General features: G+C 45.4%; 2 protein-coding genes across 2 annotated transcripts; both read right to left on the bottom strand.

The window, feature by feature from the left end:
- Positions 1–65,783: 65,783 nt before the first annotated feature.
- On the bottom strand, positions 65,784–81,792 carry LOC127315429 (senescence/dehydration-associated protein At4g35985, chloroplastic-like). The gene is made up of 3 exons (XM_051345918.2): positions 81,649–81,792; positions 80,566–81,067; positions 65,784–65,992 (listed from the first exon to the last, which is right to left on the bottom strand). The coding sequence occupies exons 1-3, from the start codon at positions 81,790–81,792 to the stop codon at positions 65,784–65,786; spliced, it is 855 nt and encodes a 284-aa protein (XP_051201878.2).
- A 51,953-nt stretch (positions 81,793–133,745) lies between these two features.
- LOC127313745 (mitogen-activated protein kinase kinase kinase 18-like) lies at positions 133,746–135,449 on the bottom strand. The gene has a single exon (XM_051344215.2). It carries the CDS (start codon positions 135,081–135,083, stop codon positions 133,785–133,787), a length of 1,299 nt encoding a protein of 432 aa, XP_051200175.1. The 5' UTR covers positions 135,084–135,449; the 3' UTR covers positions 133,746–133,784.
- Between the last annotated feature and the right edge of the window lie 8,730 nt (positions 135,450–144,179).

Below are 144,179 nucleotides of genomic sequence, written 5' to 3'. Positions count from 1 at the left end.
TTTGTCCGGCGGCCACCTTGGGGGGCGACGAGGAGAGGGAGGAGGGGAGGAGGGGCGGCGGCGGCTGCGAGTTGGGTTCACCCCCCGAGTCGCCCGGAGGAGGCGACGCGAGGGACGCGAGGGACCTCCAGCGATGTACCATGTATGCATGAGACCAATTCGCTTAGCTTAGCTAGTTTTGGCGAGCATTTTTTAGAACATGAGTTACACTAGGTTGATTTCTTCGTGCCCAACTAGATCGACCACTCGGTCGCGCCACCCGCTTTGCTTCCGCTCCGCCGCCCCACACCATCGACGATAGGAACATCATCACCGACAGTGCCAATCACATCGTTGACGATATTTACGACGTTGTTGATTGTCGACGTCACCGAATATAGGGAAGATGCTACCAACGACATGAACAACCCGCCAACCATGCCACAAATTTATCGGCGATGTTTAGTTGTTGTAAATATGTGATTTTTGTTGTAATTGCTTGTGTATTTTTGTTGATATAGTGGGTAACTTTTGTTGTCAATCAATATGTAGCAAAATAAAATGTTTTTAACATCTTTTTTATTGCTAGAAACGCATGACCTTTTGTTGTAATAGGTTGCGGTTTTTGTGAAAATAGCTGGTGATTTTTGTTGTAAATCAATTTGCAACAAAAATATATTGTCATTTAACCTCTTTTTGTAACATTACTTTTTTGAATGTTTGTGACGCTTTTGTTGTAAAAGTGTATATTTTTTGTACACGCGGCGAGATATTTTTGTTGCAAAACTCTTTATTCTAGTTACAAATCACCATGGTGGCATTTGTATGTAAATATCGGAATAATCAGGGGCAATGATATACACCTCTTTGGTTTAAAGGAAGAATCTAGGACTGCGGGTTGATTTCACGGAACCTGAGGTGCTAAAGTGCAAACCGTTCGTTGTTGCTATTGCTGACCGGCAGATTGCGATCCGACGGTCGGGACAACAACCGATTTTCTATCCTATGTCGGGCGACCGACGCTGAGCGATGCTTCGAGTTCCTCCTCCGCATCGATGAAGACCCACTCGGCCCCCGGACAAGTTCACCGAGTTCGTCAATGGCGTCGAGCTAGCCTAGTTACAGCTACGGGAGGTGAGCTGCCGGTGGCCTGTCGAGGTCTTGTTCGACGGGCAGGGCAAGATGTACCTGCACACGGGGTGGGACAGGTTCGCCCGCGACCTCGCGCTCGAGCCCGGCTGCCAGCTCACCTTCCTCTACGAGGGGGATGGCGAGATGATTGTCAAGGTGTTCGACAACACAGCCTGCCGCAGCCACTACCACACTGGCGAGTCCGGCTCGGACACCAAGAGTTAAAACTATTAGAGTGTTCTTTCTTTGCAGCGAATATTGCTACGAGCCAATTGAAACCAGTAGTGGCGGTTTCTAGATGTTCTTCTTTGAAAGGACCAACAGAGCTATCATCACTATCTGAATTTTCCAGTTTGGGTGACTAGGAGTGCCAACACTACGGGCTTTCCTCATTTTCCAATATTTTAATTTGTGTCAACCAGGATTCAAATTATGTATTCGTTTGTGTAAACCATGTTTCAAATTATGTATTAGTTTGTGTAAAACCATGTTCCCAATATGTAATGTTTGGAACTATGTTCCCAAATGGAGAAGAGAAAAACAAAACAAATAGAAAAAATACGTCGTCCCGCTGGAGGCACCCCAAGACACAAACGAACACGCGGACAAAAACGGTCATTTTCGTGTCCGCGGGGCGACATAAACGGACGCTCGCGGACAATTACATCTGTCGCCCGGTTGAAGATGCCCTGAGATTGGAATCTGAAATACAATTTCATGTACCGGCGATGTCCCCGTTTGCAAGTTTTTGTATGAATTTGCCCTTTTTGACAAGTTCTTGGATGCCGGGTGGTAATACCTTTTTCTTCTCTATAGGTGGTTAATCTATACTACCAATATGTTCAGAGCTAATCATTTGGTTGGACAAGGTGCAAAATTTAGGACGTTTTTTTCTCGCCCATCATTAGCGAAAGCTAACAAACTCCACTCCCGCATCCTGAGAGAGTACTGGCGCTACAAAACTGCATGCGATGGTGAGAAAAATCAACAAATGCTTGTGTGTTTAAACAGAGGGCGACGTGGTCGCCTGGTGTCCGATCGCTAGCAAGCTTGTGAAAACAGTGCGTGGGGATGACGACGGCAATCGACATTAATTTCCTTCTTTGTTCTAGCAAGATGAACGTCATCTTTACTTGAGATCTAGATTATGACGGAGCACCGTGTCGAATATGACAAAAGTAACCCTTTAACAAAACTATTTCACAAAATAAATTTTGGTTGAAATTATTTCACAAAACCAAGCCCCTTAAGTGGTGTCATGACGCTACCCTCTATAGCATAGCACCCCTAAGAGCATCTCCACCCGGCCCCCAAAAGCGTCCCCAAAGAGACTTGAGACGTACCGAACAAGACAACGTTCCCAGCCGCGTGTCCTAAAGCCTTCTTTTATCCGGCGCGGCCGAATACGGTACCCGGCGTCCCGAGCCCGTCCCCGCTACACAGGGGACGCTTCGGGCACGCTGGACACAACGAAAAGCGAGGCGAGGAGAAACGGGACCGACGCGTCAGCGGCACATTGAAGTTTAACCTAACCGTCGCCTACCTCGCGACGGAAATTATTGGCGCGCAGCGACGGTGCAGTTCCCACAGAGACGCAGCGAAGCGTCTCGTCACGTCTAGCTCTGCGTGCCGGCGTTAATGAGAGCCACCGCTCCCACTCCTCCCTCCAGCCTATAAAAAGGGGCGCTCTCTCATCGTCCCTCACACACAAACCCTAGCGCCTCTCTCCCCAACCCTAGCTGCCACCATCACAAGAGTCGACGCCATGGCTGGTAGAGGCAGAGGCAGAGGTCACGGCTGTGGTCATGATCGTGGTCGTGGCCGCGGCAGAGCTGCAAGCTCGCCGTCGCCTACGACACCGTCGTCTTCATCGTCGGACCTGTAGGAGGACGAGCAGGAAGTGTTGTTTGAGTTCGTCGTCGTCCTCAAGGGCGACCCACTCGGCATCCAGAAGCTACCGGACAAGTTCGCCGACTTCGTCGCCGGCAATGAGCCGGCCGTGATGCATCTGCGGGGGGTTCGCTGCGACTGCTGCCGGTGGTCGTTGGACATGCTCTTCGACGGGCGCGGCAAGATATACCTCCAAACCGGCTGGGAGAAGTTCGCGCGTTACCACGACCTCGAAGCCGGCTGCGTGCTCATATTCTCCTACCTTGGCGAGGCCGATATGAGCGTCAAGGTGTTCAACGAGACGCACTGCCACCGGCACTACCACGGCGACACCGATGAGGAGGACGACTGACTGTTATTTCTTCGCAGCGAAAATAGGCATGGAGGTTTCTGGAAGTAATTCCTCGAAAGGACCAACATGGCTATCATCACCAGCTAGATTTTCCAGTTTAGGTGACTGAGATTGACTGAGAGTGTTCTTTCTTGGCAGCGAACACACGAAATCTGCGATGCCAACACTAGTTAGGTTTCGTTATTTTGCAATATTTTAATTTGTGTCAACCATGGTTCAAACTATGTATTAGTTTGTGTAAATCATGTTCCAAACTATGTCTTAGTTTGTGTCAACTATGTTATTATGTATTAGTTTGTGAAATGTTTCTTCACTCTATTGAAATAGAAATGCAGAAAAAAGAGTATTTTAATGTTTGGCGGAGGTGTTTCGGGGACGCGGCTGGGGAGTGAATTCCCCCAAATGCGGCACGAACAAAACACGTCCCCCAAACGCTCGATCCAGCGCCGTTTAGAGAACACTTTGGGAAACACGGCTGGAGATGCTCTAAGAGTGACGCTAGCTTACTGCGCGCTAGCGGGCGCACCTGGATCCAGCGATTGATAAGGTAGGGCTAAGGACTAGCTAGGGCGCTACCGCGCATGTAGCCTAAGAGTAGTCACAATGAGAAGTATCATACACTAATATCATGCACATGATATTAGTTTATAATACCACCCCCATAATGCATAATATTTTGTAGAATCTCAATGCAAATAATGTTTGTACATGATGTATTTCCCATTTTTTTTAGTTGTGCGTGCTATAATACGGTATCATATTATGATACCACTCTCATCTCTCACCTCATTAATAGGTATGCCACCTCAGATTTTTACCAACATGGCATGCATGATACTACTTTTGATACTCCCATTGTGACTAGTCTAACGCGAAGATCTCCGACCCTATACTTTTTAGTGTCTTCGTTTCATGCTTGTTATGATCGAGCGAAAAAATATTTGAAGTTTCAGTCCATCCAGGCCGGGTTTGATTTAGATCTGGATTGAATAGTTTAGGTTAGGGCATCTTTAACGGGCCGATCCATTTGATTCTGGGATTGGTGTGTTTGATGAAGGGGTGGACAGGCCGCACACGCTCTAGCGGGGTCACGCGAATGGATCGATATATTCGCCCTGACGGATCCATTCCCAAAATCTAGGGAATCGATGCATCGGTGCGGACAACGAGCATGTCCTCCCATATCCACCCGCGTGCATCTTGGGCCCGCACTGAAGCGACCCAACGGTCTTCTACCTCTGACCATCAATGGAAGTACTCCAGCCGCACCGCCTGACACCTGCGCTCCTACTCTGGCCGCGCCGCATGCCGTCCATCAATGTCGACGTTTCGTTCTACGTGCCGGCATCCAATGCTCCGACCCTTTATAAGCAGGCAAGCGCCAGCCATTTTCTTCCACAAGCTCTCATCTTTCATTCCCCACCACCACCACCAGCATATCATCATTACAGCAATGGCTGACTGCATAAGCTCGAGGGGAGGGTGCCTAGGATGGCCTCCGGGCCGTGGCTGTGGGCATGGGAGAGGCCGCAGCCGGGGCCGACGAGGAAGCACTATCGGGAGAGGCCAGAGTCAGGCACTAGCGTCGCCATCGTCGCTCGAACCGTCACCATCAACCTTTTCGGTTTCGAGTTTGGCGTGACCATCCATCAGGGCATGAGCTGCGCCTGCCCCAGAGGTTCGCCTCGATCGTCGATGGGAAGATCCCCAACATGTCCTCATGCGCGTGTTTGGCAGCGCGACCGTCCTGTAGCCCACGGAGGTGATGTTCGATGGCGAGGGGAAGATGTTCATCCATAACGGCTGGAGGCGCTTCTCGCCCGCTCGCACACCATCGACGCCGGGCACTCCGTCGTCTTCAAGTATGACGGTCACAGCGACTTCAGCGTCAAAGTCTTCGACGAGACCATTTGTCGCCGCCAATACCACTCCGACGAAAACGACTAGACAACACGAAGACGAAGACAATATATATAGTTCTACTATGTTTTTATTATGTTCTTACTTAAGTTTTGTTTGCTTCAAGCAAATCTGCCAATATGTATTGTACATTTGAGATGAGTTAGCCAGCTCCGGACCGAATGGGGTAGCCGGATCGCGCGACGGATCGAGTCTGCGGATCGACCCAAACAAATAGAAACGAACCATTTGAATCGCTGATTTGGGTCGGTCCGCTGGAGTTGTCTGACTATCGATGTGGATTTTGCTTTCGGGTTTCATTTGGCCTAACCCGTACGAAATAGACCTTTTTATGGGAATGGGAGGTACGTGGACCATGCATCTTACTTCGCTCTCCCCCACATTTCAATTTGCTCGCTCCTTCGCTGGATCAATCGGTCCCTTTCGCACGTACGCACGAGTGGTGCATTTCCCTCCGCTCGATCGATCGGTGGCCTGTCGCTGCATGCATCAATGTGCGCTGGCCGTGGCCCGGCCGCGCGTTCGATCGTGCATGCGTGCGTGCATGTCCACAGCTCCAGTCTCCAGAGAGCGACCCCTGATTTGATTTGCAAATGTTTGGTGCGTCCGCCCGTTTGGTTGAGCGACGCGCGTGTGTAACGCAATCATCTTTTAGGCAAAGAGAAAAGGATACATCTTTACAAAATCCATGCACGTACGTAAGGGTTGGCACAAACGACTGCCGTGAGCTGTGATGCTATTGAGCAACAAGGACCATCCGCTAGCTCCCATGTTTCACAGCTGGGAAGGGGATGGCCCTTGCGGCCTTGCCTTGCTTGCTGTTCCTTTGGGCACGCGCCATTAGTATATTCGACCTGTACATATGACTACATGAGCCACTCTTTTGCCTACTTGGCCACACGCACACCAACGGTACCAGCTATACTTTCACGTCATTAATTAGCCTGTAACCCCAGAAAAGCATCTCAGCTAGGCTGGGTAGATAACCTCAAATCAGGCATCTCTACTCGTCCCATCTGTTCTCCACTGGTGGAAAAAGGGGCTTTGGTCGCGGTTGGCAACTGCCATTAGTCGCGGTGGCGCAACCGCGACCAAAGTATCGCGACTGAAGGCCCCTCCCTTTAGTCGCGGTTCCTTACGAACCGCGACTAAAGGCCCGTCCACGTGGCCGCGAGCGGCGCCAGCGGAGGACCTTTAGTCGCGGTTCTTCTGGCCAACCGCGACTAAAGGCCTCCGCAGGGTTTAGGGTTTTAGCCCCCCTCCCCCTAAATCTGGTTTCTTTTTAATTTGTATTGTTTTATTTCTTTTGGGTTTTAATTTTGAAGGAGTTTCACATATTCTACGGTACTGTATACATACATGCATATGAATGTACAATTTCAAACAAATTTAAAATTAGAACCAAAAAGAATTCAAGAGGAATATACAATATATATTCAATATCGGATGACCATATACAATATATATTCAATATCGGATGACCATATACAATTTTGAACAAGTTAGTTACAAATTCTGGTGCATATAAAGTTCTACGTCATCGTAATAGTGTTCTCCTCTAGGATCGATGACTTCCCTCGCCAACCATCCAGCTAGTTCCTCTTGAAGTGGTCGGAAGCGAGCTTCTGGACTAAGCGTCTTCCGGAGGTTATTCTTCGGGATGTTGTTCTCACACGTCTGGTCCCGCTCATTGCAGTATCTCCGGATCCTCTCACAAACATAGTATCCACATAGATTGGTCCCCGGTGGCTGACTATCCCCCGTCGTCCGCACAGCCAATTTAAATTGTAGCTCTTTTTTGAATTCACCGACCTTGGTATCTACGAACCGTCTCCAAACCCTACGAGGCAAAGAAAATTAAATAAACAAGAGAGTTATTAATTAGTTACTTGATATTAGGAAATGATGAACGAAATAGGCCGATCGATATAGAGCGCAAATGAATGAAAATAATTACTTTTGCATCATTTTTCTCATGTCGCCCCAAAGCGCCGGATCCATATTCAGAGAGTCGTGGACGAGAACTGAGGAGGTCTGAACTTTAATTACCATAAGAATCCAGTGGAACCTGCGGACACGATACATGCACGATCATGCATAACTCATCGATTAGACACATACCATGAATGGAGTAAACTAAAGATAATGTGATCAAGACAGAAACACACACCCAACATGGAAACGAAATAGAATATAACTTTTGTTCTTTGTTTTCTAATAAACCGCCACGGTCATCCTCCACGTCGGCGGGGTGGTGTTCTAACACATGTGAATTAACGATGTGTGGGTCAATGAACCCAACATCATGGATGTTCCTTATTCGCATTTCCCGCTTCTTCATTATGCATAATAGCGTACACAACAAGATAGTTAGGACAATATATATATATATATATATATATAGTGCAGGCAATGAACGAGATGGGGTAGAAATTAATAAATCACTTACAGAACGTAGCAACTGATGATAGATTTGTCGAGGTCGCGCAGATTGAACAGCTGGAACAATTCACTCAGATGAATTTGTACCCAGTAATGTTTGAAGTGATGCTCATATCTAACTTCCGCATAGATATACTCTTTGGCGTTTTTATGTTTTATGTAACCCTTGTACCAATTTAGCAGACCTTTCATTTGTCGAGGTAGATCCTCTTCCTGCGCAGGCTCGACGAGAGGGCCATTCTTCACATATGTAAATACTACGTCCTTCATTGGCGCCTCATCAAGGCCTAGCAGTGCACGAAGAGTGATACCTAACTCGGCCGCTTGTTCTCTGGCACTCGTTACAGTCAATCCATGTGCTGCCGCAGCTGCTATGATATCGGGGGCATCCGGATCGGCGGCTTGCACTATGAGCGGGGCGATCGATTGTTTACTTTGTTCCCCGAGCTGGGCAACTTCTTTCCCCCTTTCTAATTTTGACTCGGCCTCGTCCTCCAAGGCTTTCTTCTCCGCCAACTCTTGGTTCCTCTTGAACGCGAGTGCTTGCCTACGAAGTTCACGTAAATAGTCGTCAGGCAGATTCTTCGCGGCTTGGGACGGTGTGTTCAAAAATGACTTAGCCCACTGCTTTTGCTTGTCAGAATATACTGGCTTGGGCTCGCCCTCTCTTTTCTTCTTGCACTCCTCCTTCCATTTCTCATGCTGAGCAGCCACGGCCGCTGCATTTTCCTCGACACTAAGTTCCCAAGGCCTCGGGATGAGAGGCTGAGTGATGGCTCTGGTCTCTTTGTTGTCATAGGTACAAAAGGGTCCGGGTTAATAACCCAGGACTGCGTAGGCTTCTGCGCCGCTGGTGGATGGGGGGGCGGGGTCTGCGGATCACCCGCCGGACGAGGACTGGGGCGGCGTACGCTACCCGCCGGACGAGGACTGGGGGGCGGCGTCGGCTGACGTGAAGGAGGTGTATTAGGTGAAGCACCACCACCACCGCCGCCACCGCCACCGTCACCGCCACCGCCACCACCACCACCGTAGGGGGGTGGACTTGTTGGCGCCTCGCCTGGAAACTTGATAAACTTCTTCTGCCATAGAATGAACTGGCGCTTGACATCTCCAAGTCTTTTCACCCCTTCAGGTGTAGCAATGTCAATGTCCAGGTCCTCAAACCCTTGGACTATCTCCTCCACCGTCACACGAGCATAGCCATCTTGAATGGGGTTGTTGTGGTGGAGTGCTCCAGTGGCAAAGCACCGCCGATGGCAACCTTCATGGACCTGTTCCCGATAGGATAATACAGATGACATGCTGTCATGTCCTGTATCTCGTCCACGGGGTAGCGAGGAGGCTCCGGTGCAGTAATTTCGACCACCAGAGGCTCCGGTGCAGTAATTTCGATCGTCGGTGCACCAGCCGGTGAGGCCTCCGTGGAAGCCACGCTGCTTCTTCTCCGCTGCTGGCTTCCGAGATCCATTGGATGATCTTCATGCTGCGCCCGAGCTGCATCTCTTTCGGCGACTAGTACACTCACGGTTTTCTTCATCACATCCATTTCCGTTACCAACTTCGCCACAACATCTGCATCCCGATCCATCTTTCTCTTACGGCTTCTGTAACCGTACGGGTCATCGTTCTGGGGGAACCCTACTTTCCACGGAATGGGCCCCATGCCTCGTACACGTCCTCCGTGTTCAGGATTCCCGAGGGCTTTTGTCAGGGCGTCGTTCTCTCTGTTGAACTTGATCCTCCCCTCTTGAGCCTCCCTCATTGCCTCAATAAGCTTTTGGGTGGGTGTAATTATTTTGCCCTGATAAACACACTCCCCTGTCTCCGGGTTCAGCGATCCCCCATGCCCGTACCACCAGCTTTTGGCCCTTGGGTCCCATCCCTCCGTGCACAGACGGATTCCTCGCGCCCTCGGCTCGTTCTCCATCTTCTCCCACTTAGGCTGCCAAAAGCGATACCCTCCTGGCCCCATGATATGATTGTACTCCTTCTTGGCCGCATTCTCCTTATTTTTTCGATATTTCAAGGAACTGCTCCGATTTCTTTTGCTTCACAAATTCTGGCCAATCATGTTCCAGTTTCTCATATTGTCCTTTGAAATCCGGAGTCTTGCCCGGCTTGACAAAGTCATGGGCTAGATTTTGCTTGTATTTCCGGAATGCGTTGGCCATCCTAGAAAGAGCGAACTGTTTGACTAGCTTGTACCTCTCCTTGTTTTCCTGAATCTTGTTACCCGCCTCATCGTATCTGCGGTATTCCGGAGGTAGAACGAAATGTTCCATAAGCTTCTTGACGCAATCTTTTTTTGTTCTCTTATCGACAAAAGTGAAACCAAGACGTGCCTTCTTTGGCTCATTCCACTCCTGGACGGTGATCGAGACGTTGTCTCTAACAACGGCTCCGCATTGGCTGACAAACTTGGTGGCGTTCTTGCTGGGCTCCAGCGGCCTGCCGGTTTTTTCATCGACAACATCGATGGTGCATGTTTCATTTGGTTTCATCGTCTTGGTTGCGCCACGCTTTGACGACGTACTCGATTTTTTCGACGATCCGGCCGAGGGCTAAAATAAGAAAGAGAGTCGCGCGTTAGTACACACACATTTATTCAAATCAGTTAGTTTGTATCACCAGAAGCTCAATATGTATATATATATACCTCGGCGCCGGAGGTGGTTGCTACTTCCAATTGAAGATCGTCGTTTATCGACGTTTCTTCGGCATCATCTGCTTGCTGACGGCGCCCTTCATCTTCACCCTCAAGGTTCAGATAAGAAGAGATATCATCTTCTTCTTCTCCGGTCGGCACATATGGAATATCGCCTTTTATGATGCCGAACATATGGTCTTCAGCGTCCGGATCATAGTTGTCCAGAATCGGGTCAGCTCTATCGTCCGCCATATGTCAGTCCTGAAAACATGTAGTCAAAACAAATTAATTGTGTATATGCCAGCATTATCACATCTCTTCTACATATAAAGAGAGAGGGCGACGAGGGAGGCGAGAGGGGGGACGCGTGTATTAGATGTGTATATGCGGACGATCGACCTCGCCTCGCATGCAGTGACCGCGTGACCGAGAGAACGGTGGTGGTGGCGAAAGGGGGACGCGATGACCGCGTGACCGAGAGACCGGTGGCGGTGGCGAAAGGGGGACGCAGTGACCGCGTGACCGAGAGACCGGTGTGGCGGTGACCGAGAGGGCGGTGGCGGTGCCGAGGACACATAACCCTCGCCGCCCCCTCTCGATCCCAAATAAAATGTTAAGTTAAAATTTTGATCATTAAGTCTAATTTTTCTTAAGTTAAAATTTTGATCATTAAGTCTAATTTTTCTTAAGTTAAATTTTGTTACATATTACATATTTGTTACATATTACACGCGAGGCCGGCGCGTGCGCGGTGAGAGAGAGAGGGCCGGCCGGCGGCGCGCGGGAAGGGGAGAGGAGGAGGGCGGCAAGGAGCACGGACGGTGAGAGAGAGACCGGCACGGTGGCGGTGGCGAAAGGGGGGCGGCGGTGGCGGTGGCGCCGCCCCGTCGCTGCGAACAAAAAAAAAGCCCGCACATATACGGAGGGGGCGGCGAGGGGGGCGGCGCATCGCCGCCCCCCTCGCTGCCCCCTCTCCGTATACGCGCGGGGTGCATGTCAAGTTTATATTTTTTAACTTTTAACTTTTTTGTCAAGTTTTACTTTTTTGTCAAAGTTTTACTTTTTTTCTTAATTATCAAGTTTTATATACGTTTTTGTTAATTATCAAATTTTACTGTTTTTTTTGTTAATTATCAAATTTTACCGTTTTCTAAAACTAATTAACTAGTTAAAATTCTTAAAAATACAAATAATATATCAAAAAAATCAGAAAAATAAAATTAATTCAATTCAAATTCTTAAAAATACGAATAATATATCAAAAAAATCAGAAAAATAAAACTAATTCAATTCAAAATTTTAAAAATACAAATTATATATCAAAAAAATCAGAAAAATAAAACTAATTCATTTCAATATGTTAAAAATACAAATAATATATCAAAAAATTAAGAAAAATAAAACTAATTCAATTCAATATGTTAAAAATACATATAATATATCAAAAAATTCATAAAAATAAAAACAATTCAATTCAAAAGTTCGTTGGCCCCCTCTTCCCGCCTCTTTCCGCCGACCCCCTCTTCCCTCCTCGTCTTCCCGCCATTTCTTCCCTGTCTTCCCGCCTCTTTCTTCCCGCCACCAATTGTTTCCCGCCAATTTCTTCCGGCCTCTTTCTTCCCGCCAATTTTTTCCCGCCAATTTCTTCCCGCCACTTTCTCCCTGCCTCTTTCTTCCCGCCTCCTGTCTTCCCGCTCCCATTTTTCCCGCCATTTGTCACTACATATAGGTAGCCTGGCTTGGCCAGCATCACATCTCTACAATCTCTCATCACTCTCTCATGGCTTCCACCGCACCCACTCTAACCTACCAGCAGGTGGAGGAGCTTTGCGCCTCGAACTACCCTTGCCCTCCGGGCTACCGCGTCCCTGCCGGCTGGAGCCTAAGCGCCGGCGGCGTGCCGGTCCCTCCCGTCCCTCGAGGTACCGCGCGCGGGCGGCCATCACGAACCACTACTACCTCGACCTCACGCCGGAGCAGCGGATGAATCGGCCGGCATCCCGATAACCAGCATACTTGGGACGCCTTCTTCATCAATCGGCGTGAGAGGGCGCTCGCCGGTATGAGGAGGACGGTCTGCCTCACGGAAACTTCCACGAGGCCGGCCGTCGGCTATGGTGGTACGGCCGGACTCTGCAGAGCGTCATGGACTACATCACGGCCGGCGATATCCCCGCTGCGCTACCCTCGATTCGAGCCACGAGCGCCGCCCGACGACAGCCCGACGACAAGACGGCGACGACGCCGGCAACTTAGAAGGCGACGACTACCGGTACAACGGCGGCGGCTATGAAGACTACGAGTATGCATATTATACGCCTAGGCAGGAGTATGACTAAATCACTCCAAATTTCATGTATGCAGGAGTATGACTTAGTCACTCCAAATTTCCTATATGCAGGAGTATCACTTAGTCACTCCAAATTTCATGTATGCAGGAGTATGACTTAGTCACTCCAAATTTCATGTATCATCAGTGCTATCTCGAGTCAATTGAATCATTCGAAAATGGACACCAAACACATCACGGGTAATATAATTCACATGATTCATTCAACAAAGTTTGGTACAATAAATTATTACACATCATTTCTTCCCTTGTGTCCCCGCTTGCTTACGATTGTGCCGTATCCATGGAGCATCCTCATCATTTAACTTAATGCTTGGGTCGGTGTTCACTTTGAAGGGCGGAATTTCAGCAAACATATTATAATCTTCGACATGTCTGTCTTGTCCTCCACTCCCACGATGTTTCTTTTCCACTGAAAGAACAATGTGGCGCTTTGAATCATCGCATGATGTGCCGATCGTTTTCTTATCTTTCCGTTTCCTCGGTTTGCTACTCATGTCCTTCACATAGAAAACCTGAGCGACATCTTTCGCTAGGACGAATGGTTCGTCAAGGTAACCAAGATTGTTGAAATCCACCATTGTCATTCCGTATTGCTGGTCCACCTTTACCCCACCTCTGTTAGCTTGAACCATTTGCACCGGAACAAAGGGACCCTAAAGGAGGGTCCATAGTCAAGTTCCCATATCTCCTCTATGTAACCATAATATGTGACCTTTTGCCCATTCTCGGTTGCTTTGCATCAAAGCGGACACCACTGTTTTGGTTGGTGCTCTTTTTATCTTGGGCGATCGTGTAAAATGTATTCCCATTTATCTCGTACCCTTGGAAAGTCGTTATAGTCGAAGATGGTGTCTTGGCCAACATGTACGGCTGATCTACAACCTTATTGTCACTCATTAAATGTTTTCTCAACCAACTGCCGAAAGTCTCCATGTGGGCCTTCCTAATCCAGGATTCGGGCTTCCCAGGGTTGTCCGAGCGTAAAATATTCTTGTGTTTCTCAAAGTACGGAGCCACCAAGCTGGAATTGGTCAGAACTGTGTGGTGTGCTTGATCGAGAGAATGGCCGTCCATACATATCATTGATTTCCTTCCGATCGTGCCTTTTCCACTTAGTCTCCCCTAGTGCCGCGATTGAGGAAGACCAATCGGCTTAAGGTCAGGAACAAAGTCAACACAAAACTCAATTACCTCCTCATTTCCATAGCCCTTGGCGATGCTTCCTTACGGCCTAGCACGGTTATGAACATATTTCTTTAATACTCCCATGAACCTCTCGAAGGGGAACATATTGTGTAGAAATACAGGACCGAGAATGGAAATCTCATCGACTAGGTGAACCAGGAGGTGCGTCATAATATTGAAGAAGGATGGCGGGAACACCAACTCGAAACTGACAAGACATTGGATCACATCGTTACGTAACCGTGGTAGAACTTACGGATTGATTACCTTACGAGAGATTGCATTGAGGAATGCACATAGCTTCACAATGGCTACTCGAACATTTTCCGGCAGAGCCCCTCAAAGCAATCGGAAGCAATTGCGTCATAATCACGTGGCGATCGTGAGACTTCAGGTTTTGGAACTTTTTCTCCGCCATGTTGATTATTCCCTTTATATTGGACGAGAATCTGACGGGACCTTCATACTGCTCGAGGCATTCAAAAAAGATGACCTTCTCTTCTTTGGTCGAGCGTAGCCGGCACGACCTTGAAACCGTTCCGGATGCCGGTCATCGGGGTCTTTCAAACTTTGCTGGTCTGCCGTGCTTCCTTTGTATCATTTGACTTCCCATACGCGCCCAAGAAGCTTAGGATGTTCACGCAAATATTCTTCGTAACGTGCATCACGTCGATTGCAGAGCGGACTTCTAGGACTTTCCAATATTCTAGCTCCCAGAATATAGATTTCTTCTTCCACATGGCTACGTGCCCGTCAGCTCCCTTCGGAACTGATTGTCCGCCAGGACCCTTTCCAAAGATGACTTTCAAACCCTTGACCATATCAAATACCTCAGCACCAGTGTGTTCCGCATGCTTCGGCCGGTGATCTGCCTTGCAGTAGTAATGCTTGCCTTTCTTTCTTTGGGGGGGACCTTTCGGAGGTCATCGACGTTGCCCAGGGTCCACGTTCTTCTTCCAAGTTGGCAACTGTACACTTTCAGTCTCATGTAAGCGGTGCGTGCATGCATTGTATCCCTTATTTGACAGTCCCGAAAGGTTACTAAGAGCAGGCCAATCGTTGATGGTTACGAAAAGCAACGCTCGTAGGTCAAATTCCTCTTCTTTGTGCTCATCCCACACACGGACACCAGGTCTGCCCCACAGCTGTAAAAGTTCATCAACTAATGGCCTTAGGTACACATCGATATCGTTGCCGGGTTGCTTCGGACCTTGGATGAGCACTGGCATCATAATGAACTTCCGCTTCATGCACAACCAAGGAGGAAGGTTGTAGATGCATAGAGTCACGGGCCAGGTACTATGGCTGGAGCTCTGCTCGCCAAAAGGATTCATGCCATCCGTACTTAGACCAAATCTTATGTTCCTTGCGTCAGCTGCAAAATCTTTGAACTCTCTGTCGATCTTTCTCCATTGCGTTCCATCTGCGGGGTGTCTCAACTCCCCGTCCGACTTACGGTCCTCTTTGTGCCATCGCAACAACTTGGCATGCTCTTTGTTCTGAGCAGACGTTTCAACCGTGGTATTATAGGAGCATACCACATCACCTTGGCGGGAACCCTCTTCCTGGGTTTCGGCCCTCAACATCGTCACCAGGGTCATCGCCTCTGATCTTATAACGCAATGCGGTGCATACCGGGCATTCATTCAAATTCTCGTATTCACCGCGGTAGAGGATGCGATCGTTGATGCATGCATGTATCTTCGAACCTCTAAACCTAGAGGGCAGACAACCTTCTTTGCTTCGTACGTAGTGGCGGGCAACTCGTTATTCTTTGGAAACATATTCTTCAACATTTTCAGCAAGTTTTCAAATGCCGAGTCAGCTACACCTGGCTGTGCCTTCCATCTCAGCAAATCCAGTGTGCAGCCCAGCTTTTTCAGACCATCATCGCATCCGGGGTACAGCGCCTTCTGTGATCCTCTAACATGCGATCCAAATTCTCCCTCTCTTTTTCAGTTTCGCAGCGTCTCCGTGCATCAGCAATGGTCCGACCAAGATCATCAACGGGATCATCATCACGTGCCTCTTCTTCACCTTCCCCTTCACCTTCCCCTTCACCTTCAGCATCCTCCATGAAAGTATCACCGAAATGAGCAAGATAGCTTTCATCGATGAAATCATCCCCTTCTTCATCTTCTTCCATTATAACCCCTCTTTCTCCATGCTTGGTCCAACAATTATAGCTTGGCATGAAACCGTGCCGAAGCAGGTGCATGTGAACATCTCTTGAGGAAGAGTAACCATTCTGATTCTTACATTTAACACATGGACAGATAACAAAACCCCCCTGCTTGTTCGCATTAGCCACTACGAGGAAATCTTTCAAACCCGCACTGAACTCGCCGGAGAGTCGGTTACCGTACATCCATTGTCGATTCATCTGCATTATTATAATATAAAATATATAATTAACCATCATGCATTTGTTAAACTAACTAGCTACAAACAATATAAATTAAACAATGAACTACACACACATGCACATTTTATCAACGACACATCAAAGGTTCAAGTTGCTAACCGCGATCGAGGAGGAAAAAATAAATGAGAAAGCTCAAGTGTGGCTCCAACACTTCATATCATGTTTGTTTCATGCTCTTGGGGCATTTCATCAAACACCTTATGTGCATAAGAGGAACCAAAAGCAAACCTAACACCCACTTGTGAAGCTTGTGAAGAGAATGGCACCAAATGGCTAAGTGTTGGCTGCTGGATGGGTATATATAGGGGAGGGGCTTTAGTCCCGGTTGGCCTGGCCAACCGCGACTAAAGGCCTTCGGGCACCTTTAGTCGCGGTTGGCCTGGCCCACCGCGACTAAAGACCCCCCACGTGCACCGGCTGGCCACCGAGCGCCCTGGGCCCAGGCCTTTGGTCGCGGTTCTCCTCCCGAACCGCGACTAAAGGTACCATTAGTCGCGGTTCCTGCAGCATCGCGACTTATGGGGCTCACCCGAAGCCTGTTTTTCCACCAGTGCTCGCCACGAAAAATTCACCGCCCATGACCCGAAAGCCTGCTAGGGTCAGCTTCGAAAATTGCCTCTAGCGGGCACGTACGCTCTGCTCGCCCCGTTCGCCCAATTCGAGCAACCTCGGTGATTCGCTGCCTTCATCCCTGACCTCGATCTGCACTGCTAGATGCATCGTCTCCTCCACCGAGAGAACCCTCCCCCTCCCTGACCTGCACGCAGCGCGCTTCCCTGGCGGCACCAGCATGACCGCAGGTCCCACTACACCACGTACCTGGACTGCAGGCATTAAAAAGTGCCGGCAAAAAAATTTCAAGGCATAAAAAAAGTGCTGCATTTACTAATATCGTAGAAAACTTTTGCCGGCACTTTTTCAAAAATGCCGCTAAAAATATTCCTGGCATCTGTAAAAGTGCCAGCATTTCTATTACTGGCATCTAAAAATGTGCCGCCAAATCTTATTCTGGCATCTACAGAAGTGCCGACATTCCTATTACTGGCATCTAAAAAGTGCCGCTAAATCTTTTTCTGGCATTTTCTGATGTGCCGCCTGTAACATCCCAAAAATTTAAAATAAAACAAATGAACTTCCCTAGTTCCAAATTTTGGAACCAACAAATTTTTTTATTAAAATAAGATTGATACATATAGATCTTGTTTAAATCTTGTGTTTTGCCATGATGAGTGTTATTATGCTTATGTGCTAAACCCTAAAACCCTAAAGTGATCAAGTGAAGGTCACCAACCCAATAAAATAAAAGAGAAAGAAATCAAATAAGAAAAACCTTAAACCCTAATCTTCTCCAGAAATCATTTTGGATCTATTTTGAGAAACCCAAAATAAAATAAAAGACACATGGGGGCAAATAGCCCTAATAGGTAAATCTTGAACCCTACCTTTATTATTTATGCTAAATGGTGGTGAACCATTGTGAACCCCACTAAACCCTAAACCTCACCCCTCTTTTCACCACCCTAGTTAAATTAAAATAAAAGGAAATTAAATAAGAAAGAGGCATATGTGCCTAGGGCTATATTTATAAAACTTTACCCTAAGCCTTTCTACTTTGCTTAGAGGTTTAGAAAACCTTCATACACCTTACCTAGTACTTATCAAACCAAATCCAAGTGGTTTCCAAAGAAAATAAAAAGAAACTAAAAATGCCATAGAGGCATATGAGAGTAAAATAGCAAATATGTGAATTTAAGAATCTTGACCCTAATACATGTGGTGAATGGTTGGATCACTTCCATATACCATTTCAACACTCAACAACACCATTTTGGGTCAAGCAAAGTCAAAGTAAAACCAAATGCAACATATGCATAGAGGCATATGTGACACATAGCCATAATATCCAATTTTTGCCCTATGACTTTAAAACTTGACCAAATGTTGGGAAACCATCTCTCAACCTCATATAATACTAAATCGACCCTAACCCATGTCCAAGCGAAGCAAGATGAACAATTTACAAGTTTAATGAAATATGACACATCACCTCTTATGTGTTAAGGCCAATTTTGCAAATCTTTGATCAAGATCTTTTGAAATGGATTCAATGGTTTGAAAATGTTTCTAAACTAATAAGAATCACATTTGAGTCAACAAAAGTCAACTCAAATGGGGAGAAATCCAATAGGGAGAAAATCCCCAAAATTCACTCACATACACTTAGCCAAATTTGCAAATCTTCAACCAAGGCCACCATTGCTTGATCTATTGTTTGTAAAATTCTTATATATGATAAACAAACACAATTGCATCAAAGAAACCAAAATCAAATCAAAGCAAATCTCAAAATCAACATCACATATGATAATGGTCATATGTCCCCTTTTTATTTTCTTCACCACTTTGCACCCATCTATCTTTTGGTTCTGCAACCAAACTTGGTAAACTATGACCATGTCATCCAAGACCATATGAAGGTGAACAACTTTCATGTTGACCACCATACCCAATGTTGACCAGGTTGACCAGTATAGTGTTGACAAGAGGGGACTTTGAAACAAAGAGAAGATGATCCACTTTTTGAAACTTTGCAAAACAACACCAAATTGACCACCACCACCACCATTCCATCCCTATGATTATATGAATGAGATCCACCAAAGGAAATTCCAAAATTTGAAAACATTTCTCTTTCGGCCATATCATCAAACACCTTGTGGGCAGCATCCAATTCTGTGCCCATGCTGGATTTTGGCTTGGACCAAGTCCACCTCTGCACTCCTTCTGCATCCCTGTACCCCTCTGCATCAGTGCCAAGCCTTGCCAGCCCTTGCCTTGGACCACCTTGACCAAAACAAAACCATGTCGGCCACCATGTCACTCACCATGCCATCACCTTGTCACTTCCCCCTCTGGTCGTCTCAGCACTGCACCTCCATGTCCTGGACGTCCCTCTACCTCTCCTGGACCAGCCCTTGCCCTCCCTTGGTCAAACCGACGCATGCACACGCCAGCAGCCGCATGCCCAGACGCGCCCAGGGACACCCAGTGGCTCGCCAGGACGCGCACGATGGCATCCCTGGACGCGACAGAACGCCGCCATGCCCCATCGCCTCACGCCTCCCCTCGCTCTCCCCATGCGCACGTCGACTCACCACGGTCCCCTCTACCTCCTGGACATCGTCATTGGCTCGCCAGAGCCCTGTCACCGTCGCCATGGACGACGACCATCCGCCACGGGCACCGGAACGCGAGGACGGTGACGATCGCCACAGACCCCCATTCCCTGCGCCATCAAGCCCCCTGCACTCGCGCTGACGTCGCCCACACTCAGAGCCCACTCCTTGCCCCTTCGTCACCCTGGAACGCCGACGTCGTCGACGACCTTGCCCGCTCCCCGCAGTACCCCTGGCCCCTATAAAAGGAGGACGCTCCCGCCTCAAAACTCCACACCATCTTGCTCCCCTACCTCTCCTGAATCTCCTCGACCTCCTCCCCTCTCCAATTACACCCCACCTCGCCGGAATTTCACCGGAGTCCGCCGCTGTAGCAGCTCAACGAAGCCGACGATTCCGAGCACCCCTGGAGCCGCCGCAACCCTCCGTCGACTCGCCTTCGTCGACCAGTTCGTTTGCCCGCCTCGCCGACCTCGCTGGACGTCGGTAAGCCGCCCATCGCCACCCCCTCGCCGCCGGTAGGGTTAGCTCCTCGCTGCTCATGTTCGCCGACGAGGATGACCCAGAGCCGCCCGATTCTCTTTTAATCCTACGGCCATCCTCGCTCCTTACCGTTTCGCCGTTTAAAACAGGCTGACAGCTGGGACCCACCTCATCAGACGGCCCGCTGCGTGTGAAGCGTTAGCTGGGCCGGCCCAAACCTTTTCCCCTGTGCAGCCCGTTTAGTTTCCCGCCTAAGCCCATCGTTTGAAATTGAATTTTCGAATTTGGTTAATTATTCTCAGATGCTGTTTTCAAAATTAAATAGGGGAAAATCTACCAAACCAAATTTGACAAATTTTATATAATTGGAAACCTTGTCAAATTATCTACAAAACTACACTGGCCCCAACTCTAGATTTGTTGTAGAATAAACGTGATAAAAATAACAAGGCAAGGCCTTTTTCCACTTCAAATAATTATTAAAAATTGTAGGAAAGTGCTTTTAAGATAATTCCAACTCTCAAAAATCACATGTCACATTATCTACCAGAATATATAAAAATATGACATAGTTGCTTTACATGATCATGGCCTAGTTTAAAGATTGGCCCTATGGCTAGTTCTAGATCATTTAAATTGGGCAAGATAATTTAATTAAAATGTATGAGAGCTTCCCTCTCATTTAAATCTGGTCTCAACTAATTCAACATGAGGTAGATACCATGGTTAGTTAAATCCCATATTGAATTAGTTGATGATATTAAATCATTACCATGTGTTATTAAAATGCATGAGGTGCACCACCTCATTTAAATTATGTTCAAAATTAGGGTTTCAAATCTATGAGGTGTAGCACCTCATTTAAATCAACTTCCCAAGTGGCCTAAATTAATGTGATGACCCTTATGGTTTGGTCTCATATATGCTCACTTGAGGGTATTAAATCAAATAGGATTTAAATAGCATGAGGTATGGAACCTCATTTAAATCATTTTCTCAAATGATAAGTATGAAGAGGTTGACTTTGGTCAACCTAGGTCATATACTGTTCATGAGAGAAATTAAATCTTAATAAGATAATGAGAGGAAATTATTTCTCTAAGTAATTAAAAGTAACACCTTAATTAGTATGAGAGGAAATTATTCTTCTTAAATAAGAAAACAACACCTCTATCCAATTAATAGTAATGGGTGATGCTAGTTTAATTTGTGTAAATTATATGAGGTGTTTCACTTCATTTAAATCTTGTCCCAAGTACCTTCATATGAAGTTTGGACCCCTGGTCAAAAACTCTCACAGGAAATACTTGGAGATTTTAAATCATAATAGGCATTATTAAATTGTATGAGGTATTCTACCTCATTTAAATCTTTTTCTCAAAAGATAATGATGAATGTTTGACTTAGGTCAACATGACATCATGTAGGATGGTTTGAGAAATTAAATCTTACGAAGATTCAATGAGAGGAAATTATTCCTCAAGAATTAAAAGGAAACCATCATTTACATATATAAGGAGAGGAAATTATTTTCTTAAGAATAAAACCATATCAACCCACATGATGACAATGTGATAATGCTAGATTTAGTTGTGTGCTTCATGAGTGTGCCTAGTTTAGTAAATAAGTTTGGTATGATGATTGTGTACCCCGTATTCATTTATAGACGCTAGTGCCGAAGGCTACGAAGGGGACGACGAGAACATCTACGGAGAAGAAGGAGGAACATCTTGATCAATACACCAACCAAGGCAAGCTAATATTCTTGCAAGATAATACTCTTGCAAAGTGCAAAGCTCACCATGAGCAAGGCCTTATCCCATCTACTTTATGCTTATGATCCTATTTCCCAGTTTCACTTTACAAGCTTTATTTACTTTTGTTTTTGTTGGATGACGTTGCATAGAAAACAAAAATTTTCCTACGGCGAACACGCAATCCAAGCCAAGATGCAATCTAGAAGACGGTAGCAACGAGGGGGTATCAAGTCTCACCCTTGAAGAGATTCCAAAGCCTACAAGATGAGGCTCTTGTTGCTGCGGTAGACGATCACTTGCCGCTTGCAAAAGCGCGTAGAAGATCTTGATCACGATCGGTTCCGGCGCCACGAACGGGCAGCACCTCCGTACTCGGTCACACGTTCGGTTGTTGATGAAGACGACGTCCACCTCCCGTTCCAGCGGGCAGCGGAAGTAGTAGCTCCTCTTGAATCCGACAGCACGACGGCGTGGTGTCGGTGGCGGTGAAGAAGTCCGGCGGAGCTTCGCTAAGCTACGCGGGAGATATGGAGGAGAGGGGGGCGGCTAGGGTTTGGGAGGGGTGGCCGGCCACTCAAGGGGGCGGCCAAGCTATGGTCTTGGGGGTGGCCGGCCCCCTCCCTTGGCCCCTCATTATATAGGTGGATCCCCAAGTGTTGGTGTCCAAGTCTTCGAATAAGACCCGAACCAAAAACCTTCCATAAGAGGGGGAAACCTAGCCCATCTAGGACTCCCACCAAAGGTGGGGTTTCCACCTCCCATGTGGGGGGGTGGCCGGCCCCCTAAGGGGGAGTCCACTTGGGACTCCTCCCCCACTAGGGCTGGCCGGCCATGGAGGTGGAGTCCCATGTGGACTCCACCTTCCTTGGTGGTTTCTTCCGGACTTTTCTAGAACCTTCCATAGAACCTTCCGTGACATTTTAATTCACATAAAATGACATCCTATATATGAATCTTATTCTCCGGACCATTCCGGAACTCCTCGTGATGTCCGGGATCTCATCCGAGACTCCGAACAAATATTCGAACTCCATTCCATATTCAAGTACTACCATTTCAACATCCAACTTTAAGTGTGTCACCCTACGGTTCGTGAACTATGCGGACATGGTTGAGTACTCACTCCGACCAATAACCAATAGTGGGATCTGGAGATCCATAATGGCTCCCACATATTCAACGATGACTTTAGTGATCGAATGAACCATTCACATACAATACCAATTCCCTTTGTCTCGCGATATTTTACTTGTCCGAGGTTTGATCTTCGGTATCACTCTATACCTTGTTCAACCTCGTCTCCTGACAAGTACTCTTTACTCGTACCGTGGTATGTGGTCTCTTATGAACTCATTCATATGCTTGCAAGACATTAGACGACATTCCACCGAGAGGGCCCAGAGTATATCTATCCGTCATCGGGATGGACAAATCCCACTGTTGATCCACATGCCTCAACTCATACTTTCCGGATACTTAATCCCACCTTTATAGCCACCCATTTACGCAGTGGTGTTTGGTGTAATCAAAGTACCTTTCCGGTATAAGTGATTTACATGATCTCATGGTCATAAGGACTAGGTAACTATGTATCGAAAGCTTATAGCAAATAACTTAATGACGAGATCTTATGCTACGCTTAATTGGGTGTGTCCATTACATCATTCATATAATGATATAACCTTGTTATTAATAACATCCAATGTTCATGATTATGAAACTAATCATCCATTAATCAACAAGCTAGTTTAAGAGGCATACTAGGGACTTCTTGTTGTCTACATATCACACATGTACTAATGTTTCGGTTAATACAATTATAGCATGATATATAAACATTTATCATAAACATAAAGATATAAATAATAACCACTTTATTATTGCCTCTAGGGCATATCTCCTTCAGTCTCCCACTTGCACTAGAGTCAATAATCTAGTTTACATTTGTAAAGATATAACACCTTAGCCTTCCGGTGTTTTATCATGTATTGCTCACGGGAGAGGTTTTTAGTCAACGGATCTGACACGCTCAGAAACGTATGTATTTTGTAATTCATTTGCGTCTCAACGCATCACTCATTTCCAAATGAGTCGGCATTAAATATGTTTGGTCTTCTGGTGGAACCTTAATTCCGCGGTCTGAAATATGTCACTAATATTGTCATACACAATATAGCTTCAAAGTTCTGATTCCGTCGGAACTACACCATGTTCTCAAAGAACCTCTTGACTTAACATCCTTTGTCATTGTCAAAACAATGACATACTCTGCCTTCTTTTGTAGAATCCGTCACAATATTTAGAACTCTTCTAAATCTAGCATAGACAACTTCTAGCTCATTGTGCTACCTTTTAAACAACACTTAGTCTAATTTGAGATTGAAATTATATTTTATATGTGACAAAACCAATATCGGTGTAACACTTTACAGCGATTTGTTTGTCATTTCTTCATACAAATATATATATATATATCCTTAGTTCTTCTAAAGTACTCAAGGATATTCTTACTGTCGTCCCATGATCATCCTATGAATCATTCCGGTATATGCTCATAACATTTTAGAGCACAAGATATCTGATTTTGTACATTTTATTCGTGATCTAAAATCACTCATGTGTTTTTACTCATCGAGTGTCAGATACACTCAAATCTTGTTAAACCTTCACATGACAAGAACATTTTCTTAATATTTCTATATTGAACTATTTCAATATCCATTCTATGTACTTTGACTTAAACTTATCATGTGTTTTAATCTATCTTCATAGATCTTGACACTAAATATGTTTTAGTCCATATCCTTTCATTGAAGTTAATTTTCAATGAAACATTTTAATCAAGTATATAATTACATTATTTATAACCAACTATATGTCATCTACATAAAGTATTATAAATATGTCTCAGCGCTCCCACTTAATTTCTTGCAAATGCAAGCCTCTTCATCATTTCTGATGAAATCAAAAACTCTTTGACTATTTCATCTGGTGAACATTCCAACTCCGTAATACTCACTTCATCCAATTGAAGTTCGTATTCCTATCTAGTATTCTACGGACTAGCAAAACAATTGGTTGTATCTTGTATACATACTTCTGTTAAGTAGTGTATTTTGCCATCCTACTAGCATATCTCATAAAAGAAATATGTAGTGATTACTAGAATAATCCACATAGACTATAAGCATTGCTACGGAAGATCTAATCTTATCGTAGTCAACTCTTTGAACTTTGTCGTAAACAATTTTTCGACAAGTCGAGCTTCTTTAAGGATATTTCATCCAAGTCTATAGATCCATTTACTTTCAAAAAGTGTTCATCTATTATGGATTTCATGGCGTAAGGCCATTTTAACGGAGTCAGGGCCCATCATAACTTCTTTGTTTGTAGTTGGTTTATTATTGTTCAAAATCAATCCTTTGTCCACAAATCATTTATTTGATCACAAAGTAAACCATACCTACAAGGTTCAATATGTACTTCGATCTCCATGGCTAAAACACTTTGTAGTCATGGGAGCCATGATCGTCGCGGTCGCTTCCGGAACCAGTTTCCGATGCTGCGCTACTCTGATCATTATGCTCAGGTTCATGAACCTTATCAAGTTCTATTGTCCTCCCACTCAAATACTTCACTAGAAACAATTTCTTGGAAATAAGAAACATTGACAAACACTTTTGTCTTTGTCTCGTGGGAAGAATTCCCAATCAAATCTCTGGGATAACCAACAAAGACATTCATCCGATTTTGGTTGTAAACTTATTTACTTGTGCTATGCATACCAAAATTTAAGAAAAGACTACTAGGGTTTATACCCATGTCATAACTCGTATGATGTCATTTCAACGGATCATGATGATGCTCTATTCAGTGTAAAAGCGGTAGTCACTAAAGCATAATCCACAAAAATATAATGGCATCAATATTTTATCTCATCATTGATCCAACAAAGTTTGGATATATCTCTTGGATACTTCATCATCACTATGATACTCCAAGAAACGTAAGTTGTAGAACAATTTCATAACTCTCTTAGATGTTCGCTAAAACTCGTAATTCAAATATTTTCACCATGATTCAATCATAGATATTTGACATTTCTATTACGATGATTTCCACTTCATGCTGAAATTTATTTGAATCCATTCAAATGTTTCAAACTTCTTCCTTATTGAATATATCCACATATATATACTCAATTCATTGTTGAAAGTTTTCATGAAGTAGAAGAATCTCCCGCACACAACTATGCTCAGTGAACCACATACATCATTATGTATTTTTCAACTAAGTTTGTTGCCCGTTCAACTCTTGGCCTATGAACGGTATTTGAATCATTCCTCTTAGAAAAGATTTACAAGCGCCAAATAATTCAAAAATCAAATGACTCCAAAAATCCATTTGCATGGAGTTCCTTCATGCGTTCCTTTCTAACATGACCTAAATAGCGGTTCCACAAATAAGTGGAATTCAAATCATTTGCCTTATGGCATTTTAGCGTCAGTGTTATGTATGTGTGTTTCACCATTAAGATTTATAATAACTTATCCATCATACATGGAGTAATGTCATAATTTGAACAACTCATTGTTTTCATTTGACCAGAGCAAAATAACAATTATTAAGTTCTTTATTATAAATTCTAAGGGCTAGATAGAATGCCAACGACGAACATAATAACATTTTATTTTGTTCCAGACGTGTATTCCTATCATATTCCTTGTCAGTCACTTAGGCCATTGTATTCTTGTATTGTGTTGTTTTGTATGACACTTCATACCAACCAATATAGTACTAATACCCAAGAATTTCATAGTGTGACTTAACTAAGAATACAACCATAACATGTATATCATTTATATACACCTGAGCTAGACTTTCTAGTCTTTTCTTTTCTTTTTGCCAAATATCTTTTGCGGTTTTTTTTTTTTTTAGCTTTCCTCATTATTCAGAATAACACATTAACTTCAATAACTTCTCGGTTTGTTGGTCAAATACCAATAACCTTGAGGTTCTTACTTTGAAGTTGATCATCATATGTCAAGTGTTCCGGATTTCACTTATTAGTATCCTTGTAATATGATGAACAATTTCACTCATAATTTTATCCATTGTATCATGATGACTTTCTGAGACCATGTCTGTACATGCTAGGCTCGTAAAGTTTTAACCTTAGTATTCGCATATGCAAATCTGGCTTGCATCCGTTGTATGCACACGTAGAATCTATAACACCCGATCATCACGTGATGCTTCGATACGACGAGTCTTAGCAACGGTGCATACTAAGGATGATAACTTCATGGATATGCGAATATTATTAGTGCCCCAATAGTTGGAGGATTGGGACGCCTTGCGTCTTCAACCTTCGTACACTCCCATAAAACTTATGAGTTTATGTAGTCTCACCAATTTATATTCTATCATCTTGCAATAAGGTCTTAGATATCACATATATCTCATACCTTGATTATTTCTGAAACTAAATTTTCAGCTCCTTACTTTTCAAACAAATTTGAACTTCAAGTTTCACGGAGACAAGATAACTTTAGGTACTAATTGAAACCATAGCTCTTTGAATAAACAATGTGAGGTTTACTAAAAGTTTGCAATAGGACTTAATAAATTCTTGATTCTTTAACAATACGGTACCAATCCGTAAAGTTTCTTGTCAGATTTTAACAGTATTTCTATCTCAATAACAAGACTAGCGCATGGTAGAAAACGGATGCCAATACTACAAAATTAATTCAAAATACTACTCGGACTATGTTTATGATAATTAGTTCATGTTTTAATCTAATTACTAATGAACTCCCACTTAATACAACATCCCTCATAGTTGTTAAGTGGTACATGATCCACATCCACTACACCAAAACCGATCATCACATGAGATGATGTAGCTTCAATGGTGAACATCAACATGTTGATCATATCATCCATATGACTCGTGTTCAACCTTTCGGTTTCCGTTGTCCCGAGGCCATGTCTGTACATGCTAGGCTCGTCAAGCAAACCCAAGTATTCCGCGTGTGCAACATGGCTTACACCCGTTGTATGTGAACGTTGAATCTATCACATCCGATCATCACGAGATGCTTCGAAACGACGAACTGTTACAACGGTGCATACGAGGGGAGAACACTTTATTATCTTGATATTAAAGTGAGGGATCATCTTATAATGCTACCGTCGCGATCTAAGCAAAATAAGATGCATAAAAGGATTAACATCACATGCAGTTCATATGTGATATGATATGGCCCTTTAGTCTTTGTGCCTTCGATCTTCATCTTCAAAGCACGGACATGATCTCCATCATCAACGGGCATGATCTCCATCATCGTCGGCGTAGCGTCAAGGTTCATGGCGCCGTCTTCATGGTTGTTCACCTCATGTAGCAACTATTACAACTACTTTGAAAAACTACTCAACATGAAATTTAAAGACAACCATAAGGCTCCTGCCGGTTGCCACAATACAATAATGATCATCTCATACATATTCATCATCACATTATGGCCATATCACATCACCAAACCCTGCAATAACAAGTTAGACGTCTCTAATTTGGTTTGCATATTTTACGTGGTTTAGGGTTTTCGAGAGAGATCTAATCTACCTACGAACATGAACCACAACGGTGATACTAATGTTGTCAATAGAAGAGTAGGTTGAATCTTCACTATAGTAGGAGAGACAGACACCCGCAAAGCCTCTTATGCAATACAAGTTGCATGTCGAACGAGGAACAAGTCTCATGAACGCGGTCATGTAAAGTTAGTCCGGGCCGCTTCATCCCACTATGCCACAAAGATGCAAAGTACTCAAACTAAAGATAACAAGAGCATCAACGCCCACAAAACCATTGTGTTCTACTCGTGCAACCATCTATGCATAGATACGGCTCTGATACCACTGTTGGATGACGTTGCATAGAAAACAAAAATTTTCCTACGGCGAACACGCAATCCAAGCCAAGATGCAATCTAGAAGACGGTAGCAACGAGGGGGTATCAAGTCTCACCCTTGAAGAGATTCCAAAGCCTACAAGATGAGGCTCTTGTTGCTGCGGTAGACGATCACTTGCCGCTTGCAAAAGCGCGTAGAAGATCTTGATCACGATCGGTTCCGGCGCCACGAACGGGCAGCACCTCCGTACTCGGTCACACGTTCGGTTGTTGATGAAGACGACGTCCACCTCCCGTTCCAGCGGGCAGCGGAAGTAGTAGCTCCTCTTGAATCCGACAGCACGACGGCGTGGTGTCGGTGGCGGTGAAGAAGTCCGGCGGAGCTTCGCTAAGCTACGCGGGAGATATGGAGGAGAGGGGGGCGGCTAGGGTTTGGGAGGGGGTGGCCGGCCACTCAAGGGGGGCGGCCAAGCTATGGTCTTGGGGGTGGCCGGCCCCCTCCCTTGGCCCCTCATTATATAGGTGGATCCCCAAGTGTTGGTGTCCAAGTCTTCGAATAAGACCCGAACCAAAAACCTTCCATAAGAGGGGGAAACCTAGCCCATCTAGGACTCCCACCAAAGGTGGGGTTTCCACCTCCCATGTGGGGGGGTGGCCGGCCCCCTAAGGGGGAGTCCACTTGGGACTCCTCCCCCACTAGGGCTGGCCGGCCATGGAGGTGGAGTCCCATGTGGACTCCACCTTCCTTGGTGGTTTCTTCCGGACTTTTCTAGAACCTTCTAGAACCTTCCATAGAACCTTCCGCGACATTTTAATTCACATAAAATGACATCCTATATATGAATCTTATTCTCCGGACCATTCCGGAACTCCTCGTGATGTCCGGGATCTCATCCGAGACTCCGAACAAATATTCGAACTCCATTCCATATTCAAGTACTACCATTTCAACATCCAACTTTAAGTGTGTCACCCTACGGTTCGTGAACTATGCGGACATGGTTGAGTACTCACTCCGACCAATAACCAATAGTGGGATCTGGAGATCCATAATGGCTCCCACATATTCAACGATGACTTTAGTGATCGAATGAACCATTCACATACAATACCAATTCCCTTTGTCTCGCGATATTTTACTTGTCCGAGGTTTGATCTTCGGTATCACTCTATACCTTGTTCAACCTCGTCTCCTGACAAGTACTCTTTACTCGTACCGTGGTATGTGGTCTCTTATGAACTCATTCATATGCTTGCAAGACATTAGACGACATTCCACCGAGAGGGCCCAGAGTATATCTATCCGTCATCGGGATGGACAAATCCTTTGTTGATCCATATGCCTCAACTCATACTTTCCGGATACTTAATCCCACCTTTATAGCCACCCATTTACGCAGTGGTGTTTGGTGTAATCAAAGTACCTTTCCGGTATAAGTGATTTACATGATCTCATGGTCATAAGGACTAGGTAACTATGTATCGAAAGCTTATAGCAAATAACTTAATGACGAGATCTTATGCTGCGCTTAATTGGGTGTGTCCATTACATCATTCATATAATGATATAACCTTGTTATTAATAACATCCAATGTTCATGATTATGAAACTAATCATCCATTAATCAACAAGCTAGTTTAAGAGGCATACTAGGGACTTCTTGTTGTCTACATATCACACATGTACTAATGTTTCGGTTAATACAATTATAGCATGATATATAAACATTTATCATAAACATAAAGATATAAATAATAACCACTTTATTATTGCCTCTAGGGCATATCTCCTTCAGTTTTATCAAAGTACTTTTTGATTTATGATGCACTTGATTAGTCTTGGATTAGTACAAGAGTATCAAAGTTAGCCTAGAAGCAAAGCAAATTACTTAGCACCCCTCATACCTAGATGCTAGTGCTAAATTAAATTGGCTATTCTAGATGGGAACTTGTGTGTGTGAAATGACTTTGAAAACCTTGGAATGATGAGTCATTCTATTGAAAGATTTTGAAGGTGAATATGACTGGTGAATGACTTGGTGAATTTTACCAAAACTGATGGTTGGGTTCGGATGCGATACCATTCCAATTTACAAGTACCCCCACAATACCTGATTATGGGTAGGGCTTAACTGGAAGTTTATGTGTCTTAGTATGGGTTCCCTCTAAAACAAGCGTCATCGGAGTTATGCCGAAAGCTGCCTCCACAACAAAAGAAACGACGTTAAAGATGAGGTGAATGTCCGGCCCAAGCCCTGTGCAGTTCCCAGGTTGACAGTTGGTCTTCACTGGGAGGCCAAGCTCATGGGGAGAGGTGCCTATACTAGGATATGTAAGTGAAAGGTTATGGTTGATGATCCGCGTACTGAGTTACGATTATTCAGGGTTACCCCTGACGGATGTAATCAAAAGTTGTGGCACAAGCGTACAACCTCTGCAGAGTGTAAACCTATTCGAATAGCCGCGTCCACGGTTAAGGACGGTTGGAAAGGCCATACTGTTCCGTCATCAGACCATTTTCAAAAATGTGACATATGACTTGTGATTTTGCATTTGAGAGGTGAATGTTGACTTTGGCTTGAATCACAACAGAGTTGTGGGAATGACACTAATGTTCCCACTTGAATTAGTTAGCAAATGAGGAGGCTTTTACTAAATGTTTGTGAACTAAAATTGGCTTTATGCAAATAAACTTAGAGCTTAGCACCCCTTACTAAAATTGATAAGTACTTACCTTAGTACTAGTTTGCGAGTACTTTAAAAGTACTCATGGCTTTGTCCCTGGCTATTCAAATGGCCAGACTTTGAAGGAGAACCGCAGTACAAGGAAGATGGATAGCAGCACGTCTACGACAACTAGGACTACTCCTGACGTCAAGCGTTGGCCTGTGGATTAGATAGCCACTACTACTTCGCTTCCGCTATTTGTGATGTTCGTTGATCGATAGATCAACTATTATTGTAATATTGGATCAGGTGATCCACCTTTGTAAGACGATTATGTGTTGTAATAAATGATGACTCTATGATATTCAACTATTATGTCTCGCAACAACAATATTCCTGGGATTGCGATGTATGGCATAATAGGCATCTGGACCTAAAAATCCGGGTGTTGACAAGTTGGTATCAGAGCCATTGTTTGACCTTAGGAGACCCTAGTTAGAATGGACGTCTGAAAAACTTAGTTTCAAAAAACAATGAAGTGAATATTTGTGAAACTTGTTCTTACTCTTATCCTTGAGATCTTTTGCAAAAATGAGAAAGCTATACTTTACTTTCTTTACAAGCCTACCTAAAATGTTGCACACTTGACTACTTCTTTAAACTTACTTATCCTAATTGCTCACAGATGAAGTACCAATGGGAGTCCTATCAGCTTGGCCCCGGAGGCGACCTAAGGTTTGAAAAGGATTTGAAGCAACTAGTGGAATATCTAGGACACCCGTATCCCGAGTTCTTCGGAATACCCCTCAACAACCACTCCGGAGAACCACCTCAGTGGGACGTTTCTACTGATCTACGAAGAAATCCTGGAGCCCCGGTATGGGAAACCATATGGTTTTCTGTAACGGGAAACACTTGGAAGGAAGGACTAGTCAGAGCTATGCAAGAAGCAATTTCCCGTCTGTGTGGACAGAATGAGAACAAGATCAAGAACACTCGCTTCATCTACTACCCAAGACATGACTCCATGGGAAGACCGGTGACCATGCCCCCGCTCACGGAAATGAACCACTATGTAGCACACCAGGACTTCAGGCTGTACAAAACCCACAGGGATTTGAACAACGCCCTCGCCTCTCGCCAAGCACATCACCCGTGAAGACGAAGAATCCACCCTGAAGAGTAGTTTCATTTAAAGCACTTTCGTAGGTGTGAGTTGTAGCAGCATCCCCTTGTATCGTAGAGCGATGAATGGTTCTTCAAACCAACGGTGTGTTAGATTTGTAATGTGTGATGCTTGGTATGAATGAAAAAGTGTTGTTGGTTGTACCCCCTCAACACTACTCAAGTTTGGAACTTTTCAAATTTTATCTCAACCAAACCATAGAAATTCCCCCTTTATCTTATGATCTACCTCATTGTTCAGATGGCCCCTCCTACCCGCAACAACCCCCGTGCCCAAGCCAACCAGATGCACATTAAGCACGCCAAGATGACTGACACCATCAACATCCTTGCAATGGAGCGCAAGGCACTTCGTCATCAGCACGCCAAGAAGGACTACCTCATTGCTCGCCTCCGCGTGAGGATAGCATCACTGGAGCAGCTCATCCCATTACCCAACCATGCCCCCAGAGACAAGTCCACTGTGACTTGCTATGCATGTGGTGTTACTGGTCATTACTCTAAAAAGTGCCCGATGAAAGCCGCCAACAATGCCCCAAGGACTGGAAGCAATGCTGTACCCATTGCCCAAAAGGACAAGTCAACGGTAACCTGCTATGAATGTGGAACTGTGGGTCATTACTCCAATGAATGCCCCAAGAAGCTTGCCAAGATTGCCCTCAATACCGCTGCACCTGCCCAGCAGCAGCGCTGTGTCGCAACTGGAAGAAAGTTTGCCCCAAACTACCCAAACAACCGCAACGGTCGTTACTACCGCTTGAATACCACCGGAGCACAGGAAGCACCCCAGGCCATGCCAAGTATGTTCCCCTGTTAATCTCACTGCTCAATCTTTCTTAGAAACCTAACTTTTCTTAAAATCTCGGGACGAGATTTGTTTAAGGGGGAAGGGTTTGTAACATCCCAAAAATTTAAAATAAAACAAATGAACTTCCCTAGTTCCAAATTTTGGAACCAACAAAAACTTTTATTAAAATAAGATTGATACATATAGATCTTGTTTAAATCTTGTGTTTTGCCATGATGAGTGTTATTATGCTTATGTGCTAAACCCTAAAACCCTAAAGTGATCAAGTGAAGGTCACCAACCCAATAAAATAAAAGAGAAAGAAATCAAATAAGAAAAACCTTAAACCCTAATCTTCTCCAGAAATCATTTTGGATCTATTTTGAGAAACCCAAAATAAAATAAAAGACACATGGGGGCAAATAGCCCTAATAGGTAAATCTTGAACCCTACCTTTATTATTTATGCTAAATGGTGGTGAACCATTGTGAACCCCACTAAACCCTAAACCTCACCCCTCTTTTCACCACCCTAGTTAAATTAAAATAAAAGGAAATTAAATAAGAAAGAGGCATATGTGCCTAGGGCTATATTTATAAAACTTTACCCTAAGCCTTTCTACTTTGCTTAGAGGTTTAGAAAACCTTCATACACCTTACCTAGTACTTATCAAACCAAATCCAAGTGGTTTCCAAAGAAAATAAAAAGAAACTAAAAATGCCATAGAGGCATATGAGAGTAAAATAGCAAATATGTGAATTTAAGAATCTTGACCCTAATACATGTGGTGAATGGTTGGATCACTTCCATATACCATTTCAACACTAAACAACACCATTTTGGGTCAAGCAAAGTCAAAGTAAAACCAAATGCAACATATGCATACAGGCATATGTGACACATAGCCATAATATCCAATTTTTGCCCTATGACTTTAAAACTTGACCAAATGTTGGGAAACCATCTCTCAACCTCATATAATACTAAATTGACCCTAACCCATGTCCAAGTGAAGCAAGATGAACAATTTACAAGTTTAATGAAATATGACACATCACCTCTTATGTGTTAAGGCCAATTTTGCAAATCTTTGATCAAGACCTTTTGAAATGGATTCAATGGTTTGAAAATGTTTCTAAACTAATAAGAATCACATTTGAGTCAACAAAAGTCAACTCAAATGGGGAGAAATCCAATAGGGAGAAAATCCCCAAAATTCACTCACATACACTTAGCCAAATTTGCAAATCTTCAACCAAGGCCACCATTGCTTGATCTATTGTTTGTAAAACTCTTATATATGATAAACAAACACAATTGCATCAAAGAAACCAAAATCAAATCAAAGCAAATCTCAAAATCAACATCACATATGATAATGGCCATATGTCCCCTTTTTATTTTCTTCACCACTTTGCACCCATCTATCTTTTGTTTCTGCAACCAAACTTGGTAAACTATGACCATGTCATCCAAGACCATATGAAGGTGAACAACTTTCATGTTGACCACCATACCCAATGTTGACCAGGTTGACCAGTATAGTGTTGACAAGAGGGGACTTTGAAACAAAGAGAAGATGATCCACTTTTTGAAACTTTGCAAAACAACACCAAATTGACCACCACCACCACCATTCCATCCCTATGATTATATGAATGAGATCCACCAAAGGAAATTCCAAAATTTGAAAACATTTCTCTGTCGGCCATATCATCAAACACCTTGTGGGCAGCATCCAATTCTGTGCCCATGCTGGATTTTGGCTTGGACCAAGTCCACCTCTGCACTCTTTCTGCATCCATGTACCCCTCTGCATCAGTGCCAAGCCTTGCCAGCCCTTGCCTTGGACCACCTTGACCAAAACAAAACCATGTCGGCCACCATGTCACTCACCATGCCATCACCTTGTCACTTCCCCCTCTGGTTGTCTCAGCACTGCACCTCCATGTCCTGGACGTCCCTCTACCTCTCCTGGACCAGCCCTTGCCCTCCCTTGGTCAAACCGACGCATGCACACGCCAGCAGCTGCGTGCCCAGACGCGCCCAGGGACACCCAGTGGCTCGCCAGGACGCGCACGATGGCATCCCTGGACGCGACAGAACGCCGCCATGCCCCATCGCCTCACGCCTCCCCTTGCTCTCCCCATGCGCATGTCGACTCACCACGGTCCCCTCTACCTCCTGGACATCGTCATTGGCTCGCCAGAGCCCTGTCACCGTCGCCATGGACGACGACCATCCGCCACGGGCACCGGAACGCGAGGACGGTGACGATCGCCACAGACCCCCATTCCCTGCGCCATCAAGCCCCCTGCACTCGCGCTGACGTCGCCCACACTCAGAGCCCACTCCTTGCCCCTTCGTCGCCCTGGAACGCCGACGTCGTCGACGACCTTGCCCGCTCCCCGCAGTACCCCTGGCCCCTATAAAAGGAGGACGCTCCCGCCTCAAAACTCCACACCATCTTGCTCCCCTACCTCTCCTGAATCTCCTCGACCTCCTCCCCTCTCCAATTACACCCCACCTCGCCAAAATTTCACCACAGTCCGCCGCTGCAGCAGCTCAACGAAGCCGACGATTCCGAGCACCCCTGGAGCCGCCGCAACCCTCCTTCGACTCGCCTTCGTCGACCAGTTCGTTTGCCCGCCTCGCCGACCTCGCTGGACGTCGGTAAGCCACCCATCACCACCCCCTCGCCGCCGGTAGGGTTAGCTCCTCGCTGCTCCTGTTCGCCGACGAGGATGACCCAGAGCCGCCCGATTCTCTTTTAATCCTACGGCCATCCTCGCTCCTTACCGTTTCGCCGTTTAAAACAGGCTGACAGCTGGGACCCACCTCGTCAGACGGCCCGCTGCGTGTGAAGCGTTAGCTGGGCCGGCCCAAACCTTTTCCCCTATGCAGCCCGTTTAGTTTCCCGCCTAAGCCCATCGTTTGAAATTGAATTTTCGAATTTGGTTAATTATTCTCAGATGCTGTTTTCAAAATTAAATAGGGGAAAATCTACCAAACCAAATTTGACAAATTTTATATAATTGGAAACCTTGTCAAATTATCTACAAAACTACACTGGCCCCAACTCTAGATTTGTTGTAGAATAAACGTGATAAAAATAACAAGGCAGGGCCTTTTTCCACTTCAAATAATTATTAAAAATTATAGGAAAGTGATTTAAGATAATTCCAACTCTCAAAAATCACATGTCACATTATCTACCAGAATATATAAAAATATGACATAGTTGCTTTACATGATCATGGCCTAGTTTAAAGATTGGCCCTATGGCTAGTTCTAGATCATTTAAATTGGGCAAGATAATTTAATTAAAATGTATGAGAGCTTCCCTCTCATTTAAATCTGGTCTCAACTAATTCAACATGAGGTAGATACCATGGTTAGTTAAATCCCATATTGAATTAGTTGATGATATTAAATCATTACCATGTGTTATTAAAATGCATGAGGTGCACCACCTCATTTAAATTATGTTCAAAATTAGGGTTTCAAATCTATGAGGTGTAGCACCTCATTTAAATCAACTTCCCAAGTGGCCTAAATTAATGTGATGACCCTTATGGTTTGGTCTCATATATGCTCACTTGAGGGTATTAAATCAAATAGGATTTAAATAGCATGAGGTATGGAACCTCATTTAAATAATTTTCTCAAATGATAAGTATGAAGAGGTTGACTTTGGTCAACCTAGGTCATATACTGTTCATGAGAGAAATTAAATCTTAATAAGATAATGAGAGGAAATTATTTCTCTAAGTAATTAAAAGTAACACCTTAATTAGTATGAGAGGAAATTATTCTTCTTAAATAAGAAAACAACACCTCTATCCAATTAATAGTAATGGGTGATGCTAGTTTAATTTGTGTAAATTATATGAGGTGTTTCACTTCATTTAAATCTTGTCCCAAGTACCTTCATATGAAGTTTGGACCCCTGGTCAAAAACTCTCACAGGAAATACTTGGAGATTTTAAATCATAATAGGCATTATTAAATTGTATGAGGTATTCTACCTCATTTATATCTTTTTTCTCAAAAGATAATGATGAATGTTTGACTTAGGTCAACATGACATCATGTAGGATGGTTTGAGAAATTAAATCTTACGAAGATTCAATGAGAGGAAATTATTCCTCAAGAATTAAAAGGAAACCATCATTTACATATATAAGGAGAGGAAATTATTTTCTTAAGAATAAAACCATATCAACCCACATGATGACAATGTGATAATGCTAGATTTAGTTGTGTGCTTCATGAGTGTGCCTAGTTTAGTAAATAAGTTTGGTATGATGATTGTGTACCCCGTATTCATTTATAGACGCTAGTGCCGAAGGCTACGAAGGGGACGACGAGAACATCTACGGAGAAGAAGGAGGAACATCTTGATCAATACACCAACCAAGGCAAGCTAATATTCTTGCAAGATAATACTCTTGCAAAGTGCAAAGCTCACCATGAGCAAGGCCTTATCCCATCTACTTTATGCTTATGATCCTATTTCCCAGTTTCACTTTACAAGCTTTATTTACTTTTGTTTTATCAAAGTACTTTTTGATTTATGATGCACTTGATTAGTCTTGGATTAGTACAAGAGTATCAAAGTTAGCCTAGAAGCAAAGCAAATTACTTAGCACCCCTCATACCTAGATGCTAGTGCTAAATTAAATTGGCTATTCTAGATGGGAACTTGTGTGTGTGAAATGACTTTGAAAACCTTGGAATGATGAGTCATTCTATTGAAAGATTTTGAAGGTGAATATGACTGGTGAATGACTTGGTGAATTTTACCAAAACTGATGGTTGGGTTCGGATGCGATACCATTCCAATTTACAAGTACCCCCACAATACCTGATTATGGGTAGGGCTTAACTGGAAGTTTATGTGTCTTAGTATGGGTTCCCTCTAAAACAAGCGTCATCGGGGTTATGCCGAAAGCTGCCTCCACAACAAAAGAAACGACGTTAAAGATGAGGTGAATGTCCGGCCCAAGCCCTGTGCAGTTCCCAGGTTGACAGTTGGTCTTCACTGGGAGGCCAAGCTCATGGGGAGAGGTGCCTATACTAGGATATGTAAGTGAAAGGTTATGGTTGATGATCCGCGTACTGAGTTACGATTATTCAGGGTTACCCCTGACGGATGTAATCAAAAGTTGTGGCACAAGCGTACAACCTCTGCAGAGTGTAAACCTATTCGAATAGCCGCGTCCACGGTTAAGGACGGTTGGAAAGGCCATACTGTTCCATCATCAGACCATTTTCAAAAATGTGACATATGACTTGTGATTTTGCATTTGAGAGGTGAATGTTGACTTTGGCTTGAATCACAACAGAGTTGTGGGAATGACACTAATGTTCCCACTTGAATTAGTTAGCAAATGAGGAGGCTTTTACTAAATGTTTGTGAACTAAAATTGGCTTTATGGAAATAAACTTAGAGCTTAGCACCCCTTACTAAAATTGATAAGTACTTACCTTAGTACTAGTTTGCGAGTACTTTAAAAGTACTCATGGCTTTGTCCCTGGCTATTCAAATGGCCAGACTTTGAAGGAGAACCGCAGTACAAGGAAGATGGACAGCAGCACGTCTACGACAACTAGGACTACTCCTGACGTCAAGCGTTGGCCTGTGGATTAGATAGCCACTACTACTTCGCTTCCGCTATTTGTGATGTTCGTTGATCGATAGATCAACTATTATTGTAATATTGGATCAGGTGATCCACCTTTGTAAGAGGATTATGTGTTGTAATAAATGATGACTCTATGATATTCAACTATTATGTCTCGCAACAACAATATTCCTGGGATTGCGATGTATGGCATAATAGGCATCTGGACCTAAAAATCCGGGTGTTGACACCGCCATAGAATTTTGCTGGCACATATTTAAAGTGCCAGCAAATACAAATGCAGGCTATTTTTGAATCTGCCACTATTTCCTTCTTAGGCACTTTAAAAAGTGCCAGGAATTTGTAACCAAGGCATTTTTATAAATGCCAGCAAATAGAATTCAAGGCAGAATCTAGTGCTTCTAAATGGACCTAGAGGCACATTTCTGCAGCAAACAGTTTCCAACTAATGACAATTATGCAAGCAATATGTTCCAGCATATTACAACATGTTCTACAACAAATAATACACTGCAATGGCAAGTACCAACATGTTCTGCAAGCAACATTTTCCAGCAGCACAAATAAAGGTAAATCTGAACATGTTCTGCAAATCCAACATATGCAATAGTACACTATAAAGGCAAATCTTAACATGGTCTGCAACCAACATATCCAGCAGTACACTATAAAGGCAAATCTCAACATTATCTCATCGTTACAAGACACAATGACATATCCAGACAATCTAACTTACAAAATCTTCAATCAAACATATCCAGACAATCACATAACATGCTGATTTTATCCGGGCCTAGAGACATAATCTTCGAAATCAACCTCGGTCACTCAATATCATTTTAGAAGTACAGACCTAAAGATAAAAGGACAGTTACCAGAAGCAAACAGAAACATACCTCAGAAAGTATCATGCAACAACAAAAAACTTCGAGAGCATGCCAAAGGCATACCACAAAATACCAACAAAGTTTTTCAATAGTTAAGAACTACAACCACAAAATAAACATGAACCAGATTCAAATAATTATGCATGAGTAGCATCTAGATGAGACGCAACACAAACATATAGATGAAGAAAAAACATTCCTTTCATGCTCTTTCAAAGCAAAGGCAATCAACTGAAATTCTTTGCTACCACACAAATCCCAGGATATCCTACCGCACAAATCGTCAAAATAGGCCCAACAAACTATGAAGACTGGAGAAGCAGTAGATGGATACTCGAATGCTTTTCAGAGATCGTTATATCAAAAACTCTTCAGAAGCGAGGTCAAACTAAGACCATATTTTAGGCAGCCAATGTTCATGATAATAATTCTCAAAGACTATTTACTGTAGGTCTCGATCAAAATACCATGCATCATAATATTGGAGTTCAGTTTTAAGTAAGACATCCTACCTTTGATTTGTAATAAAAGACTTCCCAATTTCCACAAATAAGGGATCAGATGCCTCAAGAATATATGTGCAACACCACTGTGGGTTGCTGTCAACTGTACACCTTAATATCACAGAAGAGAATAAAATAAGCGAAATAGCAACACGAAGGGTAACAAGTAAATGAAATATACTGTTGAGATAACTCTAACATAAAAGTAGGATAGGAAGGGTAACATGGTGAACTATTATGCTCGAATGAATGCAATATTCATTCCTAGTGCCTGAATCGGAGTAAACAATAGCAACACGAAATATAATGTAGCACAAACAGTAGCGGAAAGTGTCTTTTGAAACTCATAAATGTCCAAATAGTAGGTCACTCGAGCCCAAGAGCCAAAAATCTCCACCCAAATAGTAGGACATAATAATGGTATAATGTTCATACTAGCATAAACAAATACAGCAGAATACTTGGATAAAGCAGAACCAGGAATATGACAAGGAAATACCACTTCCCCCAGCCCCACATATCATCCTAAGTTTGTTTCCATATTTTAAGCAAATTAGGAAACGGTGCAATCAGTAATTAGCACGGTTTGTTTGGCATGGTCTCTAAAACAGTGTGTTTACCATTAGTTTGTTTCACCATATTTCACCACATAACTAAAACAGTACGAACATATACTACTTTCAAGTTTGAGACATTAGTGCCACTTTACTGTCAACAGTCATATATATTGTCGGAAAGATTGATACACTGGTAGAAAAACAGGCTTCCGGTGAGCCCCATAAGTCGCGAAGCTATAGGAACCGCGACTAATGGGACCTTTAGTCGCGGTTCGGGAGGCGAACCGCGACCAAAGGCCTGGGCCCAGGGCGCTCGGTGGCCAGCCGGTGCACGTGGGGGTCTTTAGTCGCGGTTGGCCTGGCCAACCGCGACTAAAGGTGCCCGAAGGCCTTTAGTCGCGGTTGGCCAGGCCAACCGGGACTAAAGCCCCTCCCCTATATATACCCATCCAGCAGCCAACACTTAGCCATTTGGAGCCATTCTCTTCACAAACTTCACAAGTGGGTGTTAGGTTTGCTTTTGGTTCCTCTTATGCACATAAGGTGTTTGATGAAATGCCCCAAGAGCATGAAACAAACATGATATGAAGTGTTGGAGCCACACTTGAGCTTTCTCATTTATTTTTTCCTCCTCGATCGCGGTTAGCAACTTGAACCTTTGATGTGTCGTTGATAAAATATGCATGTGTGTGTAGTTCATTGTTTAATTTATATTGTTTGTAGCTAGTTAGTTTAACAAATGCATGATGGTTAATTATATATTTTATATTATAATAATGCAGATGAATCGACAATGGATGTACGGTAACCGACTCTCCGGCGAGTTCAGTACGGGTTTGAAAGATTTCCTCGTAGTGGCTAATGCGAACAAGCAGGGGGGTTTTGTTATCTGTCCATGTGTTAACTGTAAGAATCAGAAGGGTTACTCTTCCTCAAGAGATGTTCACATGCACCTGCTTCGGCACGGTTTCATGCCAAGCTATAATTGTTGGACCAAGCATGGAGAAAGAGGGGTTATAATGGAAGAAGATGAAGAAGGGGATGATTTCATCGATGAAAGCTATCTTGCTCATTTCGGTGATACTTTCATGGAGGATGCTGAAGGTGAAGGGGAAGGTGAAGGGGAAGGTGAAGAAGAGGCACGTGATGATCCCGTTGATGATCTTGGTCGGACCATTGCTGATGCACGGAGACGCTGCGAAACTGAAAAAGAGAGGGAGAATTTGGATCGCATGTTAGAGGATCACAGGAAGGCGCTGTACCCGGATGCGATGATGGTCTGAAAAAGCTGGGCTGCACACTGGATTTGCTGAAATGGAAGGCACAGGCAGGTGTAGCTGACTCGGCATTTGAAAACTTGCTGAAAATGTTGAAGAATATGTTTCCAAAGAATAACGAGTTACCCGCCGATGCGTACGAAGCAAAGAAGGTTGTCTGCCCTCTAGGTTTAGAGGTTACGAAGACACATGCATGCATCAACGATCGCATCCTCTACCGCGGTGAATACGAGAATTTGAATGAATGCCCGGTATGCACCGCATTGCGTTATAAGATCGAGGCGATGACCCTGGTGACGATGTTGAGGGCCGAAACCCGGGGAAGAGGGTTCCCGCCAAGGTGATGTGGTATGCTCCTATAATACCACGGTTGAAACGTCTGTTCAGGAACAAAGAGCATGCCAAGTTGTTGCGATGGCACAAAGAGGACCGTAAGTCGGACGGGGAGTTGAGACACCCCGCAGATGGAACGCAATGGAGAAAGATCGACAGAGAGTTCAAAGATTTTGCAGCTGACGCAAGGAACATAAGATTTGGTCTAAGTACGGATGGCATGAATCCTTTTGGCGAGCAGAGCTCCAGCCATAGTACCTGGCCCGTGACTCTATGCATCTACAACCTTCCTCCTTGGTTGTGCATGAAGCGGAAGTTCATTATGATGCCAGTGCTCATCCAAGGTCCGAAGCAACCCGGCAACGACATCGATGTGTACCTAAGGCCATTAGTTGATGAACTTTTACAGCTGTGGGGCAGACCTGGTGTCCGTGTGTGGGATGAGCACAAAGAAGAGGAATTTGACCTACGAGCGTTGCTTTTCGTAACCATCAACGATTGGCCTGCTCTTAGTAACCTTTCGGGACTGTCAAATAAAGGATACAATGCATGCACGCACTGCTTACATGAGACTGAAAGTGTACATTTGCCAAATTGTAAGAAGAACGTGTACCTTGGGCATCGTCGATTTCTTCCGAAAGGTCATCCAGTAAGAAAGAAAGGCAAGCATTACAACGGCAAGGCAGATCACCGGCCGAAGCCTGCGGAACACACTGGTGCTGAGGTATTTGATATGGTCAAGGATTTGAAAGTCATCTTTGGAAAGGGTCCTGGCGGACAATCAGTTCCGAAGGGAGCTGACGGGCACGTAGCCATGTGGAAGAAGAAATCTATATTCTGGGAGCTAGAATATTGGAAAGTCCTAGAAGTCCGCTCTGCAATCGACGTGATGCACGTTACGAAGAATATTTGCGTGAACATCCTAAGCTTCTTGGGCGTGTATGGGAAGTCAAATGATACAAAGGAAGCACGGCAGGACCAGCAAAGTTTGAAAGACCCTGATGATCGGCATCCGGAACGGTTTCAAGGTCATGCCAGCTACGCTCTGACCAAAGAAGAGAAGGTCATCTTTTTTGAATGCCTGAGTAGTATGAAGGTCCCGTCAGGATTCTCGTCCAATATAAAGGGAATAATAAACATGGCGGAGAAAAAGTTCCAAAACCTGAAGTCTCACGACTGCCACGTGATTATGACGCAATTGCTTCCGATTGCTTTGAGGGGGCTCCTACCGGAAAATGTTCGAGTAGCCATTGTGAAGCTATGTGCATTCCTCAATGCAATCTCTCAGAAGGTAATCAATCTAGAAGTTCTACCACGGTTCTGAACGATGTGATCCAATGTCTTGTCAGTTTCGAGTTGGTGTTCCCGCCATCCTTCTTCAATATTATGACGCACCTCCTGGTTCACCTAGTCGATGAGATTTCCATTCTCGGTCCTGTATTTCTACACAATATGTTCCCCTTCGAGAGGTTCATGGGAATATTAAAGAAATATGTTCGTAACCGTGCTAGGCCAGAAGGAAGCATCGCCAAGGGCTATGGAAATGAGGAGGTAATTGAGTTTTGTGTTGACTTTGTTCCTGACCTTAAGCCGATTGGTCTTCCTCAATCGCGGCACGAGGGGAGACTAAGTGGAAAAGGCACGATCGGAAGGAAATCAACGATATGTATGGATGGCCATTCTCCGATCGAAGCACACCACACAGTTCGACCAATTCCAGCTTGGTGGCTCCGTACTTTGAGAAACACAAGAATATTTTACGCTCGGACAACCCTGAGAAGCCTGAATCCTGGATTAGGAAGGCCCACATGGAGACTTTCGGAAGTTGGTTGAGAAAACATTTAATGAGTGACGATCATGTTGTAGATCAGCTGTACATGTTGGCCAAGACACCATCTTCGACTATAACGACTTTCCAAGGGTACGAGATAAATGGGAATACATTTTACACGATCGCCCAAGATAAAAAGAGCACCAACCAAAACAGTGGTGTCCGCTTTGATGCAGCAACCGAGAATGGGCAAAAGGTCACATATTATGGTTACATAGAGGAGATATGGGAACTTGACTATGGACCCTCCTTTAGGGTCCCTTTGTTCCGGTGCAAATGGTTCAAGCTAACAGGAGGTGGGGTAAAGGTGGACCAGCAATACGGAATAACAATGGTGGATTTCAACAATCTTGGTTACCTTGACGAACCATTCGTCCTAGCGAAAGATGTCGCTCAGGTTTTCTATGTGAAGGACATGAGTAGCAAACCGAGGAAACGGAAAGATAAGAAAACGATCAGTACATCATGCGATGATCCAAAGCGCCACATTGTTCTTTCGGTGGAAAAGAAACATCGTGGGAGTGGAGGACAAGACAGACATGTCGAAGATTATAATATGTTTGCTGAAATTCCGCCCTTCAAAGTGAACACCGACCCAAGCATTAAGTTAAATGATGAGGATGCTCCATGGATACGGCACAATCGTAAGCAAGCAGGGACACAAGGGAAGAAATGATGTGTAATAATTTATTGTACCAAACTTTGTTGACTGAATCATGTGAATTATATTACCCGTGATGTGTTTGGTGTCCATTTTCGAATGATTCAATTGACTCGAGATAGCACTGATGATACATGAAATTTGGAGTGACTAAGTCATACTCCTGCATACATGAAATTTGGAGTGACTAAGTCATACTCCTGCATACAGGAAATTTGGAGTGACTAAGTCATACTCCTGCATACATGAAATTTGGAGTGATTTAGTCATACTCCTGCCTAGGCGTATAATATGCATACTCGTAGTCTTCATAGCCGCCACCGTTGTACTGGTAGTCGTCGCCTTCTAAGTTGCCGGCGTCGTCGTCGCTGTCGTCGCCGTCGTCGGGCGGCGCTCGTGGCTCGAATCGAGGGTAGCGCAGGCGGGGATATCGCCGGCCGTGATGTAGTCCATGACGCTCTGCAGAGTTCGGCCGTACCACCATAGCCGACGGCCGGCCTCGTGGAAGTTTCCGGGAGGCGGACCGTCCTCCTCATACACGGCGAGCGCCCTCTCACGCCGATTGATGAAGAAGGCGTCCCAAGTATGCTGGTTATCGGGATGCCGGCGGGGATTCATCCGCTGCTCCGGCGTGAGGTCGAGGTAGTAGTGGTTCGTGATGGCCGCCCGGCGCGCGGTACTCGAGGGACGGGAGGGACCGGCACGCCGCCGGCGCTTAGGCTCCGGCCGGCGAGACGCGGTAGCCGGAGGGCAAGGGTAGTTCGAGGCGCAAAGCTCCTCCACCCGCCGGTAGGTTAGAGTGGGTGCGGTGGAAGCCATGAGAGAGTGATGAGAGATTGTAGAGATGTGATAATGCTGGCCAAGCCGGGCTACCTATATGTAGTGACAAATGGCGGGAAAAATGGGAGCGGGAAGACAGAGGCGGGAAGAAAGAGGCGGGAGAAAGTGGCGGGAAGAAATTGGCGGAAAAAATTGGCGGGAAGAAAGAGGCCGGAAGAAATTGGCGGGAAACAATTGGCGGGAAGAAAGAGGCGGGAAGACAGGGAAGAAATGGCGGGAAGACGAGGAGGGAAGAGGGGGTCGGCGGAAAGAGGCGGGAAGAGGGGGCCAACGAACTTTTGAATTGAATTAGTTTTATTTTTATGAATTTTTGATAATTTGTATTTTTAAAATTTTGAATTGAATTAGTTTTATTTTTCTGAATTTTTTGATATATTATTTGTATTTTTAAGATTTTGAATTGAATTAGTTTTATTTTTATGAATTTTTTGATATATTATATGTATTTTAAACATTTTGAATTGAATTAGTTTTATTTTTCTGAATTTTTTGATATATTATTTGTATTTTTAACATATTGAAATGAATTAGTTTTATTTTTCTGATTTTTTTGATATATAATTTGTATTTTTAATATTTTGAATTGAATTAGTTTTATTTTTCTGAATTTTTTGATATATTATTTCTATTTTTAAGATTTTGAATTGAATTAGTTTTATTTTTCTGAATTTTTTGATATATTATTTGTATTTTTAAGATTTTGAATTGAATTAGTTTTTTTTCTGAATTTTTTGATATATTATTTGTATTTTTAATATTTTGAAATGAATTAGTTTTATTTTTCTGAATTTTTTGATATATTATTTGTATTTTTCACATTTAGACATGAATTAGTTTTATTTTTCACATTTAGAAAACGAAATAATTTCGAAAAAGGCCGACTAAAGGTCGTTTTCCGCGGGAAACCGAAAATGGGGCGAAAAATGCTTTAGTCGCGGTTGGGGTCACCAACCGCGACTAAAGGGTAGCCTTTAGTCGCGGTTGGTGACCCCAACCGCGACTAAAGCCCCGACGGTATAAATACCGCGTGCCGCAGACGGCTGTTCGGTACTCGTCTTCTCCGTCGATACGTGGAGTCTCGCGCCCCTGCTCGCTGCTCGCCGACGCCGTCGAGCTGCCCCCGCTGCCTCTGCACGTCGCCGACCGCCGCCGCCGCCGCCCTCGGCGACCACCGCCGCCGCCGCCGCCGCCGCCCTCGAAGCGACCTCGCTGCCCCCACGCGCCGGCGCCCGCCCGTACGTCGACGATCTCTCCGCGCGCCGCGAACGCGCGCCTCTCCGGTCGTCGCCTCAATCTCCGCGCCGCCGCGCACACGCCGCCGCACACCACGCGCGCGCCGGCCGGCTCGAACCGACGCCGCCCACCGCCGCGGGAGAGAGAGGGCGGGGCGCGCAAGTACACATGGCGCCCCTGCCTCGATCTCTCTCTCATTTTTTTTTTGTTTTTTTTTGTTTTTGTTAATTAAAATTGTAAACTAAAATTTGACTTAAAAAAGATTATGTAAAAAAAATTAAAATTTGACTTAAACGAAATATCTTGTTGTTAATTAAAATTGTAAACTAAAATTTTGACTTAACAAAATTTAACAAATATGTAATATATAGTATAATGTATATAATTTTGTACTCCCTCGAAATTTTGACATAACAAAAATTTACTTAACAAAAATGTGTTAGGTTAACAAAAATTTACACATGTAATAGTATAATGTAACTAAAATTTACTTAACAAAATTTAGACTTAATGATCAAAATTTTACTTAACAAAATTTAGACTTAATGATCAAAATTTTAACTTAACAAATTTTTTAACTTAATTAACAAGAATTATTTTATTTTGGGATCGAGAGGGGGCGGCGAGGGTTATGTGTCCTCGGCACCGCCACCGCCCTCTCGGTCACCGCCACACCGGACTCTCGGTCACGCGGTCACTGCGTCCCCCCTTTCGCCACCGCCACCGGTCTCTCGGTCACGCGGTCACTGCGTCCCCCCTTTCGCCACCGCCACCGGTCTCTCGGTCACGCGGTCACTGCGTCTGACAAGGGATTAACTTGTCAATGCCTATGGATTGTAGGCTAGGGTTTAGTTAGAAGTAGAGGGCAAGTAGATCTCGAAGGTTTCAGCCGAAAAGTACTCGACGACTATGAAAACTAGAGTTTGCAGACAATGATTCGATTGATTCTTTGTCCCTCGACTCCCCCTTATATATGAGGTGGAGCCGAGGGATCCGTGCTATACAAGTTTACATAGTCCGGGACGGTTTCTAACTCATCCCGCCAGATCACAAACAACACTTCCTATTACAACTCTATCTTTCCTTAGTAAATCTTGGGCTCCCGAATCTTCTTATTCTTCGGGTATTGGGCTTCCAGTAAACCCCGGGTACCATCTTCGGCAGGCCCATTTGGGATGCCTATGTCAGTAGCCCCCGAGATTTTGCTTGAATCGTAGAGTCAGGGAAAATCTCCATTGTTTATTTTTACTCGAAAGCTTTAACCTTTTATATTTCTTCACATAAAATTCTATATTGTACAGGGATACTGGTAATTGGGGCTAGTTCATCTGACGGATCAGGTACTAGTTAACTGCTCTAGTGGCAATCCGCAAAAACCTACTTCAAAATCACGTCCCCGGACATGATCTCGGGATACTGGTGTAAACGTCGACAGGTGCCGCTTAAGGTCTTACCATTCTGTCGAGTCCCAGTCAAATTTATCGGGTACCTAACGCGTCCGTTAGGATTTTTCTTCGTATCTGTTGATACGGATAAAAGTAGCAGAGCGCAGTCTTTGGCGATGCCACGCCCAGCAGAACGGATCTGGGGTCTTACCTTCGCAAATTTTGCGGCATTCAGAAATTGATCGCAACTTCGGCGTTCTGAGAATATATTGTCGAGTGCTTTTCCGGCTGTTGGAATGGCACATTTTATCGAGTCATATATGACTTATATTGTTCTCCCGATGGGAGTATATGTAGAGTTAATTATAACTCGAAATATACTCTCTTGTTTTTCTATTTTTGTTAATTTCATCGGGCACGCGAACAGCGTTCCCGATGGGAGTAGCCCCCGAGGCTACAACCAAGAACTTGTGCTTGGTTGTAGGCTCAACATTTTAGTCCACCTTGTCGCTATATTTTCATTACTTCCCAATATGATCTCTTTCTTCTTCTCTCTCTTCTTTTTTTTTTATCTCTCGGGTGCGCGAACAGCGTTCTCGATGGGAGTAGCCCCCGAGGCTACAGCCAAGGACTTGTGCTTGGTTGTAGGCTCCCGCAATTTCTATATTTATCATACTCGAAAATTTACTTTTTCTCAAGTAGCCCCCGAGCATTTGGGCAAAAACTTGTATTTGACCAAAGGTTCCCGAGGTATTGAATAATTCTTTACGTCGCCGTTTTTCTTGTCGACATACTTCCCTTAATCAAATTTACTTCATCCTCCTCGAATAGTCGTGATTTTTCTGCCCTGTGGGTCCATTGCTTCGACTACGTTGACACGTCGTGCAAGTAGTGGACACACGTCCTCCGCTTTTCCTGGCGCACGTACGGTAACGCCTATTTCAGTAAAAATACTCTTTTGCCCTTGTGTCTAGAAGATCCATCCTCACCACACGATTTCTTCATCCAACGGCAGACTGCTTCACCCGAATCTTATATAAACCCTTCTTCAACCTTCGTTCATCCCCTCGCTTGCGCCGCTCACCTGTTCCTCTTCGCAAAACTTCCCCTGCGCCCAACTCTCTCCAATCTTCCGTACGTACATACATTGCTCTGCCCACTGCCGTTGATGCCACCGCGCACGCGTCTGACTCGCCACAGCACGCCGGAATCCAAGATGGCCGCCGAGGATCTTGAGTGGGAGAGATCCAAAATCTCCAATCAAGACATCAACACGCTGAAGAGGCTCGGCCTCATGACGAAGGAGGACGCCATCCGCTTTCCTAGCGAAGAAAGCTACCCCAAGCCTCCAATGGAGTATCGGGTTAGTTTTGTTGATCACCTGATCCGCGGCCTTTCAACCCCAATCCACGATTTCCTCCGCGGCCTTCTTTTTGTTTACGGGATTCAACTGCACCAGTTGACTCCCAATTCCATCCTTCACATTTCTATTTTTATCACACTTTGCGAATGCTTCCTCGGAATCACTCCCAATTGGGCTCTGTGGAAGCGCATTTTCTGCCTCCGCCGTAATGGCTCCCACAACGTCACTTATAACATAGGTGGCGTTGTTATCTGTGTTCGGACTGATGTCGATTATTTCGACGTCAAGTTTCCTGATTCTGTCCAAGGATGGCGCAAAAAGTGGCTCTACATCCACGAAGAAAGCGCCAATTCTGTGGAGCACAACATAGTTCCTTTCGACGGAAGTGCCAGGATTCAGCGTCGCCGTTCCTGGGATGCCGAAGCTTCTGAAGAAGAGAAAAAGCGACGAGAGGCACTCATGGCTCGTATCCGTCATCTTCAAAACACTCGAGGCAAAGAGCTATCTGGTGTTCAAATTACTGCCTACTTCCTTAGGATTAGAGTGCAGCCTCTTCAGGCTCGCAAAAATCCCCTTTGGACGTATTACGGTGAAAATGACGCCAACAGAATCTCCAGTGATCTTTACGTAAAGGACTTGGAAAAATTGGTTCGAAGAATTTCTCGATTAGGCAAGAAGGATCCTATTCCCTCCTCCCGTCGAGTGGAACCATACGGTGCTTCCAATCCTCTTCCCGAGGTATTTTCTCTTCTCGAAGTTTTATCTTGTTTTGAACTGTTCCTCGTATCTTTTTTGCAGTGGTATCTCACTTATTCTCTTTTGTCACTATTTCTTTGTAGAATCATCCTACTATGGCTTCCCTTCCTCCTCTTCCTGAGGATGGAGAGGTCGAAGAAAGAGCCGTTGTCGATGATGTCAACCAGGAGACCCCTCTTTTGTGAATGAACCCGCAGATTCTCGAAAATCTGCGGGATCTACCGAGAAGGATGCTGCCTGCGAAGATACAACATCAGCACAATCTCCTCCTCCTGCTGTTTCTCCGAAGAGCAAAAGGAAAAGGAGCAATGCCGAAGATTCCGGGACCTCGAAACCCGAAGAAACTGCTCCTGCACCTCGAAAAGCAGCTTATGATCCATACATCGAGAGTATCATCAGCTCGTAGGTTCCTTGCTCTTTTCCTTTTTTATTTGAAGAATTTTATTTTGCCTTGCTTTTATGCTGCCACTATTTTGTCACAGTGATGATGAAGAAACACCAACTTTAGATGTGGCTGCTCGAACGAGCACGTCACATACTTTAGTTATTTCAGAAAAACCAGTTGAAGGGGAGGAATCGTCGCCTCCTCAGCAAAATGTTGATACATCTACTCCTTCGAGCCCCCGTGCCCCTTCACCAAAAAGGGCACGGATTGAAAATATTGTTGATCCTGCCCCTCAGTTGGGCAGTTCGTCGCCCCCTCTCCTAGATGATGTAAGTTTGTCGACATCTATATTTTCTTTATTTTGTTTCTTCACATCTTTTTTTTTTATTATTTTTTTTTTTTTTTTTTATGCCGATGTTTCTCTTACTGTGTTCACGTTGAACAGCCTATGATCAAGGATCTTCTCCGCATCGGTTCCCAATTTATTGGGTACCGTGAATATGCTAATAGAGCCGAAGGTAACGACTTTCATACTTGTCGTTTTTCCTTAATTTGTCACTCCTGTTACTTGCCGCGATTTTTTGATCTTTCTTCTCTCTTTTTTCCATATCTCGACAGAGAAACTTGCAGAGGCTAACGAACGCGCCGACGCACTGGCTCAAAAACTTGAGCAAAGTGAGGCGGCTCGCAAGAAAGCTGAACTCGCTGCTAGCAAAGCCAAGGTCGAAGCTGATGAAGCTAAGGCGAAAGCTGCTGGTGTCGAGGAACTGCAGAAGAAACTTGAGGATGCGACAGCTGCCTTGGATGAGCACAAAGCTGCACAAGCTTCTCGTGACGAAGGAATCCTCAAGCGTTTGAAGTCGCAAAGTCGACGTACTCTGAGTAATATTATCAATCCCTTTTATTTTACTGCACTTCCTGTTTCTTGGTTGTTGACTGATGTCTTGTCTCGTGTGGCAGCCCAAACAAACCAGGATTTTGATCTGGATAATCCTGTCAACGATCCTCTCCTTGACGCACTTTCTCTTCTGGAGTTTCACGGGCGCGAAATTCGTGAAGGCGTGGCAAATGCTAATGCAGGATTGTCAGCGTTGTTCCCTTATTTCTTCCCGAAGAAAGAAGAACCCGCAACTTTCCTTAACCTCGCCAAGATGTTTCATGCTTCGGAAGACCTGGGATTGAAGATGCGTCAGGAGAATATGAAGGTTGCTGTCGAGAGTACTGTTGCCCTGGTTGCTGACAGCCAACAGACGCTTGATTGGATGAAGGTTGGCGACACCAGTCAGATAGAGCGATCAAGATGGAGGTCGCTGATCAAGGCGGCCAAGCCCAACACGAAGAAGATCTTGGCGTATGCGGGGATCAAGCCAGCTTCAACTCCTAGCTCCTCGAGGCCGGAGGTCTAGTTGCATGCCTCTGTTTTTCTTTCTGTTTCTTTTGCTTCTGTCGCCAAAGTAGTCATTTGGCGACACGTACTTTCTTAACTCCACTGTAATGCCCTTGTAATTATTCCAAGAGATTAATGAAGACTTCTATCTTTGCTTGTTATTTGATGTTGTCTTGTTTATTTTTCAGTTGATATTTGATAACTATACTCCATCTTCTGCTCCTTCCAATGTTTCGCCTTCTTCTTCCCGCGCGAGGAAAGCTTTTGGTGATACCGCTCCTGTCGACGATACCTTGTCGCAAGAACTGGATGAACTTCGGCAACAACTTCAGTATGCGAAGAAGCAAACACTTGTGATGATGGAGCAATCTCGTAAGTCATCTGAAGCCGAAAAAATTGCTCTTCAACAAGCTCGCGAGGCCGTAGCTGCTAAGGAAATTGCTGCTTCCGATGCTGAAAAGGCGACTATTCGAGAAAATTTCATGCTCGAATTAATGAATGAAGCCAGTGCAGATATGTCGGGTATGTCTATTTCATCCTCTGATATCTTCCATCTTCATGCTACTGTCTTTTAAAGGTTTCCACTTCTTTGTTTTGATAGGTGCCTTTACTGATGCTGCTGCCGAGGAAGAGAGGGTGAATGCTAGGACAACCCTCCTTGTTAATCTCTCCTTGGACCATGGTTCTTTGTTTTGGGCTACCCCGGAAAGGACCCGCCAAATTGTCAGATTTCAAGATCGCGCCTCTCAAACTCGCGATTTCCTCGACTTCTGTACCAAGACCTTGTCCATGGTTTACAACTCCATGTTTCCTCGCAACGTCCAACCAAAAACTCTTCCTGAATTGATGGAAAGGTTCAAGGATGCTCGCAGTATCCATGATTTTGTCAAAGCTCAACTAGTAGCTGGTGCCAGATTTGCTCTTATCATGCTCCAAATCTGCCACTCGAAGCTTGACCTTACCCAGGTTGTCGAGAAGGTTCACCAAAAAGTAAAACGGCGGAGAGTTGGTGTTGACAGGATTAACACGAAGGTTACGCCTATAGCCGAAGAAATGATTGAGGACCTACTTCGGATGGATGCCGACTTTTTTGCCGATGGCCATTATGCCGATTTTCTTGGTGCTGCTCCTGAGGAAAACAGGGTTACTCTTGATGACATATTGAATCAAGACTAGTTAGTTTCTTCTTGTAGATATTTTTTCTTTGTAATCCATGACTATATTGTAAAGCAATCATTATATTTCTCTGTTTGTTTAGCCCCCGAGTGTTTCGGTGACTCTTTACTATATTTGTATATTTGCGAGGTTTTGAACCAAGGCATTTATATATTTAAGGCGAATATGAGCCCCCAAGCTTTTTATTGAGCACTATTTTGTATTTTTGTTGACTCACGAGGTATTTGAATACCAAGGCAAGTTTTTCCTTTTGTCGATGAACTATATTGAAATTCGTCGGAGCGAAGACTTTGGTCATGTCGATAAGGAAGAAAAGTTATATTGTCACTATCTTTATTATATTGCAGCACCGCGAGCCCGCCTCATTAAAAACCTTCTCCGGCCCCACTCGGTGCCCCGAAAAAGGAAAAGAGTGCGTCTGAAAACTCGCGGGCGTTTCAGTACATTGAAGCTTTACAAAGACTATATTTTGACTCTAGGCGTAAAAACGCCTAAGTTGCGCCACGTTCCAGGGGTTTGGCTCCTCCACCCCTGTCTTCTTGTCCTTTATTCTGTATGCTCCTCCTCCAATTACTTCCGTGACAATGTAAGGGCCAAGCCATGGTGACTCGAGTTTTTCATGACTTTTTTGCGTGAGCCGAAGAACTAGGTCTCCCACCTGAAAAGATCTTGGCCGCAAACGTCGACTGTGGTAATTCTTCAAGTCATGTTGATATTTGGTTACCCGAGATAATACTTCATCTCGAGCTTCATCAAGTGCGTCGACGTCGTCTTCTAGCACTCTTCTCGACGTTTCTTCATCATATTCAGCGACACGTGGAGAGTTGTGCTCTATCTCAATTGGTAGTACTGCCTCTGCTCCATGAACCAGGAAAAACGGAGTTTCCTGCGTTGCTGTGTTTGGTGTTGTTCGGATGCTCCACAACACGCTTGGTAGTTCTTCTGGCCAGGTATGTCGAGCTTTTTCCAGTGGTCCTAACAAGCGTTTCTTAATACCATTGCAGATGATGCCATTGGCTTTCTCGACTTGCCCATTGGTTTGAGGATGTGCGACTGACGCAAAGTTCAGCTTAATACCCACCTCTTCGCAATAATCTTTGAATTCATGGGATGTGAAGTTGCTGCCGTTGTCCGTGACGATCTTTGTGGGGCACTCCAAATCTGAAGACGAGGCCTTTTACGAATTTTACTGCGGATGCTCCATCTGGTGAATTTATCGGCTTCGCTTCTATCCACTTTGCAAACTTATCGACAGCTACTAGCATGTACTCCTTTCCTCCTGGCCAGGATTTGTGTAACTTACCCACCATATCAAGTCCCCATTGAGCAAAGGGCCAAGACAATGGTATTGGTGCTAGCTCTGCTGCTGGAGAGTGAGGTTTTGCGGCGAACCTTTGACATGCGTCGCAAGTTCTTACTATGTCCTTGGCGTCCTCGATTGCTGTCAACCAGTAGAATCCTGCCCGAAAAACCTTGGCTGCGATAGCTCGACTACTTGCGTGGTGGCCACATATTCCTTCGTGTACATCCTTCAGGATTATTCTTCCTTCTTCGGGTGTAACGCACCTTTGCAAAACGCCTGAAATACTTCGCTTATACAATTCTCCCTTGACCACCGTAAAAGCTTTGGAGCGTCGAATTACTCGCCTTGCTTCAACTGGATCATCGGGTATTTCTTTCCTCATGATGTATGATATGTACGGCTGCATCCACGGTATCTGTATCACCATGACCAAGTCCTGATCTTCTTCTTCGTCCTCTTGCTTTTCCTTGGCAGCCCCCGAGGGTTTCTTCTCCTTCTTTTTTGACTTTGTTGGCTTAGTGGATCTCTCTGTTATCTCTTCCCAGAATACACCTGGCGGGATTGGAAGGCACTGTGACCCGATGTTTGCAAGAACGTCGGCTTCGTCATTGCTCAACCTGCTAATATGATTTACTTCGCATCCATCGAATAACTTCTCAAGCTCGTTGTACACCTCCTTGTATGCCATCATGCTATCATTGATTGCATCACATTGGTTCATAACTTGCTGAGCCACCAACTGTGAGTCGCCAAAGATTTTTAATCGAGTTGCTCCGCAGGCTTTTGCCATCTTCATCCCGTGTATGAGAGCCTCATATTCTGCTTCATTGTTAGATGCGTTAAGGAACGTCATCCGGAGGATGTACTTTAATTTGTCGCCTTCAGGTGATATGAGTACTACTCCTGCGCCAGCTCCTTCTAGTCTCTTGGACCCATCAAAGTTCATGGTCCAAGTTCTCGATAAATCTGGAGGTCCTGTATTTTGCAACTCCATCCATTCTGCGATGAAGTCTGGCAGTATTTGCGACTTTATTGCTTTTCTTTTTTCATACGTGATGTCTCGAGGGGAAAGTTCTATTCCCCAAAGGGAAACACGACCCGTAGCTTCTGGGTTATTCAGTATATTTGATAAGGGAGCTTCATTGACCACTATGATCGGGTGTGCCGAAAAATAGTGGCGCAATTTTCGTGCTGTCGTGAACACTCCATATGCTAGTTTTTGGTACTGAGGGTACCTTTGTTTTGAAGGTGACAAGACTTCGCTCACGAAGTATACTGGCCGCTGCACTCCATGGATTTTCCCTTCTTCCTCTCTTTCGACAACTAATACTGTGCTAACCACTTGGGGCGTGGCTGCAATATACAGCAGGAGAGGTTCCTTTTCCTTTGGAGCCACCAGGATTGGTGGTGTCGAGATTTTTCGCTTCAGATCCTCGAAAGCTCTGTCGGCCTCTTCGTTCCACTGGAATTTATCTCCTTGTTTTATCAGCGCATAAAATGGTAACGCTTTTTCTCCTAACCTGGCGACGAACCTGCTCAAAGCTGCGACTCGCGGACTTAGCTGGTGAATTTCTTTAATCTTTGTTGGGTTTCTCATTGTTACTATGGCTTGTATTTTGTCGGGATTTGCTTCAATCCCTCTTGCCGAAACTAGAAACCCCGAAGTTCTCCCGCTGGGACGCCAAACGAACACTTCGTCGGGGTCAGTTTGAGGCAGAATTTGTCGAGGTTGTCAAAAGTTTCTTTGAGATCCTCGATCAATGTTGTCCCCTTTTTTGATGTTATGACGACATCATCGATGTATACTTGCACGTTTTCCCGATCTGTGTTGCTAAACACTTCGCATCATCCTACGATATGTTGCTCCCGCATTTTTTAGACCAAAGGGCATTGTTTTGTAGCAAAACACGCCGTAAGGTGTAATAAACGCTGTCTTGGCTTCATCATCTTCTTTTAATCTGATCTGGTTATAACCAGAGTATGCATCCAAGAAGGAAAGACGTTCGCAACCTGCCGTGGAGTCGATAATTTGATCGATCCTTGGGAGGGGAAAGTGATCCTTAGGACAATGTTTATTGAGACACGTAAAGTCGACGCACATGCGAAGGACTGTCGTGTTTTTCTTCGGCACCATCACTGGGTTAGCTACCCATGTGGCTTCTGTAGATATTTCTCTGATAAAACCAGCTTCTTCGAGTCGATTTATTTCTGAAAGCATGGCTTTGCGGTTTGGTTCCGAAAAACGCCGCAAAGGTTGTCTGATTGGTTTACTGTTTGGATACAAATTTAGGTGGTGCTCGGCAAGTTCCACAGGTACTCCTGGCATGTCAGCTGGACACCATGCAAAGATTTTCCAGTTCTCACGGAGGAACTTGACGAGCGCGCTTTCCTATGCGATATCCATATCGTTTGCGATAGATGTCGTCTTTTTTGGATCTGTCGGGTGAATCTGCACCTCCTTAGAATTTTTCTCTGTGTTGAAAGTTGATTCTTTATTTGGCCTTCCAGCGTACGCAAGATGCGTCGTAATCAGTCATGCTTTTTGACGCCAAGTACTCGGCTTGCATCCCGAAAGTTTCTGCCAACTTGTGAAAATCCTTGTCGCACTTATCGGCTAAGGCAAAGCTTCCCTTGACTCGTGATTGGTCCTCTTGGTCCGGGCAACCTCCACAACAGGTATGTATAGTGTGGTACTGCCATAAATCTAGCATATGCTGGTCGTCCCAACAGAGCGTGGTATTGTGATGGAAAATCCACGACTTCAAATTCGAGCTTCTCGATTCTATAATTTTCTCGGGTCCCAAATTGAACATCGAGATTGATTTTTCCCAATGGATAACTTGGTTTCTCTGGTGTAATGCCGTGGAACCTTGTGTCTGTTGGTTTCAAGTTTGCTAAGGATATGTTCATCTTCCTCAATGTATCTGCATACATGAGGTTCAAGCTGCTGCCGCCGTCTATGAACACTCGAGAGACATCAAATCCTGCGATAACTGCTGGCAGAATAAGTGCCGACTGCCCTGGTCGAGGAACTTGCTGCGGATGATCCGCTATTGTGAAGCCGATATCTTGTCCCGACCAATTAAGGTACTCAACTGTTGGTGGAGGCATTTTCTCTGCCATAAACACCTGTCGTGAGATTACTTTTTGAGCTCTATTGGACGGCCTTCCCTTCTGAATCATCAACACTGCTCCGTTGGAATTAGGATCAACATAGGGTGGTGGTGCAGGTGCTGCCGCTATTCTTAGCTGGTGTCGATTGTCCTCTGTAATCGCGGGAGGTGGCGGGAGATGAACCTCGCTCCTAGGCTCCCGAGGGTTTCTCTGCTGCTCGAGCGTGAGCATTTTCTGCGTATCTGAACATTGCTGAAAATTTCGACAGTCTTCTGCAGGTGCCCCGACTGTCTTTTCCCGTTGCTGTCGAGGGAAGAAGTGCATCTGGCACGGTCCGTTCAGCATTTCCTCGGGGACACGAAAGGTCTTGGAAACCTCGGCCCACTATTTTGCCTGTTGCGTGAATCATCCCTATTATCACCTCGCTGTTCACTGCTTCTCTGGTAATCATCTCTGTTGCCTCCTGTATTTGTCCGAAAACCTGCCGAAATTTGTCCTGGGGCGTCGTAGTTCTGGTACGTCCGAGGACATCTTCGCCTCGGTTGATAGTTTCGACCACGGTCCTCCTCTCGGCGACACTGTGTCGTTTGTTGTGGACAGCGTCTTCTCCATCTGCCCATTTATTTGCTATCTCCATTAACGCGGATACTTTGTCCTTGGATTGGTCCTTCCCAAATCCTCGACAAAGTCTCCACGCACGACTCTGCGACAAACGCATCTATTGCTCTCTCGTCGGATATGTTTTCTGCCGAGTTTTTGATGATATTCCACCTACGGATGTACTTTCTCATTGGCTCATCGGCTTTTGTCGACACGCTCCTCAACTCCTCTAACGATGCGGGTTTTTTGCACGTGGATCTGAAGTTCTTGACGAACACGTCCTCGAAACTTTCCCAGCTGTCGATGGATCTGGAGCGAGTTTCTTTATCCATGATCGTGCGGCACCACTCGGGTGCACCTGGATGCTTTGCATGGCTGTTGCCCTAGTTCCTCCCGTCAGCCTTCACCGTCTCCAGATAGTCGACTAGCCAATCCTCTGGATCTTGAAGGCCGTCGAATTTCTTGAAATTATCGGGTAACTTGAATCCTGAGGGGACTCGCGTTTTTCGGACTCTCCTCGTGAAGCATGGTAAGCCGCACATATCTTCGTCGTTGAGTTCTGGGGATTGCCGATGATCCCTTCTGTTTTGCCGCGCTCTGTCGACTCTTGCTTGTGCTGCTGTGTCTCTTGCTCCACTTGGCCCTTCGATCTTGCCGCTGTTGCTGCTGTGGGTCGCGGACTATTTTGCCTTGCCACTCCTTCGGGAGGCGTTGATATAAACGCTGTCCCCATAGCTCCAACTCCTGCTACCGCCATATTGTACAGTGTTTCCCTTGGGTCACCCGGAGGTGGTTTAGATGCAAGGATAAAAGCATGTGTCGCCATATACCCAGCCTCTGGTGTCTTAGGGATGATGTTTCCTCTTGTATCTATCGACATAAAGGACATGTCGAGGTTTTGAACCAAGTGTTCTCTTTCTGCCTCGGGTATGTGTTGCAGCCTTGATCTTGCTCTGTTCCGCGCCTCCCGATGGCTATCACCCGTAGTTCTAGATTGTCGACTTAGATCTGCCCTTCTCCTGCTGGATGCAGAAGCTGCCTCCTTTCTCCTGTTCAACTCAGCTGTCTGTTTTTCCAATTCCCTGGCAGCTCGTGCGAGCCTATATTGATATGCTTGCAATTCTTCTGGTGTGGCTGTGGTAGCCATTGGTTCTGTGCCGTTCATAGCTCTCGCAGCTCTGTCCCACGCTGCTTGTGAAAGTTGAACTCTATCTCGCGGCTCTGGCCCGACGTATTTGTTGCCCAAGCCTTGTCGCAGATTGGAGGGATCGACGTATGGATTTCCCAAACTGTCGAAAGCCTCAGATGTCTCCTCTTGACCTTCAATGGCGTAAATCTGGTGATACCTTGTACTCAGATCTATGTTGGGTTTGGTGACATCATCGTTGAGATTGATGAGGACCTTGCCCACTGTGAGAGATTTGTCGATGAAGTCATGACTGTCGACATCGCTTGAGCCATCGCTTATATACGAGTCCGCAGATGACTCAAACGATATGTCGTTGAAGATCTTGGCGAGTTTCTCTCTTGCTCTGATACTGACGTAGCGTGTCGCCGAGGTTTCTTCTTCTCCTGACTCGTTTGACGATGCATAGCTTGAAAAATCGGAATCGGCCACTGATGATCCCGACGAAATCGGAATTTCGACACGATACGATCCTTCCTTCTCGACGCGAAAGTGGAACCTTCCGAACGTCATCTCCATGGGCTCCGCCAGATACGCATATGCATCCAAACGGGAGGGTGGGTGAGGAACAAAATCGACAAGACCAGTAGCGATCTGTTTACCTCGATCCATTGTGTTGCTTGCGGTTGACGATGTCGAAGATCTTGAGCGTGCCATCGAGATCAGCTCCTTACGCCTCTAATTCCCACAGACGGCGCCAATTGACAAGGGATTAACTTGTCAATGCCTATGGATTGTAGGCTAGGGTTTAGTTAGAAGTAGAGGGCAAGTAGATCTCGAAGGTTTCAGCCGAAAAGTACTCGACGACTATGAAAACTAGAGTTTGCAGACAATGATTCGATTGATTCTTTGTCCCTCGACTCCCCCTTATATATGAGGTGGAGCCGAGGGATCCGTGCTATACAAGTTTACATAGTCCGGGACGGTTTCTAACTCATCCCGCCAGATCACAAACAACACTTCCTATTACAACTCTATCTTTCCTTAGTAAATCTTGGGCTCCCGAATCTTCTTATTCTTCGGGTATTGGGCTTCCAGTAAACCCCGGGTACCATCTTCGGCAGGCCCATTTGGGATGCCTATGTCAGCGTCCCCCCTCTCGCCTCCCTCATCGCCCTCTCTCTTTATATGTAGAAGAGATGTGATAATGCTGGCATATACACAATTAATTTGTTTTGACTACATGTTTTCAGGACTGACATATGGCGGACGATAGAGCTGACCCGATTCTGGACAACTATGATCCGGACCTTGAAGACCATATGTTCGGCATCATAAAAGGCGATATTCTATATGTGCCGACCGGACAAGAAGAAGATGATATCTCTTCTTATCTGAACCTTGAGGGTGAAGATGAAGGGCGCCGTCAGCAAGATGATGCCGAAGAAACGTCGATAAACGACGATCTTCAATTGGAAGTAGCAACCACCTCCGGCGCCGAGGTATATATATACATTGAGCCTCTGGTGATACAAACTAACTGATTTGAACAAACTAACTCTCTTTCTTATTTTAGCCCTCGGCCGGATCGTCGAAAAAATCGAGTACGTCGTCAAAGCGTGGCGCAACCAAGACGATGAAACCAAACGAAACATGCACCATCGAGGTTGTCGAGGAAGCAACCGGCAGGCCGCTGGAGCCCAGCAAGAACGCCACCAAGTTTATCAGCCAATGCGGAGCCGTTGTTAGAGACAACGTCTCGATCACCGTCCAGGAGTGGAATGAGCCAAAGAAGGCACGTCTTGGTTTCACTTTTGTCGATAAGAGAACAAAAAAAGATTGCTTCAACAAGCTTATGGAACATTTCGTTCTACCTCCGGAATACCGCAAATACGATGAGAAGGGTAACAAGATTCAGGAAAACAAGGAGAGGTGCAAGCTAGTCAAACAGTTCGCTCTTTCTAAGATGTCCAACGCATTCCGGAAATACAAGCAAAATCTAGCCCATGACTTTGTCAAGCAGGGCAAGACTCCGGATTTCAAAGGACAATATGAGAAACTGCAACATGATTGGCCAGAATTTGTGAAGCAAAAGAAATCGGAGCAGTTCCTTGAAATATCGAAAAAAAATAAGGAGAATGCGGCCAAGAAGGAGTACAATCATATTATGGGGCCAGGAGGGTATCGCTTTTGGCAGCCTAGGTGGGAGAAGATGGAGAACGAGCTGAGGGCGCGAGGAATCCGTCCAGGTACGGAGGGATGGGACCCAAGGGCCAAAAGCTGGTGGTACGGGCATGGGGGATCGCTGAACCCGGAGACAGGGGAATGTGTTTATCAAGGCAAAATAATTAAACCCACCCAAAAGCTTATTGAGGCAATGAGGGATGCTCAAGAGGGGAGGATCAAGTTCAACAGAGAGAACGACGCCCTGACAAAAGCCCTCGGGAATCCTGAACACGGAGGACGTGTACGAGGCATGGGGCCCATTCCGTGGAAAGTAGGGTTCCCCCAGAACGATGACCCGTACGGTTACAGAAGCCGTAAGAGAAAGATGGATCGGGATGCAGATGTTGTGGCGCAGTTGGTAACGGAAATGGATGTGATGAAGAAAACCGTGAGTGTACTAGTAGCCGAAAGAGATGCAGCTCGGGCGCGACACATGAAGATCATCCAATGGATCTCGGAAGCCAGCAGCGGAGAAGAAGCAGCGTGGCTTCCACGGAGGCCTCACCGGCTGGTGCACCGACGATCGAAATTACTGCACCGGAGCCTCTGGTGGTCGAAATTACTGCACCGGAGCCTCCTCGCTACCCCGTGGACGATATAAAGGAGATGAAAGCATGTCATCTGTATTATCCTATCGGGAACATGTCCATGAAGGTAGCCATCGGCAGTGCTTTACCACCTGGAGCACTCCACCACAACAACCCCATTCAAGATGGCTATGCTCGTGTCACGGTGGAGGAGATAGTCCAAGGGTTTGAGGACCTGGACATTGACATTGCTACACCTGAAGGGGCGAGAAGACTTGGAGATGTCAAGCGCCAGTTCATTCTATGGCAGAAGAAGTTTATCAAGTTTCCAGGCGAGGCGCCAACAAGTCCACCCCCCTACGGTGGTGGTGGTGGCGGCGGTGGCGGTGGCGGTGGCGGTGGTAGTGGTGGTGCTTCACCTACACCTCCTTCACGTCAGCCGACGCCGCCCCCCAATTCACCTCCGGCGGGTAAGCAGACGCCGCCCCCCAGTCCTCGTCCGGCGGGTGATCAGACACCGCCCCCCAATCCACCTCCGGCGAAGAAGCAGAAGCAGTCCTGGGTTATTAACCCGGACCCTTATGTACCTAGAACCACAAAGATACCAGAGCCATCACTGAAGACTCTCCCCACAAGGCCTTGGGAACGTAGTGCCGAGGAAGTCGACGCACACGCGGCTGCTGATTATGAGAAATGGAAGGCGGACTGCAAGAAGAAAAGAGAGCCCGAGCCCAAGCAAGTATTTTCTGACAAGGAAAAGAGCTGGGCTAAGTCATTTTTGAACACACCGTCCCAAGCCGCGAAGAATCTGCCTGACGACTATTTACGTGAACTTCGTAGGCAAGCACTCGCGTTCAAAAGGAACCAAGAGTTGGCGGAGAAGAAAGCCTTGGAGGAGGCCGAGAAAAAATTAGAAAGGGGGAAAGAAGTTGCCCAGCTCGGGGAACAAAGTAAACAATCGATCGCCCCGCTCATAGTGCAAGCCGCCGGTCCGGATGCCCCCGATATCATAGCAGCTGCGGCAACACATGGATTGACTGTAACGAGTGCCAGAGAACAAGCGGCCGACTTAGGTATCACTCTTCGTGCACTGTTAGGCCTTGATGAGGCGCCAATGAAGGACGTAGTATTTACATATGTGAAGAATGGCCCTCTCGTCGAGCCTGCGCAGGAAGAGGATCTACCTCGACAAATGAAAGGTCTGCTAAATTGGTACAAGGGTTACATAAAACTTAAAAACGCCAAAGACTATATTTATGCGGAAGTTAGATATGAGCATCACTTCAAACATTACTATATAACAATTCATCGGAGTGAATTGTTCCAGCTGTTCAATCTGCGCGAGCTCGACAAATCTATCATCAGTTGCTACGTTCTGTAAGTGATTTATTAATTTCTACCCCATCTCGTTCATTGCCTGCACTATATATATATATATATATTGTCCTAACTATCTTGTTGTGTACGCTATTATGCAGAATGAAGAAGCGGGAAATGCGAATAAGGAACATCCATGATGTTGGGTTCATTGACCCACAAATCGTTAATTCATATGTGTTAGAACACCACCCCGCCGACGTGGAGGATGACCTGTGGCGGTTTTTTAGAAAACAGAAACTCAAAAGTGATATTCTATTTCCTTACCATTTTGGGTGAGTGTTTCTGTCTTGAGCACATTCTCTTTTATTTACTCCATGCATGGTATGTGGCTAATCGATGAGTTATGCATGACTGTGCATGTATCGTGTCCGCAGGTTCCACTGGATTCTTATGGTAATTCAATTTCACACCTCCACAGTTCTCGTCCACGACTCTCTGAATATGGATCCGGCGCTTTGGGCCGACATGAGAAAAATGATGCAAAAGTAATTATTTTCATTCATTTGCACTCTATATCGATCGGCCTATTTCGTTCATCATTTCCTAATATCAAGTAACTAATTAATAACTCTCTTGTTCATTTAATTTTCTTTGCCTCGTAGGGTTTGGAGACGGTTCGTAGATCAAAAGGTCGGTGAATTCAAAAAAGAGCTACATTTTAAAATGGCAGTGCGGACGACTGGGGATATTCAGCCACCGGGGACCAATCTATGTGGATACTATGTTTGTAAGAGGATCCGGAGATACTGCAATGAGCGGGACCAGCAGTGTGAGAACAACATCCTGAGGAATAACCTCCGGAAGACGCTTAGTCCAGAAGCTCGCTTCCGACCACTTCAAGAGGAACTAGCTGGATGGTTGGCGAGGGAAGTCATCGATCCTAGAGGAGAACACCATTACGATGACGTAGAACTTCATATGCACTAAATTATGGATGGAAACTTGTTCAAAATTGTATATGGTCATCCGATATTGAATATATATTGTATATTCCTCTTGAATTCTTTTTGGTTCTAATTTCAAATTTGTTTGAAATTGTACATTCATATGCATGTATGTAGTGCCGTAGAATATGTGAAACTCCTTCAAAATTAAAACCCAAAAGAAATAAAACAATACAAATTAAAAAGAAACCAGATTTAGGGGGAGGGGGGCTAAACCCTAAACCCTGCGGAGGCCTTTAGTCGCGGTTGGCCAGAAGAACCGCGACTAAAGGTCCTCCGCCCTGGCGCTCGCCTGCGGCCCACGTGGACGGGCCTTTAGTCGCGGTTCGTAAGGAACCGCGACTAAAGGGGGGGGCCTTTAGTCGCGCTACTTTGGTCGCGGTTGCGCAACCACGACTAATGGCAGTTGCGAACCGCGACCAAAGGCCCTTTTTCCACCAGTCATAGTCAAAGATTACAAAGCTCCAATTTCGAATTTGGGGGCACCTTATAATCTTATATACATTATCACCAGGGCTATCATATATAATTTGAAACTGGGAAAGAGGCAAATACTTCTATTTTGAAAATTGGGGTATAGATAAGACGCATACAGAAATAAAGAAACAATTTGACAGATTAAACTTTTTAGTGTGAATGTGCTAGGCTTTGTTAGGAACCACAAAGTTCAGATGTTAAGCACTGTACTATTACTCTTAAACAAAGGTGCATCAACTAATTCAGACATTTGACCAAACTCATGGTTCCTTGGGCTCTCACTCTTCTCCTAAGAATCTGAACCTAGATAATGAAGTACATCTAGTACTCTGAGCACTAACATGTTTCTGTTGTTGCTGAAATTCTTCCTATACATGACATAGATATGAAACCAAGGAACAGGGAAGCCAGACAACAAGACTAGTAAAATACATGTAATTGCCAGCATGATTACATGGATAAATTGCAGATATTGCCCCTAATCATCATAAGGTTTACTAACTCAACTGAAATGACACTACAGAACACTGATATACCCATAATGGCACTACAAGAAGTGAGGAAGTCAGCAATACCTTTTGATTCGCTTCAGCATCTCGGGGGTGACCTCGGCGTCAGTGTCCCCAGGCTGGATCCTCTTCCTGAGGACCTCGTTCCCCCAGTGGAGCCTCTCCACCGTCATGACCCCACACCAGATGATCCCCTTGGCGAGGCCCTCAGCACCCGAGGCGATGGCCCTGGTGACCGCGCAGCCGTACTCCTCGACGTTGGGCGCTGTTAGATGTATATATCTGTCTATTGTAGTTTTCCCATATGTTAGGGGGCTTTCTGCATATGTGCACCTGTACATGTACTATATATTGTGGCCTTTGGCCCCTTGGTAATACATCAAGCATATTGCCTTAACATGGTATCAGAGCAAAACTTGGTCCTAGTTTGTACGTTGTCCCGACCGTAGTTGCCGCTCTTCGTCCGCCGCTCTCCGTCCGGCCATCTCCCCGGCCGTCTCTGTGGTGTCCGTCTCCCCCGGCCGATCCGCTCCGCGTCGGCCTTTTCTTCTTCCCGGGCGTGCGCGCGTTTTCTTCTCGGGCCGCCCGCCCCGCCCGATCTCTGCTTCCGCGCGATTTCCCTAGCTGCCGGCCGATCCGCTCCGTGCTGGCCGATCCGCTCCGTGCTGGCCCATGGCTGCTAATTGATCTCCCTGGTCGATCTCCCCTTGATCTCCCCTGGTTGATCCGCTCCGTGCTGGCCCGTGGCTTCCAATCTGCTAGCCTTCTCCCTTGCCGATCTCCCCTGGTTGTCCTCTGTGAGTTGACTTCGATCTACAAAAAAAATAAGGAAAAAAAACAAAAAAAAAGGAAAAAAAAACTGTCGTCGGCTGTTGTTACCCGATGTCTTCTTCTGCTGATCCCGCTTTATCTTTGGGCCTCCCTTCGGTACTTGGTATTTGTCCGTTGCCTCCGTGTATGACGGCTAGCCATTCTTCGTCGCCGTTTGCGGCCTCTTCACGCGGCTCTGCCCGCGCTTCACCGACTTTTGCGGCCTCTTCATGCGGCTCTGCCTCTTCGCCGACTTCGTCTACGTCGGCCCGCCGCTCTACATCGACTTTTGCGGCCTCTTCCCGTGGTTATGACCGCACTTCGTCGGCTCTGTCTACGTCGGCCTGCCGTTCTACATCGACTTTCGCGGCCTCTTCACGTGGTTATAACCGTGCTTTGCCGACTCTGTCTTCATCGGCGTGTTGTTCTCCATCGCCCCTTTTGGTGGCCTCTGTGCGTGTGGGTGATAGCTCCTCTTCGGCCCCTGATTGTACGTCGACCTCTCCAGTCGTGCCCCTCTCTGCGCATGAGATAGCGCAGCTTCACCGCATGCTTGATGCTTGGGATTCCAGTTTACGTCAGCAGCCTCGCGGTCCGAGTCTCCGCCCTCGTCCTCATTGCACCTACTGTGGCAAGGTTGGCCACACTTCCTCCACTTGCTGGACGCGGGATCCCAGTTTACGTCAGCAGTTCTAGGATCGTCAGCAGGCTGGCTCTTCAGGATCTTCTGCAGTTGCACTCTCTGATAAGGACATTCTCAGGGGTCTTCGTGGTCTGCTCGCTACTCCAGACTCTTCCTCGCCGGGCGCTGCTGGTTCTGTGACTGGCTCTTCTGGCACTGCGCGACCACCACTTTCTACACAGTCAGGTACGTCCCCGTGGTATCTGGATTCTGGAGCTTCCTTTCATATGACCTCTGAGTCTTCTATTCTGTCTGCTCTTCGGTCTCTTATTTCTCCTGTCCGTGTTGTCACGGCTGATGGTACCTCTATTCCTGTTACTAGTACAGGCACCCTTTCTACTCCCTCTTTCTCTATCCCTGATGTTTCTCATGTTCCTCGCCTTCAGATGAATCTTTTCTCTGCTAGCCAGCTCACCGATTCTGGTTGTCGCATCATTCTTGACGCTGAGTCTTGTGCGGTTCAGGATCGTCGCACACAGGCCCTGGTTGGAGCTGGCCCTCGTAGCCGTCAGTCTCCGGGGCTTTGGGAGTTAGAATGGCTTCGTGTTCCTTCCGCTGCCACTTCATCTGCCAGTTCTCCTCCGGTTGTTGCCTTTGTCACCGGCTCTTTTCAGCAGTGGCATCATCGTCTTGGTCACCTTTGTGACTCTCGCCTGTCGTCTTTGGTTCATCGTGGCCTTCTGGGGTCTGTCTCTGGAGATGGGTCGTTACACTGTCAGTGTTGTAGGTTAGGCAAACAGATTCAGCTTCCCTATCCTACTAGTGTGTCTGTCTCTCAGCGACCGTTCGATTTAGTCCATTCAGATGTTTGGGGTCCGGCTCCCTTCGCTTCAAAAGGGGGCCATCGATACTATATCTTATTCATTGATGATTTTTCACAGTACACCTGGGTGTTTTTCATGCGTTCTCGCAGTGAGGTGCTCTCTATTTATCAGCGTTTTGCGGCCATGGTCCGCACTCAGTATTCCTCACCCATTCGCGTGTTCCGTGCTGATTCTGCTGGTGAGTATATCTCTCAGCACCTTCGTGGTGTCCTTGCTGAGGAGGGCACCCTTGCTCAGTTTTCTTGTCCCGGCACGCATGCTCAAAATGGCGTCGCCGAGCATAAGCATCGTCATCTTCTTGAGACCACCCGTGCTATGATGATTGCCTCTTCTCTTCCGCCACATTTCTGGGCTGAGGCTGTCGCTACATCGGCCCACCTCATTAACATTCAGCCTTCCGCTGCTCTACAGGGTGGCATACCTCTCGAGCGTCTCTCTGGTGTTTCTCCAGACTACTCGACTCTCTGTTCTTTTGGTTGCGTCTGCTATGTCCTTCTGCCTCCTCGCGAACGCACAAAACTGACCGCTCAGTCTGTTGAGTGTGTTTTTCTCGGATACAGTGATGAGCATAAGGGCTATCGCTGTTGGGACCCCGTTGGTCGTCGGATGCGCATCTCTCGTGACATCACATTTGATGAGACGCGTCCCTTCTATCCTCGCCCCACCTCGGGTATTTACCCGGTGGATGATATCTCTTTTCTTCTTTTTCCGGATGCACCCCCTGCTGTCCCTCCTCCCCTCCCTCCTACTTCTGATGCGCCCCCTTCGGCGCCATCCTCTCGTTCGTCTAGTCCACCTAGTACTCCTCGTTCTCCGGCTTCGGCTCCTTCCGATGTTGTCCCTTCTTCCTCTTCTTCTGATGACTTGTCTTCTACAGATGAGCTTCCCCCTTCCCAGCCTGTTCGTCAGCGTCGTGCTCCAGTTCGTTACTCTCCTAGTCAGTATGGTCTCTCTGTCGTTTCCGAGCCGACTTCTTATCGGGATGCCGAGCGTCATCCTGAATGGCAGCTTGCCATGGCTGAGGAGATCGCTGCGCTTGAGCGCACTGGCACTTGGGATCTTGTTTCTCCTCCTTCTGGTGTTCGTCCCATCACGTGTAAGTGAGTCTATAAAATTAAGACTCGCTCTGATGGATCTCTTGAGCGCTATAAAGCGCGTCTTGTGGCTCGTGGTTTTCAGCAGGAGCACGGCCGTGACTATGATGAGACTTTTGCCCCTGTAGCTCATATGACTACTGTGTGTACCCTTCTTGATGTTGCTTCTGTTTGCCGCTGGTCTGTCTCCAGCTTGATGTTCAGAATGCTTTTCTTGATGGCGAGTTGAGTGAGGAGGTTTACATGCAGCCTCCTCCTGGGTATTCTGTTCCCGATGGGATGGTTTGTCGTCTTCGACGTTCTCTCTATGGTCTCAAACAGGCCCCTCGTGCCTGGTTTGAGCGCTTCGCCTCTGTCGTGACTGCTGCTGGTTTCTCTCCTAGTTTTCATGATCCAGCACTTTTCGTTCACACTTCTCCTCGTGGACGTACTCTTCTTCTTCGCCTCTGTCGTGACTGCTGCTGGTTTCTCTCCTAGTCTTCGTGATCAGTTTCTTATGACTGATCTTGGTCCTCTTTGCTATTTTCTTGGCATTGAGGTTTCCTCCACTTCTGATGGCTTTTCTATCTCTCAGGAAAAGTACATTCAGGATCTTCTTGCTCGTGCTGCTCTTGGGGATGTGATACGTCCATTTTGCATCACTATTTTATATCATAACTTACTGTTATTCATTGATATATTTCATATTTAGAGGTGATACTTATGTTAATTCATCTATTTTGCATGTTTCATGATTGTTGGAGAATCGCGCACCGGAGTCAGGATTCTGCTGGAAAAAGCACCGTCAGAATGCAATATTTCGGAAGATCAACAATTGACGGAAATTATACTGAAAATGCTATTTTTCCAGAAGACGAAGATAGCCAAAAGGAGGAGCCGAGGAGGGCCGCCATGAGCCCCCCCATAGGCCGGCGCGGGCCCAGGCCTGGCCGCGCCGCCATGTGGGGAGGGGGCCCACAGCCCCCTCTGGCCTCCTCTCCTTCGCGTACTTCTTCGTCCCGAAAACCTAAGCTCCAGAGGATAGTCGTGAAGAGTCACAGCCGCCTCTGCGGGGCGGAAAACACCAGAGAGAAAAGAGCTCTCCGGCAGGCTGAAATCTGCCGGGGAAATTCCCTCCCGGAGGGGGAAATCGACGCCATCGTCACCGTCATCGAGCTGGACATCATCTCCATCATCATCACCATCATCTGCATCATCATCACCGCCATCTCCACCGCTGCACATCGTCACCGCTGTAACAATTAGGGTTGGATCTTGATTGTTTGATAGGGGAAACTCTCCCGGTATTGATTTCTACTTGTTATTGATGCTATTGAGTGAAACCATTGAACCAAGGTTTATGTTCAGATTGTTATTCATCATCGTATCACCTCTGATCATGTTCCATATGATGTCTTGTGAGTAGTTCGTTTAGTTCTTGAGGACATGGGTGAAGTCTAAATGTTAGTAGTGAATTATGGTTGAGTAATATTCAATGTTATGATATTTAAGTTGTGGTGTTATTCTTCTAGTGGTGTCATGTGAACGTCGACTACATGATACTTCACCTTTATGGGCCTAGGGGAATATATCTTGTATTCATTTGCCAATTGCGGGGTTGCCGGAGTGACTGAAACCTAAACCCCCGTTGGTATATCGATGCAGGAGGGATAGCAGGATCTCAGAGTTTAAGGCTGTGGTTAGATTATCTTAATTACTTTCTTGTAGTTGCGGATGCTTGCAAGGGGTATAATCACAAGTATGTATTAGTCCTAGGAAGGGCGGTGCATTAGCATAGGTTCACCCACACAACACTTATCAAAACAATGAAGATTAATCAGCTATATGAAGCGAAAGCACTAGACTAAATTCCCGTGTGTCCTCAAGAACGTTTGGTCATTATAAGTAAACAAACCGGCTTGTCCTTTGTGCTAAAAAGGATTGGGCCACTCGCTGCAATTATTTCTCTCGCATTTTACTTACTCTTACTTTATTCATCTGCTATATCAAAACCCCCTGAATACTTGTCTGTGAGCATTTACAGTGAATCCTTCATCGAAACTGCTTGTCAACACCTTCTGCTCCTCGTTGGGTTCGACACTCTTATTTATCGAAAATACTATGATACACCCCCTATACTTGTGGGTCATCAAGACTATTTTCTGCCGCCGTTGCCGGGGAGTGAAGCGCTATTGGTAAGTGGAATTGGTAAGGGAAACTTTTACTGTTCATGCTGATTTTATTTCTGCCTGCTGCTATAATTCATTATGGAGAGATCTTCTCTTGAATTTTTATTTGGAAAATCTACTACTACTGCAAAGGTAGTGGATGAGGCGCCAGGTGAGAAAGAGATTCCATACAAAATACCTATGAAAATTATTGAACGTGTTGTGGATAACCGCTATGAAGGGGATGGAACTGTCCATCCTGGTGATCATTTACTGTTCTTACATGAATTATACGGTTTATTCAAGTGTGCAGGTATTTCTATGGATAAAGTTAGGAAGAAACTATTCTCTATATCGCTGTCGGGTAAAGCGGCGCATTGGTATAAATTACTGAAGAATGGGGATTCTCTTGAATGGAATGATATTGTGCCCCTATTTTATTCTAAATTCTATCCTCCAAGTGAAATTCACAAAGACCGGAACCGCATATAAAATTTCTGGCCTCATGATGGAGAGAGTATTGCCCAAGCGTGGGGGAGATTGAAGTCTTTAATGCTCAAATGCCCCATTCATGAGCTTCCTGGTAATATTATCATTGATAGTTTCTATGCAAGACTTTCTTTTCAAGATAAGACCTTGCTGGATACTTCTTGTTCTGGATCATTTACACGCAACAAAGAAGAGTTTAAAAGGGACCTTCTTGATAGGATTCAGGAGAATACTGAAGGATGGGAGAATGACAAAGATAGAGAGTCAGGTATAAACTATGATTATAAATGCATTGAAGCTTTTATGGATACTGATAAATTTCGTAATATGAGTGTTACTTATGGTCTTGATTCTCAAGTCGTTGCAAATCTTTATAAAGCTTTAGCCTCTCATTATGAATTGCCTAAGAAGAATTTGGATAAGTATCATGAACTGTATAAAGATAAAATTGATTCATCTATAAATAAATGTGTTGTAATTGAAACTGTTGATCATGTTCTTCCTGAAGCTTATATTGAAAAAACTCATTTCCCTGCTAAAATGAAGGAGTATTCTGTTATAAATAGTGTTGTTAATAAAAGTGAAAAGAAACCTATAGAACCTGAAGAGCAAATAAAGGTTGAACCTGCTATTGCAATAGTTAAAGATCTTGTGACTGAAAATGTGGAAGATGGTCATATTACTTTCTGTGAAGATGCTTCTAATATTGTTTCGCATCCTAATAAGTCTAGGAAAACTAGTGTTCCTATGCTATCTGTTAGAATTGGTGATCATTGTTATTATGGTCTATGTGATATTGGTGCAAGTATTAGTGCTATTCCTTATGAGCTTTACACGGAAATCATGCATGAAATTGGTTCTTGTGAACTTGAAGATATTGACGTGGTTATTCGGCTAGCTAATAGAGAAACTATCTCTCCAATTGGTATTGTTCGAGATGTGGAAGTTCTATGTGGTAAGATTAAATATCCTGCTGACTTTTTGGTACTTGGTTCTGCTGCTAGTAAACATTGTCCTATCATTTTTGGTAGACCTTTTCTAAATACTTGTGGAGCTGTTATAGATTACAAGAAAGAGAAAATTGTGACTAAATTTGCTGGTGAATCTTATGAGTTTAACTTCTCTAAATTTGCCAAAACTCCTTATAAAGCTGATTTACCTAATGATGATTTTAGAATTGAACAATGTGCATCTATTGCTCTTGCTCCTAGTAATCCTTTGCAGCAACATTTGGAGAATAGTGAGAGTGAAGTCTTTAGGGAAGAAAGAAATGAGCTTGATGTAATTTTCCTTCGTCAACCTATTCTTAAGCATGATTTACCGGTTGAAGATCTAGGTACAACACCACCACCAAAGGAAGATCCTGTTTTTGATTTAAAACCATTGCCTGATAATCTTAAATATGCTTATATTGATGATAAGAAAATATATCCTGTTATTATTAGTTCTAAGCTTTCAGAGATTGAGGAAGAAAGGTTATTGGAAATATTGAAGAAACACCGAGGAGCTATTGGCTATACTCTTGATGACTTGAAGGGGATTTCTCCCTCTATTTGCCAACATGCCATTAATATGGAAGATGATGCAAAGCCTATTGTTGAACATCAGCGTCGTCTAATTCCTAAGATGAAGGATGTGGTAAGGAATGAGGTATTAAAACTTCTTGAAGCTGGTATTATATATCCTATTGCTGATAGTAGATGGGTTAGTCCTGTGCATTGTGTTCCTAAGAAAGGAGGAATGACTGTTGTACCTAATGATAATGATGAGCTCATCCCTCAAAGAGTAGTTGTAGGCTATATAATGTGCATTTATTATCGAAAAGTTAATAAGGTTACTAAGAAAGATCATTACCCTTTACCTTTTATTGATCAAATGTTAGAAAGGTTGTCTAAAAATACTCATTTTTGCTTTCTTGATGGTTATTCTGGGTTTTCACAAATTGCTGTTAAAACTAAGGATCAAGAGAAAACCACTTTCACTTGTCCCTATGGAACTTATGCTTATAGACGTATGCCTTTTGGTTTATGTAATGCTCCTGCTACTTTTCAAAGATGCATGTCTGCTATTTTTCATGGCTTTTGCGAGATTATTGTAGAGGTATTCATGGATGATTTTTCTGTCTATGGGAATTCTTTTGATAATTGCTTGCGAAACCTTGATAAAGTTTTGCAGAGGCGTGAAGAAACTAACCTTGTTCTTAATTGGGAGAAATGCCACTTTTTGTTTAATGAAGGAATTGTATTGGGACATAAAATTTCCGAGAGAGGTATTGAAGTTGATAGAGCTAAAGTTGAAGCAATTGAGAAGATGCCCTATCCTAGGGATGTTAAAGGTATTCGTAGTGTTCTTGGTCATGCTGGGTTTTATAGGAGGTTTATTAAAGACTTTTCTAAGATTTCAAAACCTCTTACTAATCTTCTTCAAAAAGATGCACCTTTTGTTTTTGATGATGATTGTAAGGAAGCTTTTGAAACTCTAAAGAAAGCCTTAACAACTGCTCCTATAGTTGAACCTCCTAATTGGAACTTACCTTTTGAAATTATGTGTGATGCTAGTGATTTTGCTGTAGGCGCTGTTCTTGGACAGCGAGTAGATAAAAAATTGAATGTTATTCATTATGCTAGGAAAACCCTTGATGCTGCTCAAAGAAATTATGCTACTACTGAAAAATAATTGTTAGCTGTAGTCTTTGCTTGTGACAAGTTCAGATCCTATATTGTTGATTCAAAAGTTACAATTCATACTGATCATGCTGCAATTAGATACCTAATGCAAAACAAAGATGCTAAGCCAAGGCTTATTAGATGGGTGCTTCTGTTGCAAGAATTTGATTTGCATATTATAGATAGGAAAGGTGCTGATAATCCTGTTGCTGATAATTTGTCTAGATTGGAAAATATTGCTTATGATCATGTTCCTGTTAATGATAGTTTTCCAAATGAACAATTGGCTGTAATAAAGGTGAGCTCGCGAGATAGTCCTTGGTATGCTGATTATGCTAACTTTATTGTTTCCAAGTACTTGCCTCCAACCTTTTCAGCCAGCAAAGGAGGAAATTCTTTTATGACTTGAGGCATTATTTTTGGGATGACCCACACTTAGATAAAGAAGGAGTGGATGGTATTCTGCGAAGATGTGTTCCCGAATATGAACAACAAGAGATATTGAGTAAATGTCATGGTAGTTCTTATGGAGGACATCACACCGGAGATAGAACCGCGCAAAAGGTTTTACAATCAGGTTTTTATTGGCCAACTCTCTTCAAAGATGCAAGAAGGTTTATTTTATTCTGTGATGAATGTCAAAGGGTTGGTAATATCTCCAGACGCAATGAAATGCCTATGAATTATACTCTTGTTATTGAACCATTTGATTGTTGGGGATTTGACTTCATGGGACCTTTCCCCTCTTCAGAAGGTAACACTCATATACTTGTTGCCGTTGATTATGTTACTAAATGGGTGGAAGCCATACCCACAAAAAGTGCTGATGGTGAGACCTCTTTAAGAATGCTTTTAGATATGATTTTTCCTAGATTTGGAGTTCCTAGATATCTTATGAGTGATGGAGGTTCTCATTTTTATCATGGTGGTTTTAGAAAAACTCTTGCTAAATATGGTATTAATCATAGAATTGCTTCCGCTTATCATCCTCAAACTAGTGGGCAAGTAGAATTATCAAATAGAGAGATTAAATCTATCTTGCAAAAGACTGTTAATAAATCTAGAAAGAATTGGGCTAGTAAATTGAAGGAAGCACTATGGGCTTATAGAACTGCTTATAAAAATCCCATGGGTATGTCACCGTATAAAATGGTTTATGGGAAAGCTTGTCATTTACCTTTAGAACTAGAGCACAAAGCTTATTGGGCTGTAAGAGAACTAAATAAAGATCCTAAACTTGCCGGTAAGAAGAGATTGCTACAATTGAGTTCTCTAGATGAATGGAGGAGTGAAGCTTATGAAAATGCTAAACTCTTTAAAGAGAAAGTTAAGAAATGGCATGATAGAAGAATTATCAAAAGAGAATTTAATGTTGGGGATAAAGTCCTATTGTATCGGTCTCGTCTCAGATTCTTTGCAGGAAAATTACTCTCAAAATGGGAAGGACCATATGTCATTGTGGAGGTGTATCGTTCAGGATCAGTTAAAATTAGTTCTCTCCAAGGCGATGCCACACAAGTGGTGAATGGACAAAGACTCAAGCATTATATCTCTGGAGACTCTTATAATGAAGATGTTGATGTTATTCGAGTGGTAACTCCGGAAGCTTTTATCAAAGGTCAAATTGACAGTCTGGCAGAGTTCGACTTTGAATAGGTAACAGTACTGGTAATAAAAAGTCCGCGTTTTACTTTCCGAACAATGTTTTTGCTGTTTTTTGGAAAATATGTAAAATTACGAGATCGAAACGGAGTGGAGGAGACGCACGAGGGCGTGCCCCCATAGGCCGGCGCGGGCCCCAGCCTGGCCGCGCCGCCCTATGAGGTGGGTCCCTCGTTGCCTCTCTCCGACTCCGGTTCGACCTGGTACTTTCCTTTTGTCGCGAAAATTTATTCTATATAATCCCCTGGACCCCTGGAGGTCCGTATATCGTATTCTCGACGTGTTTTGTTTCGAGCTGTTTTCTGCCAGGATCTGTCTTTGATCTAGAAGCACCATGGCCTCCAACAACAAGGGCAAGGGGCTTTCGGAGGAAGAAGTGAAGAAGATGTCGTCAGAACGAGAGCAACAAGCTGTTGGAAGCAAGCAAATCTTGGTGGGATCTGTTGACACTCGACATTCTTTTTCTCATAACTTGCAGGGACCCTTACCACCTGCTCCTAGCCTCGACTCTTTCCCTATTTTGGAAGAAGCTTTACGGGTTACCGATGAGTTTTGTGATCAATACCGTGCTCTGAGAACGGAAGTGGAGATACTTCAAGAGGATAATCATTGACTTCGAAGAATGCTAGAGAGGTTCCTCACTCCCATCAGGGTCGTCCCATCATCACCACCACCGCCGAAGGAGTAATTCATCATCGGTATTGGCATCCCCTTGGTTTGTTCCAAGCTTGGGGGAGTGCCGCGGTATCACATCATAACTATCTTTTACTTTTTACTATCAAGTAGTGTCACATCATGAGTAGGGAAGTTATCATATAAGATGGGTTGCAGTGTGGAAGTATCTCTCTTTAGTTGGTTATCTATGTATCCCTTGGTGTGAGTTATCGTTATGGAATATTAATGAGAAGTCTTATCATTTACATGTTGCACATCTTATTTTAGTTTGCAATCTCTATTATATGATTGATCTTGTTATTAGTATTGGAATCACTTTAGGAGCATTGAATAAATCTATTTGGTTTTGGCAAACTTAGCATTGGTCAATAGCAACAACACTTTGAGGTTTAAGTAGAAAAGAGAAACACATGTAGTTGTTTCATTGTCTTTCTTTCTTGTTAGCTCTTAGCTTATTATTCTGAAGTTAAAATTGGTTGTGCTTACAAGGAAGATGCATGATTGTTTCTATCACATGTATATTTGTTTGTTTCCCTCAACTCTTATGCTTGCTAATCAACCTTGCTAGCCAAAAACCTGTACTGAGAGGGAATGCTTCTCGTGCATCCAAACTTTAACCCAAACCTACGCCATCAGTGTCCACCATACCTACCTACTACATGGTATTTCCTGCCATTCCAAGTAAATACTTCGTGTGCTACCTTTAAACAATTCAAAATTTATCATCCCTTATTTGTGTCAATGTTTTATAGCTCATGAGGAAGTATGTGGTGTTTTATCTTTCAATCTTGTTGGGCAACTTTCACCAATGGACTAGTGGCTTCATCCACTTATCCAATAATTTTGCAAAAAGAGCTGGCAATGGGGTTCCCAGCCCCAATTAATTAACTTTCATAATTATACAAATAGACACTCCTCCATGGTATGTGATTGTTGGATGGCACCCGAGGATTCGGTTAGCCATGGCTTGAGAAAGCAAAGGTGGGGAGGAGTGTCATCTAAATAAAACTAAAATAAAAGACACTCCTTCATGGTATGAGAATGATTGGAAGGCACCCGAGGATTCGGTTAGCCATGGTTTGTGAAAGCAAAGGTTCGAAGGATTGTCAACCAAAAATAAAATTTTATGGGAGCCGCTCTTCGAGAGTTTGTCTGGCAAGGGGGTTAGAGTACCCACTACCATTCGTTGACAACAACAAACACCTCTCAAAACTTTACTTTTATGCTCTCTATATGATTTCAAAACTGAAAAAGCTCTAGCACATGATTTAATCCCTACTTCCCTCTGCGAAGGGCCTGTCTTTTACTTTATGTTGAGTCAGTAAACCTATTTCCCTCCATCTTATGCAAGCATTTGAGTTGTTGTGATGAAATCATTTATATTGTGATCCACTTAATCATGCCTTTTACTCTTCCTTGTTTAGTACAAGTTTTATCTGAATGAATATAGCTTTGGAAGTTATCAATGATTATGAGGAGATTATTATGATTGAGTATGCAAGTTGTGCCATATAAGCTTTAACATAAGAGCGTTGCTCGATAGATAAGTACAATCTGTTAATTGTTCTCTAACCAAGAACGAAGTTTTCCATCACCAATTATGATTTCCTATGCACCTTTATTTGTGATTACCTTCTACTTGTTTCAAGTTGAATTATATGAGGAAGTTGTTCACTAGAATGTCTTGTGTGAATTAATATGATGCTTCTTGTCCGTATTTGATTTATCGACTCTTCACTCCATAAACATGTGGGCCTGTTTACCGAGTTCGGTCTCGCTCGGGGACAAGCGAAGTCTAAGCTTGGGGGAGTTGATACGTCCATTTTGCATCACTATTTTATATCATAACTTACTGTTATTCATTGATATATTTCATATTTAGAGGTGATACTTATGTTATTTCATCTATTTTGCATGTTTCATGATTGTTGGAGAATCGCGCACCGGAGTCAGGATTCTGCTGGAAAAAGCACCATCAGAATGCAATATTTCGGAAGATCAACAATTGACGGAAATTATACTGAAAATCCTATTTTTCCAGAAGACGAAGATAGCCAAAAGGAGGAGCCGAGGAGGGCCGCCATGGGCCCCCATAGGCCGGCGCGGGCCCAGGCCTGGCCGCGCCGCCATGTGGGGAGGGGGCCCACAGCCCCCTCTGGCCTCCTCTCCTACGCGTACTTCTTCGTCCCGAAAACCTAAGCTCCAGAGGATAGTCGCGAAGAGTCACAGCCGCCTCTGCGGGGCGGAAAACACCAGAGAGAAAAGAGCTCTCCGGCAGGCTGAAATCTGCCGGGGAAATTCCCTCCCGGAGGGGGAAATCGACGCCATCGTCACCGTCATCGAGCTGGACATCATCTACATCATCATCACCGCCATCTCCACCGCTGCACATCGTCACCGCTGTAACAATTAGGGTTGGATCTTGATTGTTTGATAGGGGAAACTCTCCCGGTATTGATTTCTACTTGTTATTGATGCTATTGAGTAAAACCATTGAACCAAGGTTTATGTTCAGATTGTTATTCATCATCATATCACCTCTGATCATGTTCCATATGATGTCTCGTGAGTAGTTCGTTTAGTTCTTGAGGACATGGGTGAAGTCTAAATGTTAGTACTCCCTCTGATTCATATTAATTGACTTTAATATGGATATATCTAGAACTAAAATGTGTCTAGATACATCCATATTAGAGTCAATTAATATGAACCGGAGGGAGTAGTGAATTATGGTTGAGTAATATTCAATGTTATGATATTTAAGTTGTGGTGTTATTCTTCTAGTGGTGTCATGTGAACATCGACTACATGATACTTCACCTTTACGGGCCTAGGGGAATACATCTTGCATTCGTTTGCCAATTGCGGGGTTGCCGGAGTGACAGAAACCTAAACCCCCGTTGGTATATCGATGCAGGAGGGATAGCAGGTTCTCAGAGTTTAAGGCTGTGGTTAGATTATCTTAATTACTTTCTTGTAGTTGCGGATGCTTGCAAGGGGTATAATCACAAGTATGTATTAGTCCTAGGAAGGGCGGTCCATTAGCATAGGTTCACCCACACAACACTTATCAAAACAATGAAGATTAATCAGCTATATGAAGCGAAAGCACTAGACTAAATTCCCGTGTGTCCTCAAGAACGTTTGGTCATTATAAGTAAACAAACCGGCTTGTCCTTTGTGCTAAAAAGGATTGGGCCACTCGCTGCAATTATTTCTCTCGCATTTTACTTACTCATACTTTATTCATCTGCTATATCTTAACCCCCTGAATACTTGTTTGTGAGCATTTACAGTGAATCCTTCATCGAAACTGCTTGTCAACACCTTCTGCTCCTCGTTGGGTTCGACACTCTTATTTATCGAAAATACTACGATACACCCCCTATACTTGTGGGTCATCAGGATGAGCGCACAGTCGATACTCCTATGGAGCTTAATGTTAAGTTTCGTCCTACTGATGGTGATCCTCTTCCTGATCCCACCCGTTATCGCCATCTTGTTGGGTGTCTTGTTTATCTTGCTGTCACTCGTCCTGATATTTCTTATCCTGTTCATATTCTCAGTCAGTTTGTCTCAGCTCCTACCACTATTCACTATAGTCATCTCCTCTGTGTTCTTCGTTATCTTCGTGGCACGATCACTCATCGCCTTTTCTTTCCCCGTTCCAGCTCTCTCCAGCTCCAGTGCTATTCGGATGCTACATGGGCGAGTGATCCTACGGATCGTCGTTCGCTTTCTGCTTACTGTGTGTTTCTTGGTGGTTCGCTTGTTGCTTGGAAGACGAACAAACAGGTCGCAGTTTCCCTTGGTAATACATCAAGCATATTGCCTTAACAGGCGCGACGACGGTCCAGTACGCGGCGGCCTCGACCTCGCCGCGCACCCCGCCGGCGAGCCCCTCGCTGCCGACCACGGAGTGGGCGGAGAAGCTGGTGCAGGCCGCGAGCACGCCGTCGAGGCGCGGGAGCGTGAAGCCGTAGTGGAGCGGGCCGGGCGCCGAGTCGTCGGCGGAGGCGGGGACGGTCAGGGAGAAGGAGTAGTGGCAGGGGTCGAGCTTCACGGCGGCCACGTCGCGGGTCAGAGGGAATTGGACGGGGCCGAGCTGCGCAATGGCGGCGAGGGAGGTGGAGCCGGCCCGGATGCGGAGGAGAGTGAGGTCCCCCGCGGCGAGCGGGTGGCTGCGGTGCCGGTCGATGAGGTGGAGCTGGGTGGCGGGGATGAGGAGGAGGATGTCCTCGGAGGGCGGGGGAGCGGTGGTGGAGTTGGGCGTGCCTGGGGAGGACGGGATCTAGACGGGCGCGAGGTCCGCCATGGTGAGCGGCGGGGCTGAGGGGGCTGGGTAGGCTGGGCTGGGGTTGTAGGATGCCATGGGGAGAGATTTATGGCCGGGAAGGGAGATCCGTGCGGAGGACGACGGCGGCGGCGAGGTCGGCCGCGGCCGCATGCGTGGCGACGGAGCGATTAAGGAAAGGGAGGGGGAGGGGGAGAGGCGGCTCGTTCCGCGGAGGAAGGGCGCGGCAAGTAAATTTTGCATTTAGACCCTTCAAAACATAACTGCTGGGTGGGGGGAAATGCCGGCACTTTATTCCAAATGCCAGTAATAAGCAACATTGTAGGCACTTTTGAAAAAACTGCCGTGAAAAATACCAGCACTTTGGTAAAATGCCAGTAATAAGAAACATTGCAGGCACTTTTCTAAAACTGCCACACAAAAAAATATACCGACACTTTAGTAAAATGCCAATAATAATCTAATATTAATGGCACTATCTAAAAAATGCCAATAATTAGATGGTAATTTAATGCACTGATAAAAAAGTGCCGCTAAACAGTAGCTTTAGTCGCATATCTGCAATGTGCCGGCAATACCGGCATGTGAGGTAGTGTCTGCAGCTCATCCGCCCGCAGCTCCTCCCGCGTTCGGAACCAGCACGACCAGTGAGCGAGCTTCTCACGACCGGCAGCAATGGCACGACTGGCGTCGGAGCTTCTGCGCGCTCGTCTCACCGGCATCGGCCCAAGCCACACGGGAGTCGACCAAGGATCCGATTGCTTTTTTATATATATTCAAGAACCTGATTTGCTTTATTTTCGGTTTACCTACTCATGGTTTTTGCTGCTGCGATGTAATCTATACTTAATAATAAAGAAAATAAGGCTTCTTGTTCATCCGTCTTTTATTACCCCTATTTTATATCTAAATTACATAGCCTGCCACCGCCAAGTGAAGAAAACGCTTCGCCCCACAGTCTATCCTATTCCTTGGCGCGGCCTCGACCGAAGCGAAGCTCCCTGACACAGGTGGGTGATGCAGGTGGCTCCGCTTGGCCGGCTGCCGCTCGAGCAGAGACGGTGAGTCGGACCTCTGCCTCGGCCTTCTCGTGTGAAGGGTGTTTTCCATGTAGTTTCAGAGCAGCGAGGAGGCGGCGGCGCCTTCGTGGGCGACTGGGCGCTGGACCGAGCAGAGCCACACGGCCTGTGGCGACGGCGATGGCGCTGTCAGGTGCTGCTTCTGCGAGGGGAAACAAGAGCAGCGAGCCGGGCCAGTGACAAAGAAAGCGTCGCGGTTTTCTTCTGGCGGCGAAGTTGGAAGAAGCGATCGAACGCAGTGCTCTCACGTGCAGACGTGGTCTTGCTAGGGTTGTCCCTAGCTGGGCCGGCAGGTAGCCTCTTGGGCCGCTGCTATGAGGAGAGAGGTAACATAAAAGGAAAAGGGAGAAGGAAGAGAGGAGTGGGTTTTGTGGGTCGGAAGGAAAAGGTTGCTCCCCTAAAAAGATTCCTGCAGTCTCAGTTAAGTTTCTTAAAAACAATAAGGCTCCTCAGAAAAACAAGAAACAACGACACCATTATAATTGACCTAAGAGATCTAAAGACAAGGAAGAAAATTAACTTGCCCGTGTGATGGCCGCATGGACCAATAGGACAGCGCACTACGATTGCGAGGGAGAGGAGCACAGCAGGGAGAGCGCCACACCTCGAGAGCTATATGGGAACATGCAAGCTGGAGTGTGGAGCAAGCCTCTGAATTATGGTTTGAGCTCATCGATGATATTTGCTGCCAGCTCACGTTGTTTGTGTGCTTGCAAAGTTCTGTTTTTGACCAAATCTAGCTCATATTTAATTTGTAGATGGACTCACTTTTATCTTTTAATTTATGTCAATTTGTAATATGCAAATTATACCTTTTTTTGTTGCACAAGTATTTTTTGATCGGCGACATCACAATCTGGTCATCACCGTCCTATCGCCGTTGTACTAGGGACAAAAGCTCTCGTACGCTCCACCTCAACTTGTCTTTGTCGGCACGCCGTTCGTCAACTGTTACGCACAAATTTTCGCAGCCATGGTCACACGAGGAGGTACGCACGACCACATGAGCAATAAGGGTTATGTCTGCTTCATCAACCAATGCAAGATGGCGGCAGCGGCTGCCGACGAGCAGTACAGAACAACGTCATGGTGGCAACACTCACGCACATTATCACCTTCTAGAGGCTTGCATCGGTGCTACAGGGAACAATGAAACATCCGGGTTCTTTTATCCCGATGCAACGCACGGGCATGTTTCCTAGTATCTTCTCAAATAAATACACATGAATATATTACTGTGCAAATGGTCTAATAAACATAATTAGTATATATGGTATTATCACCGTCTCAAATGGAAGGTAACCGGATGATAGGCATGCCTCAAGTCACATAGGCTACCAAATAAGACCTTAACTCAGCATGGGGTTACCTCCTACAAGCTATCAAACCCAGGGCATCTCCAATAGAGCGACGCAAACGGACGCTGAACGACCGTTTGCGTCCGTCGGGCCAAAAATGCATTTGGTATCACCTCCAGCGGGGCGACGCAAAGTGACCGGGCCGTTCGCGGCGACGCAAACATGGTCCAAATATGCGCCTCGGATGCGTCTCTGTGGACGCTGCGCGGACGCGCAAAGTGTCTGCTCGCGTCTAGCGGACGTTTCGTCTGGCCCGCCTGACAGTGATCCAGCGTCGATGCGTCTTCTCCACCAGTACTGGCGCCGAGGCATCGCTTCGGAAGGCCGCGTAAATGGCGATGCCTCGCGTGGTGCGCGGCCGTCGCCTACCTCTGCGCACGAAGTAATGGCGTTGCCACGCGTGACGCGGCCGTCGTCCTGCCTCCGATCTATATAAACAGGGGCGCAAGCATCTCATCTCCTCCCCACAAAACCCTAGCCACCGCACAACCTCCGCCGTAGCACCGCTGCCGCTCAGCCTCCACCGGAGCCACCATGAGCAGCGTCGGCCGCAGCCAGGCTACCGCGCATCAACTTCCACCTCCACCTCCCACTCTACCTCCCCAGGCCTCGAGCTCCGACGAGGAGTTCGACGACGATAGCACGGACGGCCTCCTCGACCCGGTCAGGGACGCAAAGGCCTTGGCTAAAGCGGAGAAGGAAGTAGAGGAGGAGCGGGCGGCCCACGCGGCGTTCGACGCCGAGATGGAAAAGCACAGGCCGGCGGCCGCCGCTGCCGCAGAGGACTCCGACTCCGACATATCATGGTCCTCCGATGACCCTGATGCGCCTACCCCGGAGGAGAGGACGGCGGAGCAGAGGGCTATAGTCGAGTCCTTCGAGACGCTCAAGGACGACGCCACCAACGTGAGGCTGCGATAGTGCTTGCTAGAGGACGCGGCGGCGCACCGAGCCCTAGCGGCCGCACGGGAGGCAGCGGAGAAGCAGGCGAGGGAGCGACGCAACAACGGGCCTGTTGGAGATATGCCCAAGAGGCAATAATAAATGATTATTATAATATATCATTGTGTTTATGATAATGTTTACATACCATGCTATAATTGTATTAACCGAAACATTGATACATGTGTGTTATGTAAACAACAAGGAGTCCCTAGTAAGCCTCTTCTATAACTAGATTGTTGATTAATAGATGATCATAGTTTCATGATCATGAACATTGGATGTTATTAATAATAAGGTTATGTCATTATGTGAATGATGTAATGGACACACCCAATTAAGCATAGCATAAGATGACGTCATTAAGTTCATTTGCTATAAGCTTTCGATACATAGTTACCTAGTCCTTTCGACCATGAGATCATGTAAATCACTTATACCGGAAGGGTACTTTGATTACATCAAACGCCACTGCGTAAATGGGTGGTTATAAAGGTGGGATTAAGTATTCGAAAAGTATGAGTTGAGGCATATGGATCAACAGTGGGATTTTTCCATCCCGATGACGGATAGATATACTCTGGACCCTCTCGGTGGAATGTCGTCAAATTAGCTTGCAAGCATATGAAAGGTTCATAAGAGACCACATACCACGGTACGAGTAAAGAGTACTTGTCATAAGACGAGGTTGAACGAGGTATGGAGATAACAATGATCAAACCTCGGACAAGTAAAATATCGCGTGACAAAGGGAATCGGTATCGTATGTAAATGGTTCAGTCGACCACTAAAGTCATCGTTGAATATGTGGGAGCCATTATGGATCTCCAGATCCCGCTATTGGTTATTGGTCAGAGAGAGGTCTCAACCATGTCTGCATAGTTCGCGAACCGTAGGATGACACACTTAAGGTTTGATGTCGTTTAAGTAGATATGGAATATGGAATGGAGTTCGAAGTTTTGTTCGGAGTCTCGGATGGGATCCAGAACATCACGAGGAGTTCCGGAATGGTCCGGAGAATAAGATTCATATATAGGAAGTCATTTTATAAGTTTGAAAATGATCCGGTGCATTTATGGAAGGTTCTAGAAGGTTCTAGAAAAGTCCGGAAGAAATCACTATGGAAGGCGGAGTCCCGGAGGGACTCCACTAGCATGGCCGGCCAGCCCTAAGGGGGTGGAGTCCCAGGTGCACTCCACCATAGGTGGCCGGCCACCCCAACAAAAGGAAAGGTGGGAGTCCCACCTTGGGTAGGACTCCCTCTTTGAGTAGGTTTCCCACCTATGGGAGGTTTTGTTGTTGGGGTCTTATTCGAAGACTTGGACTACAACTCTTGGGGATTTCCACCTATATAATGAGGAGGAGAGGGAGGGGGCAACTACTATTGGCCGCACCACCAGAGGGTGCCCATGGCCGGCGCCCTAGCCACCCCCTCTCCCCAAACCCTAGCCTCTCCTCCTCCACATAATACTCCCGCAGCGCATAGGCGAAGCCCTGCCGGAGTTCTCCACCACCACCGCCACCGCGCCGTCGTGCTGCCGGGATTCCGAGGAGGATCTACAACTTCCGCTGCCCGCTGGAACGGGGAGAAGGACGTCGTCTTCATCAACACCGAACGTGTGAGCGAGTATGGAGGTGCTGCCCGATTGTGGCACCGTCAAGATCTTCTACGCGCTTTTGAAAGCGGCAAGTGATCATCTTCTGCAACAACGAGATCTAATCTCGTAGGTTTTGGAAATCTTCAAGGGTTAGTCTCGTTCATCCCCTCGTTGCTACCATCTTCTAGATTGCATCTTGGCTTGGATTGCGTTCTCGCGGTAGGAAATTTTTTGTTTTCTATGCTACGAATCCCTTCAGTGGTATCAGAGCCGTGTCTATGCATAGATTGGTTGCACGAGTAGAACACAATTGTTTTGTGGGCGTTGATGCTTTGTTGTCTTTAGTTCGTGTACTTTGCATCTTGCGGCATGGTGGGATTAAGCAGCTCGGGCTAACTTTACATGACCGCGTTCATGAGACTTGCTCCACGTTCGACATGCAACTTGTATTGCATAAGTGGCTTTGCGGGTGTCTGTCTCTCCCACCATAGTGAAGATTCAATTTACTCTTTCTATTGACAACACTAGTATCACCGTTGTGGTTCATGTTCGTAGGTAGATTGGATCTTACTCGAAAACCCTAAACCACATAAAATATGCAAACCAAATTAGAGACGTCTAACTTGTTTTTGCAGGGTTTGGTGATGTGACATGGCCATGATGTTATGATGAATATGTATGAGATGATCATTATTGTATTGTGGCAACCGGCAGGAGCCTTATGGTTGTCTTTAAATTTCACGTTGAGTAGTATTTCAAAGTAGTTGTAATAGTTGCTACATGAGATGAACAACCATGAAGACGGCGCCATGGACCTTGACGCTACGCCGACGATGATGGAGATCATGCCCGTTGATGATGGAGATCATGTCCGTGCTTTGGAGATGAAGATCGAAGGCGCAAATACTAAAGGGCCATATCATATCACATATGAATTGCATGTGATGTTAATCCTTTATGCATCTTGTTTTGCTTAGAACGCGACGGTAGCATTATAAGATGATCCCTCACATTAATATCAAGATAATAAAGTGTTCTCCCCTCGTATGCACCGTTGATATAGTTCGTCGTTTCGAAGCATCTCGTGATGATCGGATGTGATAGACTCAACGTTCACATACAACGGGTGTAAGCCATGTTGCACACGCGGAATACTTGGGTTTGCTTGACGAGCCTAGCATTTACAGACATGGCCTCGGGACAACGGAAACCGAAAGGTTGAACACGAGTCATATGGATGATATGATCAACATGTTGATGTTCACCATTGAAGATACATCATCTCACGTGATGATCGGTTTTGGTGTAATGGATTTGGATCGTGTACCACTTAACAACTATGAGGGATGTTGTATTAAGTGGGAGTTCATTAGTAATTAGATTAAAACATGAACTAATTATCATGAACATAGTCTGATTAGTATTTTGAATTAATTTTGTAGTATTGGCATCCGTTTTTCTACCATGCGCTAGTCCTGTAATTGAGATAGAAATACTGTTAAAATCTGACAAGAAACTTTACGGACTGGTACCGTATTGTTAAAGAATCAAGAAATGATTAAGTCCTATTGCAAACTTTTAGTAAACCTCACACTGTTGATTTAAGAAGCTATGGTTTCAATTAGTACCTAAAGTCATCTTGTCTCCGTGAAACTTGAAGTTCAAATCTGTTTGAAAAATAAGGAGCTGAAAATTTTGTTTTCAGAAATAAGCGAGGTATAAGATATATGTGATATCTAAGACCTTGTTGCAAGGTGATAGAATATAATTTGGTGAGACTACATAAACTCATAAGTTTTATGGGAATGTATGAAGGTTGAAGACGACAGGCGTCCCAATCCTCCAACTATTGGGGCACTAACGATATTCGCATATCCATGAAGTGATCGTCCTTAGTATGCACCATTGCTAAGACTCGTAGTTTCGAAGCATCACTTGATGATCGGGTATTATAGATTCTACGTGTGCATACAATGGGTGCAAGCCAGATTTGCACATGCGAATACTGAGGTTATACTTTACGAGCCTAGCATGTACAGACATGGTCTCGAAAAGTCGTCATGATATGATGGATAAAACTATGAGTGAAATTATTCATCATATTAAAAGGTTACTAATAGTGAAATCCGAAACACTTGTCATATGATGATCAACTTCAAAGTAAGAACCTCAAGGTTATTGGTATTTGACCAACAAACCTAGAAGTTATTGATGTTGAAGTGTTTTTCTGAATAATGAGGAAAGCTAAAAGAGAAACTACAAAAGATTATTGGCAGAAACAAAGAAAAGACTAGAAAGTCTAGCTCAGGTGTATATAAATGATATACATGTTATGGATGTATTCCTTGTTTGGTCACATAATGAAATTCTTGGGTATTTGTACCAGGTTGGTTGGTATGAGATGTCATACAATACAACGCAATACAAGAATACGGTGGCCTAAGTGACTAATAAGGAATATGGTAATAATGCACGTCTGGAACATAATAATGTGTTATCATGTTTGTCGTTGGCATTCTACCTAGCCCTTAGAATTTATAATAAAAAACTTAATAATTTTTATTTTGCTCTGGTCAAATGAAAACAATGAGTTGTTCAAAATTATGACATTACTCCATGTACGATGGATAAGTTATTATAAATCTTAATGGTGAAACACACACACATAACACTGACGCTAAAATGCCATAAGACAAATGATTTGAATTCCACTTATTTGTGGAACCGCCATTTAGGTCATGATAGAAAGGAACGCATGAAGGAACTCCATGCAAATGGATTTTTGGAGTCATTTGATTTTTGAATCGTTTGGCGCTTGCAAATCTTTTCTAAAGAGAATGACTAAAATACCGTTCATAGGCCAAAAGTTGAAACGGGCAACTATCTTAGTGGAAACATACATGATGATGTATATGGTTCACTCGGCATAGTTGTGTGCAGGAGATTCTTCTACTTCATGAAAACTTCCAACAATGAATTGAGTATATATATGTGGATATATTCGATAAGGAAGAAGTTTGAAACATTTGAATGGATTCAAATAAATTTCAGCATGAAGTGGAAATCATCGTCATAGAAAAGTCAAATATCTATGATTTGATCATGGTAGAAATATTTGAATTACGAGTTTTAGCGAACATCTAAGAGAGTTATGAAATTGTTTCACAACTCACGTTTCTTGGAGTATCATAGTGATGATGGTGTATCCGAGAGATGTATCCAAACCTTGTTGGGTCAATGATGAGATAAAATATTGAATGCCATTATATTTTTGTGGATTATGCTTTAGTGACAACCGCTTTTACACTGAATAGAGAATCATCATGATCCGTTGAAATGACACCATACGAGTTATGGCATGGGTATAAACCCTAATAGTCCTTTCTTTAAATTTTGGTCTAAGAGTTTACAACCAAAATCGGATGAATGTCTTTGTTGGTTATCCCAAAGTATTGATTGGGAATTCTTTCCACTATGGATACAAAGACAAAAGTGTTTGTCGATGTTTCTTATTTATTCCCAAGAAATTGTTTCTAGCGAAGTATTTGAGTGGGAAGACAATAGAATTTGATAAGGATTATGAACCTGAGCATAATGATCAGAATAGCGCAGCATCGGAATTGGTTCCGAAAGCGGCCACGACGATCATGGCTCCCATGTCTACAAAATGTTATAGTCATGGAGATCAAAGTACCTATTGAACCTTATAGGTATGGTTTACTTTGTGATCAAATAAATGATTTGTGGACAAAGGATTGATTTTGAACAATGATAAACCAACTACATACAAAGAAGTTATGATGGGCCCCGACTCCGTTAAAATGGCTATACGCCATGAAATCCAAGATATATGAATACTTCTTGAAAGTAAATGGATCTATGAAATTGATGGACTTGGATGAAATATCCTTGAAGAAGCTCAACTTGTCGAAAAGTTGTTTACGACAAAGTTCAAAGAGTTGACTACGATAAGATTAGATCTTCCGTAGCAATGCTTATAGTCTATGAGGATTATTCTAGTAATCGCTACATATTTCTTTTATGAGATATGCTAGTAGGATGGCAAAATACATTACTTAACAGAAGTGTGTATTAAAGGTGTATACAAGATACAACCAAGAGTTTTGCTAGTCCGTGGAACACCAGATAGGTATACAAACTTCAATTAGATGAAGTGAGTATCGCGGAGTTGGAAATCTTCACCGGATGAAATAGTCAAAGAGTTTTTGATTTCATCAGAAACGATGAAGATACTTACATTTGCAAGAAATTAAGTGGGAGCGCTGAGACATATTTATAATACTTATGTAGATGACATATAGTTGGTTATAAATGATGTAATTATATACTTGATTATAAAAGGTTTCATTGAGAATTAACTTCAATGAAAGAATATGGACTGAAACATATTTAATGTCAAGATCTATGAAGATAGATTGGAACACATAATAAGTTTAAGTCAAAGTACATAGAATGGATATTGAAGTAGTTCAATATAGATATATTAAGAAGGTGTTCTTTTCATGTGAAAGTTTTAACAAGACTTGAGTGTATTTGACACTCGATGAGTAAAAACACATGAGTGATTTTAGATCATGAAGAATATGTACAAAATCAGATGTCCTGTGCTCTAAAGAGTTAGGAGCATATACCAGAATGATTCATGTGATGATTATTGGACAAACAGTAGGAATATCCTTGAGTACTTTAGAAGAACCAAGGATATATATATATATATATATATAATTTTGTATGGTGTAATGACAAACAAATCGTTGTAGTGTGTTGCACCGATATTAGTTTGGTCGCATATAAAAAAAATCAATCTCAATTAGGCTAAGTGTTGTTTAAAAGGTAGCACAATGAGCTAGAATAAGTCTATGCTAGATTTAGATGTGTTCTAAATATTGTGTCGGATTCTACAAATGAAGGCAGAGTATGTCATTGTTTTGACAATGACTGAGAGTGTTAAGTCAAGAGGTTCTTTGAGAACTTGGTGTAGTTCCGATAGTGTCAGAACTTTGAAGCTATATTGTGTGTGACAATATTAGTGACATATTTCAGACCGCAGAATTAAGGTTCCACCAGAAGACCAAACATATTTAATGCCGACTCATTTGGAAAATGAGTGATGCATTGAGACGCAAAATGAATTGCAAAATACATACGTTTCTGAGCATGTCAGATCCGTTGACTAAAACTTCTCCCGTGAGCAAAACATCATAAAGCACCGGAAGGCCAAGGTGTTATATCTTTACATATGTAAACTAGATTATTGACTCTAGTGCAAGTGGGAGACTGTTGGAGATATGCCCAAGAGGCAATAATAAATGGTTATTATAATATATCATTTTGTTTATGATAATGTTTACATACCATGCTATAATTGTATTAAACGAAACATTGATACATGTGTGTTATGTAAACAACAAGGAGTCCCTAGTAAGCCTCTTGTATAACTAGCTTGTTGATTAATAGATGATCATAGTTTCATGATCATGAACATTGGATGTTATTAATAACAATGTTATGTCATTATGTGAATGATGTAATGGACACACCCAATTAAGCGTAGCATAAGATGACGTCATTAAGTTCATTTGCTATAAGCTTTCGATACATAGTTACCTAGTCCTTTCGACCATGAGATCATGTAAATCACTTATACTGGAAGGGTACTTTGATTACATCAAACGCCACTGCTTAAATGGGTGTTTATAAAGGTGGAATTAAGTATTCGGAAATTATGAGTTGAGGCATATGGATCAACAGTGGGATTTGTCCATCCCGATGACGGATAGATATACTCTGGGCCCTCTCGGTGGAATGTCGTCAAATTAGCTTGCAAGCATATGAAAGGTTCATAAGAGACCACATACCACGATACGAGTAAAGAGTACTTGTCATAAGACGAGGTTGAACGAGGTATGGAGATACCGATGATCAAACCTCGGACAAGTAAAATATCGCGTGACAAAGGGAATCGGTATTGTATGTAAATGGTTCAGTCGATCACTAAAGTCATCGTTGAATATGTGGGAGCCATTATGGATCTCCAGATCCCGCTATTGGTTATTGGTCAGAGAGAGGTCTCAACCATGTCTGCATAGTTCGCGAACCGTAGGGTGACACACTTAAGGTTTGATGTCGTTTAAGTAGATATGGAATATTGAATGGAGTTCGAAGTTTTGTTCGTAGTCTCGGATGGGATCCAGGACATCACGAGGAGTTCCGGAATGGTCCGGAGAATAAGATTCATATATAGGAAGTCATTTTATAAGTTTGAAAATGATCCGGTGCATTTATGGAAGGTTCTAGAAGGTTCTAGAAAAGTCCGGAAGAAATCACTATGGAAGGCGGAGTCCCGGAGGGACTCCACTAGCATGGCCGGCCAGCCCTAAGGGGGTGGAGTCCCAGGTGGACTCCACCATAGGTGGCCGGCCACCCCACCAAAAGGAAAGGTGGGAGTCCCACCTTGGGTAGGACTCCCTCCTTGAGTAGGTTTCCCACCTATGGGAGGTTTTGTTGTTGGGGTCTTATTCGAAGACTTGGACTACAACTCTTGGAGATTTCCACCTATATAATGAGGAGGAGAGGGAGGGGGGCAACTACTCTTGGCCGCACCACCAGAGGGTGCCCATGGCCGGAGCCCTAGCCACCCCCTCTCCCCAAACCCTAGCCTCTCCTCCTCCACATAATACTCCCGCAGCGCATAGGCGAAGCCCTGCCGGAGTTCTCCACCACCACGCCGTCGTGTTGCCGGGAGTCCGACGAGGATCTACAACTTCCGCTGCCCGCTGGAACGGGGAGAAGGACGTCGTCTTCATTAACACCGAACGTGTGACCGAGTACGGAGGTGCTGCCCGATTGTGGCACCGTCAAGATCTTCTACGCGCTTTTGAAAGTGGCAAGTGATCATCTTCTGCAACAACGAGATCTAATCTCGTAGGTTTTGGAAATCTTCAAGGGTTAGTCTCGTTCATCCCCTCGTTGTTACCATCTTCTAGATTGCATCTTGGCTTGGATTGCGTTCTCGCGGTAGGAAATTTTTTGTTTTCTATGCTACGAATCCCTTCAGGGCCAGCCCGTCAGGCAGCAACTAGTCTAGGCTTGTAGAACTACTTTGTATAGTTTTTATGCTTTCAAATGTATTACTTTCTATGCTTTTAAATATGTTGTAAATCTAAAAATGGGTCGCCCCGGTGGGATCACCCCCAGATGCAAACGGACGCGCGAACAATATATGTCCGTGGGGCGACGCAAACGAACACTCGCGACCATTTTTGGAAGTCCGAAATGCGTCACCCCTTTGGAGATGCCCTCACGGCCTCACTAGTATGTAGTCGTCGTAGCTAGACTCAACATGGTTTTACCTCCTACAAGCTACCAAACACAACGCTACCGTTCCAAATTCAGTTAAGAAAAGTCAAGCAGGGCTACAAAACACATCCTTATAGGACCGATGTCAAAGAAATGTATGGGCTTTATACGATATCGTTGGAAACATAGAATAAAACCCTACTTGATACTCCTCCGGTTCTTTCTAATTGACTCAAATTTAGTATAAAATTGTACTAAATCTGAGCTAATTAAAACATACCGGAGGGCGGAGGGAGTACTTTTATGCATATGGATTTCGTGTTTTACTCAGACTGACAGACTCCCCATCAATTGACACGATACGAACATAAAAGCTGGGCAATCTATAACCAAAGGTAAGAACAAAAGACATGCGTAAGCAAAATCTCTCAAAAATCTCCTGTTGGCATGCATGGGTGGAAACTAGGAACCAGCATGCAGCTAGCCGTGCGTGCGCGCGCCCGCCCATCCAGAACAGTTGGATTATTTTGAGAATATGCCTTCCTTGTGATAGCGACCTCCTCCTTGTTCTTTTCTCTTTCGAAGGTTTCTTTGCCCGTCGGACACAGTTGTTGTTGGGGGATGGATGGAAAGCAGCTCCTACAAGTGGGCAATGCGTGCATGCGGTTTTAATCGTTGCTGGCTTGCAAGCGACGGCATGAAGAAGATGCCTATCATATTGCGGTCACTGGCCGTGCTATGTTACGCCAAGCCAAATTAGATTAGTGTGCTTAGCTCACTCATGTAATGTGGGACTGGAGTGGGTATGTGTAGTAGGGACTCGATGAGTAAGAGCTATCTTGTAGGTTGTGCTTATGCATTAGGTGGAACTGTGGTCAGTGCTAGCTAAGTTAAGGTCCCCTCTGCCGTAGTTAGGTTCAGTACGTATGTACTACCTCTGTTTCAATAAATAAGGTGCACACTTATGTTAAGACGAACTTTGACAAAATAAATTGAGCAACAAAATTTTAATTATATTGTATGTAATTCATACCGTTGGATTCATATTTAAAACACTTTAAAATGATGCTTATTTTAAACCAAAAATCATCGTATATTTAGAGTAATTTCTAGTCAAGAAAAAACGCGCAAAACGAGAGCGTCTTATTATCTGAAACTAAGGTAGTAGCGCCTATCGTGGTGGATATGTACACATGAGTACTAGTCTGCAAGAATAAGACTAGGTAGCATAAATTGCTTCGAGAATTTTAGTGCTGATTAAACAAGGTACTATGAATCGGTGAACATGACTGCACACGTTTCTCTCAACGTGTTTTCATCTCATCCACTACATGTTTCTTTCTAATTGGTCCTATGTAACTTATGAGCAGCTACATGACTGATCACACGACAATAGACACGGGGTATGCTGCGTACAACACAAGGGGCGCGTTTGGTAGCCTCCAACCTTCCTTTTTGTATGTGCTGAGAAACGAAACGGTATGTTTGGTTGCCAGGAAGGTCTTCGCCTTGTGGCCTAACCGATCTCAAAGTACACTCGAACCAGGCTCCGGAACAACACCCAAATCGGACGTTTCTAGCCGGCCTTCTTTGTTGTCGTGACTATTCTACTTGATGGATGCAACCTCTGCACGTGGATTAGCTTACGCTCTACTCCGCACTCTTTCTCTTCAAATCAACACAGCCGTACTCTAAATGAAAATAAGTTGCACATGAAAAAGATGTGTGTCGATGATATGAATCAATTTCGACAATCGGTTTCGGTTTCGACGGTCCTAAATCATCAATTTCGTGTATGAAATTTTAAGCGAATTTTACCACCAAATTCGTCGCGCGCACTCAACCGTTTGAAATTTTCTTTAAGTAGTAAGTTCACCTCACCATTTCGCATGACTTTATGTTGACATGTTTTTGTTGTGGTGTACATACACAGATAGATAAATGACTCGCTAGTACATTGTAATCCATACCTATGTGTGATTATATTTTGGAGTACTCTTGCTCAACTTCTCACTTGCGATTTTCATGGACGGCTACGTGATGATGATAGGTAAGAAGTGAGAGGTGATAATCCATGGTGGTGGACATCCTCGTTGTTGGTGGCGGCATGGTGTTGTCCAGCTAACATGAACGACATCATGGTGTTAGGCTTCATGGTCGGCGACATCGTGCTTTGACAAGCGTGAACAGTGGTCTCAAGTTGATGTTCGTGTTCGGCGACGTGGTGATTCTTGTGACTAGCGTGACCGGCAGTGTGTAAGGGTACATTGCCCCTATGTGTGGTTTTGGTAATTAATGACAACCCCTATGGACTAATGTTTTCATTGAGTTTATATGAAGGAATATTCCATAGGTACTACTTGTATTCCATGTGTTGGATTCAAGTATGGATGCCATGAAGATAAAGATACACCTTGTGTATTGGCATCAAGATCATCGATCAAGATAGTATGATAGAGCATGAGAAGATACAAGGTTAACCAATACAAATAGTGAAGAATAGATTCAAGTTTGGTCAACACATGAAGCATGAAGAATGTGCCACGTGAAGTCACAGGGTATCTTTCCATGGGCATGCATCAAAAGTGAGATCTCATATAGCCCATGAGAGGATGACGGCAAGTGGTGATCGTCATCAAGGTTGAGTTGGACAAGTTCAAGTTGAGCATCTCGAGTGATTATATGCTTGAAGCTTGCCGTCCATTTGATGATAATGGACATGTGAAGATGTGCATCAATGGAGCTTTTCCATCATAGTGTATGGGGGAGCATTTGTGAGTTTTCACGAAGTAACGATGATCAAGTGAGGCATTCCAGCTTGAGTGGAGCTTGAAGAGTTATCATCAAGATCAAGCGGGATGCGCAAGGCAAAGGTATGGCCTTGATAGGTTTTCCTTTACCGGTCTCAAGGTGGTTGATGGGAGACCGGATTATAGGATAGATAGCCGCACTATCAAGAGGGGCTTTCGGTTGGGTAACTTGATCACATCATCTTAGGGAGCTCAATCCTTTGCATACTTTGCATATCCTATTGCTTCTTGGTGTTTCTTGGTGAGAGGTTCTTGAGCTTGTTTCTAGCTTTACAACAAGCCCAAGTTCATCGAAAACGGAATCCACATGCATCTTCTATTGCATTTTCGAGTTTGGACGTCTTCACCGTTTCTTGACGGTGGGAGACTCCCTCTCTAGAAAATCTAAAAATATCATGTGAGGATTCTCCATATTTCGTCGTTATCTTTCCAACAAAATTGGGATTCTATTCGTCGTTTTCTTCACCGTTTCGCCGTTTCTTCACCATTTTTTTTGGGATTCTATTCGTCGTTATCTTTCCAACAAAATTGGTTTCATGTCAATCGGGGTCCGGACACAAAAGTTATCACAGTTTTTGTATAACATGTTTTTCCTGCTGGCCCGGTTTCTCACCCGGCGTGACCGGCCGTCCCACCGGCCGGCCCGGTTCAAACCGGCCCGTGGACTGGTGCCAACCGGGCCATGTACTGTAAGACACATAAGTGTCCCGGTCATAGGCCCAGTTTGGACCGACCGGGTCCGACCCCTCGTCCGGTCTGACCGGGCGGTGGACCGGCCTCCCCGATGCAGGTTCTGCGCGACAAAGACCCGCCCCGGTCACGACCCGGCACGTGGTCCGGTTTGGACCGGCTGGTCCGGTCTGTGGCCCGGTCTGATCGGGTCCTGGACCGGACGGCCCGGCCCCAGGCCCGATTGACTGGCCTCCTCGACGGCTGACTCAGCCCAACTTTTTCCCAACGGTTATATTTGCTCTTGGGCTATAAATAGCCCTTCTTCCACCTTGGGCTATATAAGTTCTTCCACTCTCTCTCCTCCATTGTTGTCTTTGAAGAACTTTCCCTCTCTCTTGATTCCCCCCATGATTCTTGCTCATTCTTGAGGGATCTAAGAGAGGAGATCTAGATCTACAATCCCCACCAATCCATCTCTCCTCTAAGTGAGGGGAACCCTTTGGATCTAGATCTTGGAGTCATTTGTTGATTTCCTCTTTGTTCTTCCTCTCTAATCTCATCCTAGCATTTGTTGCTTCGGTGGGATTTGAGTGTGAAGTATTTGAACACCTCTAGTGTTCTTGCTTTGCATCATTGCATTGTGTTGAGCTCTCCACCATGATTAGTTCGAGTGAGAGACCGTGAGCTTGTTACTCTTGAAGGAGACCTCCTAGTTGGCTTGGCGGTTGGTGCTCCGGTGATCTCTTCAAGGAAGATTGTGAAGAGGCCCGGGCTTCTCCTTCGTGGAGCTTGTGAAGTGGTTGTGGAGCTTGCCATCTCCAGAGTGGAGGAAAAGCTAACCATAAGGAAAGGGTAATCATCCTTCGTGGGTTTGGCTCGGAGAATAGGGTGAGCCTTCATGGTGTTGGGGAATCCTTCGCGGGACCTCCACTCCTCCAAACGTGACGTACCTTCTTGCAAAGGAAGGGAACACGGGAATACATCCTCGTCTCCGCGTGCCTCGGTTATTTCTATACCCGAGCTTTCTTTCCTTGTGATAGCCATCGTGCTTGAAGTACATGTATCTTGCTATCACTTGTGCTACATATATCTTGTGCCTATCTTGCTTAGCTCTAGTTGTTGTTGTTGCACTTAGTTGATCCTAGCATATTTAGGGGTTGTGCTTGTAAACTAAACGTTAGTTTAATTCTGCATTCTTACAAGCCAAATCCGTAAGAGTTTTTAAACGCCTATTCACCCCCCTCTAGGCGACATCTCATCCTTTCACAGTGTCATGGTGGTGTTCGGCGACGTCGTCAGGGACATGGTGATGCTTCTGATGGGCGTAAACGGCGGTGTCATGGTGGTGTTTGTCTTCGTGTTTGGCCACATGGTGATGCATGTGACCGGTGGTGTCATAGTGGTGATGGTTAGGATATGTGATAGGCAGTTTTCCATGGCGGTAACCGTGTAGGTGCAGCCAGTGGCGGCAACGATCTTGTTGTGCTATACCGAAAGCTTCGGCCTATCATATAAAGCCCAGCCTCGCGCAGAGGCACGGGCGGGAAAGGCACCCTGAGGTGGCTGAGCCGCCAGCTGCCGCTAGGTAGGTGCACGTCCCGCCATCTGTCGCACGGCGTCCAGTTCTTGTGCATGAGCCGCGCCACCTCGATAGGCAACGGGACCCTTTTCGTTCGCTCCGCCTTCTTGGTGCTGCTGCTAGATGCCTCGGGGTCGTGCTTCTTCTTTCCCATGGTTATGTGCTGGCGCGTGGCGGTAAGGGGTGGGAGTGGAGGTGACAGTGGTGTTGACAATGGCGGGGACGACGGCGGTCGACTTTTAAGGCCGGGTGCGAGCAAGACACGATGCCATTGATGGCGGCGCAGAAGCTCAGCCACCGCCTGCCAGTGCGCGTGCAGAAGAGACAGATGCGACATTGATAGTGAAGCCTACACGCAGAGGCGGAGCGATGACCGCCGAAGCGGCAGCCATGGAAGCGATGCGCTCGATATAGCCCTATGGCTCGCTGCCAGGTGGGCCCAGTGGAAAAGCGAGCAGTCACTTGGCGCATTCGCGCAGCGTCCGCCGCGATTTGCGCGTCTCCGCAGTCGACCCGGTCACTATACGTCGGGCCGCTGAACCTGATTCCCAATGCATTTTAAGCGCGTGTGGACGCCAAACGGTCGCTGAGCCCAAGTTTCGGCCGGCCTGTTGGAGATGGCCTGTTCAAAAGGATCCTGGCGACATGTAGGCCTAGCGACCAACTTCAGGGCAGACCCTTGTCCCCTGTGTTTGGGTAATAGACTTGTTGTATTACCAGGGGGCCAAATGTCACAATATATAGTACAGGTACAGGTGCAAATATGCAGGAAGCCCCCTAACATATGGGGAAACTACAATATACAATATATACATCTAACATCCCCCCTCAAACTCATGGTGGATCCACAACACTGAGTTTGGAGAGTAAGAAGTCATGCTGCGCTCGTGTTTGTGCCTTTGTAAAGAAATCCGCCAACTGCAAATCTAAAGGCACATAATGAAGCGCAACAGCCTGAGCCTGCACCTGAGCACGTGTATAAAAAAAATCAACTCCAATATGCTTGGTAAGCTCATGCTTGACCGGATCACGTGCAATACTGATAGCACCTGTACTGTCAGAAAAAGTAGAGTGGGTGTCGTAACAGAGACCCCAAAATCTGCAAGCAACCACCGCAACCAGGTCACCTCAGCAATCAACAAAGTCATAGCCCGCAGAGCAGCCTCAACACTCGAACGAGAAACCGCTACCTGTTTCTTCGTCTTCCAAGCAACAAACGAACCACCAAGAAACACACAGTATGCAGAAAGTGAACGATGATCCGTAGGATCACTCACCCACGTAGCATCCGAGTAGCACTGGAGCTGGAGAGAGCTGGAAATAGGATTTGAGTGTGAAGTATTTGAACACCTCTAGTGTTCTTGCTTTGCATCATTGCATTGTGTTGAGCTCTCCACCACGATTAGTTCGAGTGAGAGACCGTGAGCTTGTTACTCTTGAAGGAGACCTCCTAGTTGGCTTGGCGGTTGGTGCTCCGGTGATCTCTTCAAGGAAGATTGTGAAGAGGCCCGGGCTTCTCCTTCGTGGAGCTTGTGAAGTGGTTGTGGAGCTTGCCATCTCCGGAGTGGAGGAAAAGCTAACCATAAGGAAAGGGTAATCATCCTTCGTGGGTTTGGCTCGGAGAATAGGGTGAGCCTTCGTGGTGTTGGGGAATCCTTCGCGGGACCTCCACTCCTCCAAACGTGACGTACCTTCTTGCAAAGGAAGGGAACACGGGAATACATCCTCGTCTCCGCGTGCCTCGGTTATTTCTATACCCGAGCTTTCTTTCCTTGTGATAGCCATCGTGCTTGAAGTACATGTATCTTGCTATCACTTGTGCTACATATATCTTGTGCCTATCTTGCTTAGCTCTAGTTGTTGTTGTTGCACTTAGTTGATCCTAGCATATTTAGGGGTTGTGCTTGTAAACTAAACGTTAGTTTAATTCTGCATTCTTACAAGCCAAATCCGTAAGAGTTTTTAAACGCCTATTCACCCCCCTCTAGGCGACATCTCATCCTTTCACAGTGTCATGGTGGTGTTCGGCGACGTCGTCAGGGACATGGTGATGCTTCTGACGGGCGTAAACGGCGGTGTCATGGTGGTGTTTGTCTTCGTGTTCGGCCACATGGTGATGCATGTGACCGGTGGTGTCATAGTGGTGATGGTTATGATATGTGATAGGCAGTTTTCCATGGCGGTAACCGTGTAGGTGCAGCCAGTGGCGGCAACGATCTTGTTGTGCTATACCGAAAGCTTCGGCCTATCATATAAAGCCCAGCCTCGCGCAGAGGCACGGGCGGGAAAGGCACCCTGAGGTGGCTGAGCCGCCAGCTGCCGCCAGGTAGGTGCACGTCCCGCCATCTGTCGCACGGCGTCCAGTTCTTGTGCATGAGCCGCGCCACCTCGATAGGCAACGGGACCCTTTTCGTTCGCTCCGCCTTCTTGGTGCTGCTGCTAGATGCCTCGGGGTCGTGCTTCTTCTTTCCCATGGTTATGTGCTGGCGCGTGGCGGTAAGGGGTGGGAGTGGAGGTGACAGTGGTGTTGACAATGGCGGGGACGACGGCGGTCGACTTTTAAGGCCGGGTGCGAGCGAGACACGATGCCATTGATGGCGGCGCAGAAGCTCAGCCACCGCCTGCCAGTGCGCGTGCAGAAGAGACATATGCGACATTGATAGTGAAGCCTACACGCAGAGGCGGAGCGATGACCGCCGAAGCGGCAGCCATGGAAGCGATGCGCTCGATATAGCCCTATGGCTCGCTGCCAGGTGGGCCCAGTGGAAAAGCGAGCAGTCACTTGGCGCATTCGCGCAGCGTCCGCCGCGATTTGCGTGTCTCCGCAGTCGACCCGGTCACTATACGTCGGGCCGCTGAACCTGATTCCCAATGCATTTTAAGCGCGTGTGGACGCCAAACGGTCGCTGAGCCCAAGTTTCGGCCGGCCTGTTGGAGATGGCCTGTTCAAAAGGATCCTGGCGACATGTAGGCCTAGCGACCAACTTCAGGGCAGACCCTTGTCCCCTGTGTTTGGGTAATAGACTTGTTGTATTACCAGGGGGCCAAATGTCACAATATATAGTACAGGTACAGGTGCAAATATGCAGGAAGCCCCCTAACATATGGGGAAACTACAATATACAATATATACATCTAACATCCCCCCTCAAACTCATGGTGGATCCACAACACTGAGTTTGGAGAGTAAGAAGTCATGCTGCGCTCGTGTTTGTGCCTTTGTAAAGAAATCCGCCAACTGCAAATCTAAAGGCACATAATGAAGCGCAACAACCTGAGCCTGCACCTGAGCACGTGTATAAAAAAAATCAACTCCAATATGCTTGGTAAGCTCATGCTTGACCGGATCACGTGCAATACTGATAGCACCTGTACTGTCAGAAAAAGTAGAGTGGGTGTCGTAACAGAGACCCCAAAATCTGCAAGCAACCACCGCAACCAGGTCACCTCAGCAATCAACAAAGTCATAGCCCGCAGCTCAGCCTCAACACTCGAACGAGAAACCGCTACCTGTTTCTTCGTCTTCCAAGCAACAAACGAACCACCAAGAAACACACAGTAAGCAGAAAGTGAACGATGATCCGTAGGATCACTCACCCACGTAGCATCCGAGTAGCACTGGAGCTGGAGAGAGCTGGAAATAGGAAAGAAAAGGCAACGAGTGATCGTGCCACGAAGATAACGAAGAACACGGAGGAGATGACTGTAGTGAACGATGGTAGGAGCTGAGACAAACTAACTCAGAATATGAACAGGATAAGAGATATCAGGACGAGTGACAGCAAGATAAACAAGACTCCCAACAAGATGGTGATAACGTCTCGGATCAGGAAGAGGATCGCCATCAGTAGGATGAAACTTAACATTAAGCTCCATAGGAGTCTCAATAGTGCGCTCATCCCCAAGAGCAGCATGAGCAAGAAGATCCTTAATATATTTTTCCTGGGAGATAGAAAAGCCATCAGAAGTGGAGGAGACCTCAATCCCAAGAAAGTAGCGAAGAAGGCCAATATCAGTCATAAGAAACTGATCACAAAGACAAGCCTTGACAAAGGCAATATACTCAGGATCATCACCAGTAATGATCATATCATCAACATAGAGAAGAAGAAGAGTGTGTCCACGAGGAGAAGTGTGAACAAATAGCGCTGGATCATGAAAACTAGGAGAGAAACTAGCATCAGTCACCACAGAGGCAAAGCGCTCAAACCATGCATGAGGGGCCTGTTTCAGTCCATAAAGAGAACGCCTAAGACGGCAAACCATCCCATCGGGAACAGAATACCCATGAGGAGGCTTCATGTAAACCTCCTCACTCAACTCGCCATTAAGAAAAGCGTTCTGAACATCAAGCTGGGACACAGACCAGCGTCGAACAGAAGCGACATCAAGAAGAGTATGCACAGTGGTCATATGAGCCACAGGGGCAAAAGTCTCATCATAGTCACGGCCGTGCTCCCGCTGAAAGCCACGGGCCACAAGACGCGCCTTATAGCGCTCAAGAGATCCATCAGAGAGGGTCTTAATTTTATAGACCCACTTACACATGGTAGGACAAACACCAGGAGGGGGAGAAACAAGATCCCAGGTGCCAGTGCGCTCAAGCGCAGCAATCTCCTCAGCCATAGCAAGCTGCCATTCAGGATGACGCTCAGCATCCCGATAAGAAGTCGGCTCGGAGGTAACAGAGAGACCATATTGACTAGGAGAGTAATGGTCTGGAGCACGATGTTGACGAACAGGCCGGGAAGCTCATCAGCAGAAGACGAATCATCGGAAGAAGAGGAAGAAGGAACAACAGAGGAATGGTCCGAAGCCGGAGAACGAGGATAACTAGGGGAACTCGACGAAGGAGAGGATGGCGCCGAGGTCGAAGGGGTGCATCAGACCTAAGAGGTCAAGGAGAAGGCACAGTGGGAGGTGCATCGAGAAATAGAAGAAAAGATATATCATCCACCGGGTAAGTACCAGAGGTGGGGTGATGATAGAAGGGACGCGTCTCATGAAACGTGACATCACGAGAGATATGCATCCAACGACCAACGGGGTCCCAAAAGCGATAGCCCTTATGCTCATCACTGTAACCAAGAAAAACACACTCAACAGACTGAGCGGTCAGTTTAGTGCGTTCACGAGGAGGTAGAAGGACATAGCAAACACAACCAAATAAACGAAGAGTCGAGTAGTCTAGAGAACTACCAGAGAGACGCTCGAGAGGAATGCCACCTTGAAGGGTAGCAGAAGGCTGAATGTTAATGAGGTAAGTTGACGTAGCGACAGCCTCAGCCCAGAAATGTAGAGGAAGAGAGGAAGCAATAATCATAGCACGGGTAGTCTCAAGAATATGACGATGCTAACGCTCGGCGACACCATTTTGAGCATGCGCGCCGGGACACGAGAACTGAGCGAGGGTGCCCTGCTCAGCAAGGACACCACGCAGGTGTTGGGAGATATACTCCCCTGCAGAATCAGCACGAAACACACGAATAGGCGTGGAATATTGAATACGAACCATGGCCGCAAAACACTGATAAATAAAGAGCACCTCACTGCGAGAGCGCATAAAAACAACCAGGTGTACCGTGAAAAATCATCAATGAAAACAATATAGTATCGATGGCCCCCTTTTGAAGCAAAGGGAGCCTGACCCAAAACATCTGAATGAACTAAATCAAAAGGTCGCTGAGATACAGACACAGTAGTAGGATAGGGAAGCTGAATCTGTTTGCCTAACCTACAACCCTGACAATTTAAAGACACATCTCCTGAGACAGACCCCAGAAGACCACGACGGACTAATGAAGATAAACGGGAGCCACAAAGGTGACCCAGCCGATGATGCCACTGCTGAAAGGAGCCAGTGAAGGAACCAGCAGCCGCAGGAGAACTGGCAGAGGAAGTGTCAGCGGATGGAATGCGAAGCCAGTCTAACTCCCATAGCCCCGGGGAATCAAGGCTGCGAGGGCCAGCTCCAACCAGGGCCTGTGTATGGCAGTCCTGAACAGCACAAGAATCAGCGTCAAGAATGACGCGACAACCAAAATCAGTAAGCTGACTAGCAGAAAAAAGGTTCATCTTAAGACTAGGAACATGAGAAACGTCGAAAACAGAAAAAGAGGGAGTAGAGAGGGTGCCTCAACTAGAAACAAGAAGAGAGGTACCATTAGCCGTGATAACACGCACATGATAAATAAGAGAGCGAAGAGCAGAAAGAATAGAAGACGCAGAAGTCATATGAAAAGAAACTCCAGAATCCAGATACCACGGGGATGATGTACTTGACTGTGTAGAAGATGGTGGTCGCGCGGTGCCAGAACAGCCAGGCACAGAACCAGCAATACCCGTCGAGGAGGAGCCTGTAGCAGCGAGCAGACCACGAAGACCACGGATAATGTCCTGATCAGACAGTGCAACTGCAAAAGATCCTGAAGAGCGAGCCTGCTTACGAGCATGATACTGCTGTCGTAAACTGGGATCCCTCCTCCAGCAGCTAGAGACATCGTGGCCAGGCTTGCCACAGTAGGAGCAGGGAGGACGAGAAGGTGCTGTCATACCATGAGGGTGCTGAGGCTGACTCTGGCCCTGGACCGGAGGAGTAGAGAGTATCGACGGTACTGGAGACCGCAGCGAAGCCGACGGTACAGGAGGACCAAGAGCAGCAAGTACAGAGGGAACCTCAAGAAGACCAGCACCACGAAGACGAGTCTCCTCAGCACGAAGCTCAGACAGGACCTCAGAGAGCGGAACACGACCACGAGAAAGCAGATGGGCACGGGGAGGCTCAAACTCCTTGCGGAGCCTCGACAAGAACTCAAAGACGCGCTGAAACTCAAGATCTGTGCGCACAGTCAGACAGTAGGGACATGTGGCACACACAGCTGTACGAAGAGAATCAAGCCGACGCCAAATAGCAGCACTCTGAGTATAGAACTCATCAATAGTGGAATCACCCCGCTGAAGAGCATGCTCCTGGCGAACCACAGACAGGTAAAGAGCATCCCCAGACGGCTGATAGCGCTGACAAAGAAAAGCCCACTGAGCAGCAACAGTGGGAAGACCCATGAACTCAGCAGCATACTGAGGCAGAACACTGGAAGTGAGAACAGCAGCAGCACGAGCATTCTCATCTATCCACTGAGTGTAGTCAGTCAGATCAAGCCGGTACGTCACAACAGCAGTAGAATACTCCTGGACCTTCCGGTCATACTCAGCCAGAGCAGTGTCATCAGCACTCTTGGCTGCATCCTTGACCTCCTGAGTAGCATCGGGGGAAAGGGCAACAGGCGTCAGTGGAATAAGCGACTTAGGAGCAGTGGGGCGCGGCAGACAGAGGACCTCACCAGAAAGCACACCCCAAAGACGAAGACCGCGCATGTGGACGCGCATGAAGGCAGCGAAATCAGGATAATTCGCGCCATCAAAAATCACCGGACAGCGAGGAATGCAAGATAGCCCAACGAGGAAGACATAGTTTTTTATCAGAGACGAGATTGGGTCAATTCCCGATCGAAAAACAGCAGCAGACGCGGGACGGCCTGGCGGCGGGGCGGCCTGGCGGAAGGGAGAGGCCGGGCGCGGGACGGCTGGCGCGGGCGGCCCGGCGGAGGGGACAGCCGGACGGGGCGGAGACGCGGCGGCGGACGGGGCGGAGCGCCGGGCGCAGCGGCGACCGGGCGAAGACGAGGCGGGCGGCGGGACGAGGGGAAGCCGGGGCGGGGCAGAGTCGGGCGGACGAGGCGGAGAAGGCCGACGGGGCGCGGGAGGCGGGATCGGGGCCGGACAGTGGCGGCGGTCGGGCGGTGGAGGGCGGGACGGGGCGGGCGGCGAGAAAGAGGCGGCGGCCGGGCGCGACGGCGGCTGCGAGGAGGAGCTAACGTACCTCTGATACCATGTTAGGGTAATAGACTTATTGTATTACAGGGGGCCAAACGCCACAATATATATTACAGGTACGAGTGCAAATATGCAGGAAGTCTCTTAACATATGAAAAAACTACAATATATAATATATACATCTAACACCCTGCACAAGCAAAAGCCGAAAGCGAGACAGCGGCTGGAAAATGGAAAATCAGCATGTCAGCCTTTGGCTTGAAGCTTTTCCCGTCAGACATTGCCTCCTAGGCAAGGATCGCATTCAGGTACGTGCTCACTCGCTCCTGTGCTCTTCAAGCAAAACCCGCCTCCCTATCTAGCTAGCTCATGTACTGCGCTCATGCATGCATAATGAACATCGATCGGCCCACATACGAAAACTAGACTGAATAAAAAAATATCAACTCAGTTTAAACCTAGTGAGATCCGTACAGCTAATTTGAACCGCTCGGTGTGTGCTCATGTGCTTCCGTATTTTTTTGCCATTCTCCACGGGATAAGTAGCAAGTGGTCCTCCGCCTATGCAGGCCATGGAGATCTACATGAAGCAAATTATGAGAGGCTAGGTAGAGCTTGCATCTCACATGCATGATAGGCCGGCACGGATAATCCTATCCTTTTGCCACTTGTGTTGATCGATCGTCTTTTACCTTTCGATGACGGTGAGTAGAAAGCTAGAATCAACCGTCCTCATGTCCAATTCCAGATGGGATACATGTGTTCGGCGCATCGGTATTTCTCCCGTGCTTATCTCCATTGCTCATACTGTCATACATCGTGCAGCATGAACAAACAAATTGGTCAAATTACTTGCTGGTGCTAGGGGTCTACCAAATAAAGATCGTCATTGCTCGCTATCCAAAACTTTGGTCACATCGAAACACATCGCTACATTACCTATCCGAAGCTGGTGGAGTTGGGACGGACCCTCACAATTTCTCTCCGATAACATAGATGCCACTCTAGCCAATGATAGATTATTGACAGATTACTTATATCATATCCTTTATATTATATCCTTGCGCTAAATTAATCATGCTGAACGCTCATTACTTGCAACAATCACGATCACATGCATACCCCTCACATCGCAGACAATCTTCTAGTCTGCGCTAAATGCCGCTACTTGTATAACTAACGAACATCTGCTGCTCCACCTGCCTGCACATGGCGATGGAATATACCGCCGTTCTCTTGCCGGATCCTTTCTGACGATCGTTCGAACGGAGCTATGGAAGATGCTGCCCATTGCAGCGCCGACATGGGAAGAGCTACGTCCTCTGTAGTACAGAGAGAGATATGCCCTCCCTCCTTCGTACCCTGCTGCGATCTATGCCAATCAAGTGACCGGCTGATGATTGATCCGATCTGGTTCGTACCACTGAAGAAGATTTCAACCGTTAATAACCAATCTCGCCTTAGTACAAGTGTACCATACATTGGATCCATGAGGCTGCTCGTCAAGTATTTTTATAGGGTTGGTGTACAGAGAATGCAACTTGTTGGGATTCAAATGGTTTCTTTGCCAGTTCATGCACCATCACATGCCAGTTTTTCATCGGTTAATTAGCGATTTGTTCTTTTACTAAACTAGCAAAGTGGCTCTTCCAAATACGAGGACATCATCTTTAATGGTTTGAAAGTATGAGCAATTATGTTTTTCTTATTCAGATACGCACAACTCTTACACTTATTCCATAAATATCAAATATACAGTGTGTCCATCGTAAATGCAAGAGCATCACCTTTAGTGATTTAAAAGTATAAGTACTTGAAGTCGTTTGGAAGCCAGGCTTTTATTTTGTTTGTAGTATTTTGAAATAAATACATGTATTCATTTCATTTATATTGTAATTCCAGAAATAAACACTTGTTTGGTTGCTACAGGAATGGCAAATGACAGCAGAATTCAATATTGAATTTGTAAATGCCTTCTATAGAGAAACACAAATGACAGGTCTCAGCTTAGAATTGTGTTTACCCATGACGTCATTTTGTTGGATTTCCTAAATGAAATGACAGCCCAATTCTATGGCAACCAAACAGCCCACCTATGGAATTCCAAAATGAATTCCGGGATTCTAGGCCCAAATGATGGATACCAAACGACCTCTTATGGTTTTCTTATGCACATCCCCTAGCATCGGGGGGATCAAATGTTGAGTATGTTTCCTGATGTACTCACATATGAAACTCCTAGTACCATATTAATGGCAATATGCGAGGCATATATATGAAACTTTGAAACTTTTTATATGATAATATCACTAAAAACATAAAAGGTGAAACAATTTTAACAAAGGTAGATCAATTGTGCTGCAGCTGCTAGCTTAGTGTTCTTTAGGTTTATTTCTGACCGTTGTTTTCTGCATGGTTATACAAAGCGTTATGCATTACATCTATATTTAATTATGTTTGTGCCCATAGTTCATGGATCACAACTAAATTGCAAAAATCTACTCTTGTTTACCTTTTGATTAGAAAATCGTAAAATTATAGAGAGATATGGTGTGTCTCATCATATCATGTGTGCCAAGAAACCATGATGATTACTTTTTTGCTATTATTATGATCTTTTGGGTGTCATTTAGTTGTGAAGATATATTAGTTGTGGTCTACTAACAAAGAGGGCCCGCATGATCATGTGGCCAGTGGTCGAGGCACCAGTAGGGTAAAGGTACACTGGTGGAAAAAGGGGCTTTGGTCGCGGTTGGCAACTGCCATTAGTCGCGGTGGCGCAACCGCGACCAAAGTATCGCGACTAAAGGCCCCCCCCCCCCTTTAGTCGCGGTTCCTTACGAACCGCGACTAAAGGCCCGTCCACGTGGGCCGCAGGCGAGCGCCAGGGCGGAGGACCTTTAGTCGCGGTTCTTCTGGCCAACCGCGACTAAAGGCCTCCGCAGGGTTTAGGGTTTTAGCCCCCCTCCCCCTAAATCTGGTTTCTTTTTAATTTGTATTGTTTTATTTCTTTTGGGTTTTAATTTTGAAGGAGTTTCACATATTGTACGGTACTGTATACATACATGCATATGAATGTACAATTTCAAACAAATTTGAAATTAGAACCAAAAAGAATTCAAGAGGAATATACAATATATATTCAATATCGGATGACCATATACAATATATATTCAATATCGGATGACCATATACAATTTTGAACAAGTTAGTTACAAATTCTGGTGCATATAAAGTTCTACGTCATCGTAATAGTGTTCTCCTCTAGGATCGATGACTTCGCTCGCCAACCATCCAGCTAGTTCCTCTTGAAGTGGTCGGAAGCGAGCTTCTGGACTAAGCGTCTTCCGGAGGTTATTCCTCAGGATGTTGTTCTCACACTTCTGGTCCCGCTCATTGCAGTATCTCCGGTTCCTCTCACACACATAGTATCCACAGAGATTGGTCCCCGGTGGCTGTATCTCCCCCGTCGTCACTGCCATTTTAAAATGTAGCTCTTTTTTGAATTCACCGACCTTGGTATCTACGAACCGTCTCCAAACCCTACGAGGCAAAGAAAATTAAATAAACAAGAGAGTTATTAATTAGTTACTTGATATTAGGAAATGATGAACGAAATAGGCCGATCGATATAGAGCGCAAATGAATGAAAATAATTACTTTTGCATCATTTTTCTCATGTCGCCCCAAAGCGCCGGATCCATATTCAGAGAGTCGTGGACGAGAACTGAGGAGGTCTGAACTTTAATTACCATAAGAATCCAGTGGAACATGCGCACACGATACATGCACGATCATGCATAACTCATCGATTAGCCACATACCATGCATGGAGTAAACAAAAGAGAATGTGCTCAAGACAGAAACACTCACCCAAAATGGTAAGGAAATAGAATATCACTTTTACATTGCTGTTTTCTAATAAACCGCCACAGGTCATCCTCCACGTCGGCGGGGTGGTGTTCTAACACATGTGAATTAACGATGTGTGGGTCAATGAACCCAACATCATGGATGTTCCTTATTCGCATTTCCCGCTTCTTCATTCTGCATAATAGCGTACACAACAAGATAGTTAGGACAATATATATATATATATATATATATATATATATAGTGCAGGCAATGAACGAGATGGGGTAGAAATTAATAAATCACTTACAGAACGTAGCAACTGATGATAGATTTGTCGAGGTCGCGCAGATTGAACAGCTGGAACAATTCACTCAGATGAATTTGTACCCAGTAATGTTTGAAGTGATGCTCATATCTAACTTCCGCATAGATATACTCTTTGGCGTTTTTATGTTTTATGTAACCCTTGTACCAATTTAGCAGACCTTTCATTTGTCGAGGTAGATCCTCTTCCTGCGCAGGCTCGACGAGAGGGCCATTCTTCACATATGTAAATACTACGTCCTTCATTGGCGCCTCATCAAGGCCTAGCAGTGCACGAAGAGTGATACCTAAGTCGGCCGCTTGTTCTCTGGCACTCGTTACAGTCAATCCATGTGCTGCCGCAGCTGCTATGATATCGGGGGCATCCGGATCGGCGGCTTGCACTATGAGCGGGGCGATCGATTGTTTACTTTGTTCCCCGAGCTGGGCAACTTCTTTCCCCCTTTCTAATTTTGACTCGGCCTCGTCCTCCAAGGCTTTCTTCTCCGCCAACTCTTGGTTCCTCTTGAACGCGAGTGCTTGCCTACGAAGTTCACGTAAATAGTCGTCAGGCAGATTCTTCGCGGCTTGGGACGGTGTGTTCAAAAATTACTTAGCCCACTGCTTTTGCTTGTCAGAATATACTGGCTTGGGCTCGCCCTCTCTTTTCTTCTTGCACTCCTTCCATTTCTCATGCTGAGCAGCCACGGCCGCTGCATTTTCCTCGACACTAAGTTCCCAAGGCCTCGGGATGAGAGGCTTCAGTGATGGCTCTGGTATCTTTGTTTTCTTAGGTACATAAGGGTCTGGGTTAATAACCCAGGACTGCTTCTGCTTCTTCGCCGGAGGTGGATTGGGGGGCGGTACCGGTGTCTGATCACCCGCCGGACGAGGACTGGGGGGCGGCGTCGGCTGACGTGAATGAGGTGTATTAGGTGAAGCACCACCACCACCACCGCCACCGCCACCGTCACCGCCACCGCCACCGCCACCGTCACCGCCACCGCCACCACCACCACCGTACGGGGGTGGACTTGTTGGCGCCTCGCCTGGAAACTTGATAAATTTCTTCTGCCATAGAATGAACTGGCGCTTGACATCTCCAAGTCTTTTCACCCCTTCAGGTGTAGCAATGTCAATGTCCAGGTCCTCAAACCCTTGGACTATCTCCTCCACCGTGACACGAGCATAGCCATCTTGAATGGGGTTGTTGTGGTGGAGTCCTCCAGGTGGCAAAACACTGCCGATGGCTACCTTCATGGACATGTTCCCCATAGGATAATACAGATGACATGCTTTCATCTCCTTTATATCGTCCACGGGGTAGCGAGGAGGCTCCGGTGCAGTAATTTCGACCACCAGAGGCTCCGGTGCAGTAATTTCGATCGTCGGTGCACCAGCCGGTGAGGCCTCCGTGGAAGCCACGCTGCTTCTTCTCCGCTGCTGGCTTCCGAGATCCATTGGATGATCTTCATGTTGCGCCCGAGCTGCATCTCTTTCGGCGACTAGTACACTCACGGTTTTCTTCATCACATCCATTTCCGTTACCAACTTCGCCACAACATCTGCATCCCGATCCATCTTTCTCTTACGGCTTCTGTAACCGTACGGGTCATCGTTCTGGGGGAACCCTACTTTCCACGGAATGGGCCCCATGCCTCGTATACGTCCTCCGTGTTCAGGATTCCCGAGGGCTTTTGTCAGGGCGTCGTTCTCTCTGTTGAACTTGATCCTCCCCTCTTGAGCCTCCCTCATTGCCTCAATAAGCTTTTGGGTGGGTGTAATTATTTTGCCCTGATAAACACACTCCCCTGTCTCCGGGTTCAGCGATCCCCCATGCCCGTACCACCAGCTTTTGGCCCTTGGGTCCCATCCCTCCGTACCTGGACGGATTCCTCGCGCCCTCAGCTCGTTCTCCATCTTCTGCCACTTAGGCTGCCAAAAGCGATACCCTCCTGGCCCCATGATATGATTGTACTCCTTCTTGGCCGCATTCTCCTTATTTTTTTTCGATATTTCAAGGAACTGCTCCGATTTCTTTTGCTTCACAAATTCTGGCCAATCATGTTCCAGTTTCTCATATTGTCCTTTGAAATCCGGGGTCTTGCCCGGCTTGACAAAGTCATGGGCTAGATTTTGCTTGTATTTCCGGAATGCGTTGGCCATCCTAGAAAGAGCGAACTGTTTGACTAGCTTGCACCTCTCCTTGTTTTCCTGAATCTTGTTACCCGCCTCATCGTATCTGCGGTATTCTGGAGGTAGAACGAAATGTTCCATAAGCTTCTTGAAGCAATATTTGTTTGTACTCTAATCGACAAAAGTGAAACCAAGACGTGCCTTATTTGTCTGATTCCTGTGTGTGACGTTGATCGAGACGTTGTCTCTAACAACGGCTCCGCATTGGCTGACAAACTTGGTGGCGTTCTTGCTGGGCTCCAGCGGCCTGCCGGTTTGTTCATCGACAACATCGATGGTGCATGTTTCGTTTGGTTTCATCGTCTTGGTTGCGCCACGCTTTGACGACGTACTCGATTTTTTCGACGATCCGGCGAGGGCTAAAATAAGAAAGAGAGTCGCGCGCGTTAGTACACACACATTTATTCAAATCGGTTAGTTTGTATCACCGGACGCTCAATATGTATATATATATACCTCGGCGCCGGAGGTGGTTGCTACTTCCAATTGAAGATCGTCGTTTATCGACGTTTCTTCGGCATCATCTTCTTGACGGCGCCCTTCATCTTCACACTCAAGGTTCAGATAAGAAGAGATATCATCTTCTTCTTCTCCGGTCGGCACATATGGAATATCGCCTTTTATGATGCCGAACATATGGTCTTCGAGCGTCCGGATCATAGTTGTCCAGAATCGGGTCAGCTCTATCGTCCGCCATATGTCGATCCTGAAAACATGTAGTAAAAACAAATTAATTGTGTATATGCCAGCATTATCATATCTCTTCTACATATAAAGAGAGAGGGCGACGAGGAGGCGAGAGGGGGGACGCGATGATCGCGTGACCGAGAGAACGGTGGTGGTGGCGAAAGGGGGACGCAGTGACCGCGTGACCGAGAGACCGGTGGCGGTGGCGAAAGGGGACGCAGAGACCGGTGTGGCGGTGACCGAGAGGGCGGTGGCGGTGCCGAGGAAATTGTTGTTCTACATTTTGGACGAAATTCACTATAGATGATGTGTGTAATTGTTGTGTATGAGATTAATTGTTGTGTATGCAAGATAAGCTGTGAGTAAATTAACAATGTTAACAATGTAAAATCAATAAGTTTACAACATTAATTTGTTATGTTAGTAACAAAACCAAATGTTGTTAGGGGCACACTGAATATTGTTGTGTATGATACCCTGAAAATTGGTGTTGTTCATATATACCTTGAAAATTGATGTTGATTCCTTGTTGTTCTACATTTTGGAAAAAATACTACATATGATGTGTAATTGTTGTGTATGCAAGAGAGAGCGTAAGTAAAAATAACAACGTTAACAATGTAAAATTTATAAGTTTACAACATTTGTTTTTTTGTATTAATTATAGCAACAAAAACAGATGTGTAAATTTTTTTTAATTTTTTTTACATATTAAATATTTTTTAATTTTTTTTAATTTTTTTATTTTTGTACTAAATTAAATACAGTTGATTTTTTAAATTTTTTTATTATACAAATTTTTAGTTAAGTTAAAAAAACAAAAAAAAAACAAAAAAAAAAAAAAAGAGAGGCGAGGGAGGGCGCCGCCGTCTCTCTCTCTCTCTCCCCGCGCCCTCGATCTCTCTCTCTCGGCCGGCGCAGCGCTGACGAGCGCAAGGGTAACGGCGAACAGGCCGGGCGCGCGCTGCGAAGTGGAAGCGGCGCTGTGGCGCAGGCATAGCTGCTGCAGCAGCCTTGCGACGCTTGGCGCGGATTGTTAATTCGATCGATCGGCGCTGACGGGCCGGACGCGTGAGCACGAGATTTAGGCGGCCTTAAGATCGGGCGGCGCAGCGCTGTCGGCGGCGCTCAAGGCGACGGCAGCTGATCGACGACGGCAGCGGCACGGCGTGACTGAGAGCGGCAGCGGCAGCGACGGCAGTGGCTTCAGCGGCGTCGAGAGTTCGTCCGTTGTTGATGAGAGAAGAAGATGAAGTGGCCGCTCGCGCGCGCCCGTATTTATACTAACACCCCTTTAGTCGCGGTTGGGGAGGCGGCCCGCGACTAAAGGGTACCCTTTAGTCGCGGGTGGCCACCCCAACCGCGACTAAAATTATTTGCAGGTTTTCGGTTCCGCGGAAAATTACCCTTTAGTCGCGGTTGGGGAGGCGGCCCGCGACTAAAGGTATTTTTTCAAATTACTTTTCTTTTTCAAATTACTTTTCTTTTTCGAATTACTTTTCTTTTTCAAATTACAAATAATATATCAAAAAGTAAAGAAAAATAAAACTAATTCATTTCAAAATCTGAAAAATACATATAATATATCAATAAATTCAGAAAAATAAAACTAATTCAATTCAAAAACTTAAAAATACAAATATTATATCAAAAAATTCAGAAAATTAAAACTAATTCATTTCTAAATGTTAAAAATACAAATAATGTATGAAAAAATTCAGGAAAATAAAACTAATTCATTTCAATATGTTAAAAATACAAATAATATATCAAAAAATTAAGAAAAATAAAACTAATTCATTTCAAAATCTGAAAAATACATATAATATATCAATAAATTCAGAAAAATAAAACTAATTCAATTCAAAATCTTAGAAATACAAATATTATATCAAAAAATTCAGAAAATTAAAACTAATTCATTTCTAAATGTTAAAAATACAAATAATGTATGAAAAAATTCAGGAAAATAAAACTAATTCATTTCTTCCCGCCTCTTTCCGCCGACCCCCTCTTCCCTCCTCGTCTTCCCGCCATTTCTTCCCTGTCTTCCCGCCTCTTTCTTCCCGCCAATTGTTTCCCGCCAATTTCTTCCGGCCTCTTTCTTCCCGCCAATTTTTTCCCGCCAATTTCTTCCCGCCACTTTCTCCCCGCCTCTTTCTTCCCGCCTCCTGTCTTCCGCTCCCATTTTTCCCGCCATTTGTCACTACATATAGGTAGCCCGGCCAGCCAGCATTATCATCTCTACAATCTCTCATCACTCTCTCATGGCTTCCACCGCACCCACTCTAACCTACCGGCGAGGTGGAGGAGCTTTGCGCCTCGAACTACCCTTGCCCTCCGGGCTACCGCGTCCCTGCCGGCTGGAGCCTAAGCGCCGGCGGCGTGCCGGTCCCTCCCGTCCCTCAGGGTACTGCGCGCCGGGCGGCCATCACGAACCACTACTACCTCGACCTCACGCCGGAGCAGCGGATGAATCCCCGCTGGCATCCCGATAACCAGCATACTTGGGACGCCTTCTTCATCAATCGGCGTGAGAGGGCGCTCGCCAGGTATGAGGAGGACGGTGCGCCTCCACAGAAACTTCCACGAGGCCGGCCGTCGGCTATGGTGGTACGGCGGACTGCGAGCGTCATGGACTACATCACGGCCGGCGATATCCCCGCTGCGCTACCCTCGATTCGAGCCACGAGCGCCGCCCGACGACATTAGCCGACGACAAGAAAATGACGACGACGCCGCAACTTAGAAGGCGACGACTACCCGTACAACGGCGGCGGCTATGAAGACTACGAGTATGCATATTATACGCCTAGGCAGGAGTATGACTAAATCACTCCAAATTTCATGTATGCAGGAGTATGACTTAGTCACTCCAAATTTCCTATATGCAGGAGTATGACTTAGTCACTCCAAATTTCATGTATGCGGGAGTATGACTTAGTCACTCCAAATTTCATGTATCATCAGTGCTATCTCGAGTCAATTGAATCATTCGAAAATGGACACCAAACACATCACGGGTAATATAATTCACATGATTCATTCAACAAAGTTTGGTACAATAAATTATTACACATCATTTCTTCCCTTGTGTCCCTGCTTGCTTACGATTGTGCCGTATCCATGGAGCATCCTCAACATTTAACTTAATGCTTGGGTCGGTGTTCACTTTGAAGGGGCGAATTTCAGCAAACATATTATAATCTTCGACATGTCCGTCTTGTCCTCCACTCCCACGATGTTTCTTTTCCCTGAGAAAGAACAATGTGGCGCTTTGAATCATCGCATGATGTACTGATCGTTTTCTTATCTTTCCGTTTCCTCGGTTTGCTACTCATGTCCTTCACATAGAAAACCTGAGCGACATCTTTCGCTAGGACGAATGGTTCGTCAAGGTAACCAAGATTGTTGAAATCCACCATTGTCATTCCGTATTGCTGGTCCACCTTTACCCCACCTCCTGTTAGCTTGAACCATTTGCACAGGAACAAAGGGACCCTAAAGGAGGGTCCATAGTCAAGTTCCCATATCTCCTCTATGTAACCATAATATGTGACCTTTTGCCCATTCTCGGTTCTGCATCAAAGCGGACACCACTGTTTTGGTTGGTGCTCTTTTTATCTTGGGCGATCGTGTAAAATGTATTCCCATTTATCTCGTACCCTTGGAAAGTCGTTATAGTCGAAGATGGTGTCTTGGCCAACATGTACAGCTGATCTACAACCTTATTGTCACTCATTAAATGTTTTCTGAACCAAGCCGAAAGTCTCCATGTGGGCCTTCCTAATCCAGGATTCGGGCTTCCCAGGGGTTGTCCGAGCGTAAAATATTCTTGTGTTTCTCAAAGTACGGAGCCACCAAGCTGGAATTGGTCAGAAGCTGTGTGGTGTGCTTCGGTCGAGAGAATGGCCGTCCATACATATCATTGATTTCCTTCCGATCGTGCCTTTTCCACTTAGTCTCCCCTCGTGCCGCGATTGAGGAAGACCAATCGGCTTAAGGTCAGGAACAAAGTCAACACAAAACTCAATTACCTCCTCATTTCCATAGCCCTTGGCGATGCTTCCTTACGGCCTAGCACGGTTACGAACATATTTCTTTAATACTCCCATGAACCTCTCGAAGGGGAACATATTGTGTAGAAATACAGGACCGAGAATGGAAATCTCATCGACTAGGTGAACCAGGAGGTGCGTCATAATATTGAAGAAGGATGGCGGGAACACCAACTCGAAACTGACAAGACATTGGATCACATCGTTACGTAACCGTGGTAGAACTTACGGATTGATTACCTTCGAGAGATTGCATTGAGGAATGCACATAGCTTCACAATGGCTACTCGAACATTTTCCAGCAGGAGCCCCTCAAAGCAATCGGAAGCAATTGCGTCATAATCACGTGGCGGTCGTGAGACTTCAGGTTTTGGAACTTTTTCTCCGCCATGTTTATTATTCCCTTTATATTGGACGAGAATCTGACGGGACCTTCATCTTGCTCCGGGCATTCAAAAAGATGACCTTCTCTTCTTTGGTCGGAGCGTAGGCGGCACGACCTTGAAACCGTTCCGGATGCCGGTCATCAGGGTCTTTCAAACTTTGCTGGTCCTGCCGTGCTTCCTTTGTATCATTTGACTTCCCATACACGCCCAAGAAGCTTAGGATGTTCACGCAAATATTCTTCGTAACGTGCATCACGTCGATTGCAGAGCGGACTTCTAGGACTTTCCAATATTCTAGCTCCCAGAATATAGATTTCTTCTTCCACATGGCTACGTGCCCGTCAGCTCCCTTCGGAACTGATTGTCCGCAGGACCCTTTCCAAAGATGACTTTCAAACCCTTGACCATATCAAATACCTCGGCACCGGTGTGTTCCGCAGGCTTCGGCCGGTGATCTGCCTTGCCGTTGTAATGCTTGCCTTTCTTTCTTCTTTGGATGACCTTTCGGAAGAAATCGACGATGCCCAAGGTACACGTTCTTCTTACAATTTGGCAAATGTACACTTTCGAGTCTCATGTAAGCGGTGCGTGCATGCATTGTATCCCTTATTTGACGGTCCGAAAGGTTACTAAGAGCAGGCCAATCGTTGATGGTTACGAAAAGCAACGCTCGTAAGTCAAATTCCTCTTCTTTGTGCTCATCCCACACACGGACACCAGGTCTGCCCCACAGCTGTAAAAGTTCATCAACTAATGGCCTTAGGTACACATCGATGTCGTTGCCGGGTTGCTTCGGACCTTGGATGAGCAACGGCATCATAATGAACTTCCGCTTCATGCACAACCAAGGAGGAAGGTTGTAGATGCATAGAGTCACGGGCAGGTACTATGGCTGGAGCTCTGCTCGCCAAAAGGATTCATGCCATCCGTACTTAGACCAAATCTTATGTTCCTTGCGTCGGTACCAAAATCTTTGAACTCTCTGTCGATCTTTCTCCATTGCGTTCCATCTGCGGGGTGTCTCAACTCCCCGTCCGACTTACGGTCCTCTTTGTGCCATCGCAACAACTTGGCATGCTCTTTGTTCCTGAACAGACGTTTCAACCGTGGTATTATAGGAGCATACCACATCACCTTGGCGGGAACCCTCTTCACGGGTTTACGGCCCTCAACATCGTCACCAGGGTCATCGCCTCTGATCTTATAACGCAATGCAGTGCATACCGGGCATTCATTCAAATTCTCGTATTCACCGCGGTAGAGGATGCAGTCGTTGATGCATGCATGTATCTTCAGAACCTCTAAACCTAGAGGGAGACAACCTTCTTTGCTTCGTACGTAGTGGCGGGCAACTCGTTATTCTTTGGAAACATATTCTTCAACATTTTCAGCAAGTTTTCAAATGCCGAGTCAGCTACACCTGCCTGTGCCTTCCATCTCAGCAAATCCAGTGTGCAGCCCAGCTTTTTCAGACCATCATCGCATCCGGGGTACAGCGCCTTCTGTGATCCTCTAACATGCGATCCAAATTCTCCCTCTCTTTTTCAGTTTCGCCGCGTGTCCGTGCCTCAGCAATGGTCCGCGCAAGATCATCGACGGGTGCAGCATCACGGGCGTCTTCGTCAGCTTCCCCTTCACCTTCCCCTTCACCTTCAAAGCATCCTCCATGAAAGTATCACCGAAATGAGCAAGATAGCTTTCATCGATGAAATCATCCCCTTCTTCATCTTCTTCCATTATAACCCCTCTTTCTCCATGCTTGGTCCAACAATTATAGCTTGGCATGAAACCGTGCCGAAGCAGGTGCATGTGAACATCTCTTGAGGAAAAGTAACCATTCCGATTCTTACATTTAACACATGGACAGATAACAAAACCCCCCTGCTTGTTCGCATTAGCCACTACGAGGAAATCTTTCAAACCCGCACTGAACTCGCCGGAGAGTCGGTTACCGTACATCCATTGTCGATTCATCTGCATTATTATAATATAAAATATATAATTAACCATCATGCATTTGTTAAACTAACTAGCTACAAACAATATAAATTAAACAATGAACTACACACATGCACATGCACATTTTATCAACGACACATCAAAGGTTCAAGTTGCTAACCGCGATCGAGGAGGAAAAAATAAATGAGAAAGCTCAAGTGTGGCTCCAACACTTCATATCATGTTTGTTTCATGCTCTTGGGGCATTTCATCAAACACCTTATGTGCATAAGAGGAACCAAAAGCAAACCTAACACCCACTTGTGAAGCTTGTGAAGAGAATGGCACCAAATGGCTAAGTGTTGGCTGCTGGGTGGGTATATATAGGGGAGGGGCTTTAGTCCCGGTTGTCCTGGCCAACCGCGACTAAAGGCCTTCGGGCACCTTTAGTCGCGGTTGGCCTGGCCAACCGCGACTAAAGCCCCCCACGTGCACCGGCTGGCCACCGAGCGCCCTGGGCCCAGGCCTTTGGTCGCGGTTCGCCTCCCGAACCGCGACTAAAGGTACCATTAGTCGCGGTTCCTGCAGCATCGCGACTTATGGGGCTCACCCGAAGCCTGTTTTTCCACCAGTGGTAGGCTTCAAGGCCAAGCTCCTCGATGTCAAGCTCAAGTCAAGTTATGCCCAAGGCTGGGGCAGCCAAGTTTTTCGAAATGTTGTTCGCTATTTGCAAGAATTCATATGATGTGAAACGCAAGGCTCTCAAGGTAGCCAAGATGTTAGAAAGATGATCTGTGACGATTTTCGTTCTCGTGGTCATGATGTCCTCTGGCATCCCTCCTCCTCTAGCATTGGTGATGAATGGCAAATCGAGGTGGTGCTCCACCACTACGGCTATAGACCGGCACCGCCACTGCCACGACCACACGAATTTTTGTCGGGTGGTTCACTCCCTGTCTAGACGCTCGGTGAGTTTGTCGAGCAAATCGTCGTGCTTGGGGCCGCCTCTCCGCATCCCCAAGTTGGAGCACTCGCCCCCACCCCCACCCCCCTCGCCGTCCCTCCTCCTCTGGAATTGTGTCCCGAGAGCTAATGCCCGATCCCGAGACGCCCCTCCCTCGGTGCATTCACTGCTGCTACCACCAGAGGAGGTCACGAAAAAGGTGGCCACGTATCTCCGGCACCAAGTGTCAATCCGAGCGCCCGATGATGCGGACGACTCGCTGAGGCTCACCAAGATGCTGTCAGAATTGACGAACAAAGTTCTGGCGCTGAAAAGGAATACACCAAATGGTTTTTCTCAGCGAAGAGTGGCACCATCGTCGACCTTGATGGCGATGAGTCTAGCCTGAGTGGCTTCTCATTATCTTTCTATGATGATGATGATGAAAACGGAGGCGAAGGTGTGTACAACAATGATACTGGCATCCTTGAGTTGCGCCTTCAACCGTTGCCGGTAGATCTAGGGTTTATGAAGTTTAGTTTAAATTTCTTTACTGCATTTCCCCCTCGACTATGTCCACGCGGGCCAACTGGTCGGGAAAGTTGGAGGTACTACTATCGCTACTAAGAGCATCTCCACTCCCCCCAGAGAGCCCCCCAAGAGAGCCTTTTTTCACGCCGGCGGAAGATTTTTCACCCACTCGCCCCCCGAGTAGCCCAGTTTTTGCCAGATTAGTCATGTTATTTGCCTGGCGACCCAGGCCGAACCCAAAACGCCAGGGTGCGCTCGGGAACACTGGCAATAGGGAAAAAGGAGCGTGGGCTAGCCTTGTCGGCGATAGAGAGTTGGTTTCCCTCCATTTTTATTTTGGTGTCCCTCCATTTCTTCCCTCCATAACCTCCCTCCTCGGCCAGCTCCCGTGATTTCTCGCCTACGCTCCCGCGAACACCGCCTTGATCCACCCTCGATGCCACCAAAAAAATGACCGGGCCAAGGTCTGCCGCTGCTGGCGACGCAGAGAAGACACCGAAGCAGCGGAAGCCCAGGGCACAGAAGGAGAAGCAGGAAGGCATGACCAACATCGCCTAGGCGGCCGAACTGAAGCGGCTGGACGCGGTCACGTCTAACCGAAGGGTGAGGGCCCAGAAGGCCGATGCTAGGAAGGCGACACATGATAAGTAGGAGCCAAAGGCGCGAGGTCAAGCAGCGGCAGCATGGGGGACCATGCCGCATGTCGTCACTGAGTGGGCATGCCAAACCACTGGCGCATCTCTATTGAGCTACTCATCATCGCCCGGCGCGCATTCTTCTAGGAAAACTATGGCTAGGCCACGCCGAGGTCGAGGTACACCATCTCGCCTGAGTGCCACGACGGTGGATTTGACCCCAACATCGTCTTCCCGGTGCACTGCCCTGCGCCCCGCGGGCCTGCCCCTAGTTCTCCGGCCTTCAACGCATCATCAACGATGCACCGTGAGCATCCCCCTTTCAACGCGTGCAACGTGTTCGCCGTAATGTCGGGCGAGACGCTGATGCTGTCCAGGACTGGCGCGTGGTTGGCGAGGGAGGAAATCTCTGTATTGTAGCTTTTCGTTCCCCGGCAACGGCGCCAGAAAATAGCTTGATGTCTACTCACGCTTCTTTTCCTGTAGACAGTGTTGGGCCTCCAAGAGCAAAGGTTTGTAGAACAGCAGCAAGTTTTCCCTTAAGTGGATCACCCAAGGTTTATCGAACTCAGGGAGGAAGAGGTCAAAGATATCCCTCTCGAGCAACCCTGCGATCACAATGCAAGAAGTCTCTTGTGTCCCCAACACACCTAATACACTTGTCAGATGTATAGGTGCACTAGTTCGGCGAAGAGATAGTGAAATACAAGTGGTATGAATGTATATGAGTGACAATAGCAATCTGAATAAAATATGGCAGCGAGTAAACATGCAATGGAACAGTAAACAAACGGAGATTCGATGTGTGGAAACAAGGCCTAGGGATCCTACTTTCACTAATGGACACTCTCAATATTGATCACATGATAAAACCACTCTACACTCTCTTGTTCGATGACAAACACCATTAATTGTGTAGGGCTACAAGAGCACCTCAATGCCGGAGTTAACAAGCTCCACAACATTCGATGTTCGTATTTAAATAACCTTAGAGTGCATGATAGACCAACGCAATTATACCGAGTACTAACATAGCATGCACACTGTCAACATCAGCTATGAAAGGGGGAATAGATCACATCAATACTATCATAGTAATAGTTAACTTCATAATCTACAAGAGATCACAATCATAGCATATACCAAGTACTTCATGATGCACACACTGTCAACATTACATCATGGAGGAGGAATAGACTACTTTAATAACATCACTAGAGTAGCACATAGATGATATTCAACTAGATCACAAAGAGAGAGATGAACCACATAGCTACGGTAGAGCTCTCGGCCTCAGGGGTGAATTACTCCCTCTTCATCATGGGAGATAGCAATGGCGATAGAGATGGCGGTGGACTCGATGGAGATGGCTCCGGGGGCAATTCCCCGTCCCGGCAGGGTGCCGGAACAGAGACTTCTGTCCCCCAGATCTTGGCTTCGCGATAGCGGCGGCTCTGGAAGGTTTCTCGTACCGTGGCTTTTTTGTATCGAAGATTTAGGTCAGGGACCTTTAAATAGGCGAAGAGGCGGAGTCGGAAGGCTGACGGGGTCGCCACACAATAGGGGGGCGCGGCCCCCCCTCTGGCCGCGCCAGCCTGGTGTCTGGTGGCCCTGTGGCCCCCCTCTGGTTCCTCTCGGGTGTTCTGGAAGCTTCGTGAAATTATAAGATGCTGGGCGTTGATTTCGTCCAATTCCGAGAATATTTCCTTACTAGGATTTCTGAAACCAAAAACAGCAGAAAACAGGAACTGGCACTTCGGCATCTCGTCAATAGGTTAGTTCCGGAAAACGCATCAAAACGATATAAAGTGTGAACAAAACATGTAGGTATTGTCATAAAACAAGCATGGAACATCAGAAATTATCTATACGTTGGAGACGTATCAGCATCCCCAAGCTTAGTTCCTAGTCGTCCTCAAGTAGGTAAACGATAAAAGAATAATTTCTGAAGTGACATGCTACCAACATAATCTTGATCATACTATTGTAAAGCATATAAGATGAATGCAGCGATTCAAAGCAATGGTAAATACAATGGTTAAACAATTGAATCATATAGCAAAGACTTTTTATGAATAGTACTTTCGAGACAAGCATCGATAAGTCTTGCATAAGAGTTAACTCATAAAGCAATAAATTCAAAGTAAAGGCATTGAAGCAACACAAAGGAAGATTAAGTTTCAGCGGTTGCTTTCAACTTGTAACATGTATATCTCATGGATAGTTGTCAATGCAAAGCAATATAACAAGTGCAATAAGCAAGCATGTAAGAATCAATGCACAGTTAACACAAGTGTTTGCTTCTAAGATAGAGATAAATGGGTAAACTGACTCAACATAAAAGTAGAAGAAAGGCCCTTCGCAGAGGGAAGCATTGCTTGCTATATTTGTGCTAGAGCTTTTATTTTGAAAACAAGAAACAATTTTGTCAACGGTAGTAATAAAGCATATGTATTATGTAAATTATATCCTACAAGTTGCAAGCCTCATGCATAGATTACCAATAGTGCCCGCACCTTGTCCTAATTAGCTCGGATTACCTGGATTATCACTGCAATACATATGTTTTAACCAAGTATCACAAAGGGGTACCTCTATGCCGCCTGTACAAAGGTCTAAGGAGAAAGCTCGCATTGGATTTCTCGCTTTTGATTATTCTCAACTTAGACACCCATACCGGGACAACATAGACAACAGATAATGGACTCCTCTTTAATGCATAAGCATTCAGCAACAAATAATATTCTCATAAGAGATTGAGGATTGTTGTCCAAAACTGAAACTTCCACCATGGATCATGGCTTTAGTTAGCGGCCCAATGTTCTTCTCTAACAATATGCATGCTCAAACAATTCAATTCATGGTAAATCGCCCTTACTTCAGACAAGACGAACATGCATAGCAACTCACATGATATTCAACAAAGTGTTGATGGCGTCCCCAGGAACATGGTTATCGCTCAACAAGCAACTTAATAAGAAATAAGATACATAAGTACATATTCAATACCACAATAGTTTTTAGGCTATTTGTCCCATGAGCTATATATTGCAAAGACAAAGAATGGAAATTTAAAGGTAGCACTCAAGCAATTTACTTTGGAATGGCGGAGAAATACCATGTAGTAGGTAGGTATGGTGGACACAAATGACATAGTTTTTGGCGCAAGGATTTGGATGCACGAGAAGTAATCCCTCTCAATACAAGGCTTCGTCGAGAATACCCCAGTACCGAGAGCCACGATACGGAAAACCTTCCAGAGACGCCGCCGCCGCCAATCCCATCTCGGGGGATTCAGGAGATCGCCTCCGGCACCCTGCCGGAGAGGGGAATTATCTCCCGGAGGACTCTTCATCGCCATGATCGCCTCCGGAGTGATGTGTGAGTAGTTCACCCCTGGACTATGGGTCCATAGCAGTAGCTAGATGGTTGTCTTCTCCTCATTGTGCTATCATTGTTCGATCTTGTGAGCTGCCTAACATGATCAAGATCATCTATTTGTAATGCTACATGTTGCGTTTGTTGGGATCCGATGAATATGGAATACTATGTTATGTTGATTATCAATCTATCATCTATGTGTTGTTTATGATCTTGCATGCTCTCCATTATTAGTAGAGGCTCTGGCCAAGTCGTTACTTGTAACTCCAAGAGGGAGTATTTATGCTCGATAGTGGGTTCATGCCTCCATTAAATCTGGGACAGTGACAGAAAGTTCTAAGGTTGTGGATGTGCTGTTGCCACTAGGGATAAAACATCAATGCTTTGTCTAAGGATATTTGTGTTGATTACATTACGCACCATACTTAATGCAATTGTCTGTTGTTTGCAACTTAATACTGGAAGGGGTGCGGATGCTAACCTGAAGGTGGACTTTTTAGGCATAGATGCATGCTGGATAGCGGTCTATGTACTTTGTCGTAATGCCCAATTAAATCTCACACTACTCATCATATCATGTATGTGCATTGTCATGCCATCTTTATTTTTCAATTGACCAACTGTAATTTGTTCACCCAACATGCTATTTCTTATCGGAGAGACACCACTAGTGAACTGTGGACCCCGGTCCATTCTTTTACATCGAATACAATCTACTGCAAACATTGTTCTTACTGTTCTTTGCAAACATCATCATCCACACTATACATCTAATCCTTTGTTACAGCAAGCCGGTGAGATTGACAACCTCACTGTCACGTTGGCCAAAGTATTTTGGTTGTGTTGTGCAGGTTCCACGTTGGCGTCGGAATCCCTGGTGTTGCGCCGCACTACACTCCGCCGCCATCAACCTTCAACGTGCTTCTTGGCTCCTACTGGTTCGATAAACCTTGGTTTCTTACTGAGGGAAAACTTGCTACTGTACGCATCACACCTTCCTCTTGGGGTTCCCAACGGACGCGTGCTGTACGCGTATCAAAGCTCTTTTTCTGGCGCCGTTGCCGGGGAGATCAAGACACGCTGCAAGGGGAGTCTTCACTTCCAATCTCTTTACTTTGTTTTTGTCTTGCTTTACTTTACTTTGTTTACTACTTTGTTTGCTGCATTATATCAAAATACAAAAAAATTAGTTACTTGCTTTACTTTATTTACTATCTTGTCTGCATTCTCCATATTAAAAACACAAAAAAATTAGTTACTTGCATTTACTTTATCTAGTTTTCTTTATTTACTATTGCTAAAATGGGTACTCCTGAAAATACTAAGTTGTGTGACTTCACAAACACAAATAATAATGATTTCTTATGCACACCTATTGCTCCACCTGCTACTACAGCAGAATTCTTTGAGATTAAACCTGCTTTACTAAATCTTGTTATGAGAGAGCAATTTTCTGGTGTTAGTTCTGATGATGCTGCTGCCCATCTTAATAATTTTGTTGAACTTTGTGAAATGCAAAAGTATAAGGATGTAGATGGTGACATTATAAAATTAAAATTGTTTCCTTTCTCATTAAGAGGAAGAGCTAAAGATTGGTTGCTGTCTTTGCCTAAGAATAGTATTGATTCATGGACTAAATGTAAGGATGCTTTCATTGGTAGATATTATCCTCCTGCTAAAATTATATCTTTGAGAAGTAGCATAATGAATTTTAAGCAATTGGATAATGAGCATGTTGCTCAAGCATGGGAAAGAATGAAATCTTTGGTTAAAAATTGCCCTACCCATGGACTGACTACTTGGATGATCATCCAAACCTTTTATGCAGGATTGAATTTTTCTTCGCAGAACTTATTGGATTCAGCTGCTGGAGGTACTTTTATGTCCATCACTCTAGGCGCCGCAACAAAGCTTCTTGATAATATGATGATTAATTACTCTGAATGGCACACGGAAAGAGCTCCACAAGGTAAGAAGGTAAATTTTGTCGAAGAAACCTCCTCCTTGAGTGATAAGATTGATGCTATTATGTCTATGCTTGTGAATGGTAGGACTAATTTTGATCCTAATAATGTTCCTTTAGCTTCATTGGTTGCCCAAGAAGAACATGTTGATGTGAACTTCATTAAAAATAATAATTTCAACAATAACTATAGGCCATATCCTGCTAGTGGTAGTGGTTATGGTAATTCTTATGGTAGATATGTTTCACCTAATGAGGAGAAGATGTTAGAAATTGAAAGATCTACTAAGAGCTTTATGCAATCACAATATGAGCAAAATCAATTGTTTAGTAAAACTATGAATGAACAATCTACCTTGTTGAAAAATATAGGAAATCAACTTGAAAATCTGAATATGGAGATCTCCGGTTTGCAAACTAAGCTTGCAAATGCTGAAAACCGAATCTCATACATGTCTGCGTCGCAATCTTCTTTAATTAATAAAATGGTTGCTAAACCTGAGGATAATGATAATAAAATTGTTACTACAGCAAACGACATCCAAGTTAGAATTAATGAGAATATTAGATTGATGGCCGAATTGCGTGCTAGGTGGGAAAAAGAAGAAAATGCTAAAGAGAATAATGTAGCTAAAGTTTGGACTATTACCACCACTAGTAATGCTAATGCTTCACATGTTGCTACACCTCCTACTATCAATGGTAAAATAATTGGTGTTGGCAATGCTTCTACTCCTAATGCAAAGTGTGCAAAACTGCCTGAAACTGCTAAAACTGCTGAAACTGCTTGTGATAAAACTGCTGAATTTTTTTCACATATTGGGGACAATGATCCCATTGCTTTAGATCATAATGGTTTAGATTTTGATGATTGTCACATCTCTGAAGTTATAAAATTCTTACAAAAACTTGCTAAAAGTCCTAATGCTAGTGCTATAAATTTGGCCTTTAAAAAACATATTACAAATGCTCTCATAAAAGCTAGAGAAGAGAAATTAAATCGTGAAACTTCTATTTCTAGGAAGTTAGAGGATGGTTGGGAGCCCATCATTAAGATGAAGGTCAATGATTTTGGTTGTAATGCTTTATGTGATCTTGGTGCAAGTATTTCCGTTATGCCTATGAAAATCTATAATATGCTTGACTTGCCACCATTGAAAAATTGTTATTTGGATGTTAATCTTGCTGATAATTCTACAAAGAAACCTTTGGGGAGGATTGATAATGTTCGCATTACGGTTAACAATAACCTTGTCCCCGTTGATTTTGTTGTGTTGGATATTGAATGCAATGCATCTTGTCCCATTATATTGGGAAGACCTTTTCTTCGAACTGTTGGTGCTATTATTGATATGAAGGAAGGTAATATTAAATATCAATTTCCTCTCAAGAAAGGTATGGAACACTTTCCTAGAAAGAGAATGAAGTTACCTTTTGATTATATCATTAGAACAAATTATGATGTTGATGCTTCATCTCTTGATAATACTTGATTCACACTTTCTGCGCCTAGCTAAAAGGCGTTAAAGAAAAGCGCTTATGGGAGACAACCCATGATTTTACTTCTGCACTTTTGTTTTATATTTGAGTCTTGGAAGTTGTTACTACTGTAGCAACCTCTCCTTATCTTTATTTTATTGCATTGTTGTGCCAAGTAAAGTCTTTGATAGTAAGGTTCATACTAGATTTGGATTACTGCGCAGAAACATATTTCTTGCTGTCACGAATTTGGGCAGTGTTCTCTGTAGGTAACTCAGAAAAATCTGCCAATTTACGTGAGTGATCCTCAGATATGTACGCAACTTTCATTCAATTTGAGCATTTTCATTTGAGCAAGTCTAGTGCCCCAGAAAAATTCGTCTTTACGGACTGTTCTGTTTTGACAGATTCTGCCTTTTATTTCGCATTGCCTGTTTTGCTATGTTTGATGGATTTATTTGTTCCATTGACTTTCAGTAGCTTTGTGCAATGTCCAGAAGTGTTAAGAATGATTATTTCACCTCTGAACATGTGAATTTTTGATTATGCACTAACCCTCTAATGAGTTTGTTTTGAGTTTGGTGTGGAGGAAGTTTTCAAGGATCAAGAGAGGAGGATGATACAATATGATCAAGGAGAGTGAAAGCTCTAAGTTTCGGGATGTCCCCGTGGTTCATCCCTGCATATTTCAAAAAGACTCAAGCATCTAAGCTTGGGGATGCCCAAGGCATCCCCTTCTTCATCGACAAATTATCAGGTCACCTCTAGTGAAACTATATTTTTATTCCGTCACATCTTATGTGCTTTACTTGTAGCGTCTTTATGTTCTTGTTTTATTTTGTTTGAATAAAATTGGATCCTAGCATTCATTGTGTGGGAGAGAGACACGCTCCGCTGTTACATATGAACACATATGTTCTTAGCTTTATTCTTAATGTTCATGGCGAAGGTTGAAACTGCTTCGTTAATTGTTATATGGTTGGAAACAGCAAATGCTACATGTGGTAATTGGTATAATGTCTTGAATAATGTGATACTTGGCAATTGTTGTGCTCATATAGATCATGTTTAAGCTCTTGCATCATATACTTTGCACCTATTAGTGAAGAAATACCTAGAGCTTGCTAAAATTTGGTTTGCATGATTAGTCTCTCTAAAGACTAGATATTTTATGGTAAGGGTTTGAGCAACAAGGAGGACATTGTAGAGTCTTATAATGCTTGCAATAGTTCTTATGTGAGTTTTGCTGTGCCGGTTCATACTTGTGTTTGCTTCAAACAACCTTGCTAGCCTAAGCCTTGTATTGAGAGGGAATACTTCTCGTGCATCCAAATCCTTGAGCCAATAACTATGCCATTTGTGTCCACCATACCTACCTACTACATGGTATTTTCCGCCATTCCATAGTAAATTGCTTGAGTGCTATCTTTAAACAATTCAAAATTTATCATCCCTTATTTGTGTCAATGTTTTATAGCTCATGAGGAAGTATGTGGCATTGTATCTTTCAATCTTGTTGGGCAACTTTCACCAATGGACTAGTGGCTTCATCCGCTTATCCAATAATTTTGCAAAAAGAGCTGGCAATGGGGTTCCCAGCCCCAATTAATTAACCTTCATAATTTTACAAAAAATAGACACTCCTCTATGGTATGTGATTGTTGGACGGCACCCGAGGATTCGGTTAGCCATGGCTTGAGAAAGCAAAGGTGGGGAGGAGTGTCATCTAAATAAAACTAAAATAAAAAGACACTCCTTCATGGTATGAGATTGTTGCCAGGCACCCGAGGATTCAGTTAGCCATGGTTTGTGAAACCAAAGGTTGGAAGGAGTGTCACCCAAAAATAAAAAATTTCATGGGAGCCGCTCTTTGAAAGTCTGTCTGGCAAGGGGGTTAGAGTGCCCACTACCATTCGTTGACAACAACAAACACCTCTCAAAACTTTACTTTTATGCTCTCTCTATGTTTTCAAAATAAAAGCTCTAGCACAAAAATAGAAATACATGCTTCCCTCTGCGAAGGGTCATTCTTTTACTTTTATGTTGAGTCAGTTTACCCATTTCCTTCCATCTTAGAAGCAAACACTTGTGTTAACTGTGCATTGATTCTTACATGCTTGCATATTTGCATTCATCATATTACTTTGCATTGACAACTATCCATGAGATATACATGTTACAAGTTGAAAGCAACCGTTGAAACTTATATCTTCCTTTGTGTTGCTTCAATGCCTTTACTTTGAATTTATTGCTTTATGAGTTAACTCTTATGCAAGAACTATTGATGCTTGTCTCGAAAGTACTATTCATGAAAATTCTTTGCTATATGATTCAGTTGTTTAACCATTGTCTTTACCATTGCTTCGGATCGTTGCATTCATTACATATGCTTACAATAGTATTGATCAAGATTATGATAGCATGTCACTTCAGAAATTATCTTTGTTATCGTTTACCTACTCGAGGACGAGTAGAAACTAAGCTTGGGGATGCTGATACGTCTCCAACGTATCTATAATTTCTTATGTTCCATGCTACTTTATTGATGATACTCACATGTTTTATACATACTTTATGTCATATTTATGCATTTTCCGGCACTAACCTATTAACAAGATGCCGAAGAACCAGTTGCTGTTTTCTGCTGTTTTTGGTTTCAGAAATCCTAGTAAGGAAATATTATCGGAATTGGACGAAATCACCGCCCAGGGTCTTATTTTTCCACGAAGCTTCCAGAAGTCCGAAAGGGAAACGAAGTGGGGCGACGAGGCGATGCCACGCCAGGGCCGCGCGGCTAGGCCTTGGGCCGCGCTGCCCTATTATGTGGGTCCCTCGTGATGCCCCCTGACCTACCCTTCCGCCTACATATAGCCTTCGTCGAGAATACCCCAGTACCGAGAGCCACGATACGGAAAACCTTCCAGAGACGCCGCCGCCGCCAATCCCATCTCGGGAGATTCAGGAGATCGCCTCCGGCACCCTGCCGGAGAGGGGAATCATCTCCCGGAGGACTCTTCATCGCCATGATCGCCTCCGGAGTGATGTGTGAGTAGTTCACCCCTGGACTATGGGTCCATAGCAGTAGCTAGATGGTTGTCTTCTCCTCATTGTGCTATCATTGTTCGATCTTGTGAGCTGCCTAACATGATCAAGATCATCTATTTGTAATACTACATGTTGCGTTTGTTGGGATCCGATGAATATGGAATAATATGTTATGTTGATTATCAATCTATCATCTATGTGTTGTTTATGATCTTGCATGCTCTTCGTTATTAGTAGAGGCTCTGGCCAAGTCGTTACTTGTAACTCCAAGAGGGAGTATTTATGCTCGATAGTGGGTTCATGCCTCCATTCAATGGGACAAAGGATGTGAAAGTTCTAAGGTTGTGGATGTGATGTTGCCACTAGGGATAAAACATCAATGCTTTGTCTAAGGATATTTGTGTTGATTACATTACGCACCATACTTAATGCAATTGTCTGTTGTTTGCAACTTAATACTGGAAGGGGTGCGGATGCTAACCTGAAGGTGGAGTTTTTAGGCATAGATGCATGCTGGATAGCGGTCTATATACTTTGTCATAATGCCCAATTAAATCTCACACTACTCATCATAATATGTATGTGCATTGTCATGCCATCTTTATTTGTCAATTGCCCAACTGTAATTTGTTCACCCAACATGCTAATTCTTATCGGAGAGACACCACTAGTGAACTGTGGACCCCGGTCCATTCTTTTACATCGAATACAATCTACTGCAAACATTGTTCTTACTGTTCTCTGCAAACATCATCATCCACACTATACATCTAATCCTTTGTTAAAGCAAGCCGGTGAGATTGACAACCTCACTGTCACGTTGGGGCAAAGTATTTTGGTTGTGTTGTGCAGGTTCCACGTTGGCGCCGGAATCCCTGGTGTTGCGCCGCACTACACTCCGCCACCATCAACCTTCAACGTGCTTCTTGGCTCCTACTGGTTCGATAAACCTTGGTTTCTTACTGAGGGAAAACTTGCTGCTGTACGCATCACACCATCCTCTTGGGGTTCCCAACGGACGCGTGATGTACGCGTATCAGGCCCGCATGCGAAAGTCGAAGACGAAGAGGAGGAAGAGGAAGCCGAAGTGGCGCCGGTGAAGGGCAATGGGAAGAGGAAGAGGAAGCCGAAGTCCACCGCTCCCGCCGAGCCTCGATTCAAGTGGATGGACAAGGAAGACGAGTGCCTCGCTGAAGCATGGAAGGTCGTGAGCCTGACCTGATCACCGGCGCGAACCAAAACTCCGAGAACAACTTAGCGAGTGTGAAGGTGGTGTTCGACGAGCTCAAGCTTTGCGACCCCTACTTCGTCGGCATCCACATGGATCGCGGCAAGAAGGCCATGGCGACCCACTGGGGCATTGTCCAACAGGCGTGCAACAAATGGCATGGGATCCAAGAAGTCCAAGGTGGCGAAAGCCATGGGACCTCCGGGCGAGCGGCTGGAAGGCTTCGATTGACGGGTGCATCTCCAATGCTAGGGCCCGCGCCGAGCAGAGGTAGACGAAGGCCGACGAGAGGTGGAAGCTGCATTTCCAGAAGCATAACGTGATGATCGAAGTTGCTCAAGGACACTCGTGGCGACAAAGAGGAACACGGATCTGCACTTTCTTCTTGGGGGGGGGGGGGCACTGAGAACATTGACGAAGCGGTGATGGCGTGGGTACATGGCCAAGCGCATCAACATCCTGGCGCCGGAGCCCAGCCATGATCCTGCAGTGAGTGCCGACCCCATAGCGACACCGAGCTCTACGCATCCCACAACGTCGTCAAGCTCCGGCCCACCGGTACCTTCGGCCACGGCGAGCCCGGAGGAGGAAATTTCTGGTCAGACGCTGACACCTTCTATCACGCCGAGCCCGGAGGAGGGAATGTCACTCAATTCCGGTGGTTGGCGGGTCGATCGACACGGTTGTCACTCTGGCGGTTGACCTCCCTGGCAGTTGCTCTACTTTAGTTCGCGTCGATCGAGCCAGGGTCGCTGCCAGGCGGACCCGTGCGGGAAGCGAGCAGACGCTCGACGTGACCCGTGTAGCATCCGTGGAAACGCAAACGCGCCGCGTATTAGCACCACGTTTGCGTCTCCGCCTCCGCGCTGAGGCAGTTGCCCGTTGGAGATGCCCTTATAACAGCAGGGGAAAAGGTAAAATTGGACAGCCAGCCGGGTCGAACAATAACATATCGGAAAAGAATCCATTGCTTGTGATTGCATATGTACAATCATTAATCCCGTGACCACCATAATCACCCCGCTCCCCGTTACAGCTGCTCGTGTCATCGTAACGATCGCAATCGGCATGTGAGGCCTGGCTGTTCGAGGACCCAACCGAGGTGGTGCTGCTGCCGCCGACGGGGGAATCGCCGTCGGTATCTGTGTACATTGCCAGCACCTCGTCGTCGCTGCTGGTGCCGGAGGAATGGACCGTGATCCAGCTCGCGTCCCAGGTCCAGTCCGGTGCCCCGGCGGCCAGGCCGCGGACTCTGTCGATGGGACCGGCGGTAACGGTGTCCGCGGTCGTGTCATCGTCGTCTTCCTCCCATAATGCCTGGTCGAGGACGCTCTTGGGGGACACGAACATCCCCTTCTGGGTGGTGATCCCTGCCACGGAGATGGACGACGACGACACCGCGGCGGCAAATGCCACGAACTCGTGCTCCAGCAGCTGCTCCGCCGTCCACCGCTCCCCGGCGTCCTGCAGCAGGCACCTGCCCAGGAAGTCCCTGCCTTCCTCCGACAGCCACAGGGGGGACTCCGGCGCCTCGCCCGAGAACGCGACGTGGTGGAGCATCGCCACCGGGCTCCCAAACCGCTGCCACGGCGCCGCGCCGGTGGCCATCTCGATGACCGTACACCCTAGCGCCCAGACGTCCGCGGCCGGGCCCTGCGCCTCGCCCCGCGCGGCCTCCGGCGACATGAACGCCGGCGTGCCGCCGGCCACAAGGCACCTCTCACCCGCAATGCGCCGCGCGCACCCGAAGTCGGCGATCATGGCGCGGCCGTCGGCGCCGATGAGCACGTTCCGGCCCTTGACGTCGCAGTGCGCGACCCCGGCGGCGTGCGCGTGCGCCAGCCCGCGCAGGATGTCGCGCGCGCGGGAACGGATCAGCGACTCCTCCTCGAACCGCCCGCCGCGCCGCCTGATCTCGTCGGCCAGCGACCCGCCCGGCGCGTACTCCATCAGCATGTCGTACCCGCCGCTGCCGTCCGACGACGCTGATACTTCCGAGCCAAGGCAGCGCACGACGTACGGAGAGCTCAGGCCACAGAGGATACTCTGCTCCCGCCGGAGCTCGGCAGCCCGGTCGGCGCCCACCGACTTCACCGCGAGCAGTTCCCCGGTGAGGCGGTCGACGGCGAGCGACACGGTGGCCGAGGAGCCCCTGCCGATCGTCGGTCCCCGCGTCCACTCCCCGACGCCCATTCTTGCAGCCGTGGCCGCCGCCGCAAGAATGGCTGAAGTGCGGCGCGGTGGACGGAATTGGAATTGGGGACAAAGAAGGACTACTCTACTCACCACCACACCTCGCGCTTTCAGTGATCATCTATGTTTATATACTCATCAGCTGAGCGCTGCGAGGCTGCAACTACAAGGCAGATAGACCGGTGATGCTTTGGAATGGCGAGGTGGTTAATTGTTGGCTGTCCAATGCAAACCGGAGTAAGGAGATTCGCCATTTGGCGAGACGGGACTGGGGTTTCATGTTGGGCATTCTTTCTTTTTTCCTCTCAGTTTCATATTGGCAGCACCTAACTAGTGGTACAATGGGGCACATTGCCATGCTGGACCTCAGGCTCAGGGTTTTATTGGTGACGCCTAATCAACAATCATGGGAGGGAGGCACTTGTCGTCCAGTGAGGTTTTGCCAGGATCATGTGGAATGGAATATTGGTGGATTGGAAGCCCTTTGCTCCTGACTTGCTTGAGTTTTTGTTTGTTTGCAGCGGCCAGTCGAAAATGGCTGGATAAGCTTCTTGCTCCAATTGTTTGGGTCGAAGACCTTGCAATGATGCAGGGATTGCAGGCTTAGGTTTAGTTGGCTGATGATGCATTGTAAAACCTCACTGAAGATGTAGGTGGACAGTTTAGTCTATCCTTCAGCTCAACTTCGGGAATTTTTTTAACCTTCCTTCTTCTCCTGCTTTAATTTGCGCCCTTACTATATTTTGAAGCACAAAAGGGTCCAATGGATCTAGGTTGCAAAATTCATGGTAATACTCCATCCAATTCATATTACTTGATGCTAATATAGATATATCTAGATATATTTTAGTTGTAGATACATCCATTTCGGCATCAAGTAATATGGATCAGAGGGAGCACTATATTTTTCATATTCCTATGTTTTGCCATGCCTTCCTATTCTAAGCTGCCTATATTCTTTCTTATCCTCTCAGTTTCATACTAGTACTAACCAGCGGTACAATGGGGCAGCTTAATCATGGGAGGGGGACACTAGTCATCTAGAGCGCTTTTGCCCGGCTTATGTGGGATGGAATAATGCGGGATTCGGAGGCCTCACTACTGATTTACTTGAGTTTTTCTTTGTTTGCAGCAGCCAGTTGGCCAAGCTTCTTGCTCCAATTGTTCGGTGAGACATGACTAATGGACTATACGTTGAAGACTTTGTAGTGACAAAGTAGTTTATAAGTAGATGATCAGGGATAAACCTCATTGATGATGTAGGTAGACTGTTAAGTCTTGCCTTTAGCTCAACTTAGACAAATTTTTGCTTTTTGTTTAAATTTTGAGAACCTACCTTCCCCTGCTGTAAATATATAGTATTCTTACTATATTTTACAGTAAGAAGGTAAAAAATGAATTTAGGCTGCGGAAGCCATGATACTTGTTACGTATGACTTTTCTTTTCACAAATGAAATTGTTTGGGCAATGTTATTTGGGAAAATCGAGTAATGTAATATTACTTTTTTACATACTGGTATGCCCTATTTTCTATTTCTTGCAGGACAGCAGTAAAATGGAGAATAACTTGATCAGAATGTGCAGGAAGAGTGGAAGTGGTCTGCCACTTAGCTCAATCAATCGAACAACCCAAACAAATGAAGGATTAGCAACCACAATGCAACCTCTCTGACCCACTAACTGTACTGCGAGGGGCAACCAACCACTCACCAACAGTCTCGAATCGAATACTGGTCTTCTCCACCCTGACCTGACGGCTCACGCAATAGAATTGCCTGTAACTCGTACCTTCAGTTAACAGTTTCCCTCCGTTGAAAGCATGCGTTTTTTTTTTGCTCCTGATTTGATGTAAAACCAAGAGAACACTACTACTATTGTGAATTTGTGATACTCCTACTGCTGTACCTTGTAGCTTGCCCGCAAGGTTTTCCTCCGATAGGCCGCGCGCTGGAATCGGCCTTTCTCATTTAACTTGAACAACCTGTTGTCAGGTTTTTAATAATTTCCATAAATATTTAGAAAAAGAATAAAACCCTGACACCTGTGACCGGTGGCAAAGCCACATCTGGCTGAACACATCTTTCTCTCTTGCCTCAGTTGCGAGCTTGCGATATGGCATGGGAAGAATTGCGTGGCAAGACTCCCTCTTTTCCTTTTCCTTTCTAGAAGTAACCTTTTGGTCTTTCCACTCAGAGATGTCTGCTCATGATTTTATATGGAAAATGGATACTGCTTAATTCTTGGACGCACTGTTTGGCTATCTTGTCCTTGATTTGCAACATTATATATTACGCTTTGCAACATTATGAAGGTGACATTTCAACTTAATTTAGTGCCTATTCCAAGCACACAATACATTACTTAAAAACGGTAGGGGATACTGTAGATTAAACACGACAGTCGCTTTCGATCTGAAGGTATTAGTTAGCACGCCTAACAATTTGTAGAGCTCGTGACAGTGACTATTCACGATTTCAGGATCCAGTATATACAAGATCCTCCGGTTGCAACCGACAACGTCTCAAGACAAACTGTTATTCCTGCCAAACATGTGACTTGAAGTTCAGAGTTCAGACAGGTCTTCAGTAGTTTCGTCAGTTGGGGAAGAAGTTACCGGCCAGATCAGTGGCATCCTTAATTGGTTGCACAAAATGCAATGGTTTCGTGCAGAACCGCTAGCAAATCAGGCATCGCGTTGAGTGTTGCTCAATTTGGTTGTTGCAGCAGTGTCCTCCCGGCCAAATTCAGATCAAAATGCTACTACTACCGGTCAGCATTTTCAGACCGACGTTACAGGCAATTTAGGTCGAGTGTCGCAGCACTACGGTCCCATGATAACATCCGGCTAAAAGATAAGGAAAACAAACATCACGTCCAGCTTAAACAAAGCGAAAATCTAGACAAGCGATATTTCTGTTTCTTTTCAGCAACCACTACTTGCCGCGCGTGGACCTAAACTATGCCTGGCCCGTACTATCTAATCGCAGCTCGATCTGCTCAACAATAGCCATCCTCAATCGTGCCCACTATTCATGAAAATACGAGGAAATCTGCATCCGTGCACGCACATCCCGTCATCTCAGCGTCTGATCGATGGTAATGGCGCATCGTTTGCAGTCGTAGCCAGTCTTTGCAGCGTTAACTGACGACGTACTCTTGAACTCTATCCTATCTTGGCTAGGGATATCATCGGTGGACACTTCAAGTTGGGCAGATTTGGAGACGGTGAAGGGTCGGACGGTCGGTGGCTTACCTTTGTCTTTCCCAATAGCTCTAGAAAATAATCTTCGCATGTTGGGAGATTTAGGACGAGCGCAATGTAAGGATTTTTCATAATGTCTTTACGATGCCGACTATTGTTGTAACTAAAATTAAGTGTGAGGTGGCTCTTTGGAGCTTGGTGGGTGCGGATCACTTGAGTTGACTAATGCCGCAAGAGTGATCCTTTATATCCTGAGCTCGGCTCGGTTTGTAACAAAATTTAACTTTTGATAGTGAATGAATGGGCAAAGCTTTTGTCTTCTTTTCTTTTTAGTCATACCAAATACTAGTATAATCATATCTTATTATCATGATATAATTTGTCATATTATTTGTGTATATATGGAAAATATTTTAAATGCATTTAAAATAAATTATTAACTCAAATTTTAAGCGTATTTTACATCCTTCATAGAGAACGATTATTTATTTTTGCATTTATATGTTGAACAAAGGCTGACATTCAATGTCTGAATGAGTATAGCCAACTATAAGTGAACCTAGAAAACAAAAGATTTGAGCCTACATGTAGACCAAATCTAGTACATGCATATCGGCTCCTTGCATTTTTTGTTGCTGTATACAAACTCTACTTTTATTCACATACATACCGCACGAACTAATGAAAGTTGTTTTATTTGAATGCTCCTTCCGTTCTAAAATAAGTGATTCAAAGATAGCCAATGTAATAAAGACTAAAAACACGTCAACATGCATGCATAGTGATTTAAATGTATACTTGTCGGAATACTCACAACTTGCTCATCAGATCGATCAGATTCATGAATGGAGCACCAGCAAGACCGACGGCCGATGGACGGATGGATGGTTAGTTAGTGCGCTCGCGGTTCTTGGTTTAGTGTCACGTCGAGCTAGCAGTCGTGCATTAGACGGATCGCAGTCGGTCAAGAAAATAACGTCGGATCGAAAGGAAAACGTGGGCGAGCAAATTAAGCAGCTGGGACGTACGACATGCAAAAATTGACGTGCCGCGCACGTACGGTACGGGGGTCGCTGTCGCGGATACAAGCTCCATGCGTCGTGACGAATATACGATCTTGTTGTGGATCTGCTTACTGGCGTCACACGACCTGCACGTACCTCCTTTTCTTTTGGGATGCGACTGTCCGACAAAAGAATCAGGGAATAACAATTATTCTTGGAAAAAGCTTTTTATTTGTTTTGCGAATCAACACCTTTCATTCATTAGTCAGTGGGCTTACAATCATTCACTACACCGAGCAACTATTTCGATCCTTGCACTACAGTCGGTTACCTAAGTTTTGGATAACAGAAGTGTAGGTCCTCTAATTTTTGGCAACAAATCGAAAAGAGCTCATTCTTACCTTCCCTGAACAATGCAGGGTAGTACATGGACAACTCAACCTAGTCACCACCATCGCCAGTGTCGTCGGAGGCTCCGCCGATGGAGCCTTCCCCAACACACTACAGGAATGGCGACATACGCCGACGGCCAAATGTCGGGGCCGTCGGCGTAAGGCCCGGCACGGCCAGCCAGCCCGTCGACTCTCGGCGTATCGTTACCGTCGGCGTAGCGAAGTCTACGCCGAGGGCAGCCCTCGGCATATATTTGGCCCTAGGCGTAGACAGGGCTACGCCGACGGCCACCCTCGGCGTAGGCCATTTTTTAAATTTGTATAATTTCTAAAAATCATAATTAATTCATATGATGTCAGAAAAATGCGTATGAGATATCAAAATGTTCAGAAAAACATCCTCTATCCGTTTATGTCAAAATCATGCATATTTGAATCATGTACAGTGCCATTTTAATATAAAAACAATTCAATCACTTTCTTATATGTCCTTAGGTTCCCGTTTTAGCCAGATGACAATTTAAACGAAGTCAGAAAATCTCGCGGAGCCTCATGGCATCATTTTATGTGTCCTAGTAACCACTCCAAAAGATGGAATTGGGATACGGCAATTATTTTAGAAAACCCTTCACGAACAGGACTATCAAGTCCGGAGGTTTATGGCTTTTAGAACAAATGAGTAGGAAACTCCCGTGACACCGCATAGTTTGTCGGAACGAGGGCATATTTGGCACGTGCGTGGTCCCTGGGATGGGAAGCAAGGCTCCGGGAGCGGATTTCCGATCGGACACATGGGCGATGGTTTTTTTCATTTTCGGGGTGCCAAAACGGGTTTTTTTTGTGAAGTAACTACATGAGGCGCATTTTAGTATTGCGGGAGACCTCCGCGTAGTGGTAGGACACCGCCTTCGCACCACATATCACATGCCATATGTGCACGCTAGCAATTTTTTCCGTTTAGCGCGATGGGAAACGGGTGCACCAGCGCGCCCGGTACAGCCATACCGCATCTCCGTGGGGGCCCGTTTTGGCCAAATGGCAATTTAAACAAAGTCAGAAAATCCCTCGGAGCCGCATGGCGTCATTTTATGTGTCTTAGTAACCACTCCAAAAGTCAGAATTAGGATACGGAAATTATTTTGAAAAATCCTTCACAAACAGGGCTATCACGTCCGGAGTTCTATGGCTTTTAGGGCAAATGAGTAGGAAACGGCCAGTGACACCGCATAGTTTGTCAGAACGAGGCCATATTTGGCACGTGCGTGGTCCCTGATATGGGAAGCAAGGCCCCGGGAGCGTATTTCCAATCCGACGTGGGGGCGATGGTTTTTTTCATTTTCGGGGTGCCAAAACGGGTTTATTTGTGAAGTAACTACATGGGGTGCATTTTAGTATTACGCGAGACCTCCGCGTAGTGGTAGGACACCACCTTCACACCACATATCATATGTCATATGTGTGCGCTAGCTATCTGGGAATCCATGCGGCTTCCTGCGGTGTCCCGCCGAATCCGCTGGAAAGTGACCGGATTTGAACTAGGGTTACACTTTTCGTCGCTCAATAAATTCCGGGGAAAATGTTTTTAGGTCTATGGCACATCACTTTATGTGCGAAATTTTTTCCGTTTAGCGCGATGGTAAACGGGTGCACCAGCGCGCCCGGTACGGCCATACCGCATCTTCGTGGGGGCCGTTTTGGCCAAATGGCAATTTAAACGAAGTCCGAAAATCCCGCGCAGCCGCATGGAGTCATTTTATGTGTCCTAGTAACCACTCCAAAAGTCGGAATTAGGATACGGCAATTATTTTGGAAAACCCTTCACAAACAGGGTTATCACGTCCGAAGTTCTATGGCTTTTAGGGCAAATGAGTAGGAAACGGCCCGTGACACCGCATAGTTTGTCGAAACGAGGCCATATTTGGCACGTGCGTGGTCCCTGGGATGGGAAGCAAGGCCCCGGGAGCTGATTTCCAATCCGACCCATGTGCGATGGTTTTTTCATTTTCGGGGTGCCAAAACGGGTTTTTTTTGTGAAGCAGCTACATGGGGTGCATTTTAGTATTGTGCGAGACCTCCGCGTAGTGGTAGTACACCGCCTCCGCACCACATATCACATGCCATATGTACGCGCTAGCTATCTGAGAATCCCTGCGGCTTCCTGCGGTGTCCCGCCGAATCCGCTGGAAACTGACCGGATTTGAACTGGGGGTACACTTTCCGTCACTCAATAAATTCCGCAAAAATGTTTTTAGGTCTATAACACATCACTTTATGTGCTAATTTTTGTCTGTTTAGCGTGTTGGCGAACGGTGCACCAGCGCGCCCGATACAGCCATTTCGCATCTCCCGAGGGAGCCGTTTTGGCCACATGGCAAATTGGGCGTCATATTTGGATTCCTCTAATTTTTAGGTTCAAATGATGATATGGATGTTATATTTAGATTCCTCTCATTTTTCTGATCGATTTAGACATATTATTTGTGGAATTTCGATTTTCCGATTTAAAGATATTAATTATTCCATATTAAATATTAAATAGAAAATGGACCAAAAAATAAAATCATTTTATTGTTATTTGAATTAAATATTATTATTACTTATATATTCATTGTTGTCTACTTAAGTAATTGTTTGGGATTAAAAAATAAAGAGGTGTGCATCTCGGTTCAAGGGTTAATAGGGTTGATATGCTATTATTATCAGCAAGAGGTGTCAATTCTTTAATGGAAGCTCATCCGAATGGAATCAAGAAGTTAAGCGTGCTGAACCTGGAGTAGTGTGAGGATGGGTGACCGACTGGGAAGTTTAACCATGATTGTAATTTGACCTAACATTAAGTGTACTTAGAGTTAAATATGTATTGGGTGAAAGATAAACAAGTAAAAAAAAAGAAAAAAAGAGAAAGAAAAGAAAAAAAATGGTGTAAAAGAAATTAAAATTTTAAAAATTTTAAAAGTCTATGCCTAGGGTTTTGCCGTCGGCATATAGAAAAAAATATTTTTTTTTTCGAATTTTTTTTTTCAAATTTTTTTGGAAAAAGGAAATTTGAATTTTTTAAAAATCTATGCCGAGGGTTTTGCCGTCGGCGTAGCTTGCTACGCCGAGGGCCAGGCTACGCCGACGGCGATAGTGGCTTTGCCGAGGGAGTTATACGCCGAGGAGCTACGCCGAGGGTGGCCCTCGGCATAGCCTACGCCGACGGCCAAAGCAGGCTATGCCGAGGGTTCCTGGCCCTCGGCATATCGCCACATTCCTGTAGTGACAGCACCCACTACATGCCGTTTTATGCAGGTTGCATGTCGCAGTCCCTCAGGCGCCGCCGGAGTGCCACAACTTGTCGAGATCAAAGGGTAGGGATTTCGCGTAGGGGGTGTTCTATTTGCGAACTGGGGCAGTGGGCCGTGTGTATTTCTTTCTACGAAAAAGAGAAACATGGCATGAGGTGACATAGGCATCCCCAATGGGCCTGCCGAAGATGATACCCGGGGTTTACTGAAGACCCACGACTCGAAGAATAAGAAGAATCGGAAGCCCAAGTTACTATTAAGGAAAGCTAGAGTTGTATTAGGAAATAATACTTGTAATCTTGCGGGATGAGTTGGAAACCCTCCCGGACTCTGTAACTTGTGTATTACGAATCCCTCGGCTCCGCCTCCTATATAAGGGGGAGTCGAGGGACAAAGAAAGCATCGATTCATTGTCTCACGAAACCGTAGTTTTCATATCGTCGAGCACTTTTCGGCTGAAACCTTCGAGATCTACTTGCCCTCTACTTCCGACTAAAACCCTAGTCTACAACTTGTAGGCATTGATAATTTAATCCCTTGTCAATTGGTGCCGTCTGTGGGTATTAGAGACGTCAAGGATCTGATCTCGATGGCACGTTCAAGATCGTCGACTTCATCAACTGCAAGCAACGCGATGGATAGAGGTAAACAGATCGAAACTGGTCTAGTCGATTTTGTTCCTCACCCGCCCTCCCGTTTGGATGCATATGCGTATCTGGAGGAGCCTATGGAGATGACGTTCGGAAGATTTCACTTTCGCGTCGAGAAAGAAGGAGTGTATCGTCTCGAAATTCCGATCTCATCGGGATTATCAGCGGTCGATCCCGATTTTTCAAGTTCAACATCGTCAATCGAGTTAGGCGACGATGAGACTTCATCTCCACGCTTCATCAGCACCAGGGCAAGCGAAAAACTCGCCAAGATCTTCAGCAACATGTCCTTTGAGTCATCTGCGGACTCCGATATAAGCGATGACTCGAGCAGCATCGACAGCTTCAACTTCATCGACAGATCCAATACTGTTGGAAAGGTCTTCACCAATCTCTATGATGGTGTCACCAAACCCAGCAAGGTTCAGAATCCAAAATATCATCAGATTTATGCCATCGGAGAACCAAGTCGTGATCAGGAGGAGACGTCAGAGGCTTTCGACGATTTGGGAAATCCATACGTCGATCCCGCTGACCTTAGGCGAGGTCTAGGCACTAAA

The sequence above is a fragment of the Lolium perenne genome, chromosome 7 (assembly GCF_019359855.2).
Source record: "Lolium perenne isolate Kyuss_39 chromosome 7, Kyuss_2.0, whole genome shotgun sequence".
NCBI lineage: Eukaryota > Viridiplantae > Streptophyta > Magnoliopsida > Poales > Poaceae > Lolium > Lolium perenne.
Note: the sequence above shows the minus strand (reverse complement) of the source record. Positions and strands in the feature narration are given on the sequence as shown.

What these genes read in the sequence shown, in the direction of transcription:
- LOC127313745 (XM_051344215.2), bottom strand. Translation starts at nt 135,083, where the DNA reads ATGGGCGTCGGGGAGTGGACGCGGGGACCGACGATCGGCAGGGGCTCC.
- LOC127315429 (XM_051345918.2), bottom strand. Translation starts at nt 81,792, where the DNA reads ATGCCGGTGAGACGAGCGCGCAGAAGCTCCGACGCCAGTCGTGCCATT. An exon ending in AGACACTACCTCACATGCCG is followed by an intron (nt 81,068 to 81,648) that starts GTATTGCCGGCA and finishes GCGCCCGTCTAG; the next exon opens with ATCCCGTCCTCCCCAGGCAC. An exon ending in AGGGAAACTGCGACCTGTTT is followed by an intron (nt 65,993 to 80,565) that starts GTTCGTCTTCCA and finishes TACATCTAACAG; the next exon opens with CGCCCAACGTCGAGGAGTAC.